The following is a 144179-nucleotide window of genomic DNA, read 5'->3' on the forward strand; positions in this document are numbered from 1 at the left end:
CATTCTTCAGAAAAAAAATCATGAACCTGTCTCCGATCTGATGCTTAATGGTTTAATAATGCAGAAATAATTAATAAATTGCCGCAGAAACACTTCAAAACATTGTTGCTTTAAAATGACGTTACGTGTCAGTTACCGCGCAAAATTAATAGCTTTTATTTTGAAAGTACGTTATTCTGTGCATTTTCTTTACCTAAACTATTTTTAAACAGCCACTATTTACTGAAATATTTTTTATGTATCTTTCACTCTGAATAATAATCAATATTTTGCTTCTTTTATATAATTATATTGAAATGTTATGCGGAATGTAAGAAAATGGATGATGGTTACCAATGTTATTGGGAATATAGCTGGGTGAAAGGTTACTTAATACGGCCATTTTCAAATAAATATTGGGCAGTTTGATTTGTAATACCTATTTTTCAGTTTCCGTTGATAATTTGTTTCTTATATATTAAAACTAAGCTCTAAAATTGTTCAAATTTCACTAGAAAATTGTGGTTTCTTGAATTAAATTGATGTTACCATGGAAACGAAGCCCATGACCTATAAATCTAAATGTAAAATTCAAAAGCGTTGACACTGGTCTATTTAAGGAACACAGTTTCGGCATTTTATTTTCATTTCAACAATATCCATAATAATAATAGCAGCATGCAGAACGATTTTTCCATAAAAAAATGTCGGACGAGGGGCTGCTGTAAGTATTTAAGCTGTGAAATTTGTTTAAGTAAATGCAAATAATACGAAAATATTACTTACATTAGAATTAAAATGCTTTAAAGCTACATTAACAAGAAAGATTATCTTATTTAATTTTTTTTTTATAAGAAATTATGATAAAAAGCAAGATATAAGCTGTTTTAAACATCTCTGTAGCCATGGTTACTTTAAACTTTAAGAAAAATAGGGTACCATGTAAAGTGCTTGGTATTTTGCTAATAATATTACCCAAATATTCCATGTTGGTCATTAACAGAATGGCACTGAAGCCGTCGAAAAACCCGTTTTCATACATAGTAGTTTAAAAATGAGGGAAAATGCGTTACCATGGAAACACGAGCCCCCGAGACATATTATATTTTAAGCTATATTAGAAAGCTAACGCGCATACTAGTAAAATTATTAATTATGCAGACCTACGGATAACAATGAAACCAAAATGCACTGAAAACTGTTAAATATATGTATTTTCCTTCTTCTTTCTATATAAAATACCTTTAGAGGGTCATGTTCTTCAGACCTGTATAAAAATTGTACTTGAAGGGCCAGAGATAAAAGAAATTGAGATTGTAGCAGTTAAAACATTAAATTACACGAAATACAAAAAATTGCTGCGGTTAAACTAATTTGAATTTACCCTGGTAACAAGGTAACCTACCTCCTTAAGTTGAAATCTGACAGAAATGAACAATTAGGAATAGTAATCTTAATGCTTCCTTAAAGTTTCAGCAATGAAATATGATTTCATGACAGTAGAGTAATGTCTGTTTATAGGATGCTGGCAGTGAAGAAAGCCTTGAGATGATTCCAGAGTTGCTTGAGGAGAGGTCACAGTTGAGGTAATAACCTCTATTTTAATCGTGGGAACGTGTAGATATGTTCCACTTTACCTTTAGTCATTACTATGTGAACAGGAATATTTATTTTGTTTTGCAGCATATTGTGTTATACCTGATTTACTAGTTTTGGATAGCTTCTAGCAAAAGCTCCACTTCCAGTGCTTTTCATGAACTGTCAAATAGATCTTCATTAAACTTGGTCTCTAGCATCATTGTAAGGTTTGCTGCCAAATTTGTTCAAATGGGGGCACCCAGCCCCTTTTCGGGGCCACTAGACCTAAAAATAGAAATACCTTTAAACAACTTCTTCTTCTCATTACTGGCTTGATGAATCTTTACCAAAACTTGGTCTAGCATCATTGTAAGGTCCTCTTTCAAACTTGATCAAATGGGCACATGTTGCCTCCTTTTTGGGGGCTACTAGAGTTAAATAAAGAAACATTTTAAAACAAATTCATTTCAGGAACAGCTGGCTCAGATAACTCTAATAAAGAGACTCTCCAAAACCCTCAGCTTGCTCTAGTTGTCTGTTCATATTTTTGCCACCCAGTTTTAAAGACCTAAGGAACATATAGTGTTTGAACTGTTATTCATCTGTCACACTATTTTATGTCATCAACTTTTACTGCCTCTGCAACTTCTGACACCTGGAGCATATTATGGTCCTCTTCCAAGGTTGCACTCTCTCTAGCCTGTTTAAGCTCTGAAACTCAGCAATCTCGAGCCGTCATGGCCCTCTTGTTTTATTTCGGCGGAGGAGTCTGGCATGGTTGTGATGGCAAATATTTTTGACTGAATCAGTTATTACTGATGTAAACATACTGTCACATATTACTGAAATGTTCACTGAAATATATTGGTAGGTTTCCTAACTGCTGATACAGATATAATCAAAATGATTTTAAGAAGCACTTTTTATTTAATTTAACCGTGGAGGTGGTGGTGAAAAGGGGACTTACAGTTATTTAGGAGATGACACATATACTTAAGATCGAGTTATGACTATATTTACAGTTCTATTTGCTGGATTAGTTTTGCTAATTTTACATGTTGTAATTTAATTTGTTTTCAGGTCTCACTTGAAATCATTGTGCAATGAAAGATTTGGTAGTATGTTCCGGACACATCACAACCCGACCTACTTTTCCCGACGAATGGCAAGATTTGCTGACATCTATACATCGTCCTTGACCAACCTGCTGCAATACTCTGTAGACAACACATTTTATCCTAGAAGAACAGCATTACCCCACGAACCTTATCCATTCAATGACCCTTCCCATGCACAGTGCATCAAACCAGTGTGAAATAATACAGATAAAAAAACTGATAAGATTAAATCTGAATTGACTGAAGTGGTTTAAATACACCAATCTGTATCATGCAAAAATAGTTGTGAAAATTGTAAATTTCTACCAGATTTCATCATCTATTAAAGAAGCATTGTGACATGATTTGAACAGCCATACCCATACCCTGAGAGGTTGTATGGAACTCAAATTAGCATAATGTTGTAAATGTAGTACACACACCATATACATGGATGCCATACAGTCAAGTAAACAGGGGCTTGACAGTAATCGCCACGTTCCCAGTCATTATAAAATTTGAGATTAAAAAGAGATTCATAATCAAAAGCTCAGGTTTAATAGAGTAACTTTTTGTGTTAATTTTGCATGCTGCAACATGTATGACAATAAGTTCATGTATGAACAGTTTGGGTGTATTTCTAAACATAGTTGTGTCAATCCCCACTATGAAGCTGGTGTTAGATTTATCTATGCAACAACAGTGACTGAGTGTCCAACAGTGTTCAGAAGTTGTACAAATTTGCAAATCACCAGTTTCTGTGTTTTAAAAATGATGACATGTTTTTTTTGCAGATTTTTTAATTCCATTGTTTTTCTTTATAAGATTTATGGTATTGTTTTATGAACTGTTTAATATACATTTTAGTTTTAGTAATTTTTTTTAATGAAATAGCATTTTATATGACAGCTGATTTTATCCAATGTTAGTTATGCATGCCAATTATATGCAAGTTTTTACATCTCTGTTGTTTTTCTGATAGCATTAGAAAATCTAGTCTCAGTAAAACTGATATCAGTTAACCTTAGTTACATTTCTATCAAAGGAGGTCAGGTACGTGTAAGCATAATTTTTATGTAGAAGATTTTATGAGTTTTGGTCATTGTGAGGTTACCATTTCCAGTGTTGTTGAATGTTTTTTCCAAACTCATATTCCACACTAGACTGTTGAATGAATTGTTGAGCCCAGTTGTGATGAGCTTGACGCTATTCATCAGAATTGCTGTTTGGTGTATGTAAGTCATATATCTGATTTTGTCTGGGCTATAACTTTGACCTGCATGGAGCAATCTTTTTCATACTTTGCATAAATGTTGCAATCAATGAGACAGATTCTCCTGTACAAACACCAATTCCATATCTCAAAGGTCACGGTCACAGTTAGGGATCAGAGTTCATGTCAGATTTTGTTCAGGCCATAACTTATATGCATGCAGCAGTCTTTCTGGGTTTTTTTATTTGGCAAAAATGTTTCCCTGAATTAGATGGAGTGCCACATGCAAACCACTATCTTAAATTCAAGTCCACATTTGGGCGTCAAAGGTCATTTTAGAGCTTGTCTGGGCTATAACTTTTACATGCATGAAGCAGTTTTATTTCTTTTATGCGTAAATGTTGGCTCAATGAGACTGAGTTACATGCAAAAACTCAAGGCCACTGCCTCAAAGTGGAAGGTCATTTGAGAACTTGTCTGGACTAAAACTTTGACATGCTTGGAGCAGTTATATAGTGTAAAATATTGCATTTAGTGTTTAAGTCAGTTTGAAATATTTCAGTGTTAGATTGACTCAAAGAAAACAGTACCGTACTTCGGTTTGTTTATTTCATAAAAGAAATATTTTAGTGTGTAATGACCAAGAACATAGTGTTGTTGTGGTGTGTATTGTTTAGTGTCACTTCTAGGTATTTGTGTAAAGTTTTCACGTCACATACTTTTACTGGTAGGTCTAGGATTTTATCAAATATTTTAGTAAATACATAGGACATTGCTTTAAAATTATAACCAAAGTTAGACTACCAAAAGCAGTTGCAGAATTTTTTTGCTGCTGAAAATTGTGTTTATATGCCTTTTGTGTCAGTTGTTTCATTTGTTAGTAATTCTTGGCTGATGTGTAAAATTTTTTATAGGGACTTCCAGTTGGTGTATGCATTGAAATCTCAATATAATTACAACTTGAATTATGACAAACTCACTCATGAAAGGTTTTAAACATTTTTACTAGATATAAATTACTTCAGATTTAATATAGTTTAAACATGATATTTAATTATTTTTTTCTGTGATAGATGTAACTTAATGAAGTAGTGGTGATATGCTGATTTATTATTATGCTTAACGATCATTGTAAAATGCTTCACATCATGATTTTTGCCAATTCTTTTGTATCATTAGCAATTTCTGATGTACTTGCAGTACCACAAAATAAGATAAATTTAGTGTTTAGCATTCATTTGTACTGCTATTCTTCCCTGTCAATGCATATGTATAATGATTTTTTATTGAAATAGAATTGTGAAAAACGAACCAGTCACGGACAGAATATTCAACTGGAGTGGTTTTACTTTTCTGAAGTTAAACATGTTTGCTGCTCTAGTTTTGGATACCAGTTTTGCCTCTGGTTTTAATCATGACTAATTGATGATCAGGCAAAGTATTGTACTGATTAATCAACTTGGAAATTTTGACTGATCAATTTCCCATTACATCTTTGCAAAATCATGTCCTCTTGGTAAAGTTTCGAGATTTTATCCCTTTTCAGATATGTACATCAGTTCTTTCTAGTACATGAAAGATACGTATAGCAGTATTTGTATTGATACCTAGGGCCGATATTTTTACCACTGACTGGAAAGAAATGCATGAGGAATAAATCTCTTAATTTTACTTTAACCTATCAGAGCAGTGTTTAACTATAAACCAGTCAATAGCACAAACTATTGACCAGTGATTTATATGTAAGGTCATGTAATATTGAATGTTGTGTTCACTATAATAGTATTGTTGTTAGGGCTTTAAAGTAGCATTTTTGAAGTGCCAGTAGATACCGATAGATGATTAGGATTTTAAAATGTGTTTTGTTTAAATTAATACATTGTTGTTTTTAATTTGTTACAGTTTTAACATTAAAATTTATGCAGTGTAGAGTCATTTATCATTTATACAAAACATGTATCAAGTCTTTTCAATATTAAACTGCAGGTCTGTTTCATGAAAACAAAGTCAGCAAGACTGTGAGATAGCAGTTTTCTAGCCTTTCTGTGGAAGAGCCCACCTCTGTGTTACATCAGCTAGCTTGATACATGTAGCTTTGTCACATTATTATAACCGAGTTTCTAAGAAAGTCTCAGAATGGTAACTTGCCATAAATAAGTTTTATTTGCACTGGAGAACAACCAATGAAATGTTACAGTAAGTTTTACATATACTCTGGAACAACCAATCAAATGCTTACCGGTATATTTTGATTCAGGTCTCAGAATTTGGTTTTATTCAAACTGACAAACTGGATTGCAAGCAACTGTGAAGAGGGGCAGTCCTGAAGTCTTTAATGATTGCTGACCGCTGCAGAGCAACAAAGTGACCTGAATGACTGCTGTAGAGCAACAAGTGACCTGAATGACCGCTGTTGAGCAGCGAGTGACCTGAATGACCGCTGCAGAGCAACAAGTGAACTGAATGACCCCTGTAGAGCAGCGAGTGAACTGAATGACCGCTGTAGAGCAGCGAGTGACCTGAATGACTGCTGTAGAGCAACAAGTGAACTGAATGACCGCTGTAGAGCAGCGAGTGACCTGAATGACTGCTGTAGAGCAACAAGTGACCTGAATGACTGCTGTAGAGCAACGAGTGACCTGAATGACTGCTGTAGAGCAAAAGTGACCTGAATGACCGCTGTAGAGCAGCGAGTGACCTGAATGACTGCTGTAGAGCAACAAGTGAACTGAATGACCGCTGTAGAGCAGCGAGAGACCTGAATGACTGCTGTAGAGCAACAAGTGAACTGAATGACCGCTGTAGAGCAGCGAGTGACCTGAATGACTGCTGTAGAGCAACAAGTGACCTGAATGACCGCTGTAGAGCAACAAGTGACCTGAATGACTGCTGTAGAGCAACAAGTGACCTGAATGACTGCTGTAGAGCAACAAGTGACCTGAATGACCGCTGTAGGGGAGCGAGTGACCTGAATGACCGCTGTAGAGCAGCGAGTGACCTGAATGGCCGCTGTAGAGCAACAAGTGACCTGAAGAGGGGCAGTCCTGAAGTTTTTAATGATTGATGACCGCTGTAGAGCAACAAGTGAACTCAATGACCGCTGCAGAGCAACAAGTGAACTGAATCCATTTTTATTAAAATCAGGGAAGGTAATCATGCATTAGATACAGAGTACAGGCCTTTACAACAATATATTAGAAAAGTAAGTAAAAGTAGAAATTTCTTACTAATGTTTCAAACCAATCTAATTAGAAGCTGCTGTATTCATTTACAGAAAAGATATAAGGAGGTAATCTGTCATCAATTCAGTCAATATGTATCTTCACTGATTGTCCAAGTCCACCTGATGGCATAAATGAAATTTCAGATCAGTATCTTCATCAGTTACAGAGATATACCCATTTTAATTTGAAATAAAGGGAGGTAATTCAACATAAATCAGTCCATAGTTATCTACCCTGATTGTCTGCTGTAGAGCAACAAATGACCTGAATGACTGCTGTAGAGGAGTGTGGCCTAAATGAATGCTGTGGAGCAACAAGTGACTAGAATAACTCCTGTAGAGCTCCGAGTGGTGCGAATGACTTGTAAAGCATTGAACGACTGCTGTAGAGCAGTGAGTGACCGAATGACAGCATTAGAGCAGTGATTGACCTGAATGAATGCTGTGAAGCAATGAGTGACCTGAATGACCCCTGTTGAGATATTACGACTGATGCAGAATACTCCCTGTATTTCCTAAAAGAAATGGACTCCTGTTCATCATTTAAAGGCGTACCCTAGAATTAGGGGCAAAATTTTTCCCAATCATAGAACTTCCTCAGACTTTGGATACTGAAGGACAATCATCTAAGAAACAACAAACAAATTCGATGAATTGGTATCCCCCGCCGAAAGGGTCTGTGGTGAGGAACGGCAAAAAAATACATCTGGCAAAAAGTTAAGAATGTTACAAAGAAGCAAATAATTTCATTAGTCAAAATCAAATTAACAGAAAATGAATGCTTTTTTTGGGGGGTGGGGAGGGGTGAGGGGGGGTACAAAACATTACATGTTGACTAAATATTGATGGAAAATTAAAAAAAACAAAAAAACAAGAGGGCCATTATGGCCCTATATCGCTCACCTGTTATCATTGCACTTGAGGACGAAGGTCCTAAAAATATCTAAGTCCAAAGGACAGGAACAACAAAGGGAAGAAATTTAACCAAAAAGAAAAAAAAAATCTTACAAGGTATAGATATGTTAAAATATACCTAAAAATTGGAGGTACCGTCCATGTTGTACCACAGAAAACTGGTCTCGTGTTTTCCCTACGGCCAATAATAAAAAAGTAACTAAAAATAAGCTATTTATAGTAACATAAAAAGGAAGTAATTAAAAAAAAAGAAATATTGTAAGTGGACAAAAGAAGGATCTGCCAAATAAATCTGTTGACATTAATGAAATTTCAGATCAGTATCTTCATTAGTTATGGAGATATAACAATTTTAATTTGAAATAAAGGGAGGTAATTTGACATAAAATCAGTCCATAGTTATCTACCCTGATTGTCTCAGTCCAACTAATAACAATAATGAAATTTCAAATAAGTCCTGTAAGTACTTACTGATATAAATCCATTTTGATTAAAATCAGGGGAGGTAATCAGATATAAAATAACTCTGGAACCTATGATTGGATCTGATTTGTTATGGAATCCAAGATTTATTGTTGCTGAAGAAATTTTAGAAGTTTGTTTCAAATAAAACCATAAATGAAGTCTCTATATAGCTGCAAAAGCCAAAATAGCCAATTTTGGACCTTTAAGGGGCCATAACTCTGGAACCCATGATGGAATCTGGCCAGTTTGAGAATGGGACCAAGATCTTGTGGTGATACAAGTTGTGTGCAAGTTTGGTTAAAATCAAATCATAAATGAAGCTACTATTGTGCAGACAAGGTCAAAGTAGCTAATTTTGGCCCTTTCAGGGGCCATAACTCTGGAACCCATTATGGGATCTGGCCGGTTCAAGAAAAGAACCGAGATCTTATGGTGACACAAGTTTTGTGCAAGTTTGATTAAATTCAAATCATAAACTAGAGATGCTTTTGAGAAAAGCACATGTCTCCCACAACTGCCCCTATGAAAAATGTCTAGTTTCTCTAGATGGTTTAGACAAGTGGATCCAATTAGATGGTCTGGACAAGTGGATCAAATCAGTAATTCAAGGGCCATAAATCAAAAATGCCTAGGCGGATTCGGCTAGTTATCGAAGTTGGCTAAGGTCTTACGGCCATACACATTTTGTTCAAGTCTGGTTAAGATCAGATGAGAAATGTTTGACTTAGAGTGCGGACAAGAGTAAAAAGGCCGATTTTTGGTAATTCAAGGGCCGTAACTCCAATACGCCTCGACCGATTTGGCTAGTTATTGAACTTGGCCGAGGTCTCGTGGTCAAACACATTTTGTTCAAGTTTGTTGAAGATCGGAAGAGAAATGTTTGACTTAGAGTGCGGACAAGCTTTGTGACAGACAGACAGACAGACACACACACACACACACACAGACTGGAGTAAATCAATATGTCTCCCACACCACTGTGTGGTGGGAGACATAATGAAGCTGCTATTGTGCAGACAAGGTCAAAATAGCTAATTCTGGCCCTTTCAGGGGCCATCACTCTGGAACCCATAGTGGAATCTCGCCAGTTCAAGAAAGGAACCGAGATCTTATGGTGATACAAGTTGTGTGCAAGTTTGGTTAAAATAAGATCATAAATGAAGCTGCTATTGTGCAGACAAGGTCAAAATAGCTAATTTTGACCCTTTCAGGGGCCATAACTCTGGAACCCATAATGGGATCTGGCCAGTTCAAGAAAGGAACCGTGATCTTATGGTGATACAAATTGTGTGCAAGTTTGGTTAAAATCAAATCATAAATAAAGCTGCTATTGTGCAGACAAGGTCAAAATAGCTAATTCTGATCCTTTCAGGGGCCACAACTCTGGAACCCATATGGAATCTGGCCAGTTCAAGAAAGGAATCAAGATCTTATGGTGATACAAGTTGTGTGCCAGTTTGGTAAAAATCAAATCATAAATGAAGCTGCTATTGTGCAGACAAGGTCAAAATAGCTAATTTTGACCCTTTCAGGGGCCATAACTCTGGAACCCATAATGGGATCTGGCCAGTTCAAGAAAGGAACCGTGATCTTATGGTGATACAAATTGTGTGCAAGTTTGGTTAAAATAAAATTATAAATGAAACCACTATCGTGCAGACATGAAATTGTTGACGCACGGACTGACGACGGACGAAGGGTGATCACAAAAGCTCACCTTGTCACTATGTGACAGGTGAGCTAAAAATGGGAGAGGTGGGGGGTGGGGGAATACATAACCAGGGTGGTGAGCATGACTGGGTGGAGGAGTGAGGTGAGAGAACGGTACAACTTTGCATGTTGATAAATCAGGTTTGAAAAACAAAAAGGACCATGATGGTCCCGAATCGCTCACCTCTTCCCACATGACCCAGTTTTGAGTATGACGTCGTTTTTTCTATTATTTGACATAGTGACCTAGTTTTTGAGCTCATGCGACCCAGTTTTGAACTTGACCTAGATATTATCAAGATAAAAATTCTGACCAATTTTCATGAAGATCCATTGAAAAATATGGTCGCTAGAGGGGTCACAAGGTTTTTCTATTATTTGACCTATTGACCTAGTTTTCGAAGGTACGTGACCCTGTTTTGAACTTTACCTAGATATCATCAAGATGAAGATCTCATGAAAAATATGGCCTCTAGAGATCTCCCAAGGTTTTTCTATTTCTATACCTACTGGCCTAGTTTTTGACCGCACATGACCCAGTTTCGAAACTGACCTAGATATCATCAAGGTGAAGATTCAGATCAATTTTCATGAAGATCTATTGAAAAATATGGCCTCTAGAGAGGTCAAAATATTTTAATAATTTTAGACCTACTGACCAAGTTTTTGACCGCAGTTGACCCAGTTTCAAACTTGACCTAGATATCATCCAGATGAACATTCAGACCAACTTTCATACAGATCTCTTGAAAATATGGCCTCTAGAGAGGTCACAAGGTTTTTTTTATTATTTGACCTACTGACCTAGTTTTTTAAGGCACGTGACCCAGTTTCAAACTTGACCTAAATATCTTCAAGGTGAACATTCTGACCAATTTTCATGAAGATCCACTCAAGGGTATGGCCTCTAGAGAGGTCACAAGGTTTTTCTATTTCAAGACCTACTGACCTAGTTTTTGATCGCAGTTGAACCAGTTTCAAACTTGACTTATATATCTTCAAGATAAACATTCAGACCAACTTTCATACAGATCCCATGAAAAATACGGCCTCTAGAGAGGTCACAACATTTTTTCATTATTTGACCTACTGTCCTACTTATTGAAGGCACATGACCCACTTTCGAACTTGACCTATATATCATCCAGATAAACATTCTGACCAATCTTTATGGAGATCCATTCACAAGTATGGCCTCTAGAGAGGTCACAAGGTTTTTTTTTTTTAGACCTACTGACCTAGTTTTTGACCGCACATGACCCTGTTTCGAACTTGACCTGGATATCATCAAGATGAACATTCAGACCAACTTTCATACAGATCCCATGAAAAATATGGCCTTTAGAGAGGTCACAAGGTTTTTCTATTATTTGACCTACTGACCTAGTTTTTGATGACACGTGACCCACTTTCGAACTTGACCTAGATATCATCAAGATGAACATTCAGACCAACTTTCATACAGATCCCATGAAAAATATGGCCTCTAGAGAGGTCACAAGGTTTTTCTATTATTTGTCCTACTGACCTAGTTTTTGATGGCATGTGACCCATTTTCGAACTTGACCTAGGTATCATCAAGGTGAACATTCTGAATAATATTTATGAAGATTTCATGAAATATTTGGCCTCTAGAGAGATCACAAGGTTTTTCTATTTTTGACCTACTGACCTAGTTTTTGATGGCATGTGACCCAGTTTCGAACTTGACCTAGATATCATCAAGGTGAATATTCTGACCAATTTTCAAGAAGATCTTGTGAAATATATGGCCTCTAGAGAGGTCACAAGGTTTTTCTATTTTTAGAACTACTGACCTAGTTTTTGATGGCACGTGACCCAGTTTCGAACTTGACCTAGATATCATCAAGGTGAACATTCTGACCAACTTTCATAAAGATCCCACAAAAAATGTGACCTCAAGAGTGGTCACAAGCAAAAGTTTACGGACGGAGGTGAGCTAAAAAGAAATGAAATTTATTTTTTTTTAAATTTAGGAGGGGAGGAGGGGGGGGGGGGGGGGGGGGGGGTGACCAAGGCAAGGTGGCGACCAGGTGTGGGTACACAACTTCACGTTTATAATAAATGTTCATGGAAAAGAATGAAAGAAGTTTAATGAAATTCTTCCAATTGGTTGGTTTGTTATGCACAAATCTGTGGATTTTTAAACAATTATAGGGCAATAACTCTATGGAAAATTGACCAATCAAAAAAGAAAATGATGGGCATCATCAAAATATGTTGGTTCATACTTATTTCAAGTTTCATGAAATTCTACAAACTTGTTACTGAGAAATGGCTGCAGACTTGTATTTTTCATTAAATCAAGAGCAATAACTCTAAGGGAAATTGACCAATCCAAAAATAAACGACGGGCGTCATTGCAGTATGTTGGCTCATGTTTATTTAAAGTTTGATGAAATTCTACCAGGTAGTTACTGAGAAATGGCTGCGGACGGACATTTTTGTGCATTTTTCATTAAATCAAGGGCAATAACTCTTAGGGATATTGACCAATCAAAAAAAAACTTGAAGGGCATCATCGCAATATCTTGGTTCATGTCTATTTCAAGTTTAATGAAATTCTACCTGCTAGTTACTGAGAAATGGCTGCAGACGGACATTTTTCATTAAATCAAGAGCAATAACTCTTAAGGGAAATTGATCAATCAAAAAAAAAAACTTGACGGGCATCATCGCAGTATGTTGGTTCATGTTTATTTAATAATTTCAAGTTTCACGAAATTCTACCAGGTAGTTACTGAGAAATGGCTGCGGACTGACGGACGGACTGACAACGCCATTTCAATACGATTTCATCGGCGGGGGATAAAAATATGCAACATGCATAGGTCACCGGCATTGAAAAAGAGTTATTTGCCCTTGAAAACGGCATTTTCACCAAAACAGCAGAGAACTATCATCCTCAATCTTGGGGTACATGTTTCAAGCTAACCAAGCAAGCTTTGGCACTCTGTACTAACATGGCTGACTTCTACAGCTCTGGATATGGAACATAGGATTTCTTTGGAAATGATGGTCTCTTTGAAAATAGATTAAATACAAATTGACAAAAACAAAGTCTCAATTGTTTATTAATTTATTATGAGCAGCATAACAATTTTATGCATACATCAAAGTTTGTTTCATAATGAAACCACCTCGAGTGTGGCAAATAAAAAACAAAAAATACAATATTCACATATATCAGCATTGTTAACCAATATCTGTTAGATATCTATAATAATCAATCTTTTAAAATTGAAATTCAAACTTCCCACTATTGTCTTATAACTGGATTCAAAGTTCTGCAAGCAAACAAGAACATAAATAGAATAGATAAGCAACTGTTGATATACCTCTTAACAATATGAAAATTCTAAATAACCATAAGCCTTTGCATTATCTTTTGCAATTACCCATAATACCACCAAGCAATGTAATCTAATCCAATCAAATTTCACTTAAAACAATAATAATGGTTGAGGCAATCTTGTGATTTCAAGCTTCTCTGCCCAGTCATGTCAGTATTTACACTTGTCCACATAAATATCCAAAGCGGTTTTTGATTAACGCAGTGAAGAATTTCCAATTGAAAGTAGTCCGTCACATCCTTAGGGTTAGGGTTCTATCAGCCAATTAATTTTTTTATTACGCCTACACAAGAAAACACTTTCCGTGAAAATACTCTGGATTTTCAATGCGATCATTTACACTATATAACAGAAAGGCTGAGTTCCTTATCTAGCTATTTAGGAACTTTGAACTGAGAAATCAATTACACTACAACATGCAAACATGAATATTCCTATATTTACACATGTTGTGTCAACATCAAATGAGCCGCGCCATGAGAGAACAAACATAGTGGGTTTGCGACCAGCATGGATCTTGACCAGACTGTGCATCCGCGCAGTCTGGTCAGGCTCCATGCTGTTCGCTTTTAAAGCCTATTGGAATTAGAGAAACTGTTAGCGAACAGCATGGATCCTGACCAGACTGCGCGGATGCGCAGGCTGGTCTGGATCCTTGCTGGTCGCATACCCACTATGTTGGTTTTCTCATGGCGCGGCTCAAATGTTTCATGGGAATCAAATTTCAAATCAAATCAGGCACATTAACTTGTGCAAGTCTGTAAAATAGTTTATCATGTTAAAAATCGTATACAGATTGCAACTCGGCAATGTTTTCAAAGTTAACTAATGACATTGAATTGTATGCCAACTGGCAATCAAGTAATTCAATATCTTGAAAACTGTATCAAAATCAAGAACTCCTTGCGTATTGCATTAGAATGTTAACTACAGTTTATAACTATTTGAAAAAAACTGAGAAAAGAATAGATTCTTTGCAATAATGTGCACAAGTAAAGGGACTTGCTAGGGATCAAGGACACTGTAGTGCAAGAAATGTGTATTCTTAAAGATATATAATATGTTATCAGCATCTCCTAAATATTCCAAAATATATTTTATGACTTTTATAAAAGGAAAATAATGAAGCATGAATCACAGCTTTCTGTGCATGAATAAATATTTTGTCACTGCCTAGTCGCTGCATCAATGCAAGAGTCACCTTGTTTACAAACTATGTCAACTCGGTAACAAACTATGTCTTCTTTGTAACAATTATGTTACATCTGTGGTAAACATAGTCTCCTTGGAGCTTATAGCATCATATTGATAACAATATCACCTCAGTTACATCAAAGTTGCCACTGTGATAACAATGTTGCCATGGTTACAGCATTATCTCCTTGGTGACAAAAATATCACTCTAGATGCATAAATGTTTCCATGGTGAAAACAATGCTGCCATGGTTATAACAATATCACCTTGATGGCAAATTTATCACCCTTGATAACATCAAAGCCACAATGATAATTATGTCACCTTGGAATAATAATGTCACCTTAGTAGCAGAAAAATCACCTTGGATATGACATTTGTCAAAATGTGATAAAACACTTTCAAGTTTACAACAATGTCACCTTAATGACAAAAATATCACCATAGCAATCTATGTCACAGTGATAAAATATTGCCTTAGTAACTGCAATGATGACCTGGCTACTATGTTGCCTTTAAGACAAAAATATCACCGTGGATACAACAATGTCATCTCTGAGACTAAAGTGTCACCACATAGGGGCACTTTGAAATGTTCCAATAACATCTGTTCATGTTGTCATGTCAAACACCCATAACAAACTTTCTTCAATCAACAAGTTATCTTTAAGAAACATAAATCCAATTTTCAGGAATCTTTCTTCTCAAACATCAAAGAAACAAGAGAATAAGTTTATGAACAGCAAAATCTCGGTGGCACATGTCTGCAACTCTATAGATGTGCTGTTTCACTACAAGCGTTTCCATAGTTACAGTGTGTGTGTTTTATATGCTTAGGCTACATAGGTGTACACTTTCCTGTAAACAAACAATTAATGAAATTAAAAATAGTAAAACATTTCAAATATAACTGTGGTCAAGTGAATTTCATTAAACTACTCCCCATGTCAGACAAGGGCATCCACAACCTAGAGCAGAGGATCTAGTTCAGACCATTTACTGCACAATTAAATAAAATATTTTGAAATCAGATAGGAACAATCTCTTTAAAAGTATAAAACGTTACTGTGAAATCATATAATTTCCTGGGCATGAACTTTCACGGTTTTGCCCAAAACAGAATATCAACTTTTTGAAAGTAAAACAACGGAATTCTACATGTTTGTTTGGAATTAATTTTGTGGATCGATGCAACCAACAATCCTCAAAAGGTAGTTTCCCAATGAACACTAATGATTTCAGTGTGTAAAACCAGTCAAAACTGAATTTAAAGAGATTAGGATCAAGATTAATGCCAGAATATCATGATTTTCAGTGTATGTAAGCACATGTATATATTAGTGTTAATTACTATAACGTTTTACAATTACAATATCAAGTACAGCTAAAAATCCCTGTACTAATATTACATCAATATGTACTCCATGAATAATGGCTGACAGCTTCTGTATATACTTTTACAGAAATCATTAATAAATACTGCGCAGAACTTGATAAATTGTAATGTTTTTATTTCTTATTTAAAAATACTTAAAAATGGTAGCACTTTTGAATTTTGAGAATGTTGACATGCACCTTTGACAATTTACTAAATTGTAATGTTTGATACAGAATATGCTGAATTTATTCCATACCTATCCTCAGGTGTTCTAGCTAAATACTCTCTTTCTATAAGACCTTCTATTCTCTTCTTTATAACCACTGGACTTGGTAAAAATCTGCTCTTCAGCTGTTCTGTGCACTGAAATAGTCAATGATGTAATTGTGAAACTAATGAACCAATGGTGCACATCCTAGTTAAAAAAAAAACTAATAAAATTGTAATTAAAATCTAACAAAACAACATAGCAGGAAAGTGTGCTATACTGCTTAAATGTATGGCAGCATTAACACACATGAAAGTGGAATCATTTTACCAAAAATAACTTCAGATAGACAAAACTTGTTCTAACAAGTGTCAGTCATCTCTTTTGTTTATATAACACTTACATACAATCAGCTAGAAGTATTTAAACAACAAGACAGCCAAGCTCGACTATTCGAAATATTGTCCCAGAAGCAGGAAAATATTACCCAAAAAGGTTAAATATCAAAAGAGTTTTAAGTTCAAAAGCGGGCATAATTTGACCAAAATGCATATCAGAATTATGGGACTTGCTGCTATCAACTAGTTTTATAACCCCGAAGGCACAAGTGAAGTTTCAATTCAATATCTGCGTTAGTTTTGGAGATTTTTTTTTTGTTGGGTTTAACGTCTTACCGACACAGTTTAAGGTCATATAGCACTTCCCAGCTTTGATGGTGGAGGAAGACCCCAGGTGCCCCTCTGTGCATTATTTCATCACGAGCGGGCACCTGGTTAGAACCACCGACCTTCCGTAAGACAGCTGGATGGCTTCCTCACATGAAGAATTCAACGCCCAGAGTGAGGCTCGAACCCACATCGATGAGGGGCAAGTGATTTGAAGTCAGCGACCTTAACCACTCGGCCACGGAGGCCCCAGTTTTGGAGATAGTAACTTGCATGTAAAACTTTAACCAGAATTTTCCAGGTCCAAAAGGGGGCATAATTTGCCCAAAATACATGTCAGAGTTATGGGACTTGACCCAGTGACGTTGGTTATTGATCTAAAAAATGAAAAAAATTAGTTTCAAATCTATATGCCTTTTAGTAATAGCTGTATGTACTTGCACGCAAAACTTTAACAAGGATTTTCTATGTCCAAAAGGGGGCATAATTTGGCCAAAATGAAGGTCAGAGTTATGGGACTTGGTGCTATCAACTAGTTTTATAACCCCGAAGACACGTGAAGTTTCAATTCATTATCTGCATTAGTTTTGGAGATAGAAAATTAAGTCCAAAAGGGGGCATAATTTGCTCAAAATACATGTCAGAGTTATGGAACTTCCAAGTGAAGTTGGTAATTGACCTAGAAAAAGAAAAAATAAGTTTCAAGGCTATATGCTTTTAAATGATAGCTGTATGTACTTGCATGCAAAAACGTAACCAAGGTGTGACGCCGACGCAAGGGTCAGTCGAATAGCTAGACTATTCTTCGATAAGTCGAGCTAAAAATGTTGTTCACTGGACAAAAAAACAACAACAAGGCAGTCCTAGGCTTAAACTTTGCTAAGGTCATAATTAAACACAGTAATAGTTTGCAAAAGTCTGAGCATAAGCAAACAAGCTTCAATGTCACTTGAAAATCAAAGCTGGAACAACTGATACGGGGATTGGAAACCGGCATTTATCTTATCTTATGCTGTCGTCCAACGAAGCGTATACCGTAGGTAATTCTGCTATTACTCAAACACTTACGCCTTACAGTTTAACTCGTCCTTTCAGTGAAAATTTGGGAAAGCATTTGTTGAATTTTTTGTTGAAAACAAAAGTTCTGCCATGAAATTATTGCCTGCATCTGTTTTTAAATGGAAAATATTTACATTGTTACTTTTCGCCCTGTGAAAATGGCTAAATCTAGACTTGTCTTACCCAGAGAGAAAGATGTCGTTTTTTACATGATATTTGCCTTGTTGATTCAGAGTATGTAGAACAAAAAAATTGGGACATATTTTAATGAAAATAGCAAGTCAAAACTGTAAACTGTTGCCAGAAAATATTTGTTTATGATATTGCTCTGTTCTTCACGTGTTAAACCTAGATAATTTTCTGCAGTTTTATCTAAAAGTTCGGAATACTAAATGTAACTTCCTTGTCGGCCTTTTTAAAAAAAAATATATTGTTATCTTAATTTAAATACATTGTATTTTTCACACATCAGTTTTAAGATTAAATTTATTAAACTAATTTTTGGAGTTTAAACAACAATTTCGTTTGAAACATTCCCTACGTTCAAGAAGAACGTTTGTTTCTGTATGTAGAAATCTGACATTATAAACAATAATTATAATTATGGCTCTACAAGATTAAGATAAGTGTCAGCTTTCTGTTATTTTCCATTTTTTTTATTCAAATCCAACAAAAATCGGCCCTTTGATAAAGGTTTGAAGTTACGTGGTAAAATATTTCTTCAGGGAAGTGAGCTCGAGTTAATTCATAATAATTAAGCATATCACCACATGCAGTCACATGCTGTTTTTGCTTCAGAATCCCTTTAGACCAATCTCTGATCATCTAATTATCGCCACTTAACATGTGACTGGTAAACCCTTTGAACAATAAGTGTTATAGCTCCATAATAAACATGAGGTAATATGCTAATTACACGCTAATCGATAGTGGCGAAAACAAAATATCGATTGCTAACGACTGGTCGATATTTACAGGTATGGACGACAGCATAATACAGATAAATGTATATTGATTTATACGGAGTTTCTACTCCCCATATTAGACCTTCCTGATCAAAGTAATATGATAAGATGAAATGGTATATTTTACATATATGTATAGAATGTTCCCCTAACATATGCTTACTAAAATGATGACTGTTTCGTGCATTTTTGACCAGTACTCATGCCCTGGTCAAGAAATGCGGACACCACAGTCACAGACCAGGATTTCAACATGCAGTCTCCTGATCTTGAGTCAAACTCTACTCCTATAGCAAGAACTTTACTTTAACTATGACTATTATAAATCTTTATAACGGTTTCTCACCAGAAAGAAAATACGAAAATTACATACCTCAGTTACCAGAACATTATGCTGCAGTTTTCGTCTAGCCTTCATGATTCTCACAATGGCTGCTTCAATCGTGACATAAGTTAAGGGCTTGAACTAAAACTTTATTGCAAGAATCAATCTGACTTCCAAGATTAAATTACTAAAAAAAATCTTGTGTAAATGAACAAACTGTAGGAGGTCTTTAATTCTTATAATTACTCTGTAGCTAGCTGCAAAGCTCTTTAAAATTACTGTTGTATGAAAATCTAATGAATTTAGAGTGCAACTAGAAATGTGTCCATGGGACACAGATGCCCCCACTACATGACAAAGGACACAGATCAACTTTAGAAAAACAATACATGTATGTTGCTACTTAAAAAAAAAAAGCAATTTATGCTGATGCTGTCAAAGAAACTCATTTCTCTTCGTAATGACTGTAGGTAAAATATTTTCGGAGCTACGCACGACAAAACATTAAAATGACAATTTTTTCCTACGTCAGGGGCCTAACTCCTACAATACTGAATGAATCCGGATGCGAAACCCCAGGTGCACAACTGCACATGCTGACCAACATTCCTGTAAAACTTTGGTGACTCTAGGTCAAATACTTTTGGAGCTACGCGCAACACAAAATTAAAATGACCAATTTTTTACTAAGTCAGAGGGCCATAACTCCTACACAACTGAATAAATCTGGACACGAAACCCCAGGTGCACAACTACACATGCTGACCAACATTCCTGTAAAGTTTTGTGACTCTACATCAAATACTTTTGGAGCTAAGCGCGCCAAAATATTCTCGGAAGGATGGACGGACGGACAAGGGCAAATCTATATGCCCCGCACCCCCAAAGCGGGGACATAAAAACCTTTAATTTGCTACATGGCAAGCAGCAGGTGTCCACAGTGGCAGGAAATCCAGCTGTGCTACCTTCCACAAAAGTAGCACTACAAGCATTAAGCAGTGTTTTGTTTTTTTTGCATTGCAACAATGATACACAGAATTTATCATGTTGAAGGATTTACACGTGCATATAAACAAAGGATATTCATGTTTTCTGTCTTCATCTACTTTAGTCCTTGTCTCCTTTCTCTCAGGTTCCGCCTCTCCTTTGCTTGCAGCAACTGTAACAAAATACAATTTCCTTGTCCTATTCTATACTAACAAAGGATCTTCTTTTACATTTTATTACATGGTAAATCAACTTTTCTTCTCACACTTGTAAACACTAAATAATTTTAATAAATATGTAAAGTAAGCACTTTTTCTGGTATTTCAGATAATATTCCACAATAAAAGTTTCAAGCTGCAAGAAACAAAAAAGTTGGCTAGACAAATGCTATGAATTTTCTGGCATATTTCATCCTCATTAAACCAAGACTCAGCATTACCTCCATTCAATAAGACAAATTAAAAACAATGCACTGCCATTATTTCCAAAGTATGTCTCTGCAATTTGTTTTGCAAATATCTGGCGAAGTTTTACTGTATAATCTACACATGATATATGAACATTTTACCTGTCTGTATTTTCACTCTGTATAATTTTGAGGTGAACTGGTCATTAACAGTAAACACATGGCTTGGTTCTAAAATTGTAAAGATATTTATTTTACGTGAAATGAATATCAAAAAGTTGAATCCATCATGATAATTTGTATCTGTAAAAGTTGCATATTTCAAATCTTTTACAGCTCTGAAATGAATGTTTCATTATTCCCCTTTAGTTTAAATGCCGGGAAACAGAAAATATTTACTTCAAATGTATATAGGAAGTATATTAAGCAAGAAATTGTGCAAGTAAATGAAAACCTAAAATACTTTATGAGGACAAGTGTTACCAATTTCTTTATTTTTTGGTTCCTTGTGTAGAATTCTCTGTGCTATTTTGCCGACAGCAAGTGACTGTATAGCCCTCATCAAGTCTTTCTCTGGTATATCTGTCTCACTTCTGATCTCCTGGTATACACAATATTTTATTGAGTTATTAAAAATTCCGTTAAACTGCCACTTTCGGCTATTACAATATGAACAAGAACCAGTTTAATAGATATATGGCTATTAATGCCAAACATTCTGCAGTCATTCTAAGCTAGTTTGTGTAAAACAAAACAATATTATGAACAAGAGCTGTCTGTAAGACAGCACGTTCGACTTTTCTCAGTGCTTGACTCTGAATTAGAGCTTTGCCAGTAAAAGGGGCATAAATCTGCCAAAACATCAGAGTGATGGGGATTGTTGCTTATGGTGTAGCTTTTGACAGTAAATAACTATTCTAAGTTTCAAGTCAATAGCTTTGATAGTAATAGAGATACTGGATGTTATATAAAACTTTAATAAAAAATTTCTAAGTTAAAAAGAGGCATAACTCTGTAAAAATTCAAATCAGAGTTATGGGGATTATTTCTCCTGGTGTAGACTTTGATAGTAAATAACTATTTTAAGTTTCAAGTCAAAAGCTTTCATAGTAACAGAGATATTTGACTTTATCAAAAACTTTAACCAAAAAATTTTATGTTGAAAAGGGGCATAAATCTGTCAAAATTCAAATCAGAGTTATGGGGATTGTTTCTTCTGGTGTAGACTGTGATAGTAAATAACTACTTCAAGTTTCAACTCAAAAGCTTTGATAGTAACAGAGATAACTGACTTTATCAAAAACTTGAACCAAAAACATCTAAGTTAAAATCGGGCATAAATCTGTCAAAATTCAATCAGAGTTACGGGGATTGTTTCTCCTTGTGTAGACTGTGATAGTAAATAACCATTTTAAGTTTCAAGTCAATAGCTCTGATAGTAACAGAGATATCTGACTTTATCAAAAATTTTAACCAACGGCGAGGCAAACACCAACACAAGTGCAATAGCTCTACATTTTCTTCGAAAAGTCAAGCTAAAAAGGACAGGCATGATTAAACTTTACACATCTTATTAAAACTGAGACATAAGAGGGTAGGAGTCAAAAGGTAAATTAAATCTAACCCAGCTAATATTTTTCATCTTTGAGGTAAACTGTAAATAATGAAGGCTGGGTATTGCTATAGCTAGTTATTCTATAAAGTTCATATGAAGAATTTCACAACATACATTTAATGATATACATCATAGGTTTTGACAACAAGGCAACAGTGTTGATGTAGCTGTCTTTATTAAAGGAAAAAATCAGCTAAATGTAAGTCAGTTACCTACTTCATTAGTTTCTTGAAAAAGAGTAACCATTCTTATTCATTTTTTTCCATTAAGCAAAAGACACTTGTGAAGAACAGATCTGGTGACATTTTTTAATGGATAAATCTAACAAACACAACTACACAAACCTCGTATGTCCATTTATCCCTATTGTTAAACAACATTAGTACACACATCTGGTATGTGGACACTTGTATAATGTGTTTTCTTGGACCTTTAGATGAACTTGCACCCACACTTTCACTAGAGTCCTCTTTTTTAACACCATAGAATACTGCATTAAGATCTGCTGAACCTAGCTGAGGTTGTAAGGTCAACTGTCTGCCACTATGTTTGGCTAGGTAAAACCTGAAGATGATGACAAAATGTGTTATAATTGAAAATTCAAGTACATAATGAGCCATGCCATGAGAAAACCAACATAGTGGCTTTGCGACCAGCATGGATCCAGACCAGCCTGCGCATCCGCGCAGTCTGGTCAGGATCCATGCTGTTCGCTTTTAAAGCCTATTGGAATTGGAGAAACTGTTAGCGAACAGCATGGATTCTGATCAGACTGCGCGGATGCGCAGGCTGGTCTGGATCCATGCTGGCCGCACACCCACTATGTTCGTTTTCCCATGGCACGGCTCATATGAACCTTTTCTCTCTCTGAAAAACAAGCGGGCTAAAGAGGGACCAAGACCCTCAAATGAAACAGACAATTTGAGCTTGAATACATGTATGACACTGAATCATAACAAATGTATTTAATATAAAAAAAAACATAAAATTGGTTAGGTGCGTCCAGTTGAGCAAATTTGAGAGATCTCTAAAATGATGCTATAGACTAAATTTGATGAATCAATCAAGCGGTTCATGAGAAGAATTATATGTTTCTTTTTTTGCTGTAGCAGCCCCTAAGAGGTGTCGAGTGGACCCACTGAAAAAATCTGGGAAAGGACCTTACAAACCAAGTTTGATGAAAATCCATCAAGCTGTTCATGAGTTGTTCAGAGTTTTTTTTCTATTTCTAGCACTACCATCCCCTAAAAGGGACCCAAGCACTTCCATTTGAACAAACTATGGAGAGGACATAACAATGATGCTTAGACCAAGTCTGATAAAGATCCATCAAGCAGTTCATGACAAAAAGTAAGTGTTGTTCTTCTGCTTTTAACTCTATAGAGACCCCTACATGGGGCCAAATATACCCATTTGAACAAACTATCCCAGTTCCAAACTTGGCCTACATTTTATAAGGCCAAACATTATGAGCAGTTCTCAGGTAAATCTGGCAAAAAATGTGGCCTCTAGAATGTTTACAATATTTTTCATTTTTTCTGTATGGTTCAACCTAGTAGACTTGATTTTTTAGCACGGATGACATAATACTAATCTCCTCCAAAATTTTCTTGAGGCAATCATTCTGACCCAGTTCCAAAAGACTGAATACAAAATTTGACCTACAGTGTGTTAACAGTATAACTGTTCACAACAGATGATGACTACAATGACAACAAGAGGACCATGATGGTCCTGAATCGCTCACCTATCCCCACATGACCCAGTGTTGAACTGAGTTGACGTCGTTATTTCTATTATTTGACATAGTGACCTAGTTTTTGAGCACAAGTGACCTAGATATCATCAAGATAAAAAATTCTGACCAATTTTCATGAAGATCCATTGAAAAATATGGCCTCTAGAGAGGTCACAAGGTTTTTCTATTATTTGACCTAATGACCTAGTTTTTGAAGGCACGTGACCCACTTTTAAACATGACCTAGATATCATCAAGGTGAACAATCTCACACATTTTCATGAAGATCTCATGAAAAATATGGCCTCTAGAGAGGTCACAAGGTTTTCTCTTTTTCGACCTACTGACCTAGTTTTTGACCACACATGACCCAGTTACGAACCTGACCTAGATATCATCAAGCTGAACATTCTCACCAATTTTCATGAAGAGCCATTGAGAAATATGGCCTCTAGATAGGTCACAAGGTTTTTCTATTTTTAGACCTACTGACCTAGTTTTTGACCCCACTTGACCCAGTTTCGAACCTGACCTAGATATCATCAAGGCAAACATCCTGACCAATATTCATGAAGATCTCATGAAAAATATGGCCTCTAGAGAGGTCACAAGGTTTTTCTGTTTTCAGACCTACTGACCTAGTTTTTGACCGCACATGACCCAGTTTCGAACTTGACCTAGATATCATCAAGGTGAACATTCTGACCAATTTTCATGAAGATCCATTGAGAAATATGGCCTCTAGAGAGGTCACAAGGTTTTTCTATTTTTCGACCTCCTGACCTAGTTTTTGACCCCACATGACCCAGTTTCAAACTTGACCTAGATATCATCAAGGTGAACATTCTGACCAATATTCATGAAGATCTCATGAAAAATATGGTCTCTAGAGAGGTCACAAGGTTTTTCTATTTTTAGAACTACTGACCTAGTTTTTAACCCCACGTGACCCAGTTTCAAACTTGACCTAGATATCATCAAGGTCAACATTCTGACCAACTTTCATGAAGATCCATTGAGAAATATGGCCTCTAGAGAGGTCACAAGGTTTTTCTATTTTTAAACCTACTGACCTAGTTTTTGACCCCACGTAACCCAGTTTCGAACTTGACCTAGATATCATCAAGGTGAACATTCTGACCAATATTCATGAAGATCTCATGAAAAATATGGCCTCTAGAGAGGTCACAAGGTTTTTCTATTTTTAGACCTACTGACCTAGTATTTGACCCCACGTGACCCAGTTTCGAACTTGACCTAGATATCATCAAAGTGAACACTCTGACCAATTTACATGAAGATCTCACGAAAAATATGACCTCTAGAGAGGTCACAAGGTTTTTCTATTTTTAGACCTACTGACCTAGTTTTTGACCCCATGTGACCCAGTTTCGAACTTGACCTAGAATTTACCAAGATGAACATTCTGACCCATTTTCATAAAGATCCCATGAAAACTGTGACCTCTAGAGATGTCACAAGCAAAAGTTTACGCGCGCACGCACGGACGGACGACAGACACTGGGCAATCACAAAAGCTCACCTTGTCACTATGTGACAGGTGAGCTAAAAACAACTGTTCACCTCCAGCACTTTTAAATACTTAAGTTATGTCATTTCGTATTTGTTTGTGGTGGATCTGTGCCAACAATACATCTATAAAGTATGTAAAATTTTAAACCTTACACACTACTATTTAGCTTAATTTTACAAACATGTTAATCATATGCTTACAGAAAAACTATGAAGTAATTGTTCATATTTTCAAATATGAACTTTGGGCTCATATATCTTTGAAGCCTAAACACTCCAATTAAAAGACAATGTATTTCAACTTACTAAACAACACTGCTACATTACTTTTTTCAACAACCTTTCTGTTTTATGGTAAAATCATTACAGATGGAGCGATGACATTGATTCCTAACTAACTTGTAACAATAAGTCTACATGAGGTGTATGATTATACGACAAACTTTAAATACCTTCTAAACTGCTCAAACGCTGATCTTGGAGCCTGGGGTATATTACATTTAGGTGTAGCTGACTGAGTTGGCCAGTACCCTGTAGTCAGCACTCTTACTGTCAAATCTACACCTTGTAAATTTACCTGAAATTATCACAATTCATTGTTTTAAAATGAAACGCGTAAATTCAAGGAAGCACACACAACTTTAACACTGCTTCAATTGTAAGTCACAATGCAATGCTTTTGTGATTTGGTCCAACTGTAACTAGGTGCAACTGACAAACAAGTTCTCCACTAATGGTGCCATTTTCTTACTCAATATCTGAGCTTTTCAATAATTAACAGAAATTCTACCATAAACTAGTCTGACTGGTAATTAATTCATTTTGTCAATCTGGTTTTGTAAATATCAAAGCATTTTTACTTTTGCAACCAATATTCCATCTTTTACTGGATCATGATCACTTTAATATTTCTGTAAATTTCATTATTAATTTCAATATGTGTTCTAAAGTGAAGATAACTTGTAGTTGAAATGTTTATACTTACATTAGCTTGGTTGATGAAGCCCCTGAATTCCTCCATGTAGCCATTGGACACAGTCATATCTTTGAACATACCTTCCAGTTTTGATGTAAACTGACAGCCACACTCGGTCTGAAATACAATTTTGACATACGTGTATTACTGTATCATATTATGCACTGTCTTAAATACTACAAAGCTATACTCACGTTTCTTTTTATCTTTTATAGAAGTAATGGTGTAACCTACCCCTAGTCTGAAACTGCCAACTGACAGATTTATTTAAAATACTTCTCAGAGGGGCACCTGTGGGTCACCTTCCACCTTGAAAGCTGGAAGTTGCCGTATGACTTATAACTAACATGCAGCTCTCCCCAACCCCTTGACATTTTCATTTTATTTTAACAATTTAATACATGCAAATATTTATACCCATTACAATGTACCTTTAACTTGGAGATCATATTTTTCTCTGAATCATCAGAGACACTTTTGTTGAGCAGTAATCTGCGTGCTAAATGTTGTTTGTAGTATCTCTCAAACACGTCTTTCTCTTGTAGGAACCGGAATAACACCATACTCTTGTCTAAAACAGTCTCGATCTCCTGTTCTGTCATCTACAAATACATATGTCTTCCATGAATTTCATGTCAATTTCAATATAAACTACAGGTTCTTGGCCAAACTATTTCATTTATAGGCTGTAAGTCTTCTCAGAGCAGAACTATTTCAACAGAAACTATAGGTTTAATCTAGTGAAGTGAAATACCAAACAGAATATCAGGTGCAGAACTTCACATGCTATATAACAATACGCTAATGTTTCAGGACTCCTAAGTCAAATACTTCTTGAGTTACATGCGACACAAACTTGTATCCCATTTATGCATATTTTTGACTAAGTCAGAGGCCATAACTCAGATGTGGCTGTGTAAGGTTGAAATTAAAAACCCCTGGTGAACAACTTCCCGTGCTGAATAACAATCCTGTGAGGCTTCATAACTCTGGGTCAAACACTTTTTGAGATATGAATGACAACTTCGGACGGATGGACATGATCCAAGTCCCCTGCCCCCACAAAAAATTGAGAGGGGCACAAAAATTGCCATTTCTATAATGCTATTTATACACACAAACCCATTAGTTTTGTGTTTACACTAATACTTTGTACAAATAATTGATCGTTTCATAACATAAAATTTCATTCAAGATCCTTTATTTTATGAATAAAAATTACCTACCCCTTTAACTCCTTTTTTCAGCTTATCATCTATAAACAGGGACAGGAACTCTGGAGACTTAGCATTTAAGTTTATGAAATATTCAAAATCACTCGATATCATCTTCTTAAAGAGATTATCATTGCTGAAGGACTCGTGAAGGAAATGGTCAAATCTGTCCTTCAAATCTAGTAGATTCTGAAATAGTAAAATCACCAACACACCATTTAAATATTTATATATGACAGACAACGCACTTACGCAATAAAAACATCTTAAACAATTTATAAATTCCTTGCTGTGTTCAGATCTCCTGTATTACAGCATTGTAGTGTTTTTACTACAGTATGGCATAAATATCTTCTACTAGTTTCAGGCATTTCTAATAGTCACGAGATTTCACATCTGACCTGACATATTCCTGACAGTAAAGGTCCCATACAGTTTTTGACTAAAACAAAATGTTCACTGCATGGCATAGTCAAATTGAGACAGAAAATTTATAGTTCAAACTACTAACTTAACAAGTACAGGAAAGTTAGCAATATAAGACTGTTAAATTGTTTGTTGACGACAAAATGAATTATTTCAGCACAAAATGATGTCTCCTAAATATATATCAAGCCAGAGCTTCCTTCCTGATATATCTAAAATACTGCACTATTTTGAACTGCATCACCTCCCATTTATCATATTTCATTTTTGTTTATACTATATTATCATCTAGGTAAGCAGAAAGGTTCTAGTATTACCTGTACATATGTGATAGCATTTTTGCCATCTTCTCCTTCCTCAGAGACGAGAGCTTTGCCCTGCTCTCTAAGGTAGCCACTGATACATGTACACATTGTCTTCAAGCCATTAGGCACTCGTACCAGCAGTTTATACATACAACATAAATCTGTAAAACATAAAAATATTACCACATTTTAACCAGTATAAGGTTTAAATCGATTTGGTAGTTTGATGTCAAATTCTCTTCAAACCTGCTTCAAATGCACTACTGGATGCTGAGGAAATTAATGCACTAAATGTGCTATTTCTAACATGTATTCATAAACTGCCTTGAACATAATTTAGACGAAAGTTTGCATCACACAGCAACTCTGTACGTCAATGAATGATACAGAAAAATACCAGTTTTCTATGTTATAAAGGGCAATAAATGTAACAAAATGCAAGAAACAGTTCCAATTCCTGATCTTCTTACCTATCAAAATATAATAAAGTGTATAAAACTTCAAAGCTGATTTAAATACAGCCATAACTGTGACAAAATGCACCAGAGAGTTATGGGTCTTGACCTCCTTAAACAACTTATGATATTAATAGTTTACAAAGTTTTGTGGCTGTAACTTTGACAAATATACACGCAAAGTTCTAGATTTGAGAAGAAAGTAAGAAAATATTTTTGGGTGTATGTATCTTTAAAACCAGACAAGCTGGTAAAGCCCTTTTTGTCACTTGTTCCAGTAATAAAATGTAAAAATTAAAACACCTACCATCTGTTTTGTTGTTTTTGAGCATATGTACAACCCCAGAGTTTTCCATCTGCAAAATAACAAGAGCTGTCCATAAGACAGCCAAGCTCGACTATTCGAAATATTGTCACAGAAGCTGGAAATTATTACCCAAAATGTTAAATATCAAAAGAGTTTTAAGTTCAAAAGGGGACATATCAGAGTTATGGGACTTGATGCTATCAACTAGTTTTATAACCCCGAAGAAACATGTTAAGTTTCAATTCAATATCTGCATTAGTTTTGGGGATAGTAACTTGCATGTAAAACTTTAACCAGAATTTTCTAAGTCCAAAAGGGGGCATAATTTGCTCAAAATACATGTTAAGAGTTATGGAACTTGACCCAGTGAGGTAGGTAATTGATCTAGAAAAAGAATAAATAAGTTCCAAATCTATATGCCTTTTAGTAATAGCTGTATGTACTTGCACGCAAAACTTTAACCAGAATTTTCTAAGTCCAAAAGGGGGCATAATTTGGCCAAAATACATGCCAGAGTTATGGGACTTGACCCAGTGAGGTAGGTAATTGATCTAGAAAAAGAAAAAATAAGTTTCAAATCTATATGCCTTTTAGTAATAGCTGTATGTACTTGCACGCAAAACTTTAACCAGAATTTTCTAAGTCCAAAAGGGGGCATAATTTGGCCAAAATACATGCCAGAGTTATGGGACTTGACCCAGTGAGGTAGGTAATTGATCTAGAAAAAGAAAAAAATAAGTTTCAAATCTATATGCCTTTTAGTAATAGCTGTATGTACTTGCACGCAAACTTTAACCAGAATTTTCTAAGTCCAAAAGGGGGCATAATTTGGCCAAAATGAAGGTCGAGTTATGGGACTTGGTGCTATCAACTAGTTTTATAACCCCGAAGACACATGTGAAGTTTCAATTCAATATCTGCATTAGTTTTGGAGATAGTAACTTGCATGTAAAACTTTAACCAGAATTTTCTAAGTCCAAAAGGGGGCATAATTTGCTCAAAATACATGTTAGAGTTATGGAACTTGACCCAGTGAGGTTGGTAATTGACCTAGAAAAAGAATAAATAAGTTTCAAAGCTATATGCCTTTAAATGATAGCTGTATGTACTTGCATGCAAAAACTTAACCAAGGTGTGACGCCGACGCCGACGCCGACGCCAGGGTGAGTAGAATAGCTAGACTATTCTTTGAATAGTCGAGCTAAAAATAGAATCACTTCAGACTTCTTATCAGATAATACACATAACACTTTTCAAACAACGATCTATACTAAGATGACGGTACTTCTTTGAAGCAGTCATTGGGACACTTTTCAAAGAACTTTATATTCAATGTAAAACAAATGGGTTAAAAACAAATATAGCAGTCAGTTATAAGCTCAAACTTACAGCGTGGCTTATGTGCTTATTTAGCCACTGCAAGACCTGAATTGCAAGACTAAGAACTTTGGAGAATGCATGAGAACGGCATGACCATAATTACAATTTCAAAAAGAAATCCTCTGTAAGACATACCTCTACAATTGTCTTCATATGCTTGCTAATTAGTTCTTCTTCAAGAACTTTAACTATAGGTTCCTCTGTTGTTTTGTCTAGATAATGTGTTGCCCTCTCGGCTTCCTCGTTGATACGAGCCTCAACTTTCTTAATATACATTGATGCACTGTTCTCGGCAAGAAACTTCTGGCTTTCAGCCTGTAAATATATGTCATTTTTATATTAAATAAGAAGCATACCAACTTTTTAATTAATTTATTGCATAATTTACTCATATATAATATTTATACCTGATATTTTTTCATATTATTTAAATATCTTGCCATGAAACAGGACATGGCAAAAAATGTACGTTTTGTATTTAAATTCTTCTGCACACTAAAAATGGGTCAAAAAATAACATAAAGAATTTTACTTGCTTACATTTATATGTGTATTTAAAATCTATGTAATAAAGTGGCAGAAAATGGAAAAGAACTGAAAGTAAAAGACTTCATTAGCACAGTTGTCATGTATATCAAAATCTATCATTTTCTTTTGATTTTTTCTCTATTCCTTTCAACCACAGACCTACTGTTGGTTATACAAGAGCTGTCCATAAGACAGCACGACACTTCTTAGTGCTTGACTATGAATTAGAGCTTTGCCAGTAAAAACTTTATAAAACTTTAACCAGAATATTCTAAGTTAAAAAGGGGCAAAACTCTGACAAAATTCCAATCAGAATTATGGGGATTTTTTCTCCTAGTGTAGACTTGGATAGTAAATAACTATTTTAAGTTTCAAGTCCAAAGCTTTGATAGTAACAAAGATATTTGACTTTATCAAAATCTATAACCAAAAAATCTAAGTTAAAAAGGGGCATAACTCTGTCAAAATTCAAATCAAAGTTATGGGGATTGTTCCTCCTGGTGTAGACTTTGATAGTTAATAAGTATTTTAAGTTTCAAGTCAATAGCTTTGATAGTACACAGAGATATTTGACTTTATTAAAAACTTTCACCAACAGCGACGGCAATGCCGGAGAGTGCAACTTTTTCCTCGAAAAGTCCAGCTAAAAATCATTTGAATAAAGCAACACAAGTTCCTGACATCCAAAGAAACAGAGTAGTTAAAAGACTTACAAAGATATTTGGTGAATGCTATATATACCTGGTAAAATTCCCTAGACTCCGACAGGAAAGGCTGTTCAAAGTCTTCTACATACACTTGTCTTGTTTCGATTCCTAGAATCATCAACATCTGACATGCATTCTTCACTGCACCCCTGCAATATATTAATATTCTTATGAAAAAAACTTTCAAGACAATTCATTTGAGGTCAAAAAGCACTATGTCAATCAAAATTTGTAATATCCTAATATAACTTGCACTAAGATTTTGACTGGATTGTACATTCTGGAAAAGGCATTTGGCACAACTACTGCAACAATGGCTAGAGAGCTTTAACCAAAGGTTAATTATGAAACTATGTGTGCCATTATGGTTATAAGACAGACCCCAGCAATCTACTGTCATTTTTTTTTATAAAATATACCTATACTTCATTTTCATTTTTCTTATTTTCCACAAATCGCAAGGCCCTCTGTCTACTTTATGGCACTACTGCCTGTTCATGCAGATAGGATAAATTAAGAGCTGAGGGGCTAATTTTATGTTGAGCGGCAATTTTAAGGAATATTCTTTACCATTAAAATATGACTTATTACTTCTTATCATGGTAACACCCATTCTGCGAAAAGTCAAAACAACTGATTGATCATTATACCTACCTATAATTCTAGCATCTTACGACTTAAAAATATGTTCCATAATCAAGATTTATAACATAACCAGTTCTATATGTAAGCATTAAAGCATAAAATAAATACCTGTCAACAACTTCTCCTCGTCTTTCTTTGGCCACCATATCAAGAAGTGTGTGTCGTAAATGTTCATTTATTGTCTGGTAGCGTACAACTTCATCCCGGAATATCTTCAGTCCCAGATTATATACATTATCAACATTATTCTGTTGCACATATACTCTATCCTGTAAAAAAATAATGAACTACTTTAAGCATAATAAGTTTCTTTTTTTTCATCGACATAGGTCCTTTCATAAGCAAGTCTGTCAGTCACGATGTAACAACTTTGTATGAAACATGCAGATAGAATGAAAAATAAATTTGTAAAGCAGCAAACTAAAATAATTAATTGGACATGAAACTCCATACAGCATGTACATGTCCGCTTCATGCTGACTATGGATACCAAGTTCCATTTAAAACTGATGGATACTGTAGGCAGATAGAGTTTAAAAGGTAATGTCAAGCAAATCCTTGCGAACAATTCCTTTAGAGATGTTGCACATGTCTCAGATTATGAGATCTACAAACTCTGTCCAAAGGTTTGATAATTTTAAATATTTCATTCCAAAGCTAGTGACGATGACTAAACTACAGGGATTTCACAAAGGTACCATATAAAAAGACTTACCATATACATAAGTATATCTCTAATCATAACCATTGAAGTCTGATGGTCACTCCAGGCACTGTTCAATGTCAATAGAAAATTGTTGTTTAATGCTGCCAGTACATCTTGTTGCACCTGAAATCAGTTCACCATTACAATATACACGTAAAATAATGCCACTTTGCTACATTTTAGCAGCTAGCTTTCAGCATTTTTGTCAGAATGTGCAGAGTTGTCCAAAATTCATGAAATCACAAAAACTGGCTGTACAACAAGATAAAATTCATTTCTGCCAAGTGTTCTCACTGGTAGTTTGCCAAACAACCATTTAAAACTGAATAACAACCTTTAATTTTCAAGGGCAAAAAATGTCTAAAACAAAATATTTTAGATTAGCTGTCAAATACACTTTTCCTGAAGGCTAGATAAGCTACTTTACAGTTTGTCAATAGCTATAATTGTAATGTTTTGCTTTCATCAATGAATTAATTATTAAAACTGGGCTTCAATTTAACTTTTTCACAGCCTTGCAAATTTTTCTCCAGCACAAGAAATTTCAAGTCCAAATAAACAGTTTTACTCACAATTTTGATCTTGCACAATGCTCAATTACTGATGTTTATATATATTTAAATAGATCTACCTGTTGTTTTTTTCTTTTTGCTGAAAACTTGCTGTGTCATGATAAACTGGATTGTGTATCAAAAATATTGCCATGTGATTAAAATCAACAAACTAGCCTACCAAGTATGTGCACTGTGTAAAAATGTCATCAACTGATACATACTGTGTAAAATTAATCACAAGATCGTGGTGTATTTACAGCAGATTTTCAATCTGAAAGCTGAAGAAATGTATTCTGCTATCATTTCCATTTCAGTTTCAGCACTCATAAATACTGAGTCTATAGAAAGACTTCTTGCATTTTTCATTTCCCACTGGCACTTTGCGAGTATAGAAGTGCTACAATTCGAGCCCTGTAAATGTGATTGCCAGTTTTAAGTCCGTCTGTGACCTTGTCCATGTCTTTATCATACATACCTTCTTCACTAGATGTTCTGTGACGACCTCCTGTAGACCAGAGTATAGTTTTTCCCCATGTTTGTGTAATACCATAGTATAAGCATTTCTATAGAGTTCCTCAAAACTAAGACCACTGTTATTCTTCTTCTGTATTTCTTGTATAGCATTTTTCAACAGTGCCCATATGTTATCCACATACTTCTCATCCATAGTCATCTGAAGACAAACATAGAAACATGATATTTGCAAAACAAAACCGATATGTTATATACTTAAGGTAATGGACCTGTAAAGATACTCGACAAATTCAATGCGATTACTAGTTCTTGTTTGGCCATTTCAGCATTCTTCAGATATAAATGTAGGTCAACTTGTATAAAATTTCCGGTAAAAAACAGAATGCCAAAATTACATTACATGTCTGGAACTAGAAAACACAATGCAAACATCGCAAAACATTCATGTCTGGATAAACTTGATCAACCTCTGATTTAGTAATATCATTAGCATATTCACTGCACTGCTGAAATAATAGAAGATTAACAGATCCATGCTCAACCAGTCATTCATGAAAGAAAGTGTTCATAAATCGGGATTGCTTTCATTGAAAATAACTTGCAAATTTAGCTGTAATAGTGACATAATAAATAACTGAAACAAGAGCTGTCTCCATAGGATGACACATACCCCCGATGGCACATTGAATGAATATATAGTTATGGCCGATGTTAAGTTTAGGACCTTTGACCTACGGAACTGGGTCTTGCGCGCGACACGTCGTCTTAATGTGTCACACATTCATGCATAGATATTTTAAAATCCATGCATGAATGACAAAGATATGGACCGGACACGCCTATCAATGCACTATCATGAAAAATGACCTTTAACGTCTAAGTGTGACCTTGACCTTTGAGCTACGGACCTGGGTCTTGCGCATGACACGTTGTCTTACTGTGGTACACATTCATGCCAAATTATTTGAAAATCCATCCATCGATGACAAAGATATGGACCGGACACGCTTATCAATGCACTATCCTTTAACGTCTTAGTGTGACCTTGACCTTTAAGCTACGGACCTGGGTCTTGCGCGCGACACGTTGTCTTACTGTGGTACACATTCATGCCAAGTTATTTGAAAATCCATCCATCGATGACAAAGATATGGACCGGACACGCCCATCAATGCACTATCCTTTAATGTCTAAGTGTGACCTTGACCTTTGAGCTACGGACCTGGGTCTTGCGCGCGACACGTCGTCTTACTGTGGTACACATTCATGCAAAGTTATTTGAAAATCCATCCATCGATGACAAAGATATGGACCGGACACGAAAATTGCGGACAGACTGACAGACCGACAGACAGACTGACAGACGGTTCAAAAACTATATGCCTCCCTTCGGGGGCATAAAAAGCAAATTAATCATTAATTAAATTGATTACGATTTCAAGTAATTGACCCCATGTCTGACATGTCCAGCTCTAGTCTAGACGACTTTGATTTGTAATGACGTGATATGGGTGCGCCACCAGTGATTTTTTTGGGGGCCGAAATTCGGCCCCATTCCCCTGGCCCTGTCCAACAAGAGCTCCGCCAAGTTGGGCAATATACGCCCGAAGGGTTGTATCAGTGGAGGAAGGGAGCAAAATTTAAGGAACATGACTGTTGAAGCCGAAAGGACAGGAACAACAAAGGGAAGAAATTCAAACAAGAGGACAATGATGGTCCTGAATTGCTCACCTGACGTCGTTTTTTCTATTATTTGACATAGTGACCTAGTTTTTGAGCTGATGTGACCCAGTTTTGAACCTGACCTAGATATCATCAAGATATGAATTCTGACCAATTTTCATGAAGATCCATTGAAAAATATGACCTCTAGAGCGGTCGCAAGGTTTTTTATCATTTGACCTACTGACCTAGTTATTGACGGCACATGACCCAGTTTCGAATCTGACCTAGATATCATCAAGATGAAGATTCTGACCAATTTTCATGAGATCCATTCGAAATTATGGCCTCTAGAGAGGTCACAAGGTTTCTCTATTTTTAGACCTACTGACCTATTTTTTGACCACAGTTGACCCAGTTTCGAACTTAACCTAGATATCATCAAGATGAACATTCAGACCAGCTTTCATACAGATTCCTTGAAAAATATGGCCTCTAGAGAGGTCGCAAGGTTTTTTTATTATTTGACCTACTGACCTAGTTATTGAAGGCACGTGACCCAGTTTCGAACTTGACCTAGATATCATCAAGGTGAACATTCTGACCAACTTTCATGAAGATCTTATGAAAAATATGGCCTCTAGAGAGGTCACAAGGTTTTTCTATTTTTAGACCTACTGACCTAGTTTTTGATCGCACGTGACCCAGTTTCGAACTTGAGCTAGATATCATCAAGGTGAACATGCTGACCAACTTTCATAAAGATTCCATGAAAAATGTGACCTCTAGAGTGGTCACAAGCAAAAGTTTACGGATGGACGGACTGACAGACGGACGATGGACGCTGCACGATCACAAAAGCTCACCTTGTCACTTTGTGACAGGTGAGCTAAAAAAAAAATATGAGAACACAAAAAAAATTCTAAAGTCCAAAATAAATCATTACCAGGTACAGATATGTCAAAATACACCTAAAAATGGTACCACAGGAAAGTGGTCTTGGGTTTTTCCCTATGGCCAATAATAAAAAAAGTTACAAAATAAGCTATTTATAGTAACATAAAAGTGAAATAAAATAAAATAAAAAAATAATTATTGAAATGAACAAATAAGGGATCTGCAAAAAAATAACACAGAGCAATATACACATGAAACAAAGTTGTATGACCTTTTACTTCTTTAAAATCCTTCAAGCAGTTCAAGAGTTACAGAGGGGACATGAAACAAATTGATATGACCTTTGACCCCTAAGTATGACCTTGACCTTGAAGCGAGCCATCCAAACCATGCTCTCTGCATGTCATCCCAATGTGGTGAACATTTGTGTCAAGTTTCTTTGAAATCCTTCAAGAGTTACACAGCAAAAACGAAATTGCTAATGGACGGACAGACGGACACTGGGGGTATAACATAATAAGTCCCTTCGTTATTAGCAAAATTTCATTCTGAATCAACTAAAACTTACTAGTTTTCCCAAATCTCAAAAGAGTTCTTGGAATTTCTTTGTTATAAAAGTTAATTTTTCAGGACAAAAGTTACGTCTGCTTCGTTTACATTTCATCAATGAAAGTCATGTGATGTGACAAACAAGTTGGTGTGACCCCATAAGGACATTCCAATATGGCCAACATCTTAACTGGAAATTGCTGTTTTTCTCTGAGTTTCTTTTTATAACTTGGAAGGAAGTGTTTATCGGCATGATGGTCATGCCGATTATTTTTCTTATTTGCAGGACGGTCATGCCGTTTAGTATACTTATCCGCATGCAGGTGTTTCGATGGCATTTCTATTTTTGACATGAAGTAATATGGATAATAATTGGTCGTGAAAATATCTGGCATTTGATTTTAATGGTATCTATCTATCAACAGGTTTTGGGTACTTTATTCATTAGATGTTAATGTATTTATACATTTTGAGAGGTTTTTACTAACAAATTATACATTTTTGGGCAAAATAAGGTATTTAATTTTTGTCAAGGTTGCAGACGGTCATGTTACTAAAAATAGAAACAAGTTGGTTTTTCCAACATTTTGTACGATTTCCTTCTAATGCAACAAAAATTACTATAAAAGAATTTTCTTTGAATAATCAAGAAACTGATGAGTTTTTTCTTTGGATTGGGAATTTTTTGCTTCAGACTGGGTAAAATGGAGCATATTTGGCTTTGGGAATGGGGCCGATATTCGGCCCCGTGAGACAGGTGGAAAAAGCCCTATTATCATAACATCTTTTACAATATGTTTTAACTCAATAAATCATATATAAGTTATTCAACATGATAACTGTAGGCATGGTAATCGCATGTTGTTGTGCACTAGGTGCATGCTAGAGATTGTCAAAAAATTGATACCATGGGGATCTAATAAGCAGGAAAAAACTTTAGAATAGCTTAACTAAATTTCACATATGTATAATGTACGGAACATTTAAAGACAATTTTAGTCGTATGATTAACAAAATAATTGGCACGACTTTCCAGGCCTGATTGTCATGCGAATAACGAATATAATCAGCATGACCGTGATCAAGCGAATGCAGGGGTCACGCTGTCGATCGCCACTTGAGCCATTTGCGACAAAAAATTAAATGTGGCTCCGAAATTTTCTAATTGGCGAAAATGGCCCGAAGCTATGTCTGTCTGCAAAACTACGAATATTGCCAGTTTTACGAACCAAAAGGTGTGAAAAATCGATAATCTGTGTAGACACAACATCCGTTTTTGAAAGGGAGGGAGCCAATTTGCAATTTTTTTATTTGATCAGGCAGTTAATTGGCGATAATTAGATTATTGAATAACAAACTGGATAATAATAATCTTCACTTTGTGCACTTGATACGATTTTATGAGCAGTCGGCAGTTAGACAAATTTTCTATGATTGCCGAGGGTTAGTTTGGGCAAAAACAAATAAAAATGCTTTAGACAAGCAGAAATTGTAAGTATTGAATAGCTATGATGATAGAAAAGCAATAAAACATTGGTATTTTATCAAATATTTACATTCTAACTTACGTTTTCCGAATTTGTCACCCGTTTTCGCGACTGTGATTTTCCGATATTTCTGTCATTTTTGACGAGATTTTTTAGTGCAATCTTAATAAAAAGCCAATAAAAAGTCTACATTTAAGAAAAATATGACAAATGTTGCAAAAGGAGCTCTTATTTTGAAGTAATTTTCGAGAATAAAACATGCGAAAGCATCGAACCCCACCCATTTATAGACAATGTGCAAAATAAGACAGTTTTTTTTTTTTTTTGACATCTTTATTTTAAATGTGATTTTCAGAATTTTTTTTTACTAAAGGGAAGATGTTTATAAAATTGATAATTTTAAAAATTAACACAAATTGATTTTCTAAATAGCTTTTTAAAGGGTTACTAAGAAATATGTAATAACTTATTAACTACATTAATTTCTTGAGTAGTATGAGTACTTTGGTACATATAATGTAGTCCTACAAGAATGTCAATGCTGTGCGCTTCGCCGTTGTTGGCCTTATAATTTTATCTTCGGAAAAAGCAGTGGCTCAGAGAAAAAAATTCCCAGTGTGACCCCTGGAATAACGAAAATAACTGACACGACGGTTGTACGAAGAACGAAAACAATCGGCACAGCAGTCGTGCTGATAATTTTTTTATTCCCACGACCATCATGCGGATAGCGATGGCCAACTTGGAAAACTGTTCTGAAAATAGTACATGGATTGAAAGGAATAGGAGCATTTAATAAGGTCAGATTATAAGGATCTTACATGCCTACCTGTGTAAGACGGTGTTTTCCCTACCCGAGGGGCAGTGTGGAATGGAAAACCGAGCCTTAGCGTGGTTTTTTATTCAAGCTGTCCAGAGGGTTGGAAAAACAGCTGTTTTATACAGGCCGACATGTTGGATCATTTTTCTTGCCTATCACGTTCAAAATTGATCGTGGAGACAACTAGATTTTGGTATTTCCTGACATTATTTATATAGTTTGTGATGTCACAATAGTGCCAGTACTATGTGGCGTCACCTTCGTGCACATTATTTTAGACAAGGTTTTTCCCTAGGGAAAGACAGGAATATCTATCCCCAGCGCGTGCACGAACAAATGTATGCTTTCCCTGCTAGGTAGGCAAGAATAAACTTTTCTTCAAGTGTCATAGATTATAAATGCATTTTTGCTGGATATCTTTACAACAAAATCAGCATTTAAAACCAAATTGGCAACGATGTCTGACAATTTCATATAAAATTTCCTCAACTATTTTGGTTTTTTGAGTGTTTGACACAAGTGGAGATATTGCTCACAAGGAAAATAACTCAATATTTCCTAGGATCGCGTCAAATTAATTCAATAATAGTTGGGACCAACGGCAGCCTCTGCTAGCCTATCGTCTACAAGGAACAACAATTTTATCATACAAAGTAAAAACACTAAAAAGAACATTCTTCTTCTTACAGGGAAAGCCCTAATCCTCATTTTCGTATCCTTTCTGGCTTGATTTCGACTCATCGTTCTGGCTGTAAACGTCGCAAATTGTAACCCAAATCAGCTGAAATATAAAAATCGGAAGCGACGGCTAACAAACACTTCAATGGCCAGAGAGTAAATTTAGGATCACTGTTCTTCAATTTTCTTTCAATTGAAAGTCAAGGCTTATTCCTCAACCTCATGTCTGTTTTGTAAATGTATTTATTTCTCAATAAAATAAATTTATGTCAGCAATTATTTTTTTCTAAAATTTCTGTTGTGTTTCAATTCCCAGAATACATTTGTATGACATCCGGTTTGCAGGGGATGATAAAACCTATTCTGCCCGTACAGTACCGAATGAAGAAAATTATTTTTTTAAGTCATTATAATCATTAGCGACGTATCTGTGTTGCCGATTTGAAATTAATGGAGTTCTAGTTATAAAGTAGCTTGGAAATGCAGTCTGACAATTATTTCTAAGTTTCTTTTTTTCCGTGGGAAAACTGACATTGATAATATCAAAAACCATTCAACGCCGGCCTAGACCATCAGTGTTTAAACGTATGGACTGCATTTAAAAAATAATAATTACTGTTAGCCGCCAATGAGTAAAGAAGAAGAATATTTGTTTCCTTGGTATTTCTCTTCTGTTCAACCGGACGTATTTCTTGGGAATGAGTCATTGCTAAAGCCACATATAGAAAAACTCAGAAATTTCTCCACCTGAAGTCCTATGATGTCTCAAAGAGCTATAAAAATAAATATTTTATACTTCTTTGGATGTCTATAGAAATGGTCACAAGAGAAGAATAGTCGGAGTGTTTCCGTACTTTATCCAAAAATAAATCCCTTAAAAGTCAGACATATGTTGAACTTAAGTCTGATTCTGAAATAACATGGGTAAATTTTCAGCAAAAATGTATAAGAAAATATTTACTTGTCTGCCGTGCATACAGTGGCTTCAGGTCAAAGCATAGTTGTGAAACACAACTTACAAGTTTAACACAAGAGGTATTTGACAATCTTGAGGCAAGTGTGAGATATTGAGGATTACTCGAAAGAAAAAAACCCTATCATCTACAGTTTTACAATCCATAATATAGCTCTAAAACTACAGAAGCTGCTAATACCTGGGCGTCACACTAAGTAAATATCTCAACTGGTCAAATCATAATGATAACATCACATCAAAAGCAAAAACCTCATTTAGATTAATAAAAAAAATATGCTAAAGCAAAAAAAAAAAATAATCCACATCTCGAATACAGTCAAACCTGTGAACAAAGACCACTCTTCGGAACAAGCAAAAGTGGTCTTTGTTCACAGGTGGTCTTTATTCAGGGGGAAGGGTCACTTCTCAGTTAGCCACTATCATGCTGATAAAAAGTATTTTTACAGCTTCTTTCTTTCTATATGTTCTATGTACTAATTCGGCCAGTGCAAACATGCAAATTTTCAATCAAGCAGTTATTATTATGTTTGCTATAATGCGAAAGTCGTGAAAGTTCGGCAGATTTCAAATATTTTCATGCCGGAACGGTCCAGCTTGGTCGTTATTGGGGAGAAAATATGACCCTTGGGAATGAATTAGGCCGGTCGCTGGTCGCGGTCGGCAGGTGGTCGCTATTCACGGCCTTTTCATGAGCATTTTTCTATGGGGGGACCAGCGACCCGTCGTTGTCAACAGGTGGTCGCTATTCACGGTTGTTCGCTAGCACAAGTTTGACTGTATTGCTCTTCTATATGGCATCCTTGGCAAAAATCCCTAAAGTACAATATTGAACGAGTACAACGATCTGCAGCGCGATACGTATGTTACAACTATGGTCAAACAAGCAGTGTCACCCAAATGCTTTAATATTTCAAGTGGCAATCAATTGAACAACATCAAAAATTTTATCATTACATTTTTAGAATGAAGTACAGTCTTGTTGGCCATAACCGTGAACCTGAATAACTTGATCCCACAATCACATACGCAGTACCATTCTAACTCCCTTTTTCCAAGAATAATTCGTTCTTGGAATGGTCACCCGCTACACATAAAGTACAGCCCCAGTTTGACTCTATTCTCTGAGAGGCTGACAACTGTAACCAACCAATCTATATCTATGTTTTTAATCTTAGTAATTGAAGTTCTTTTTAACTTGCACCTAATGAGCTTGTTCATTTTTTTTAATAGTCTATCCCAGACAAGAACCTCTCCTGTCATAATCAGAATTAAGTGTTGGGCAGTAAACCGTAGATGTAGATGTATTGTTGAATTGAACAAATAATCTCCCACATTGAATTGTCTAACATAGTCTCAGTTCGTGACTCTAGTCACATCCCCCAACGGTCCGTCCACAGACTGGAATCAAATGAAAGTTGTAATTACGCCACGAGTTGGACTTCTTCTAACAGAACCAACATTGTTAGCGGCGGCCTAAACTTAGTGGATATCGGTTGGAAAAGACATATAATAAGATCCGAGACTCCTCATATGAAAGAAAGAAACAAAATATTGGACTTGTAAATGAGTTTTATTCTTGCGAAATTAGTTGCTGATCAAACTAGGATAACCAAAAACAACAAGTAATTGTTTCAAATCCTTCATAAGTTGAAAACATAAAAGTAATTCCTGGTTTAGTGATCACTGGATACCATTTATTGATATTCCAATTTCTGCCAGTTTTAGCCTTAAGGAGAAATGTACCATACTTCTTTTAATTATTTCATAACAGAAACGACAATGACTGATAATTTAAATGATTTAATAGAGCACAGACACGTCTTAAACAATGGTCTAGGATAACGTAATACAAATTACTGACATAACACTCCACGATTACTATATGTAACTGACAGACTATATTCAAAAACTACTACACTGTCAATACAACACAATTCAATTAGTAACCATAAGATTGTTATTCTAAAATCACAAATAGCTGTTACCCTATGACCTTATGTATGACAATGAGGAAAGCAATCATACTATTTATATTGCCAAATTAACGCTTTAAACTATTACATTGGGGAAAAAAATTACAAATTAGTAAAACTATCATGTCAAATACTAAATTGTAACAATAATGGATGAAACAAAATAAGCACAAAATAATAAGCACAGGAAACAATGGTAAGCAAAATTAAAGCAACAAATAAAAAGGATAAGCAAAATAAGACACACAAAAATGGATAAAACAAAATAAGCGCAAAAATTAATAAGGGTAAGCAAAGTAAGGCATATAATTATATAATATGAACAAACAAAATGGAACTTAATTTATAAAGGTGGGTGGGAGTGGCAAATTTTTAATGTTGACTGTGATGTGTCATTCGAAACTGTGAAGAGGTTCAAGATTTAACCAAAAGAAGTTCGATAGTGTATGAACACAATGTTCACTAAACCATGACAGGATAAAAATAGAAAGTGAAAGTAAACATATAGGTGGCGCTGTAAATTCAATAATTAATAGATTTTATAGAACAAAATCTCCTAAATTGTTTCATAACAGAAACGACAATGACTGATAATTTAAATGATTTAATAGAGCACAGACACGTCTTAAACAATGGTCAAGGATAACGTAATATAAATTACTGACATAACACTCCACGATTACTATATGTAACTGACAGACTATATTCAAAAACTACTACACTGTCAATACAACACAATTCAATTAGTAACCATAAGAATGTTATTCTAAAATCACAAATGGCTGTTACCCTATGACCTTATCATGTATGACACTGAGGAAAGCAATCATACTATTTATACTGCCAAATTTACGCCAACTCCCGCCAAATAGAAAGTGAAAGTAAATACATAGGTGGCGCTGTAAATTCAATAATTAATAGATTTTTATAGAACAAAATCTCCTATGTTATAAAGCGATTTTTTCTGAGATAAAAAAGGAATAAGAACTTTAATATATGTATTACGTTACATTTTTAAAATGTGCAAGAACTATGGGAAAGTTTATTAAATGATCTGCAAAATGCACCAGGAAAGCAACATCTTCCCTGGTTAAATCCCGGAAGTAAGCATCTAACTCATAAAAGAGAACGCCTTTATAGTAAATTTAATCTGGATATGTGTCAATAGGAAACTAGTGCCTCTACTTCCTGTCACGATGCACGGCTCCATGACTCTAAGTGAAATATTTCTAAGATATATGCATCGCAAATTTACGTGTATTTTTCACTAAGTCAAGGGCCATAAATCTGATCTTGCAGAGTGAAATCTAAAACAAAACCCAGGTGCACATATTCATTTGCTGAATAATATTCTTACATTGTTTCCTGGCTCTAGGTCAAATGTTTTTCAAACGTATGCAGAAAATACTATTAAACACTTCATGTGTTTTTTTTCACTAAGTCAAAGATCTTAACTCTGGTCTGGCTGACTGAAATCCTAAACAGAACATAAGGTACACAGCTTCACGTGCTATATAGCAATCATCAAATGTTTTATGACTCTAAGTCAAATACCTTTTGAGATACATGCGATACAAACTTGTATGCCCTTTATGCATATTTGTGACTAAGTCAATGGCCATAACTATAGTTTGGCTGTGTGACATCCTAATTAAAACAACAGATGCACAACTTCACATGCTGAATGACAAGTTTGAGGTTTGATGACTATTTTTAGATATGCACGACACAAATTCGGACGGGTGGACGCACGGACGAACGGGCGGAAGGACGAACACGGACAACTATAAGTGCCCCTAACCCCATCCCCGAAAAATATGTAGGGGCACAAAAAGAAGAAGAATGCAACAACTGTTTCACTCTTTCCACATAATTATAATATACAAGGGTTGTTCAATAAATACTTAAACTGGTTGTACAACTATTTCCCATTATGTGCAATTTAGTATAAATGGTACCGTTGAAATTAGTGACTTGTCAGCTACCAACTGTAATTGTAAAAATAGAATAACACCACCCAGTACAAACGAAATAACTGCGGTTAAACTTACATAATGCATGGTAAAAATTGTCAGATTAGGTACATTAGTAGCAGAGACACTATACTTCAAAGTGATACAAACATAAGACAACTTGATGCACTAGTTTTGAAGTTATGGCATCAGTCTACGTGTTTTCTTAATGACCCTCGTATAAATGCGACAAATTAATGTCGTCTGCATCACAGCTCTTCTATTTTAATTAAACTTTGGTTTACGTCAAGTAAACATTATAAGCATTCTTTTTATCATTATACAGGAGAACGACAAACATAAATAAATAATATAAAGAACTTCTGATACATAAATCTGGTATATTATAATACACTCAAAATTATGATAATGTAGGCATGAAGGGGGCAATTAGCCGGATATGCCTCGAATGTAGTCCATATCAATATATAGTGCAATTTTCCCGCCTAGTAAAGGCCATTTTCATGCCAGATATGAGCTTTATTGATGCTTGATTGTAAAAAGGAATGTCCGTAGATGATTTTAAGCTACGTTATATGCTCCAAAAGTTGAATTGAAGCTGCCTTGTAAAATGAAAGTGAAAGTAGGTATTTCCAGATGTCTAACTACGCAATATTAGCGTTTTCATCACGTGTCTCAGTCACGTGACCATGGTATCACTGCATTATGGTCAACCCCTAGTCTGGTTCCCGTCGTACAGCTACGCAAAGTACGTCCCGGAACGCTAGTAACGTAGGGGCAGATAACCAGACTAGGTCAACCCCATATTTTTTTTGTATATTTTGATTGCCTAAAGACAGACCTTCCAGACAAGGGTAGTCTCGCAGGAAGTGAAAGGCTAGAAATCTTGATAAAAATATGTTATAAGTTGTTAATTTTATACAGAAAATAGTAGCGGAGGCATTTAATACCTTCATACCTGTAGGCCAGAGCGAAGCGGCAAGGGAGATCACTGCGTAGGAGTTTAAAGCATCTGACGTCAGGCTCCATGTAGAATGTTAATGTGAAAGTGTTACCTCCCTTATAAACATTGTCGCCATTTGCAGCAACGTAATGAATCAATAACACTTTATAGTAATTTTCAAAACACTGCGTAAGTAACAAGCTCTGTCAAAGATTTTCTTAACGATTCTTAATGAACAGTGCTTAATACCTTTGCTATACAAGCGCTTTTTTTTGTTTTGGAACTGTACTCTTGACATATCTACTGTAATTGACCTGTCGATCTTCAGAGGAGTTACTGCCAAAAAAAAAAAAAAAAAGAAGAGACAGCATACTGGCACGCGAATAGTCCCCGGACAGAAATCGCATATATTTCGTCCTCAAAAGCTTAAACAATATAAAGAATGAAAACGATTAACATATATACTAGGGGTGGGTATTGCCACGAAAATTGGTATTGCGATATATTGCAATATTGTATGTGGATATTGCAATATACTACAACATATTGTACCAGTTATTTAATGAACAAAAACATGACGAATCATACTGTTTTTTTCAAATTTATTCAATTAAAAATGAGTAAAATGACTAGTATCAACAACACGAGTGTTTGCTCGACCTTCTCAATAAAAAAAAATACCAGTAAACAAAAAAATTAACGCCGATTACCGGATATTCAAAAGCGAAAGTAGACTGCATCAAAATATTATTTAGTTTATTGTGCAGCACTACATTCGGTTTACGGATACAATCATATAACACAGGTTGCTCAATTCACCGATTATAAACGAGGAAAGTGGTATAGCTGTTGTATGAATAATAAATTCTAGTCGATAGAAAAATTACTAAAGAGTTGCTGACAAATACCAAATTATATTTATCTAAATTTTCTTATTGGTTTTATTATGTGGAATTGGGTCCGTAAAATAGCTGTAAACCAGTCTGCTACCTGCACCGGAAATGAAAGGAGAAAAATGAAAACAAAGTTGAATTGTGCTGGCAAGAAAAGGATTTTTTTTTTTGTGAATCTTCTTGGTTTACGTTAGTGTTACTTAATGTTATAAAATAACCGGTATTCAAAAATCATATCGCAATATCATATCGTCGGAAAAAACATCGCAATAACCGGTCTACCGCGGTATATCGCCCACCCCTAATATATACATACCTTAGCTCCGGTATAACCAGTTAAGGGTTTTTCCTGTGAAATGACGTCACGTTCGCGGGGAATTAACGAGGCCCGAAAGGGGGTCTGTAGAACGTCAAATTTTAACATGTTCGATAGTAATGCCCGGACACCATTTTTTCATGAATATATTTATCGGGAACTGCCCATTTGAGCTGGAATTGTGAAAAAGACAAGTGATACTTTATATAACTGTAAAAAGATCGAACGTTTGTGTCAAATTTATTTGTCCCAGCCACACGGAAAATTGCGACAACAGAAAATAGAATAATTATGCTTAAGTCACGGACAGTAACTGGCTAATCGAACAAATTATGAAATATTTTGGCATATTACAGGCTGTCAACTGATTCCTATATTCCTATATTTTCCTATATTTTGGATCCAAATCCTATATTCTGAAAAACCTCCTATATTTCCTATATTTTCCTATATTTTGAAAAATATTCCTATATTTTTAGCTCACCTGAGCAATGCTCAGGTGAGTTTTTCTGATCGCTCGATGTCCGGCGTCCGTCGTCTGTCGTCCGTCGTCTGTCAACATTTAGCTTGTGTATGCGATAGAGGCTGTATTTTTCAATTAATCTTCATGAATATTGGTCAGAATGATAACCTTGATGAAATCTAGGCCGAGTTCGAAAATGGGTCATCTCGGGTCAAAAACTAGGTCACTAGGTCAAATCAAAGAAAGACCTTGTGTATGCGATAGAGGCTGTATTTTTCATTTAATCTTCATGAATATTGGTCAGAATGATAACTTTGATGAATTCTAGGCAGAGTTCGAAAATGGGTCATCTGGGGTCAAAAACTAGGTCACTAGGTCAAATCAAAGAAAAACCTTGTGTATGCGATAGAGGCGGTATTTTTCAATTAATCTTCATGAATATTGGTCAGAATGATAACCTTGATGAAATCTAAGCCGAGTTCGAAAATGGGTCATCTCGGGTCAAAAACTAGGTAACTAGGTCAAATCAAAGAAAAACCTTGTGTATGCGATAGAGGCTGTATTTTTCAATTCTTCTTCATGAATATTGGTCAGAATGATAACCTTGATGAAATCTAGGCCGAGTTCGAAAATGGGTCATCTGGGTTCAAAAACTAGGTCACTAGGTCAAATCAAAGAAAAACCTTGTGTATGCAATAGAGGCGGTATTTTTCAACTGATCTTCATTAAATTTAGCCAGAATGATTACCTTGATAAAATCTAGTCCGAGTTCGAAAATGGGTCATCTGGGGTCAAAAACTAGGTCACTATGTCAAATCGAAGAAAAACATTGTGTATGCAATAGAGGATGTATTTTTCAATTGATCTTCATGAAATTTGGTCAGAGTGATTGCGTTGATGAAATCTAGGTCAGTTTTGAATATGGGTTATCTGAGGTCAAAAACTAGGTCACTAGGTCAAATTAAAGAAAAATCTTGTGTATGCGATAGAGACTGTTTTTTTTAATTGATTTTTATGAAATTCGGTCAGGTTGATTGCCTTAATGAAATCTAGGTCGAATTTGAATATGGGTCATCTGAGGTCAAAAACTAGGTCACTTGGTCAAATCAAAGAAAAAACTTATGTATGTGATAGAGGCTGTATTTTTCAGTTGATCTTCATGAATTTTGGTCAGAATGATTGCCTTGATAAAATCTAGGTCGAGTTTGAACATGGGTCATCTAGGGTCGAAAACTAGGTCATATCTAAGAAAATGCTTGTTTTATCGCAAGAGACCAATTTTTTGGTCCAATCTTAATGAAAATTGGTCAGAATATTTGTTTCCATGAAATCACTAGGTCAAACATGTTTTACACTGTTACGGAGTGTTTCTTAGGTGAGCGACCTAGGGCCATCTTGGCCCTCTTGTTTAGTAAAGTTCTTGCCTATGAATAAGAGAGTAAATCTTGGTTTGATGCTGCTTTTGGATTCTTTATTTTATAGGTAAGAAAATTCCCATGTCTGCCACAGCATCACCATCCTTAAGATAATGTTGTTTTGCTCTTCTTCATCATCTGTATGGTCACTTTGCAAGGCATTGAAACAGGACATGGGTCTTTCAGGTAAATCAAAGTCTCATTCAGATGTTTTCTTTCAGATACTCCCCAATGATGAAATACAAGGCAAATCTCTGAGATCTCTGACATCAAAAAAGTATAGTAAAGATGACAAACTGGTGCAGAAGTACCATGTCTGTTTTAAATATACAGTTCATGCAGTTTTACCAAAATTCAAAGTCTTCATTTACTGAATTGTCTACAGGAAGATTTTCTCAGAGACTTACCTACATACTGAGAGGACCATGCCTGCTCTTCCAAACTGGAATCGAAGCACATAGGCAGACTGTTTGTGCTATTAAAACAATTTTTATTTTTAACAGCACATGTAGTCTGTTGACATGGTAAGATAAATATTTTCAACATTTAAGTTTTGCAGGTGTGCCATAAGACAACCATGTTGAAAAAACCATTCAGCCTGTGAGTGTGACTACCTTGTAATAGTAAGACAATGCCTGGAGGAAAGACACATGGAATGACAGGTGGCTTGATTTATGAGGACGACAATGGTGTTAAATTGTTTAAATGATGTAAACCTGTAAAAGGAAATACTGAAGTTGCTTACTGCATTTTATGCTGTAAGCAATTTTCTGTAAGCAACAGTGGTTTCACTCAGGTTAAACAGCACTGTAAATCAACAAAACACAAACAGATCTCAGATACTCGTTTTGGTAAAAACACTGCCCAAAAAGTGTTGACCAAGGGTGACGGTAAAACAGTGACTGCTACAGCCTCAGGAGCATCTAATAAACCAGCTACTATAGGTTCAAGTGATATTGAGCAGAGGCAAATACAACATGTATTCACAAGTCACCCTTTGAAACATCAAGTCACAGAATCTGAGCTGTTGTGGTGTTTTTGCGATGTGCTTTGTAGCAGTCTTCTGTCTTGTCTGGATTGTGATGCTGTTGAAGAGAATGGTAGACATTCTAGACATTGATTAATGTAGAAACAGAAAGACAGTAAGTGTACAGGTAAGAGTTGATAGTATATGTACTAGTAAATGAAAATATATGTTGTTGAAATTAACACTCCTATATTTTGCCTCAAAACTATCCAAAAACTCCTATATTTGTTGTGAAAATATTCCTATATTCTTTCTATATTTTGGAGAAGACCTAGTTGACAGCCTGAATTGTCACTAAAAGTAGAAAGTGGTTTCCACTCGGTATCATTTAAGTTTCGATAGACCTGTTGTCACCAAACTCATTGTGTAGCTTGTTAGGATTGTGTTTTTGTCACTTGGGTCAAGGTCACTGTTATTAAAATAGAAAAATGGTTAAAAGCTGGTTTCATGGCATCATGGCGATTCTTGTTTTAGTTTGTAATTTTTACAGCAGTTATTAGTTATTTAGAAAATATAATATTTTATTATATACCTATATAAAATCTGTCAAAAATACTGCTTGTATTTCACAAGTAAATATGAACAGGCTGAAAAAAAATTCTGTATTGTACCTTTTATATTGTATGTTGCCAGACTACTTTCATTTAATACACATAACCTGACACAGTTCTATATATTCCGCACATAAAAACTGCATTCATTTCTATTTAAAATTGACAAACATTTAAGATTTTGTTCGATAACATAACAACATACGTAAAGGTGGAGGTATATAATAAAGGGTCATTACAACAATTGTTAGATCTAGGATTTTGTATTCAGCTCTTGTGTATTTTGCAAGGATGGATCACACTCTGGGCTTTACTTTCTTATCATATGATAAACATATTATGCAACATTAAATATTTACTTTGTAAGTTATGCAATAATTATTGCTTCATGTACAGCTCGTTTAAATGGGTCAGTCGTGTTGATGTACTTATAAAATAGATTTGCCCGGTTTATAGGTTGGTCAGGGCTACGGATATGTATTGTATTTTGCCATCGGAATATTTCTATCAAATGCTTCTTCCCCAGGAAAAGTTCCGTTTGGATCCGTCCATGTTTACAAACACGTTTGTTTATTTTATGGACTGTACATAAACGGACATGTATTGATAATTGATGTACAAATATTGCTTGTGTTCATTTTATGTTTAAGCTAATTATGATTTACCTAACATCATGCAATTTTTAAAATGTCCTTAGATTATAACCTGAGGCAAATTAGCTCACTTTATATTATAGTGTATTTGAACTCTGAATATTTCTCTTTAATACAAAGAACAGTTCAGTTGATGCAAATGATTTTTTATGTGGTCATCATAAGCACTTAAAATCATTTGTTGAAAGAATATCAGATTAGGAATAAAAGGTGCAATTTATATAATGGATTATTAATGGATTTTGAATGTTGTTTTATTAACATTAGATAAAGTCAGGTTGGTGGACTTTGAAATTTTGTTTGTATTTGCTAAATAATAATATTGTCTCTATATACAGAACTTTAAAAGTTTCAAAACCTTAAAGATGGCTTTATAGATGACACAAAAACATTCTCAATTCAAAATGTGGAATTGTATACAGATGTGAGTGTAAGTAATATAAAATAGATTTTTTTTTTTTTTTTTTTTTTTTTTTAATTTCGGCTACCGAGGTAACCCATTTATTGTCCCCGTCATAGATGTGCGAGGGTCAGGGATCCATCCCCCATCACATCTTACAAAAAGTAGCATGATTGCTATTACAACTAAAATATAATCATATTAGCTAATGAACTGTTGTAATAAAATTCTCGGGGATTTTTTTTTTTTGACAAATAGGGACTAATACCTTCTTAATATACAATTTAAGTGAATCTTTATTTAACAGCTAAACTATACAAAAATGTATTTACTTAATCTGTTTAATTATGCACTTTATAAAAAGGGTATATGCATAATATTAGTTAATTAGACAAATCATTTTTTAAATAAAAACAAAAATTAAATGGCATTTATAATGGTTAAATTTTATAAACTGTCTTCCATTGTCTAGCGATTTAATTTAGACATTTTTTGCGTAGGAAAGTATTTCACTTAAAATATAAAGAGACTAAATCTGCATTTCGAAGATAAAAAGGCCTTAGCTCGAAACAAAAACGTTTACTTTCTATGTGATTGTAAATATTTTATGTAAAACAAAAAACAACAAATTTCGGGCGAAAGAGAGTGAAAAATGAAAAGCCTGGGTTGGTCTGGACACGTTGAGGGGCATCTTATATGTGATACAAAAGAAACATAATGTCAACAGTAAAAGCTTACAAGTATATTCTTTCATATATATTCTATATCGTTTTATAGTGTTTTGGAAGTTATTTAACCTTAAGTTTAACTGAAAAAATCTTCAATGTATTACTCTTGAAAAAGATTTTTATATTTTCCCCATAGAGTTTCAAATTTAGTCATTTCAAAATTTTTGAAAGCAATATATCTTTCCGTTTTGTAGTAAGAGATCATTTTTCTTTTAAATACATCGATTGATGGCATCTGACCTTGTAATTTGTTATAATATAAGAAGTGTTTGGCCTGCAACAGAATAATATTAATAGGTACATCGAACTTTCTATTACCGAACATAATATCTGAAGGATTCCATTCTGCTAAATTAATGTTACATTTATTTCTTATATAATTTAATAGTTGGGTCCAAAAAAGCTTAGTTATCTCACAGTTCCAAAATAAATGTATTATGGTTTCTTGGAAATTGTTACAAAAAGTACAGCTATCATTACCAGTTATATTCATTTTCTTTAATAAATAGTTTGTGGCTAAAATTCTATGGTTTATCCTATACTGAAACCAAATTAATTTTGGGTCTTTAGTAATTCTAAAAACGATGTCATATATTGAATAATTAGGTATATTATTAACTTGTAAATCGATTAACTCATTTTGCCATTTTAGAAATGATTTTGGGTACTCTCCCTTTTTATTTATCTGCTTATAGATTGATCTGCAACCTTTATTATCTTTCTTTAACAAAGTAAGACTTATTGGTATAAGCGGATTGTAGCTTTTTACAGGTAAGTATCCCATACCCTTAACTTCAAGGAAACGCCTGACGGATGCCAAAAGGCCATTGTACTCTAGAAAATTAGTCCTAATGTTATAACTGGAAATAAAGTCGTAATATGTGAAGAAACTTCCTTCGGCATTAATGAGATCGCCTAAAAAAACATACACCCTTTGCAAGCCATCTTCTATAACATACACTTGAACCTCCGACCTTAATACTTGGGTTATACCACAGATTAACCGCGCTAAATTGGCTACTGCACGTGGGATTTATATTTAACATTAGAGAAAGATAACTAGATAACACATCTTTCCAAAAAGGATTTTGCTCTTGAAGCATCTTTCTTTTTGTATAGTCTGAGCCATATTTATAAATGTCTTGTAAAGCCGGACAAATATATTCAACCAAGTGACTGAATTTATTATACATGTCTAACAAACGTCTTAACCAAGTGGCTTTTAAACTATGAACAAAAGTCTTAATATCAATCATTTTAAGGCCACCGTATTTGTATTCCTGTGTAATTGTGCTTCGTTTTACTTTATCTTTAGAATTATCTTTTAGAATTATCACTAAATAAAAAATTTAGTGAACAGTTTGCAATACAAGTGTTGAAATAGATATCTTACACGTGTCCATCATAATGTTATGTTATGTTGAATGTACACACATGTTAAGTGATTGTTTAGATCTCTATATAGTGCCTATTTCATCCACAAATTGCTAGACATACAGAACTCACAGAACAGCAGTCAGATACCACAAAACAGTGTCCACAATCTGTTCTAATCGCTGAAAAGGTGAGGTCATGTCATCATCTTGGTGGCTTTGAGTCCATAAAAGTGTTTGCAAAAATCCCAACCTCCTTTGAAGGATGTAGCATAAATGCTAGAGAGGCCATTATAAAGTTCAGTCATTTCATTTTAATGTTCTGTAAGATATTCTTGCTGCTAAAAAACAGCTTGAATTTTGTTCTTTAGCCCTTAGTCTGCTAAATATCTAATTTTTTTATTTGAAGGGGTGTTCACTGAATATTTACTGACAGGCAGAATCACTTGCTGACAGCAGGCTAAAGGTTAGCATTAAATCAAAATTGAATTAAAATTAATTACATTAAAGATGTCCCACAGTGTGACAGGAACTATAGGGGTCTTGTTTAAGCTGTATCTAACAAGTATGTAACAAAGCTGACAAATGTCTAAGGCAGTACTGAGGATGTGTAATCATACATTTATTTTGGAATCACTTATCTTTTTATTGTTTTTTAGTATTAAAACTTAATTTAAAAGACTGTATTTTATTAATAGCCTACGGTATTAATTATGCCCAAAGGCAAAACAATAATTGAATTGTTATCAGTTAATCTACAATGTTTCTTCCCTTTTAAGGTTAAATTCTTTATTCATTTAGTGCAGGTAATGATACTTTTTAACAGGCCCGAAGGCACACTGAGGTACACCAAAGCAGAAAAAAAGCAAAAAACATTCCTTAACAGATACTGTAGATCTTAGTTCTGTACAGTGTTGACTTCTGGTACGTCAGTACATAATTATACTTTAAAATTCAATATCAGATACCTCTTATACCCTACTAAAAGAAACCACAATGAGCGTGAACATAATTTATAGATTCTAAATAAATATATGCCAACTGCATGTGCAGTGTCAGACCTTTTTGTAGATGTACCTAAGGGTGAAAGGAAATATGAAAGTGTCATATCTAAAAGTGCTTCAAAAAGGCACACACTCCCTACACTCTACAATACCAGATGCTTGTCAAGAGTAGATTCAGTTAGCACACTTGTATTTCAGTATGAATGCTAAGTGAAATAAAGGAGGAGGAGTCAGGTCAGGTAGCTGCTGATGCTTCCAGTTATCTGTGGGTGAAGGAGAATTTCAAGCTCGTGGTGGCATGTTTAAAACATGATGTGTGTGCATTTTTAGCCCACCATCATCAGATGGTGGGCTATTCAAATCACTCTGCGTCCGTGGTCCGGCGTCCTTCCGTCCGTCCGTCCATCCGTCCGTCCGTCCTTCCGTTAACAATTTCTCGTTATCGCATCTCCTCAGAAACTACCAGGGGGATTTTGACCAAACTTTGTCAGAATGATGTATTGGTACCCTAGTTGTGTCCCCCTGAAAATCAGACTGGTTCAACAAATTTTTATTAAGTTATGGCCCTTTGTTTATTTCTATAATTTACATAGATTTATATAGGGAAAAACTTTGAAAATCTTCTTGCCCAAAACCACAGAGCCTAGGGCTTTGATATTTGGTATGAAGCATCATCTAGTGGTCCTCTACCAAGATGATTGAAATTATTTCCCTGGGGTCTAATATGGCCCCACCCCAGGGGTCACATGGTTTATATAGACTTATATAGGGAAAAACTTTGAAAAACCTCTTGTCCAAAACCAAAGGGCCTAGGGCTTTGATATTTTGTATGTGACATCATCTAGTGGTCTTCTACTAAGATTGTTCAAATTATCCCCCTAGGGTCAAATATGGCCCTGCCCCGGGGGTCACATGGTTTACATAGACTTATATAGGGAAAAACTTTGAAAATCTTCTTGTCCAAACCACAAAGCCTAGGGCTTTGTTATTGTAATGTAGCATCGCCTGGTGGTTCTCTACCAAGTTTGTTAAAATTATCCCCCTAGGGTCAAATATGGCCCCTCCCTGGGGTCACATGGTTCATATAGACTTATATAGGGAAAAGCTTTTAAAAACTTCTTGTCAATAACCTACAACATTCAAATTTGGACCACATGTATAGTTTTGAGTGGCAAGATGAACCTTGACATGAGTTGACCTTGATCTTGACCTAGTGACCTACTTTCACATTTCTGTAGCTACAACTTTCAAATTTGGACCACATGCATAGTTCTGTGCACTGAAATAAACTTTGACCTTGACATTGACCTAGTGACCTACTTTCACATTTTTGAAGGTACATGCTTCAAATTTAGACCACATGCATAATTTTGTGTTCCGAAATGAAATTTGACCTTGATTTTGACCTAGTGACCTACTTTCACATTTCTCAAGCTACAGCCTTCAAATTTGGACCACTTGCGTAGTTTTGTGTACCGAAATGAACTTTGACCTTAAGATTGACCTAGTGACCTACTTTCACATTTCTGTAGCTACAGGCTTCAAATTTAGACCACATGCATGGTTTTGTGTACCAAAACAAACTTTGACCTTTACATTGACCTAGTGACCTACTTTCACATTTCTCAAGCTACAGCCTTCAAATTTGGACCACTTGCGTAGTTTTGTGTACCGAAATGAACTTTGACCTAAAGATTGACCTAGTGACCTACTTTCACATTTCTGTAGCTACAGACTTCAAATTTAGACCACATGAATAGGATTGTGTATCGAAACAAACTTTTACCTTGACATTGACCTAGTGACCTACTTTCACATTTTTGAAGGTACAGGCTTCAATTTTGGACTACATGCATAGATTTGTTTCTGAAGTGAAATTTGACCTTGATTTTGACTTAGTGACCTACTTTCACATTTCTCAAGCTACAGCCTTCAAATTTGGACCACTTGCATAGTTTTGTGTACCGAATTGAACTTTGACCTTAAGATTGATCTAGTGACCTACTTTCACATTTCTCAAGCTACAGCTTTCGAATTTGGACCACATGCACAGTGTTGTGTACGGAAATGAAATTTGACCTTGAGCTAGTCAGTAAGTCTTGAAATTTGGAACACTCAAAAATGGCACATTGGTGGGCGCCAAGATCACTCTGTGATCTCTTGTTAAAACCTTTTTCAGTTAATTTGCAAGAGAAAAACACAACAACCGTGTTAGCATTTTGAAAGTCTTCTATTCTGAATTGTTTGAAAAGATATTTGATAGATCTAACAAAGTAGCTTCATAAATAGATATATTGCCACAAAAGCATTGAACCATCTGTAGACAACAGTTGAGGGCAAATGCCAACGAAAATGCAGCAAATTATTGTCTAATCACTTTAAGATGAATATTTTTCCCCCATTTCAGACCATGTGATACAGCATCTTAAGCTTTGATTTCTTAAACAATTGGAAGACGTATTACGTGGTAGCTATCTCCTTAACTGTCAAATGGAGAATGTTTAAAACAAACTTAAAAGCATTTCATATGCCTGTTTGAATGTGCACTATTAATAAAACCTAGTAGATTAAACCTAACCCTAACTTCAGTCAGTATAATCCTATACATAAACTCAGTACATGCGCCTATACTATATTACTATAAAATGTAGGCAATTGTTGATAAGCAGCCAGTTCAGACCAGTATTTCCATGGTTATGGCCCTTGAATTGGTCAAAATTGCCTAAATTGACAGTGTTTGCTCTCTAACATGAGCAGAAAAATCTTATCCAATGTTCACTGAACTGAATGGTCACAATATTGATGGACCTAATACCTCTGGAAGTTCAATGACCAACTGGATAGTCCCAGTCACATTCTTGAGTTATGACTCCTGAATTTCTAAAACTAGCGAAAATTGACAATGTCCATTAAGGATTTCTTATCCAAATGATCCTCAAACTTAGTCAAAATGTTTGTTTGCGTATCATCTTGACCAAGTTGGATGACCCGCAGGGTAGTCTTAGTTGCTTTGCAGTTATGGCCCTTGAATAGGTCAAAATTCAGAAAATTGACAACTGGTCTGCACAATGAGTAGAGTGTTTTAAAAGTTAAAAAGTAATTTTCTGTAAAAGGGCATATTTTGTGACAGTTTGGCACTCTTGTTTCTCATAAGTTACCAATGGAAAGTTAATTAGAGACAGAACTTGTAAGGTGGAAACACATAATTATATGATAACATTAAAAGTTTCATGTCTGAGACTTGGACCAAAAAGCGTTTGAGTTATGCGATGTGAATTATATTCCAAATTATAGTAATGCCATATTCTAGCTGATTGTGTTTACTAGTTGGATCTGGCTCTTGTGACAAAGCTTCATTGCTCTTAGACGAATTAAAACTTGGACAAGATTGACGGTGAAGGAAAGTAGGGTTACTGGTTTGGCCTTTTAAATGTTCGTTCACAAAAATATGCCAGATGATAATTTGGAAATTCTTCAGTTGGGGGATTCTCCCAGACTTTTGATTCTTAAATATTGATATGAAACAAGGTTATACTTCATAAATCATATTGCTGTCCTTTAAACAACATTTAAATTGAACCAGAAAATGCAGGAATGAGTTTTCTGGAGAGCTGCCCCCAGAGAAAGGCTTGACAGATTTAAATAAATTTTGGTACATAGGTGTAACAACATAAAATACAGGTCAAGTTTGACTTTGCCTACAAACCACCATTTTTAGCTCATCTGATTTTTTGAAAAAAAATGATGAGTTATTGTCATCACTTGAGCGGTTGTCGGCGTCAGCGTCTGTGTCGGCGTTGCCTGGTTAAGTTTTATGTTTAGGTCAGCTTTTCTCCTAAACTATCAAAGCTATTGCTTTGAAACTTAAAATACTTGTTCACCATCATAGGTTGACCCTGTATAGCAAGAAACATAACTCCATCTTGCTTTTTGCAAGATTTATGGCCCCTTTTGTACTTAGAAAATATCAGATTTCTTGGTTAAGTTTTATGTTTAGGTCAACTTTTATCCTAAACTATCAAAGCTATTGCTTTGATCTTGGAATACTTGTTCACCATCATAAGCAGACCCTGTACATCAAGAAACATAACTCCATCTTGCTTTTTGCAAGAATTATTGCCCCTTTTGGACTTAGAAAATCAGTTTTCTTGGTTAAGTTTTATGTTTAGGTCAGCTTTTATCCTAAACTATCAAAGCTATTGCTTTAAAACTTGCAACACCTGTTCACCATCATGAGTTGACCCTGTACAGCAAGAAACATAACTCCATCCTGCTTTTTGCAAGATTTATGGCCCCTTTTGGACTTAGAAAATATCAGATTTCTTGGTTAAGTTTTATGTTTAGGTCAACTTTTTCTCTTAAACTATCAAAGCTATTGCTTTGAAACTTGCAACACTTGTTCACCATCATAAGCTGACCCTGTACAGCAACTCCATCCTGCTTTTTGCAATAATTATTGCCCCTTTTGGACTTAGAAAATCATTTTCTTGGTTGAGTATTATGTTTAAGTCAATTTTCTCATAAACTATCAAAGCTATTGCTTTAAAACTTACAACAGTTTTTCACCATCATAAGTGGATACTGTACATCAAGAAACATAACTCTATCCTGCTTTTTGCAAGAATGATGGCCCTTTTTAGACTTAGAAAATCATGGGTTGGACAATATTTCTGTTACACAAAAAAAATCAGATGAGCGTCAGCACCCGCAAGGCGGTGCTCTTGTTTGACACAGTTATGGCCCCTTTCCAACTTAAAATTTACCAAAGCCCGCCCGCTTAGCTCAGTAGGGAGAGCGTCGGTCTACGGATCGCGGGGTCGCGAGTTCGATCCTCTGGCGGGGCGTATGTTCTCCGTGACGATTGGATAAAAGACATTGTGTCTGAAATCATTCGTCCTCCACCTCTGATAATTTATGTGGGGAAGTTGGCAGTTACTTGCAGAGAACAGGTTTGTACTGGTACAGAATCCAGGAACACTGGTTAGGTTAACTGCCCGCCGTTACATGACTGAAATACTGTTGAAAAATGGCGTTAAACCCAAAACAAACAAACAAACAAATAAAATTTACCAAACTCGTGGTTTCCAGACTCATGACAGGGTTGACAGATTTAAATAATTTCTTGTGGCCATTTCTTTCTTATGGTTACCATACTTCTGTGACAAGGCAGTATTGTGGGGGTATTATTCATCATTCCTGTGACAGTTCTAGTTTCATTTCCCCCTCCCCCTTCCCCCCTCCCCCGCACTTAAGCACATAGTGCCAAATGTGACATTCTAGCATAATTGTTAGGAAGTAACACCTTTCTATATACCAGTATGAGTTCGCCATTTAAATATGTAAACCAGTTACACCAAATATAATGCATAATTTAAATTTTTTTTAGAGGAAGTGAACTCTTACAGACATAATATTCATTAAATTGATTAGTCTTTTTACACATTTTGCTAGAATAGTGTGAATGCATGTTTGTTTATTGTAATAGAATCTGCAGAATCCCTCGGAATGAATGTATGACAAAACTCCCCTTGGACAAAATTGATTTTATTGATTAAAAGTTTTAAAAGTAAACAAAGATGAACAGAAACAAAAAAACAACAACATTTAAGATGAGAATTATCTGTTCAAAATGGAATAAATTGAAAATTTGGATAAAATCAGAAAAAAAATGATAGTAGGGATTTTGTCCACCTTGGTCAAATGGAGCAGTGGATATTTTGTTAGGGAGGAAGGCTGGGGGAGGGGGAGGATTGTGTCAGTATTGCCTTCAGAATATGTTACTACTTGTCTAGTGCTTGTATTTGTATTTTACATAGATTGATATGGGGAAAGTATTGGTTGGGACTGTTTATTAAGGAAGGGGATTTATATGGGTAGTGTATAGTTCAGTTTTCATATTTAGGTAATGTTTACAAAAAAAATTAATAAGTATTGTTCAATATGATCTATGTGGGAATTAAGTTTAGCAACACAAAATTATACAAAATCACATTGAAATCATGAAATTTCAATTTTTTTCAGTCAACAAAATTAGTGTTAGCACAGTGTCCTATGTGTAGGGCTGTCATCGATAGAAATGATATCGATGTATCAACGATATTTTTTTGTCGATCGATTATCGATTCCCATTTTCAAAAATCGATATTTTACAGAGAGAAAAAAACTACCCAAATAAACACTCAGACCCTAAAAAACAACTAAAGTTCAAAAAGTTGTAAATTTGGATAAATGCAAAAAAGGAGTGAAGGCAAAATAAAAATGAAAGATGTTATTAATTTTTATGTATTTCTTTTATTTCATAAATACAAATACAACACAATCAAACAGAAATATGGAAAGTAGGCAATAAAACTTAAAATAGCATTTACAGGAAGGTATATTGTATGCATATGAACAAATAGGTCGTTAATCTAACTTAATAATCAATATATCGATGTATCGTCGATATTTGTCTTCTGATATATCGGTATCGTCGATACGCCTAAGACCCAATCAATGACAGCCCTACCTATGTGACAGGCCACTGCACAGCCACTATTCTATTTAGTACTTATAAATAGGCAGTAGTTTAATCTAAACAAGGTAAAATAAACAATTTTCCTGTAACAAACAAGTCTGTAAATTGAACTGAAAGTGTCATAATCAAACTTTGCTGTTATTATTATTGTATATGTCATTATAGATTGTTTGATTATGCAGGTATTATGTTACATAATGAAATGACAAATCTCCTAGTTTGAGATGATTTCCAAGGTTTGTTCACACAGTAGCTTGTAACTCAAACATTTTGGAATGATTAGAACTGGCTGAACAAGAAATGCCTATTAAATTTCAGGGACTGCTATGAAGTGAAGGTTAGGGTGTCCATGGAAACGGCATTACAGGAAATATGGTAAGAATTTTTTACATCTTTAACAGCAGAAAAATAATTTGATTCTTACAATATTTTCACATCAGATATTAATGTTTTAATGTTACTGCTGTCTGCACCAAAAAGTTTGTAAAGAACTTCTTGGATTCAAACCATAATCAGCCTGTGGTAAATTTTGTAGCTAAAAAAATGCTTACATGTTTCACTCATTTTCTCAGTTAATTTTGATGCATTTTCACTATATCTGTATTTTTAAAGAAGGGATATGAATGAAACATAAAACAGTTGTTCCACATCATCCCACATCAAATGAAACATGGGCACTAACTCTTGAACCAATCATGAATTTTAGAATTCCGGGTTAAAGATGTGATGCACTTTTGCTCTTTCTTAGTTGTTACTAATTTAGGGATTTGATTCAAACTTGGAATGCTGTCTTATTTCACATTATTAGCCACATGATATGACACACAGTGTGTTACTCTTGCAGAAATGCTTCATGAATTATGACCCTTTGATACTTAATTAATTGATAACTTTCACTATGATCTCTGATATTACTTAATACATTTGACCCAGATTCAAACTATTGTCCAATATCATAATCTACATAAGAGTCATTTTAAAAGCAGTCCAGCAATAGCTCCAGCTTTTTTCAGATCAACCTTGTGTCACTGTCCAGCATAGAAATAGTCTAGCTTGCTGTCTCCTGTGACAGCTCTTGTTGGTAATATGTTTAATCAAACTTGATCAAAAGCAAAATGAAAAGTTCAAGGTCCTCAGGTGAGCAGTCTAGGTCCATTTGGGCCTCTTGTTCCGCTAACCTGTTATCCAATTCAGTGGTTTTGCAACACTGAAATACAGTGATAAACAAGGGGTTTGCCAATATACTTGAATTAATAGACATTGGGGTTGTAACACGATTTTTGGCTTGCTTACAAAGACATGTTCAGATTAGGTTTTTGTTACCAATACTTTCTGTCTTAAGGGGACATGCTACCAGATTTACAAGTTTTCAAAAATATCAGTCCAAGAGGAATAAAATATCGGAGACACTTCTGAACAAAATGAAGATTCAATGAGATTTTATAAGACCGTAAAACCATTGTCCACCGCTATAGTTACTTCTTTATATCAGATAAATTTTATATAAAGTTGTTTTCATTTTTTTTCTTGTACAAGTAACTTTAACATCAGAGCAAAGGAAATAATTATATTGATTGCTATTGTACATGTATTTGTTTTACAGAATGCTTTGGAAGTAAGTCAAGAAATCCAAAGTCTTCATGCAGCTGTAAGGAGCCAAAATATTGGTGCCGTCCAAAACTGCATTCAGTCAGGTAATGGCTGAATAAGTTACCAGTTACTCAGATGTATTTATAGGTTTGAATAACTACAGGACAATTTTATCATGAATATTACACTTGCCTGAGCACAATTGCTTATGATATCTCTTGCTTTTTGTCTTTTGGTTTATGTCTTACTTGGGTCATCAAGGAAATCATCCAGCTTGCAGAATTTCTGTGGTTTTACCTGAGTGCCGGCTTGTGCCAGAAATAATGTTCACTTTATCTGCAAAAATCTGTGAATACCAATATGTGCCTTGACTTTATCTACAAAAATCTTTGAATATGTGACATTGACTCTATCTACACATGTTAAATTTTCTTTTACTGCTAGTGACAAAAGATTAACACAGAGGTTTTATACAGCTGTATACTGATTTGTTCTTTAAGGTTTCTGTTAAATGTTTTGTGTTGCATGTTTATAGGTGTGTCAGTAGACAGTACAGACGGAGCTGGTGTGACACCATTGCTGTTGGCAGTGTTAACCCACCAGCCAGAATGTGTTAAACTTCTGTTAGCTGCTGGCTCAGATGTCAACTACACAACAAGGTTTGTCTTAATATACCAATTTGAAAATATACCAAATAGAACTAGAAATTGCATTAGTAAAGATTTTGACAAAACGTTCCTGATCCATTAAACATACACATATAAATGTTCAGTAAAATTTAAAAAAAAATGCGAAATGAATAGAATGTTACCATAAACATTTTGTGACCGCTCAATGTCGGTCGTCCGTCGTGCGTCTGTCAACAATTTCTAAAAAAATCTTCTTCTTGAAAACCACTGGGCAGAATTACATCAAACTTCACAGGAATGATCCTTGGGTGGCCCCCTTTCAAAATTGTTCAAAGAATCGAATTCTATGCAGAACTCTGGTTGCCATGGCAACCTAAAGGAAAAACTTTAAAAATCTTCTTGTCCAAAACCACAGGACCTAGGGCTTTGATATTTGGTGTGTAGCATCATCTAGTGGTCCTCTACCAAAATTGTTCAAATTATCCCCTTATGGTCAAATATGGCCCCGCCCCAGGGGTCACATGGTTTATATAGACTTATTTAGGGAAAACTTTGTACAAAACCTAGACCGCCTCGGTAGCCTAGTGGTAGAGCATCCGCTTCGAGTGCGGGAGGTTGTGGGTTCGATCCCGGCCGCGTCATACCAAAGACGTAAAAAATGGTACTAGCAGCTTCTTCGCTTGGCGCTCAGCATTAAGGGGATAGTGCTAGGACTGGTCAGCCCGGCGTCAGTTTAATGTGACTGGGTGGGGTATCATGCCACGTGTCTACGGCATGATATTCCAGTGAGGCAGCACTATAAAGTTGGGCATTGTGCTCACTGCTACAAGTAGACACCGTCGTTTATATGACTGAAAAATTGTTGAAAAAGACGTTAAACCCGAACACACACACACTGTACAAAACCGCATGGCCTAGGGCTTTGATATTTGGTATGTAGCATCATCTAGTGGTCCTCTACCAAGATTGTTCAAATTACCCCCCTAGGGTCAAATGTGGCCTCGCCCCGGGGGTCCCAAGTTTTACATAGACTTATATAGGAAAAAAAGTTTAAAAATCTTCTTGCCTGAAACCACAACACTTAGACCTTTGATATTTGGTTTTGTAGCATTGTCTTATGGTCCTCAACCAAAATTGTTCAAATTGTACCCCTTGGGTGAAAAGAGGCCCTGCCCTGGTGGTCCCAAGTTTTATATAGACTTATATAGGAAAAAGCTTTTGAAATGTTCTTTTCTGAAACCATACAACCTAGGCTTTTGATATTTGGTTTGATGCATTGTCCAGTAGTCCTCTACCGAAATTTTTCAAATTATGCCCCTGGGGTTAAAAGAGGCCCCGCCCTGGGGTCACCCAGTTATTATGTGAGTTATATAGGAAAAATACTTAAAAAAATCATCTGATCCTATTTCCAAGACTGTTTAATTATAATTACCTGATGACCCCAAGTAATATGATGTCACTTGACTGTGACCTTGACCTACTGACCTACTTTCTTGTTTTTTAAGATACAGCCTTGAAATTTTGATGACATACACAGTTTTGCGTACAAATCGAAAATGACCATGAATGTGACCTACTTACTTTCTTAATATTTTATCATCAGTTTGACATTTGAAACATGTAGCTCAAATTACTCAGGTTAGTGATCCAGGGTCATCATGACCATCTTGTTTCTCCAACTAATAAAGTTTGAATGTTGCAAAAACTGAAGATGGTGGTTGAAAATTTCATTCACTTTTGTGAAAACTAGAGGCCTGTGGGTGAAATTGAGAGAGGGGTAGGTGAAAATTAGTGGGATATGTGTATGAAAACTTGAGGGGAGTGGGCAAAAATGAGAGGAGAGCAGGTTTATCCAAGTGCTCTGCATAATTTTCTATCTTCTTGCAGCTGTCTTGCTACTATTGGTTTGTAGCTTAGGATGACAAATGAATCACAAAATTTATGCTCCGTCAGTCTTTTGAGAAGTAACACAAATGGTTTAACTAGGTTTAAGATTGACTAAACCAAGCTTACTAACATTTATGAATTCTTAACTTCAGGGAACATGGAACTGGACTCCATATAGCATGTAACCATGGATACCTTCAGATCATTAATTCACTTCTGCTTGCTGGCACAGACTGTTCACTACTTGGACCAGACTGTCAGACATGTCTGCACCTTGCGGCTAAAGGAGGCCATCTTGATGTGGTGAAAACGCTCTTATACTATAAAGTGCCAATAAACGTCTCTGATCGTCAAGGTATACTTGTATATGTAATACATGTAGATTTGTGTAGAGGAATGAATAAATTGTACACATTTATGTCATAGGACAAATTGAATGTGCAGATAGACTTGGTCTCAAACCTGTCATGTCAGAATGCCATTACTGTGTAAAATTGAACAGATGGATGACATAGTTATTATTATATATATTGTTTTTTTCTAACATTGTGGAAGTTGGCAGTTACTTGCGGAGAACAGGTTTGTACTGGTACAGAACCCAGGAACACTGGTTAGGTTAACTGCCCGCCGTTACATGACTGAAATACTGTTGAAAAACGGCGTTAAACCCAAAACAAACAAACAAACTAACATTGTGATGGAGACCTTCCAGTTTCATTATGCTTTTAGGTTTAAGACTTCTGTATGATTTGAGATTTTAGGTTTAATGCCGCAACAAGATCCAGTTGTGATTATGACTAAGAGTATTTCTTCTACAAATTTCCAAGGTGGTTTTAGGTTTAAGACAACTACTTGGTTTTCATTACGTGTCTAGGTTTACTATAACTAAAATAATGTGCTTTAAGATTTAATGTTTAATATCACTACTTTGATTTTAGGTTTTTTACCACAATGTGTTTCCGATTGTACCTTCAGATTAAACATCCAGTGTGAGTTTAAGTTTTGACTTTACTACATGTGTGCATTGTAATTTTAGGTTTAACACCACTACATTTGTCAGTGATGAAAGACCATGAGGAGGTTGCAATATATCTGATAGAAAATGGTGCTCTTGTCAACAAACAAGATTTAAAAGGAAATTCACCTCTTCATTATGCTGTTAAACAGACAAATATTGAGCTCATTAAAGCAATAATTGCTCAAGGTGAGGTATCACATAACTTCAAATATTCAGGTGGCTTTAGTTCTGATGCATTTTATTTCATATAAAACATAATTGCTCAAGGTGAGATATCACACAAACCATACCGAGATAAATTGTCTGCACACACTGCTTCACATACATCAGACATAGGAATTTATTTCTGATGCATTTTTGTGTAACTATAAGCTGCAGTAGATGTGATGGGATAAATAGTTATGGAAAATTTCTCTAAACTTTACTCTGCTAAATTTCTAAAATGGTCTGGTCAATCATTCAATTTGGGCAGTACCATTTATTATTCGAAGGGGTTTTCATGGAAAATTTACTGACTGAATAGCGAACAGTGCAGACCAAGAATGTGCAGGCTGATCTTGGTCTGCACTGGTTGCAAAGGCAGAATCGCTTGCCACCAGCAGGCTAAAGGTTAAGAAGTCTCAGTTTTCATGTACTGTAGACTAGATTATATATCTTGTCTTTTGCCAAATGTAAACAGAATGATCCCAGGTAAAGTAACCTTCTAAGAAACTAGAATTAGTAGTATCAGGGATATTTCTGTTGTCTATGTGATCTTGATATAAAGGTCAAATGAAATTATATAAAATCTACAGCATGTTGAAATTATTTGTAGTTGCAATAGTTTAACTTTTAGCTATGTTAGAATCAAATTAAGTTTTTGCCTCTCTTGTGTGCAAGAGTTCTTCTATGACCTTCAGCAATTACTTTTCTGAGAATAATATTGCATTTACTATAATGGAATTTTTGCAGGCTGTGATAAAGATCTCATGAACAACAGTCAGGAAAGTCCCATGTATATTGCTGTGAGGATGGGACATATACAGACACTCTTATTACTTGTAAAATTAGGTAAAGTATGTTGCATTGATGTTAGAGGGAATGTTTTCGTGTCTCTTTAAAATTTGCGAAATTTTATTTTTTTTGTGTAAGTAACTGTTGAAAAAAAATTGTGTTTTAGACATTTTTAGCTCACCTGAGCACGAAGTGCTCAAGGTGAGCTTTTGTGATAGCCCTGTGTCCGTCATCGTCCGTCGTCAGTCGTCCGTCTGTCGTCAGCAGTTTTACTGTTAACACCCTAGAGGCCTAATCTTAATGAAACTTGGTTAGAATGTTACCCTCAATAAAATCTTGGACGAGTTCGATATTTGGTCATCTGGGGTCAAAAACTAGGTCACCAGGTCAAATCAAAGGAAGAGCTTGTTAACACTCTAGAGGTCACAATTTTGGCCCAATCTTAATGAAACTTGGTCAGAATGTTACCCTCAATAAAATCTTGGACGAGTTTGATATTGGGTCATCTGGGGTCAAAAACTAGGACACCAGGTCAAATCAAAGGAAAGGCTTGATAATACTGTAGAGGTCACATTTATGACTGTATCTTCATGAAACTTGGTCAGAATGTTAATCATGATGATCTCAAAGTTCTTTTTTAATCTGGGTCATGTAGGGTCAAAAACTAGGTCACCAGGTCAAATCAAAGGAAAAGATAGTTAACACTCTAGAGGCCACATTTATGACCATATCTTAATGAAACTTGGTCAGAATGTTAATCTTGATGATCTATAGGTCAAGTTCAAATCTGGGTCAGGTAGGGTCAAAAACTAGGTCACCAGGTCAAATCAAAGGAAAAGCTTGTAAATACTCTAGAGGCCACATTTATGACTGTATCTTCATGAAACTTAGTCAGAAGGTTAACCTTGATGATCTTTAGGTCAAGTTCGAATCTGGGTCATGCGGGGTCAAAAACTAGGTCACTGGGTCAAATAAAAGGAAAAGTTAGTTAACACTTTAGAGGCCACATTTATGACCATATCTTAATGAAACTAGTATGTGAAATTGTTAATCTGTGGACTCGTTTTAGATGAACTATTTGAAAAGTAGGTAGAGCTATTGCACTTGCCCATTCCATGATGTCCCCATTTTGTAAAATTTTTGTTTGTAAGCTGGTATCTCTGTACACACTAATGGAATGGAATGAAACTTCACTGGCCCCATTGTTAACTTGTATTCATTCATTATACCCCCACCAAACATGTTTGAGGGGGGTATATAGGAGTCAGCTTTGTCACGTCGCGTCCTGTCCCGTCCCATCACGTCCCGAAATCTATTATCTCAGTTATTACCAAATGGATTTGATTCAGACTTAAAATACATGTTCCACCTTATCACCCATATCATTTGACACAAGGTGCATAACTCTTGACACCAAGTTTTCATGAATTATGTCCCCTTTTACTTAGAATTTAAGGTTAATTTTGTTGTATTTTCACTATATCTCAGTTATTACTAATTGGATTTGATTCAAACTTAAAATAGATGTTCCACCTCATCACCCACATCATGTGACACAAGGTGCATAACTCTGACACCAATTTTTTATGAATTATGCCCCTTTTTACTTAGAATTTAAGGTTGATTTTGATGTATTTTCACTATATCTCAGTTACTACTGAATGGATTTGATTCAAACTTAAAATAGATGTTCCACTTCATCACCCAAATCATGTGCCCACATCATGTGACACAAGGTGCATAACTCTGACACCAAGTTTTCATGAATTATGTCCCTTTTTACTTAGAATTTAAGGTTAATTTTGTTGTATTTTCACTATATCTCAGTTATTACTAAATGGATTTGATTCAAACTTAAAATAGTTGTTCCACCTCATCACCCAGATCATGTGACATAAGGTGCTTAACTCTGACATAATTTTTCATGAATTATGTCCCCTTTTACTTTAAATTTAAGGTTGATTTTGATGTATTTTCACTATATCTAAGTTATTACAAAATGAATTTGATGCAAACTTAAAATAGATTTTCCACCTCATCACCCACATCATGTGACACAAGGTGCATAACTCTGACACCAATTTTTCATGAATTATGCCCCTTTTTACTTAGAATTTAAGGTTAATTTTGATGTATTTTCACTATATCTCAGTTACTACTGAATGGATTTGATTCAGACTTAAAATAGATGTTCCACCTCATCACCCACATCATGTGACACAAGGTGGATAACTCTGACACTAATTTTTCTTGAACTGTGTCCCCTTTTACCTAGAATTTAAGGTTAATTTTGATGTATTTTCACTATATATCATTCTGATTGGCTTAGAGCCAAAGGGAAGTAACCTTTTTTTAACTTTTGTACTGAGTTTCTTCCCCTTAAATTCCAGGAATTAGTCTAGTTTTAGAAATCCTATTTTTAGATTTTCAATATTTTAGGTATTTTTGTAACTTTTTTATTATAAGTCCTATGTAAAAAGTAAATACATTTTCTGTGGTAACATGGGTCGGTAAGACACTTTTTTGTATTCACTTTTAGTGTATCTCTAATATTAGAGATTTAATATATTTACTAGTATTACTATACTAGTATTATACTAGTATTACTTATATGTGGAAGCCCAGGATGAAGTACTCCAAAGACTAAGTATTTTTAAGATTTCTTATGGTTGCCATTCTTCTGTGACAAGACCGTATGGTGGGGATATGAGTCACTCCTGTGACAGTTCTAGTTTAACTTTCTTCAGTGAGAACAATAGTGAGTGTTAAATAGTCCAGCACTGCTGTCCTCGGACAGTTCGTTTTGGAGAATACAATATGAAGGTTTGGCCCTGATTGATTGTGATAAGTGGGAATTTGATGTGGGCAAGAACTTCGTTTACTAAATATTTTTGTGTTTTTATTTCAGGATGTAGGACGGATATAAAACAAGCAGAGGGTAACTGTACAATACACACGTTGGTGGCTAAATATAATTCACAATATCCAACAGACTTTCGAATTGTGCTTGAAATGTTGTTGTACGGTGGATGTGATATTAACACAAGGGCATACAACACGCTTGAAACGCCTCTGTATAGGGCCATAAGTCTGGCCAAGTCTGATTGTGCTGAGGTGTTATTAGCGTATGGAGCAGATCCAAATATTTCTAGTCCATTTGATATAACTGCTTTACGTTTAGCATATATGAAAAAATTGTCACAGGCGTTTGTTCTGATGTTGCATTGTGGAATTAGTTGGAGACGCGAAAATTGGGTTAAAAACTTGCCTTTAGTTCACTCCTCAGGACCAAACTCTGTGTTAGAAAAATGTACAAAATGGCGGAAACAGCCGACTTCTTTACTGAATATATGTAGAATAGCTTTTAGGAAACACTGCGGAAAGGATTTACATCGAATTTTAGTGAAGAGGGTTGATATACCATGTGCCCTGAAGAATTTTGTCCTTCTGAATGATTTAAAAAGCCAGAAATACAACAGTTTCCTCGAAACATTTGGTGGAGGATCATGGGTTAATAGTCTGTTAGATGAGGAAATAGAGTACGGGCCGTTCAAACGTAGGAAGAATGATATTCCAGATATATGTTAGCCAGTTTTGCTGTACAGGGTATTTGGTGTTAAGCGGGTGACAGACATTTGTATTTTGCAGAAAAGGTTGTGGTTTTTTATTTTAAAGGGATTTTTATTGTAAAGACTTTTTATTTTGTTTGCTTTACAGGGTTTTTATATGTTAAGTATATAGTCGTGCTTTTGAATCAGAATTTATTTAATGTTTAGCAAAGTGTCTCTACTGAATTTAAGTCATTTTATTCCTTGCAATGTTGTCTTCTTATTCAAGTATTAACTTTATCAAGTAAAAAAAGAAAATAAGTAGGACACATTTTGATTTATTAAATGTATACAGAAACATAGTGATGAGCATTTGTTGATACTGATAATCATGCAGATACTTGCCGGTCATTTAGTTTTCTTGTTTTGTTGATATAGAGAAACAGACTGAAGTTCTTGCATCGTCCATTACAGAATAAATTGTATCCAGTCTCGTTATACAAATTTCCAGTCACTGACTGGAAGAGAAATACATGAATAGAATAAATCAGTGTATTGGTGTCTGTGTTGCCATGAATCATAATGACAACTGGTGCATTTATTTATAGATTGTACGTGTTATTAATGCAACCCTTTCACATCCGGATTAGTCAGATGTTTGTTCTTCTTCATGTGTATGAAAACAGTTTTATTAGATTGTATTTATGTTAAGTTTTATAATGGTACCTCACCTGTGATTATAATAAGCTTTCTCGATGAGGCATGGAGGTAGTATTGTGTATGTGCAATATTTTTATTAGTCCCCTAATGGAGGAACACTTGAGGGAACTATAGGAATGCTCTCCGTCCGTCTTGTCTGTCTGTCTGCAAATCTGTTCCTGCAATTACTCAAGAAGTATTCAAGCTAGGTTCATAAAACTTGGTTTGTGAATAGAGGGCAATATGTAGATTATGCAAGCTTGTAGGTCATAGGTCAAGGTCACTATTAAAGGTCTGGGAAAAACTGTTTCCATTCCATAACTTTATATGCATAAATTATCTTAATGCTACACACAAATGTTAGACAATATGTAATCACATAATCTATGCTTGTTGGGTAAAGGTCAAGGTCACTGTTTAAGGTCAAGTAAAACTTTGTTTCCACTCCATAACTTTTATATGCATTGAAGGGTTTTCTTACTGAGACAAGTAAATGTTCCTCATGACCAGACAATATGTTGCATACATGACCCATGCTTGATGGTCAAAGGTCAGTCACTATTTAAATTAAAGATTTTTTTTGTTCCTTAGCTTCTAAATGCCTGAAAGCATTTTTTATTCACTCATACACATGTTCCCTATAACCAGATGATGATGTTGCTTGCATGACCCATGGCTATCAGTCAGAGGTCAAAGTTACTGTTGGAGGTCAAGTATAAAGCTTTCTGCTCCATAAAGTTTAATTTCATGAAAGGATTTTTTTATTACTACACAGAAATTTTCCCCATGATTAGACTATGTGTCACTCACATGACCCATTGTTGTCGGTCAAAGGTAAAGGTCCCTATTGAAAGTCAAGTAAAATTGTTTCCACTCCATAACTTTTATGTGCATTGATGGATTATCTTAGAACTGCACACAAATGTTCCCCAAGATGAGACAATATGTTGTGTACCTGATCTCCGCTTGTAGGTCAAGGTCACTATTGAAATTCAAGTAAAAATAAGTTTTGTTTCTTAGCTCCTAAATGTCTTGAAGCATTTTTAGTCCTAACACTGTTGCCAACAACCTCAAGGGACAAACAGGAACAAAGTTTTCTACCAGTAGAGATCTTCTGTTTTGCCAGTGCAATACTTGGTAACTGGTTTTGTCAAGGTATGTTGGATAGAAAAAGTTAAACTCTGTATTCCATAAGACTTGAAAAGTTGTACCAGTAGCTGCATTGCGTGGTGTTCAGCATTAAAAGGAAAACTAGCCTCTTGTGTAATACCCTTGTGGCGGTGGATTTCATCAGGAATGAGGTGTCAAGAGTGATTAATTTAAGTTGTAGAACTTCTTTCACAATCGACCTAAAATAAATAAGTATAAACTAAAGAGGCTGTCTATTTTTGTGCTGCTGTATTCATATGAATTCTCAGAAATTTGTTTGAGGTGAAATTTGACTTGTTGAAAGTTGGCTTCCCTTGATTTAGTTGCTACTTTTGACAGTCAGGTTATGTAGTTACTAAAAGTTACTTCTCCTACTGCCGTAGCTAATTTCCAAAATCAGGTTATCTTTAATATGCATTGCTGGGATTGTTAGTTATGAAGATATGCATCTGGAAATCACCGTCAAATTAAATGTTCAGCTACTGGTGTACTACACAGGGAAAATTACCACTTTTTTGACCACATTTGAACATCTAGGAAACCCATATTTTATGTCTCTACTGGGTACTGCTTACATTTTCTGATGCAGTAGAAGCTGAAATTTATGTGGTGTGAGTTTTATGTATGTTTGATATTTTGGGGGAAAACGATAACATAAATATTTGAAAATCTGTTTGGCTACTGGTTCCCAGCCAGTAAATAAATTTATATCCGACAAGTTAGTTTACTAATAGTGACTGATTTTGCTGATTTAATTTGTGCTTTAAAGGCTTGTGATGCCTTTGTTTAAAATATGGCTTTCACATTTTTTTGTTTTGAACTTGAAATATGTCATTTTCTTGTTAAATCCTATTTTCAATAAACTCCTATTTTCAATAAATGTATTATCATGATACATGTATATGTTTCATAAGTTTGAATGTTATATTAACTTTGCGGGGCCTCCTTGGCCGAGTGGTTAAGGTCGCTGACTTCAAATCACTTGCCCCTCATCGATGTGGGTTTGAGCCTCACTCGGGGCGTTGAATTCTTCATGTGAGGAAGCCATCCAGCTGGCTTATGGAAGGTCGGTGGTTCTGCCCAGGTGCCCGCTCGTGATGAAATAATGCACAGAGGGGCACCTGGGGTCTTCCTCCACCATTAAAGCTGGAAAGTCGCCATATGACCTACCATGTGTCGGTGTGACGTAAAATCCAACAACAAAAAATATATTAACTTTGCAGAAAGTATTACTAAATCAATTATTTTTTACCTCTCTTCATGATTCTAAATAATTTCATGTGCAAAGTTGAAAGTAGTGCTTTTCTACCCATTTAATCATGCATATTGTCTATTTGGACAGCTCCTCTGTCTGTTTTTGACACAAAATTTAAAGCCAGATGGAGCTTTAAAAGATTTATTGCACCATGTTTAAAGTTAAAACCATGTTTTACATATGTCTGTATGTTATACTGTTAGAAAACTAAATGCATGACTTAAGCACCACAGGATAAAACATCACATATAAGTGAAAAATACATTATCTTTGCAAAATTTCTAAAATGGATTGGTCCATCATTCAGTTTGGGCAGTACCACTTGTTTATCAAAAGGGGTGTTCAGTGTTCACTGAAAATTTATTGACCGAATAGTGTAGACCATGGCCTGCAATGATCTTGGTCTCACTGGTCTCAAATGTAGAAACACTTGCGGCTGATGGATAAACAGAAAAAAACAACAGGAATTGTTCTAATAAGCAAAATATTTAACAGTTTACATTTGTATCAATAATAAGAATATTAGGTTATTTAACATTGTTCTGTACAATACGGAGATATATTTGGACGAGTACCCAGCTGAGAAAACCATATTGGACGAGCAGCTAGGCGAGTTCAATATGGTTTTCTCAGCTGGGTACGAGTCCAAATATATCTCCTATTGTACAGTACAATGTTAAATAACCTTTTTATTCTATATCTATTTTATCTTACTATAATAATAGTTTAAATTAAAAATGTTTCACTGAATATTGTATTCCTGCCTTTTCTAGTTTTTCCCAGCTTGGTGTGAGTGCAAATATATAATCTACAGAACAATGTTAGGACTTAAATAACCTTTTTATTCTATATCTATTTCACTTCATAGGTAATATACGTAATTCATTGAATGTTGTTTTTTCTGCATATCATTATTGAAAAATGTATATGGTGCGATTTGGCGGTTTGGCGATTATTTGGGTGGTAATAATAGTATAACTCATTGTCAGCAAGTTTGGTGAATATCGGATGAAAACTGTTCGACTTAAGAGAGCGGACAAGGCTAAATTCCCCGTTTTTTGAGTAATTCAATGACTGTAATCAAAGAGTGCCTTGTTATCGAAATTGGCCGAGATGTTATGTCCACAAACATTGTCAGCAAGTTTGGTGAAGATCTGATGAAAACTGAATTAGAGAGCAAACATGTTTTTGATGCTGACCACCCGTCCGCTGCCATTCATAATCTTCTCCATTTTGTTTCTTAACCGTTAAATAAAAACTGCTGAGGTAGCTATTCAGACAATCAGGACTGGTATCTTCCAATTTCTAGGTTTCGTCCGGAACGGCTTCTTTTAGCGACTTTTCAAATATTCCAACATCTGATGATCTTTTTTACTGTATTTTTAAGTTTTTGATTATTAACGAATGTGTTAATATCTAAATCAGATAGCATTGTTATCACTTGAATTGTTTTTGTGTGTACTCAAATTAAATCCAGATTTCAAGACGCATAATCAAGCTCTATACATAGAGCGCCTACTTAATCCGATTTACATTCGGAACATTTTCACGCGTTTCGGGCTTTATCGTATGTTTAACATGGGACTGTTGAACCGTCCAAATACAGAAAATACAGGATTTTTTGTACGCACATGTGTCCAAATACAGAAAATACAGGATTTTTGTACGCACATGCTTTCCAAATACCGTAATATATTGTACGGTCACGTGTTGCAAATGAACATTCGCTATTGGATAGATAAAATAGATATAGAATAATCTTGAATATTTATGATTAGTGATATTCTCAATGTCTGTTTAGTGTTATCCCAGGGAAAGTATATTTATTTTTATTAATCTCACCTAGTTGAAATTATGCTTTTTAGCTTACCAGATCACAAATTACTCATGGTGAGGTATTGTGATCATTCGCTGTCCATTATCCATTTTCTGTCTGTAGTCTGTCCATCCATCTGTCAACATTTTCTACAAACAACGTCTCCTATGAAATGGTAAGTTTGAAATTGATGAAACTTGACCCTGATGATTCCTGGGTGGTCCTTTTCTGAAGTTGTTCAAACTGTTCTGTTTGCTTTTGGGCCCACATTGAAAGCTTTGAAAATCTCTGCAACAATAGGCCAGTTAAAAAAAATGTTTCATGATAAACTGCTTTGTGCTGTGAAACACAGGTGAGCAATATATGGTCATTGTTGTTGTTTTGTGTAGAATATATTCCTGAGTTACACTTCATTAAACCACTGAAAATTGTGAAATAAAGTTTTGTGAAGTTGCAACTTTAAGTGCCTACAGTTTAACTGACAATCTCCACATTTTTGCTGGTATTTATTCTGTTCTACATAAATTGTTATTGACTTACAGAGGATTATCAATAAACTAATAAAATGTAAACTGTGTTTCTTTTTTTTAACTTTTAAAAGGAGCATTGATAAAGCTTAATGCAGTCTAGTGATTTGAAAATTCTCTTCCATATTACCTTTATTTTACGTGAGAATACTATTATTGTACAATACACATTTGATGGCACTAAATTTTGAATTTTCTGCAAAAAACAGTTTCTTCATATGGATTTCAAATTTTTGTGACAAATATCAGTGAGAATTTCTTTATGTTAGTTATGATTTCATAATTTTTGATTGACTTAACTATGAAAAATACTGCTAAAGTTAATTAGGATTTCACAGTATTGATCAGGCGTTATTTGTTTTTGTGTTTGCTAAACTCTTTTCTTTTTGAAAGACACACCCATCACAAATTAAAACTAGGGCTGCTTTGGCCGATTTGGCTAGTTATTGAAATTGGCCGAGGACTTATTGGCAAACACATTTTGTTCAAGTTTGGTGAAGATTGGGTGAGAAATGTTCAACTTGAGAGTGCGGACAAGCTTTGTGGCAGATGGACACACACACACAGACAGGTGTAAATCAATATGTCTCCCACCACAGGGATGTGGGAGATCCAATTCTTTGAGGGCTTTTCAAACAAAAATTGAAAATTGTTGTTGTCTTACCACAAATCGCAAGTTCTTGGATTCTGAAATTGTAACTTTAGGCATAAGTACACTAAATAACTGATCTTTTCTATATTAAATTGACTCGCGTTCTTGTAATGGCTGCACCACACACCAGGATGCTTACACTTTATTAAAGAACATTGTCAGTGGTAAATGAAACGAAAAGTTTGGTCATGTCTAATATATGAAATGTCTCTTCAGTGAAACAAATTCTCGGCAAAATCAGCTAAAAAATGAGACCTAAAATTGTAGTGGTAGTTTCCAATAATTCTTAATTGCAATTATTTCATTATGGACATGTTACCAAAATGTCAAGCATAGGCGAAATTTAGACAGACTGATGCACAACAGAACAAACAAGAATCTGTGAACTATTTGAATCCACCATTATATAAATACCATTTCTCTGCACTACCAGGTAACCATATATTAGCTTGATCCTAAAAGTTTGTAAGGTTTTACAGTGTTTTCAGTAACACATATCAATGTGTCAAATTTTGTCCACTCATAATTGTTTTGCTCACCAGAGCATGAATTGGTCAAAGTGAGCCGTGCTTTGTGATCACCCTGTGCCTGTCATCTGTTATGTGTTGTCCTCTATTTGACTGTTAACTCTCTAGAGCGCACAATTTGGCCCAATCTGAATGAAACTTTCATCAGAATATTACCCTAAATAAAATCTCAGAGGAGTTTATTACTGAGTCATCTGGGATCAAAAACTTGGCCACTAAGTAATAGGAAAACCTTGTTAACACTCTGAGGCCTCATTTTCTATCTAAATTTACTTAAAATTTTGTCAAAATCTTTGTCTCTATGAAATCTAGGTCAAGTTTTAAACAGTGTTACCCGAGGTCTGAAACTAAGTCAAATCATAGAAAAAACCTTGTTGACACTCTAGAGCTATAATTTCTTCTTATGAAATATAGGGAAACTGTAAAAACAATATAGGAAATATAGTTCAATATTGGATTAACAGAGACAAAAATGTCACTAGGTGTCTGGGTCAAAAAATAGAAAAATCTTTGAGGCTGTTTTTTCAACTTGATCTCTTTGACATGACTTTGCAGAATGTTTATCTCTATAAAATCTAGGTCAAGGTCAAAACTATGTCACTAGGTTGAATCATAGAAAAACCTTGTTTACACTCTAGAGGCTATATTTTCTACTGGATCTTTGTGATACTTGGTCAGAATGTTTGCCTGTTTAAAATCTATGATAAACTTGTAACTTGTTCACTTGGGTGAAAAGCTATATAATTATCTGTAGGCAATCGCTGAAAAACATCTTTGTTGCCTGAATTATATAAAAGAGGTCATAATGTTCAAAAGCTTTGATAGTAACAGAGATATTTGACTTTATCAAAAACTTTAACCAAAAAATTCTAAGTTAAAAAGGGGCATAACTCTGTCAAAATTCAAATCAGAGTTATGTGGATTGGTTCTCCTGGTGTAGACTTTGATAGTAAATAACTATTTTAAGTTTTAAGTCAATATCGGTAGCTTTGATAGTAACAGAGATATTTATCTTTATCAAAAACTTGAACCAATGGCGACGCCGATGCTGGGGCAAGTGCAATAGCTAAAAACTTAAGTTTGACCTTTTAAAATGCTTAATTTTCATATTGCTTTTTTGTGTAGTTTTGCACAGATTTTAATGAAACAGATATAGTTTCTTCAAATGCAGGAATTATTGCAGCTTCTCAACAGTATAGATGTATCACTGTCATAGTACCTGGTAACAGTAAATAAAATATGTCAGTGTTTTCAAGTCTTAAAGTAAATAATAGGGAACAAGTTACAGACTATCTATGATTATTCATTTGAATTTTATCCATCATGTTGGTAACATGGCAACTCCATTTCACTTAGCAATTAAAAACTGAAGAAGGAAAAACATATGATAAAAGCTATAATGTAACACAATATTTTTATTTAATTAACAATAATAGCGTATCACAGATGAAATTTTAACACATCAAAATACTCTAGTGTGTTTTCACACACAAGCAGAATTATAAAACATTTCAAATAAAAAAAGATACAGCACAATTTCAAGGTCAATGCCTAAAATGGGGCTTCTGCTCTGCTCATTTATATGGACATAGCATTACCATGACAAACAAACTTTAACCCTTACCATGCTGGACACAATTGTTTTTGCCTTTGCGACCAGTGCAGATCATAATCAGCCTGCACATCCATGCAGTCTGATCATGATCTGCACTGTTCGCCATTTAGTCAGTATCTTTTTGGTATGCACCCCTTTTAACTGTTAATGGTACTGAAAGATGGACAAGTGCATTATAGAAATTTAGCAGGGTAAGGGTTAAATAACATAAAAATATAAGCCACTAGAATGGCTATATATGTTGGCTATGTTCCAAAACACATCTGTTTGGGAAAAACCTTAATGGTCAATGGCATAGCATCTATGAACCAAAACTTCAAAGTGGCTTTCTTAAATAATAGATAAATTATTTGGCTACAAAAGACCTTTCTTACACATAAGGACACTTGAATTACTAAATTTAATGCTTAAGATAGAAAACACAGTGAAATCAAACCAGTCAATAGAGTTGTTTTCTCTCATAACTTAATTCATTGTGTTCATAATGCTAAGTCCTGTTTTTTTCTTTGGTGTGATTACAGATGGCTTATAAATGTAATTGTTTCATCTATGAGCAATTAAAAAATTACAGAACAAATATAGAGAAGGCTACAGCTGCATCACTGGCAAATATTTACTGAACATTTTATAGTCTCCTAACAGTGGGGACTTAAGTTTTGCATCCACTCTGTCAGTCTGTCTATCAGTCTCTTAAAGTAAGATCCTGTGATACTTTTAAAAGTACACAGTGTTTTTTTTATGGGTTCCATTCATGGACAGATGGCGATATTGAAAAATATGCACATCTTTTTGTTTTACTGCTCTGGCAACAAATGCAGTTGATATGGTAACAAATAGTAACAAAATTAGGACAAAAAAGTAGCATAATAGTATCTTAAAATAACTTTAAAATAACAATATATTATTAGACTTGGTAAATGTATATAGGTAGAATGCAATATAGAGAATGCACACATTTTTTTTCATTTTGGTACTAAGACAACAACTGTGGTCCCTATATCAAAACATAGAGCAAAGGTATGAGAAAAAGTGGAAACTTACAAACTATTTTTTTCATGAAACTTGGTACATAGACAAGGGACATAATGGAAAACATGCATTCTTCATTTGTCTATCTGTTCTTTCATTTTTAACTCTGTCAATCAGTCACAAATGGTGGATTATTCATAACTTACTACTTTTATGGAAAAAAAAATACTGCTAACATGAAGATTAAACTTGTTATCAGACTGTTCTTACATTTCATGAGATTTTGGTCTTACAAAAATAGCTCAATGACATAATACAGTACATGATTTCAGTAATTATCTAGAGGTATGTACACAATTTCTAATATTTTCAATGATAGCTTTGGATGGAAATCCAGCCAATATTAATTTTTTTCCCAATTTTCCCTGAGAGTACTTGTTGTTTATCTAAACACTAGAGTTTTCTATATTCAGTGACAGGCAATCAAACAGACAAATTATTTTCCAAATTTTCAGGAACTGTGTATATGGTATCAGCTGTTTATCCTGAAGCTTGACTGCTGTTCCTTGTATGGAAAATACACAATATAGTCTCCATTTTCATGAAGAAATATGCACTGAATTGGCAGTTTATACTCAAATATTTCATGTTAAGTCCATTAAATCCAAATTCAATGTGTGGTATTTTGAGGTTACCCTGCAGTCTGTTTTCCATACAAAATATCTGACAATGTGTCTTTACTGCATCTGAAGTCTTTAAGGCACTTTGGTGAACAAGCTCTGAACATAAATGGTAGATTCTTGATGCCAAACAGTTCAGTTACAGGTCGTATTATCCTCAGTCCAGGGCCAAACAATGGTCCACCACAGCAGTCACAAACAGAACGCCTGAAGCATAACAAAAACATTCCATGACAAAAAGTAGTGAGATTAGGTTTGGAAATAAGGTGTTTATCTTTGTCAGGTATAAATATACTACCGACGGTAATATGAAATAAGGTGCTGCATTACTTTCCACATAAAAGCTCCTTTCATTTTTTTCCATGGAAAAGGGCCCTTTTGGTAATTTCCACTGTGTAAAGGAACCAAGTTAATACTTTATAATTGTAATAATTAATTTGTTTGCAGTGAAGGATAATTGAATAATTATCAATAAATGTTACACTGATTTAGAATGTTTTATTAGTAAATTATTTCTTATGTTTTAAAAAAAAAAAATTTACATTTTTGATTTACTAATGGACAAAATTAATCTTAAAGCAATCACTGTTCTGAGTGTGATAAGTATATAACTATGTCAATAAAACTGTTTAACAGTGGTGTTTGAAGTTAACTGCATGTTTGCAAATAATTTTCCTTCATAAAAATCCCAAACATTTCTGCCTCACTAAATATACCACTGGTGCAGTATAGTTGGAAAGAAATATTTTCAATACCACTGCAAATGCTTACATAAGCATTGTGATAACATATAATTTCACTGGCACCATACTTTATGATTTCAACTAAAATGGCTATTTCCTAGGGTCAGAGCATAAACAAGTTAAAAGGAAATTTCAGGTGTCAAGGTGATTTAATTAATGGATTGACGCAAGTGCAAAATCCACAAAAAGTTTCCACCATGAATATCAATTACTTTATAGCATTTAAATTGACTTACGATACAATCATCCTCTGGATGGTTTCTGACAATTTGCCATGAGATTTTCCAGCCTCAGATTTCATTATGCAAAGTAAAACTAGATCAACCAGTCTCTGTTGAATACAAAAACATGTTTTCATCAAACATTTTAGCAACATGTTACAGTTCATTTAGTATTTAGGAAAGACCCTTGATTACATACTTAATGCATGTTTTAAGCGGAATGGTGGTCAAGTGCTTAACACGATGGCTGCTCAACCCAGAGTTCGTGAGTAAGAGTCCCGCTGGGGTTAAGAGCACACCTTCTCATTATCTTCAAAACATACTTGTAAGTAATTTAAATAAGCTTCAAGTTTTCATCACAATCATGTTAATTAAGTATGTAAAAAGTAAATGTAATACTAGTACACTATCGTATTAAAGACTCAAGCTTTTAAACAACAATAACATCAATAACTACAACAGCTTCTATAAAACTTTTTTCTTGAAGAATGCACTAAAAATGTTACCTGTGGTTCATTATGTGTATTTTCATGCCAGAACAGGGGATGCATAAAGTTATTTTTTACATTCAATCTATCAAGATCTAAACGCAGGGCACCAGATGGCATTGCAGGTAGCTGGTTCCCTTCAACATTTAACTCTCTCAGTGACCTGAAAAAATGAGTGAGATATTGTCAGAATTACTGCTGTAAATATGTTAAAAGGAATTTCAAAACTCTATTACACTTTACTCTCTACATCAATTCCCTCATCAGAAGTAAAAGATAATTCCATTCAAACTGTGCAGAGACCCCTTAAAGGATGTACATTTCCAAAAATATTTAAGCAAGTCATTTACATGTATAAAACACTAACTGAAAAGCCTGAATGTTGGATTTAACAAATTAGATCAGTTCTAATTGTTTAACTTACTCCAGTTGGCAGATTTCATTCTGTATAAAGCTGATTCTGTTGTATGAAATGTCCAGGTAGTCCAGATTTACCAGTGAAAACAACCTAAAATATTAAATATCCAGGTTCCTTTGGCAGTGAAAATAACCTAGAAAATTAAATATCCAGAACTGGCAATGAAAACCACCTAGAAAAATTAATGTTCAAATTTGGCAGCAAAAATAACTGAGAAGATTAAATGTCCAGATTAGGCGATGAAAGCATCTAAAAAAATTAACATTCCTACAAAGTCAAATGTAACAGAAAATGGCATGATGATTATATCAGGCAGTGATTAAAATATCTCATCACCACCATTATTAAGCTTTTATTGAATAAGTTTTGACTAGTTTGAACTGAACTGAATGAAAAACAAAGTCCAATGGTTTCTTTACCCAAAATGTACCCTATGCTGGCCTATTGGAAACAACCAGTCTTGTATTCTAGTATGCTGTGACCGTGACAAGTGACCTAATTACCCCTAAAACTTTAGAAATCATCTACTGATTGTAGATAATCATGTTATGAGGTTTGATGGTCATTTGATTCCACTGATCAAAACTATTTTTAGTTTCATGTCACTGTGACCTTGACTTAAACTCACTGATCCAAAGTATAATAAGGGTCATCTTCTGAACACAGGCGATTAAATTTGAGTCATAGGCCATAGCATTCTCTAGATCCCTAAGTGATCAAAAACTATTATCAGTCTTGATGTCACTGTGACCTTAACCTTTAATTCACTGTCCCCAAAACATATAGCGCCATCTTGTCACCACATGCAACCATCCTATAAAGTTTGATGTCCATACATGGAAGCTTTCTTCAGTAATTAATCTGACAACTTTTCAAGTCTCAAGGTCACAGGCCTTCACCTTTGACCTACCAGTACTTACTTCCAAAATAATCAGGGTCGACTACTCGCCACAGGCAATCACCCTATGAAGTTTAATTACTGTAGGACAAAAGTTTCTCTAGTTTTAGATTGGAAACCTAATTTTCTATCAAAGATTGATTGAGAGAGGGGCTGGACATGAGCAAAACTATATGTAACTTTCCTTCAAAGGGGTGTGGGTGGTCTGGTTTGGCATATATAGGTCAGTTGTTAATACAAGTAGCCAAACTACAGCATTTCAGCAAATATTTCATATATATACATGTATATATTACCTTATCGGCAGTGACTGAATCATACAGAATGAGACTACAAGAGTTCTTAGTTTCTTCAATCTGTGTATATCAGCTGGTAGATCATGGAGAGGGTTGTTCCTCAACTTCAGAATCTCTAATTGGCTTATCTCTAATACTGCTGTAGGGAATGTCTACAAATAAATCATGAATAAACAATAAAACAAGAGCTGTCTCCATAGGATGACATATGCCCCCGATGGCACTTTGAATGAGTAGTTATGGCCGATGTTAGAGTTTAGGACCTTTGACCTATGGAGCTGGGTCTTGCACGCGACACGTCGTCTTACTGTGTCACACATTCATGCGTAGTTATTTTAAAATCCATGCACGAATGACAAAGATATGGACCGGACACGCCCATCAATGCACTATCATGAAAAATGACCTTTAACGTCTAAGTGTGACCTTGACCTTTGAGCTACGGTCCTGGGTCTTGCGCGCGACACGTCATCTTACTGTGGTACACATTCATGCCAAGTTATTTGAAAATCAATCCATGGTTGACAAAGATATGGACCGGACACGCCCATCAATGCACTATCCTTTAAAGTCTAAGTGTGACCTTGACCTTTGAGCTACGGACCTGGGTCTTGCGCGCGACACGTCATCTTACTGTGGTACACATTCATGCCAAGTTATTTGAAAATCTATCCATCGATGACAAAGATATGGACCGGACACGCCCATCAATGCACTATCCTTTAATGTCTAAGTGTGACCTTGACCTTTGAGCTACGGACCTGGGTCTTGCGCGCGACACGTCGTCTTACTGTGGTACACATTCGTGCCAAGTTATTTGAAAATCCATCCATCGATTACAAAGATATGGACCGGACACGCCCATCAATGCACTATCCTTTAATGTCCAAGTGTGACCTTGACCTTTGAGCTACGGACCTGGGTCTTGCGCGCGACACGTTGTCTTACTGTGGTACACATTCATGCCAAGTTATTTGAAAATCCATCCATCGATGACAAAGATATTGACCGGACACGAAAATTGCGGACAGACTGACAGACTGACAGACTGACAGACGGTTCAAAAACTATATGCCTCCCTTCGGGGGCATAAAAAACTTGTTAATGATGTGAATAATACGTGTTATCATTTAATTTTGTGAGTATGTCATTTTGTGGTTTTAACAAAACTGCTATTTCATGGGATCATGAATGTGCAGATTTTCAATTTTTAGAGACAAAATAAATGGGGATTCTGTGTTCATTGGGACTTAATTTCATGGACTGATGTAGTTACGAGATCCATTTGCATTGTACAGATAAAACACAAAAATGTTAAAAATAATACTCACAACAAAATCATTGAAGGACAGGTTAAGGTACACTAGTTTTCTTGTCAACGGTGAAATATCTGGCATCTCCGATATAAAGTGAGCCTGAAAATGATAAAGGAAAAGCTCATTATGAGTGTTGTTAACATATAAAAAATGTTCTCACAGGAAAACTTTCTTTCTTGCACTGAATTTTTCTTTTTTTTTCTTCAAAAAATACTGTGAATCATTTAATTTTGAGGGCATAAAATTTCGTGGTTTTGGTAGAAACGGCTATAACATGGTGATATGAATTCGCTGATGCCAGGGTTTTAACATAAAATGTAACTTTGTAAGTTTTATTCTTTCACTGGGATTAATTTTCATGGATTGAGTCAACCATGACATCTACAAAAAATTAGTCCCTCAAGAATATCAATGATTTCACAGCATATCAAAACTCATATCTATAATAGCAAACTTCATTTGTTTTACTACGTATATCTATTCAAAACATTGTTTTTCATAGTCAAGTACATGAAATTACCTTATGCTTAATATAAATGGTAATTCATATTTTTACTGTTTCTAAATCTCAGTTATTGGGCATTTTTCAGTCCTTCAGTACCAGGGCTGACATTCAGAATTGTTTGTTGAAGCTGATAAAGTCATCCCCGCCACTTGACTTGAGGTAAATCAGGTGCCCCTCAGTATATCACTGTAGGCATAGGTATGCACCTAGGTAGAACCAAGACATTCTGCAAGCCAGTTGGATGGCTTCCTTACACTATGGTTCGAACTCAGAGATAAGTGATTTCACCATAACATTTTGGCCACAATGGCCCTTATGAATTAGAATGCTGAAGTTACTTGAATTTCAATGAAAAAATCTAACAGGAGTTTTACCTTTAGACTTAGAGCTTTTCCACCTTGTATGAGGGAATCTAAGATGGCTATTTCGGATGGAGTTATCATCCCTTCTTCAGTGCTTGCTGTAAACAGGTTAAATAAATAGGAGTTTAAAAAAGTTTTAAACAAATATACATTATATCACATTGTCTTAAATTTTACTATACAGTACATTAATGAATCATGAATAAGTGGGCCTTGACATGATCAACTGTGGAATTTTGACGTCCAACTAATACCAAAAATAAGCTAAATTTAGTTAAATTGCCACTTCTTATTATTAATGTGCACGTCAAAATGATTTCTAATTAGACAGAATTAAGATCTAATTATAATTGACAATTCCTGGGCAATGTGTTAAAAAATTACAAAAATTAACAGAATTATGACATTGCCCCTAATCAAAAAATGTAGCTTTTGTTCCTATTTCTTGCCAAAACTGATACATCTGATTTTCTCTTGATTAATCAATGACCTAACATTTTTTGTACTGACTGATCGAAGAAGAAATTTTGACTGATTCCTAAGATCACTTTTATCATATTATTTATTAAGATTAATTTTCATATCATATGCTTTAAATAACTTCACAGTTTGCAACATTATTATATATATATAAATCTAAAAATATATATCAGTACTATTTTCCTAAATTGTACAATTTAGTCTGGAGACTAGTCTTAAAACTGAAGTACCTGATTAGTTGTTAAGAAGCACAATTTTGATTTTGGCCAATGGCAAAGCAACATACTGAGAATGGCCTCCACACCTACCTAAGTTAACAACTTTTGGACCACTTTCAATTTACAAAGACTGAGTGGATTTAAGAAAGGTAAGAAAGTTAATATAAGTTTTAAAAAACTAATCTCTTCATATTTTGTGAAATGGTTTACATGGGAGTGAAAGAATATATATTACTATCTACTATCTTACCTGTTTTAGGTAGTTAAAATGTTGTTTTTGTAATTTTTTTATTTTGAGAACTTTTGTTTTTACATAATATGAGCCGTGCCATGAGAAAACCAACATAGTGGGTATGCGACCAGCAAGGATCCAGACCAGCCTGCGCATCCGCGCAGTCTGGTCAGGATCCATGCTGTTCGCTAACGGTTTCTCTAATTGTAATAGGCTTTGAAAGCGAACAGCATGGATCCTGACCAGACTGCGCGGATGCGCAGGCTGGTCTGGATCCTTGCTGGTCGCATACCCACTATGTTGGTTTTCCCATGGCGCGGCTCATATGATTATACTTACTAAAAGGTGATCTACTTCTTCCAGATCCCTGGAAGAACTTTGATCTAGCAGAGTGAAACATTGCATCTGTAGCAGGCAGCTCCGTCTCCCTAGAATAAAAAAATTGTCCAACAATTAAAGTTTACACAATATTATCAGAAAGTATGCACTTCTTTAACCTAGTTATTTAAAACTTTTGTCTGTTTTGAATTATGGGACTCGTTTTGCAACAACAGAAAATTATAGAGATGGGTAGGAATATAAAAGTATTATTACAGGACTCCTTTAATCAATAGCCGGTCCATTGTTTGTGCTTTATGACTGGTCTAGATTCAACACATACTTCCTTGGATAAAAAAAGTAAAAAAAATAAAAATATAAATGAAAATTAATTTCTAATGTCAAGTAATAAGACACTTATTGAATGGCTTGCATTTCAATATCCAACCGATAAGCCAATAGTAAGTGCACATGTATAATACAACTGCTTTGACTGATCTGTTTTACCTGTTTCAGAAAGCTCTCTCTCACTGAGGAAGACTGTTTTAAGACTTAGAGTTGATAAATTTTCAGTAAAACTCATTCAGCATTCAAACAAAAATTATGTCAGAATCTAAGTAATTTGATATTTTATCTGACATTTAAATTTGACAGTGTACATGTACTGATAACTATCTTTATCACAAGTGATGTATTATTGTACAATTTAAAAGCCTTGTAATATGGAAGATTATCAAACATTTTTGACATTCACAGTGTTTTCGACTGTACCACCCTCGTACTCTTTTAAGGTATACAGCATAGAGCTATATAACTTTGTATAATATCATACTAAAGGTATGATAAAACAAACTTTTATATTGGTTTATCTTGCACACAATTATGATAGGTTATAACAAAGTTATGAGGCTTGTATCACTACTTCTATACTGAAATTTGAAAACTGCAGAAGAAGGGTCTTCAAAATTATTTTTTAAAAAGTTGATGGTACATAAAATATAATAATGACATGCACACATAAATGCAAGCAAACACATTATAACACAAATTGTTAGTAGGTAATAGGTAAGCACTTGCATTCTGATCAGTTTTAAGATCTTTTGTGGAATTACAAAAAACTGGTGTATACAAAAGTGGAAGTGAAAGTAAAACAGCTGTTTCCAATTTTTCATTATTTAAAAAAAGTGTTTTTAATAAATAAAGAGATGACAACAAAAGAGGCAATGAGGTTGTGCAATTATTAAAACTAATAACAAATTAATTGGAAACAACCCTTTATCATAAACCAAGTTTGTATCACTGTTGTTTTGGGGAGGAGGTTGTGGAGGGGAGAAAACTGCTTACTGGATATGTTCCTTGATTTTCTGCTTTTTACTTGGTTGTTTTACACTAGGTCTTCAAAACATAACAATATTCAATGTGAATACTTCTTTAATATTGCAACAGACACGTGATAAATGTTCCAAGTCACTAAATTTTGTAAAATGAAAATTATCATAAAAGTCTTTAAATATATTGCAAGTGAACTCATTGGTGTGCAATTTTTGTCTTAAGTATCTATCTTTCAATTATAAAATTTTGAAAGTGTAAACAAATGAGTAGTTGCATATCTTCATCTAAACACAAAAAAGGTTACCTGTGCCATAATGCCATTGCATTTAACCACTGTATGACCTGAGGTGATGATGTTTATCATCAAGTTTAATTTTGTCTTACTTAGTTCTCTACTTATACCAAACTGTGATTTGAACAATTCAAAGCCAAAAAAATTCCTTTAATATTCAGGATCATTGCTACTGTCACCTTCAGATGTCAAATTTTTGTAAGAATTCAAATAAGATTTTTTACACAAATTTGTAGTTTACTCACCGTCGTACTTGCTGCTGTTGACTGGAGACTTCCACAGTATCATCTTCTACAAGGATGATTTCTGTATGTGGAGCTGCCCCAACCTGCCATTTCAAAATAGCAACAAATTTTACAGAAATATTAACCACAGTCTATATGTGCAGCAAACTGAGGTAAAATGCTTCAGAAGTTGATTAAGACTGCTGTAATATCATTAAAATACAGTACCCTGTGTACGAAATGCAGCTGCTATGTCTAATCAAGGTTTCCTGTTCACTTTGGGACAACCATGTAAATGCTACATCCATTCAAATTAACTTAAAAGCTTATATACCTTTTATTTTCAACTCTCAAAAGTACATTTTTCATATATATTATCTTGTTCTTGTATGAAAACTACTTTGAGCAGCTATGCAAATAAATAAATACAAATTTGCATACTACCAAGTGTGAAATTCTGTAAATTGGCAAGAATTTTTACACACATTTGATAGTGATAAAAAACAAGAGCTGTCCGTAAGACAGCCAAGCTCGACTATTCGAAATATTGTCACAGAAGCAGGAAATTATTACCCAAAATGTTAAATATCAAAAGAGTTTTAAGTTCGAAAGGGGACATAATTTGACCAAAATACATATCAGAGTTATGGACTTGATGTTATCAACTAGTTTTAAACCCCGAAGAAACATGTTAAGTTTCAATCAATATCTGCATTAGTTTTGGGGATAGTAACTTGCATGTTAAACTTTAACCAGATTTTTAAGTCCAAAAGGGCAAATTTGCTCAAAATAACATGTTAACGAGTTATGGAACTATGACCAGTGGTTGGTAATAGACTTAAAAGAATAAATAAGTTCAAAGCTTATGCCTTTTGTAAATAAGCTGTAATGTACTTGCAAGCAACACCTTTAACCAGGATTTTCTAAGTCCAAGGGGCTTAATTTGGCCCAAAAATACATGTCAGAGTTATGGACTTTGGTGCTTATCAACTAGTTTATAACCCAACAACAATGTGAATATTCTAATTTAAACATGTAGTAGTTTGGAGCATAGTTACTGCATGTAAAACTTTAACCAAACTTTCTAAGTCCAAAAGGGAGTAAATTTGCCAAATACGTGTCAAGTTATGGACTTACCAGTGAGGAGTAATTGACCTAGAAAAAAAAAAATAATGTTCAAATCATATGCCTTACAGTAATAGCTGTATGTACTTGTACGCAAACTTTAACCAGATTTTCTAACGTCCAAAAGGGGGCATTAATTTGGCCAAAATACATGTCAGTTATGGGCTTGACCAGTGAGGTAGTAATGATCTAGAAAAAGAAAAAATAATTTCAAATTATATGCCCTTTATCATAGCTGTATGATACTTGCACGCAAAACTTTAACAGATTTTCAAAGTCCAAAAGGGGCATAATTTGGCCAAAATGAAGTCCAGAGTTATGGACTGGTGCTAACAAACGATTTTATAACCCGAAGACAATGTGAAGTCAATTCAAATCTGCATTAGTTTGGATAGTAACTTGCTGTAAATCTTAAACAAATTTTAAGTCCAAAGGGGCTAATTTGCTCAAATTACATGTCAAGTTATGGGACTTGACCCAGAGGTAGGTAATTGAACCTAAAAAAGAATAATATAGTTTATCAAAGCTATATAGCCTTTAAATGATAGCTGTATGTACTTGCATGCAAAAATAATACCAAGGTGATGCCGACCCGACGCCAGGTGAATCTAGAATAAATGCAGACTATTCTTCGAATAGTCGAGCTAAAAAAAATGCAAGAAAAACCAAAGGAATATATACTTTTAAGAGAAAATCTGGTTGTAAATCTGTGAACCCTATACAGAATACATATTCTATAAGAAGTCAAAACGAACCTCATGGCTCGGGGAATATTTGGGTAAAGGTCTGATGACTGATTTAACTTCTGTATTCATCAGACTTCTGACATGCTGTTTTATCATAGCTGCCATTTCAATAAGTAACTGTTTCTGTGGTATCCTTGGTTCTGCTGCAGGAATTTCTTGACCTAGGTAACAAATAAATAATATATAAAGTAAAATATAGGATAAATACTAACATTTTTTACTTTCTGGAGTTAAATGCTGAAGACAAAAAGCAGTATTTCTTTCTTTCTTGAGAAAGGTGTTGATGAGAAAATAGGGTTATTATAACAGTAGCTCGATCTGGGATGCTGTATTTGGCATGAGTGGATTTTTGCCAGATCTAGCTACTGTTATAATGACCCTTTTATTATATACCTCTTTGTTTGTTGTTTTGTTATTGAACGAAATCTTCAATGTTTATTGATATTAAAATGGCAATAAGTAAATTTTTTATGTGCGCTACTTATAGAACAGTGTCAGGTCATGCATATTATTGAAAGTAGTCTGGCAGCATACAATACAGAGGGTACAATATGGAATTTCTTTCTGCCTGTTCATATTTAATTGTGAAATAAAAGCAGATTTTTTTCACAAAATTTATATAAGTATATAATAAATAGGAATATTTCTTTCTCTCTGGATAAGATGCTAAGGAGAAGCAATATATCTTACTTTCTGGTGTGAGACGCTGAGGAGAAATAGCAATATATCTTACTTTCTGGTGTAAGATGCTAAGGAGAAATAGCAATATATCTTACTTTCTGGTGTAAGATGCTAAGGAGAAATAGCAATGTATCTTACTTTCTGGTGTAAGATGCTAAGGAGAAATAGCAATGTATCTTCCTTTCTGGTGCAAGATGCTAAGGAGAAATAGCAATGTATCTTCCTTTCTGGTGTAAGATGCTAAGGAGAAATAGCAATACATCTTACTTTCTGGTGTAAGATGCTAAGGAGAAATAGCAATGTATCTTCCTTTCTGGTGTAAGATGCTCAGGAGAAATAGCAATATATCTTACTTTCTAGTGTAAGATGCTCAGGAGAAATAGCAATAGATTTTCTATATCTTACCTTCTGGTGTAAGAGCCTAAGGAGAAATAGCAATAAATCTACAATCGTTAAAGATGCTAGAGTAAATAGCAATATATCTTACTTTCTGGTGTAAGTTGCTCAGAGAACATTCAATAATTTTTAATCTAATTCTGTGTAAGTGCTAATGGATAAAAGCAATATATCTTACTTTCTGGTGTCAGATGCTAAGGCGAAATAGCAATGTATTTACTTTCTGGTTCAGATGCTAAGGAAAAATAGCAATGTATCTTACTTTCTGGTGTAAGATGCTAAGAAGAAATAGCAATATATCTTACTTTCTGGTATAAGATGCTCAGGAGAAATAGCAATATATCTTACTTTCTGGTGTAAGATGCTAAGGAGAAATAGCAATATATCTTACTTTCTGGTGTAAGATGCTCAGGAGAAATAGCAATATATCTTACATGTACTTTCCGGTGTAAGATGCTGAGGAGTAATAGCAATTATATCTTACTTTCTGGTGTAAGATGCTGAGAGATATCGCAATATATCTTACATTCTGGTGTAAGATGCTAAGGAGAAGTAGCAATATATCTTACTTTCTGGTGTAAGATGCTCAGGACAAATGGCAACATTTTTCACTTTCAAAGGTAAGATGCCGAGGATGAATAGCAACATTTCTCACTTCCTGGGGTAAGATGCTGAGGACATAGTAATATTTCTCACTTTCTGTGATAAATTGCTGAGGACAAATAGCAATATTTCTTACTTTCTGGGGTAAGATCCTGAGGACAGATAGCATTATATCTTACTCTCTAGTGTTCAATGCTAAAAACAAATAGCATTATTTCTTACTTTCTGGGGTAAGATGCTGAGGAAAGATAGCATTATATCTTACTCCCTAGTGTAAAATGCTAAAAACAAATACCATTATTTCTTACTTTCTGGGGTTAGATGCTGAAGATGAATTTCATGTGAAGCTGGATGTAAAACTTCCTCCGCGATCATTTTGGTCAATTTTTTATAATTTTCCTTTGAGTACATAATGGATCTCACTTTCCTGAGTGGCATGTTACGAATATCAGCTACATTCACCATAAAGTTTTCTAAAGTAAATGCTGGTGGATTATAAAACCTGATATCATCAACAATGTCTATAGCATGTGTAATCTCTGGGTTTCTTCTTGGTGGGCGTGCAGGTAGACAATCGGGACCTCTTGGTTTGTAAGGTTTCACCAATGATTTGCCATCAACATATGTACCAAGACTTGTCTGGTCCCGAAATAAAGGATCCAAAACAAATTTCTTTTCATCTCTGCTTATATATGAAATGTGACTAAGAGGAGATGGATATGTGAATGTTCGAAATACAGATTTGCGTTGATATGATTCTGATGGTGGTGGAGATACCTGAAATAGAAAAACAGAACAAGCAGGTTGTTAGCCACGCATATTTACCCAGTATACACAGTAAATCTTAACTAATTTTGCAATTTTAATCGAACTGACAAATTTCTATACAGTTAAAAAAAATTTTTTCTGAAACATGTCAATGTTCAAGTCATCCAAAAATGTTAACACTTATTTCCAGTAACAATTCAGAAGAAATTCAGTATTTCAGTATTTATATTTATGATGTTTCTTTCAAATTACTTTAACCATTATCATTTTTCAATATTTTGTTGTTGTTAGGTTTAACTTCAAACCGACCGATTATAGGTCATATGGCCATTTTCCAGTTTTTGATACTGAAGGGAGACCTAAGGTGCCCATTTGTAATTAGTTCAGGCATGGGTGGGCACATAGTAGAACCACCAACCACCAACTTCCTGTAAACAAGCTGGATGGATTTCTCATAGGAAAAAATTCAACACCCCAAGCAATGTCTCGAACCCACAGTGGTGAAGGAAAAGTGATTCAAAGTCAGCAAACTTAACCACTTGACCACGGAGGCCCTTTTGTATATTTGAAATGGAACACAAAGCTTTCAATGTAACTGACAGTCATCTATTATGAATACATGTTTTCAGTGAAGTCAGTAACCATAGTTACCAAGCTAGGAACTACACTAGGTGTTGGTGAATGTCGGATGGTTGGATCTCTAGATCTGTAAACAGCATCATCTTCCAAGAAGTCTACAGACTCGTAATATTCAGTCAGTTTTGAAGCAGCACCAGGAGCACTGGGTGTAGGTGTAGTAGGTAGAGGTGGTAAAGGCTTTGGCGCCCGAGGTTTCCTCAGAAGCTGTTTACCCATGATTTCTTCAAGTGTCACCTCTAATCTTTTAAATAATCAACCTGAAAATAAAAGTTTAAAGTATTTCATAAAGAATGTAAAGTCAGGTGCTAAAACACTTAAAGTATGTGATATTAGGTGATTTATTGTATTAAAGTATGCAAGACAATTTCTTAACATTGAAGCAGTAAATGTCAAGAACAACTGTACAAGAGACCAGTCTAAAAGTTTGAATCAATTCATTGCATTCGTAAATTCTATTTTTCAGCAAGCTGCTTTTCATAAGCTCAGGTCATCAACAATATACACAAAAACAAGAGCTGTCACAGGATACAGCGTGCTCGACTATTTTGATGCTGGATAGTGAAACTGGGCACATCTGAGAAAACTGGAGCTGTCACTGGAGTGTTTATTAACTCCAATGGTGGGTGAAGATATTGCACAATAGACTAAGGGGGCATAATTAATTAAATATTGGTGCAAGAGCTATGCATCTTGTATCATATGATGTGGGTGATGATGTGGAACAACTACTTCAAGTCTGAATCAAATGCGTTGTATAATAACTGAGATATAGTGAAAATGCATCAAAATTAACTTTTAATTTTAAGTAAAAGGGGGCATAATTCATGAAAAATTGGTGCCAGAGTTATGCACCTTGTGATAAATGGTGTGGGTAATGATGTTGAACAACTATTTTAAGTTTGAATCAAATCCTTTCAGTAATAACAGAGATAAAGTGAAAGTGCATCAAAACTTTAACCTGAAATTCTTAGTAAAAAGGGGGAATAATTCATGAAAAATTGGTGCCAGAGTTATGCACCTTGTGCCAAATGGTGTGGGTGATGATGCTGAACAACTATTTTAAGTTTGAATCAAATCCATTCAGTAATAACAGTGATAGAGTGAAAGTGCATCAAAACTTTTACCTGAAATTCTAAGTAAAAAGGGGGAATAATTCATGAAAAATTGGTGCCAGAGTTATGCACCTTGTGTCATATGGCGTGGGTGATGATGTTGAACAACGATTTCAAGTTTGAATCAAATCCATTCAGTAATAACTGAGATAGAGTGAAAGTGCATCAAAACTTTAACCTGAAATTCTAAGTAAAAAGGGGGAATAATTCATAAAAAATCTGTGCCAGAGTTATGCATCTCGTGTCATATGATGTGGGTGATGATGTTAAACAAGTATTTTAAGTTTGAATCAAATCCATTCAGTAATAACAGAGATAGAATGAAAGTGCATCAAAACTAAGCGAAAAGGGGAGATAAATCATGAAATATTGGTGCCAGAGTTATGGCCCTTATGTTAGATGATGTGGGTGATGATAAGGAATAACCATTTCAAGTTTGAATCAAATCCATCTAGTAATTACAGAGATAAGTTGAAAAAAGAGAAAGTGTAAAAAAACTTTAACCAATGTGGGGACGCGGAAAGATGCCGACGCCGGGTCGAGTAGGATAGCTCTACTTATACTTCGTATAGTCCAGCTAACAAGGAATCAGTAAAACGATCCCTGATGCACGTGCTAGTTATTTAGTGAAGTTTCAATGTAATGCCATTAATACTTCTCAAATAATGCTCCGGACAAGCCTTATTTTGTGTAATAAAGGGAGATAATTCAAAAACTAGGTAAGGTAGAGTTATGAATCTTTGACACTGCACTTTGTCTCAATGGCCTCTATGATTATGTGAAGTTCCATTAATACTTTTCAAGTTTAATACTCTGGACAAAAGTGTGATGGACCGACGGACAGCCAAAGCGGCAACTATATGTTCGCCCTTCGGGGAGCATAAAAATACACATTTGGGAGAAATAGATGTACAGGAAGAATAGAATATAAGGATCTTACATGCCTGCCTGTGTAAGACAGAGTTTTCCCTACCCAAGAGACAATGTGGCATGAAAAATCAAGCATTGGCATGGTTTTTTATCCAATATGTTCTGAGGGTTAGGAAAACAGCAGTCGTTCACAGGCTGACATGTAAGATAATTTTTCTTGCCAGTATCAAAATTGTTCAAAATAGATTGCCATAACAAATAGATTTAGCATTTACTGGTATCATTTATGACGCTATAATAGCTAGTGCTAGTACTAGATGAAGTCACATAAGTGCACGCTATTTTAGACAAGGCTTTTCTCTAGGGAAAACGGATATTGATAGAACAATGCAATGCTTATATTATACACCTTCATCTCCTATTGAACACATCTTCCCCATATTTACAAAACAATTAGATTTTTTTAAAAAAAATATGTCATTACATGAGGGTAGATATAAAAGTAATGTCACTGTGTCCATTGCACGCTTATTCATCGTTACACATGTATCACTACAGCAATTATATCAAGATTATAACACACTGACTCAATTCTGATAACATGTAAATATCATTGCAAAAGTTGCAGTTCATTCATAAACAGAAAAAATGTGTGTGTGTTCGGTTTTAACCATAAACAGAAAAAACAAAACAAACAAAGACATGTGGTGACACAGAACACCAGGTAATCTTTAACTTGTACTGTATAAAGCAACAATACACTTGAAGCCCTCTTCCCCGAGTGGATTCAGTACTGACCCCATAGTTGGGTGGAAGACACTTTAAAATAGGCTTAAGAGAATCTCAGAAATTTCTAGCGCTTGAACTAAGATTTGAACCCAGGACAGCCTGATGGTCTGGATTGCTAGTCAAGAGTGTTTACCACTAGACCACTGGATCACCATTTGATTGGGGAATCTGGGTTTGAATAACACTACCAACCATGTTGACATGACTGCAGCAATTAAAGTATTTCTGAGCTAACCTAAGAGCAACATGCAATGACTAAAGTGGTCATAAGCAGGGCTTTGGAATAAATTGATAGACAGATCTTTTAGTGACTTGTTCACACTTTTTATGAGAAATGAATTTTTTGTCTAAAAAATCAAGAAAATATGGGTGCTATGAAATTGACTAGTGGTACAAATTTATCATCATATGAATTTTGCAAGATATCCTAAAAAGATGCCATAATAAGTGTGCGGTAGGGAGTAAACCTTTGAAATCACGGAAAAAATCAACAATTCTTCTTGCTTTTTTACCAATATCTAACACTTATTTTCTCTCACCTTAATATGCATCCTATGCCAAATTTGGTGGAAATGAACATGTTGAAAAGTTCAACCCAACTGTGAGCGAGTAGCTTTAACTAGTACAGTGTACATCATGGGTAATCCAAATCAATTTTCTGAAAATATCGAGAGCTGTTGGAGGACAGTGATGCTTGAACATTCAATAGCCTTGTCACTAAAGACACATGAAAGAATACATAAGTCAAATGGGGCATATGACCCACACTGGGCTTAAAAAAGTTTGAGCCACTTCTGCATGGCGCGTGTTGGGGTGCGGGAGCCTGAGGGGTTCCGTATTTGTTTGAACATTTTTGTTTTTCCTATTTTGTAGAATTACAGGTAGTAAATGGTGATATTGTAGCTATATCTAGTCTTTTTTAATAAAAGTATGTTTACCTTCAATGTGTGATTAAATTGTAATTCGAGGTATTTTTTTCACTCTAGCCCAATCAGTGCCCAAGCAAAGAAAACCCCTGTTATTTATGAATACTAACTACATTTCATATTCTAAAACTGACTCACAGGTGGTAGACACATTAATCAAAATAATATTTTACTTAACATGCTGTAGTGATACCAGTAGTAGGTTTATAGACCACTTCCAACAGCCAAGCTGTTGGGTTAACCTTTTAGCGACATGGTTAGAGTGTCCGCCTATGGATCACGAGGTGCAGGATTCAAGCCCCAGATAGGGATCTTGGTATTTTCTCTCCCAGGGTTTAATTTAATGGTGTCGGATGTGTTTGATGGACTCATGCAGTGGGAATGGAGTGTCATTCCGGAGAGCTCGTGAGCTTTAAAAACTAGAAATGTGTCCATGGGACACAGATGCCCCCACTACATGACAAAGGACACAGATCAATTTTGGGAAAACAAGATGTTGCTATTTAAAAAAAAATGCAAAAAATAACCATTTTTTCCTAGGTCAGGGGCCATAACTCCTACAATACTAAATGAATCCGGACGCGAAATCCCAGGTGCACAACTGCACATGCTGACCAACATTCCTGTAAACTTTGGTGACTCTAGGTCAAATACTTTTGGAGCTACGCGCGACACAACATTAAAATGACCAATTTTTAACTAAGTCAGGGGCCATAACTCCTACACGACTGAATGAATCCAGACGCGAAACCCCAGGTGCACAACTGCACATGCTGACCAACATTCCTGTAAACTTTGGTGACTCTAGGTCAAATACTTTTGGAGCTATGCGCGACACAACATCAAAATGACCAATTTTTAACTAAGTCAGGGGCCATAACTCCTACACGACTGAAAGAATCTGGACGCGAAACCCAGGTGCAAATCTGCACATGCCGACCAACATTCCTGTAAACTTTGGTGACTCTAGGTCAAATACTTTTGGAGCTACGCGCGACACAACATTAAAATGACCAATTTTTAACTAAGTCAAGAGGCCATAACTCCTACAAGACTGAATGAATCTGGACGCCAAACCCCAGGTGCACAATTACACATGATGACCAACATTCCTGTAAAGTTTTGTGACTCTATGTCAAATACTTTTTGAGCTAGGCGCGACACAACACTAAAACATACTTTTTTGCATTGGGATTACCTCCTTTTACTGGAGGTAGATTTATAGGGAAAAAAAGCGCTGTACCACATGAATAAACATCACAAAAAGTAAACATGGAGGGAGACAATTCAAAACCAGAATTTGTCTTCGGTATCACCTTTAAAGATTTAAGTAAAAAGAAAAAACCTGGTAGGTAGGTCTAATACCGTCTATTTTGTCACAATTTGTGTTGAAAAAACTAAATTTTCCATATGAGGGTGTCTCGGCTTCTGGGGGGCAACCCTATGATAGTCGAACTAATCTGACACATAGTTTGTTTTATAATGTGACAGGTCAAACTGTAACGATGGCTGCAAATGTCAGAAATTAAAAAGCATGCAGCCACTCAGCGACAGTAAGCTTGTCTATCCCTATGAAGGCCAACTGCCCCTTCGGCCCCGATCACACTCATGGCCTTTGTAGAGCCTTGACAGTTATGCCATCCTCGCCGCCGTTAAAATAAACCCTGGGATAGAAAATACCAAGGTCCCTTTTTGAGCTTGAACCCCGAACCTCGTGATCCGTAGGCGTTAACCCAACAGCAAGGCTGTTCGGGCATGCCGCTGTTGGAAGTGGTCTATAACCCTACTATCACTTCAAAAGATAAGAGCAAGAATAACGAGAAATGTGCATACGTGATATTTTATCATTCCGTTTTGATCAATGTCGGCCATTTGTAAACTGTCACCATAACAAATCAATCTGAATCGACAGACGAATGTTTCGCTATGGAAAATAGAGGGCATATCTTGATCAATCGTTCAGACGATCTGAGTCTTGTCGGACTGGTTTTCAACATTTTCTTCAGCAACATGTTTTCTACGATAATGCGAAGGATCTCTTGTTTTAAAAATATACCTTTTGTGGATTTTTCAACTTCTGCACGTTTCAGTCGGACGTACAATGAACCATTATCGGGCCATGAAATGCCACGAGCTGGTGGCATTGCTTCGATGATGAGACTACCAATTCAAAATGACAGCGAAGGTAACTGATAACAGCAGGTGCCCGTACACAAAAACCCAGTCTATTCATTAAGGTGTAATTGCGCTAAATGTAAATTTTTGAGTACTAGGTTAGGAACCACTAAAATTGTCGTTTTCATTTGCTTATATTTAAAATTACTTAGACAGTTAATGGCAAAAATGTGAGCGATTGCGTATCGCTTAATTGTTAGTGTTTTTCAAAATTCATTGTTGATTTATGCTAATGTTTTCAAAACTCGTTGCTTTATGCTGTGCATCTGAACACAACTGTTGAGTACCCATACAAAAACTTTTACTGTTTTTTAAAGTACCAGGTTTCCACAATGCTTTGAAAATAAACAAACAAACATAACCTATTGCTTTCAGAAACGTTTAACGTCAATCTAATATGGATATTTTATAACATCTTGTGAAAGACATGATAAAAATGTTTTGTTAAAAAAACTTAAAGAAAACGTTTCTACGTACAGCAGTTCCTTTTTACACAGATATTTTTTGCCCAGGCCTAATATGCAGATATGTTTTGATTCAACAGAAGAAAGTATTTTTCCATAGTACAGTGCTTTAGGGAATATAGCAGATTTTAGGGTATAGAGGATATATAAGTGAATAAGGAAGAACTTACCATTTTTATCTCCACTACTCGGAGAATAGGGGGTCTATTCTACTCTATTTTAACCAAACTTGTACACAACTTGTATCACCACAAGATCTTGGTTCCTTTCTTGAACTGGCCAATTTTAATCATGGGTTCCAGAGTTATGGCCCCTTAAAGGTTCAAAATTTGCTATTTTGGCTTTTGCAGTCATATAAAGACTTCATTTATGGTTTGATTTGATACAAACTTCCAAAATATCTTCAACAACAATAAATCTTGGATTCCATGACAAATCTGTCAGATCCAGGCGTAGGTTCCAGAGTTATTTTATATCTGATAACCTCCCCTGATTGTAATTAAAATGGATTTATATCAGTAAGTGCTTATAGGACTTATTTGAAATTTCATTATTGTCATTAGTTAGACTGAGACAATCAGGGTTGACAACTATGGACTGATTTATTTCAAATTACCTCCCTTTATTTCAAATCAAAATGGGTATATCTCCGTAACTAATGAAGATACTGACCTGAAATTTCATTTATGTCAACAGATGGACTTGGACAATCAGTGAAGATACATATTGACTGAATTTATGACAAATTACCTCCCTTTATTTTTTATCTAAATGAATACACCTTAGCAGCTTCTAATGAGATTGGTTTGAAACGTTATTTATGTCTTCCATGATAAGAAATAGTCATATTAGATAACTCTTGATTGAACATTTATCGTTATGAATACTTTACTAATATATTGTTGTATCTTTTGCATGCATATACCAATCCATGATTACCTCCCCTGATTTTAATAAAAATGGATTTATCTCAGTAAATATTTATAGAACTCATTTGAAATTTCATTATTGTCTTTAGTTGGACTGAGGCAATCAGGGTAGATAGCTATGGACTGATTTTATGTCAAATTACCTCCCTTTGTTTCAAATTAAAATGGGTGTATCTCAGTAACCAATGAAGATACTGATTTGAAATGTCATTTGTGCCATCAGATGGACTTGGACATTCGGGGTAGATAATTTTTTACTGAATTTATGACAGCTTACCTCCCTTTATTTTATGTAAACGAATATATCTCAGCAGCATCTAATGAGATTGGTTTTAAATGTTATTTAAGTCTTCCAGGGTAAGGAATAGTCACGTTAGTACAAAAATGCAGCATTTGAGTCTAGGACCCTCAAACTTGGTATGGAAATTGGCCCTGACTAGGTCAAAAGGGACTGTTACAAGAAAATGCTTATCCTGATGATATTTAATGTGTATATCTATGTGCTCTATGTCAAAACTTGATCATATCATTTTGAGCAATGGTACTCAGGTGAGCGATACAGGGCCATCATGGCCCTCCTGTTCTGTAATATCTTTGTTACTATTTCTTATATCTTACTGTAACTTCATATAAACATTGTCCAGCATACAAAGTATGTGCAGGGGCAGGGCCCATTATACCCAAGGTCAAGGTCACCAAGGTGTTATACTTAGGTTATTTTTAAGGTTAAAGTTTTTTCGGCAACCTTAGTTTTTCTGTAATTTCTTTGTTACTATTGCTTATATCTTACTGTAAATTCACATAAAAATTGTCCAGCATACTAACAAAGTATGTGCAGGGGCTGGGCACATTATACCCAAGGTCAAGGTCACCAAGGTGTTATACTTAGAATTATTTTCATGTTAATTATTTAAAAGCTTTGTTTATAGATATATCTTTGGTATTAACTTTAAAAGATAATGACCTGAAATTAAAACTTTTTCTTTATAATCATCATCTGCATGTGTGGTTACAGTCCCCATAACTCTAATTGTATTTTTGAAAGAATTATGCCCCTTTCATACTTAAAGTGTTTTGGCAATCTTTGCTTTCTGGATATAACTTTAGTACAATATAAGATAATGACTTGACACTTAAAATGTATCTTTATCATCATCATTTGCATGTGTGGTAACAATCCCTATAACTATAATTTGTATTTTTGACCAAATTTTGCCCCTTTCATACTTAATTATGCCCCCGAAGGGAGGCATATTAGTTTTCAGCTGTGCGTCTGTTCGTTAGTTTGTTCGTTATTTTGTTCGTCACAATGTTTACTTTTTGCATGAAGGCACTTAACTCGCGAACCACTGCGCCCAGGACCTTCAAACTTCACATGCTGATAGTACTTATTGAGTACACGACCCCTACTGACTTGGGGTCACCAGGTCAAAGGTCAAGGTCACCAGGTCAAAGGTCAAGGCGCTGCAGGAGCATTTGTCACCATTTGTGACAGCTCTTGTTTTTTTTACAAACTTAGTTTTCTGGACATAACTTTAGTACTATACAAGATAATGACTTGAAACACAAAATATCTCTTTACCATCATCATCATTACCCCTTCCATACTTGACCTTCAACCCCTCTAGTAGGGTCTTTTTATATCTTGGTGTATCTTCCTTTTAAAGTAGAGGTCTCTTATTGAGATATAAATTCATTTCACTGTCAAATCGCTAAAGAGTGGAGCACGCTGTCTTATGGACAGCTCTTGTTTAGGTTGACCCTAACCGAGGAGAAGTGTGTTTGTCGGAGAAACTTTCAGGTCACCTGATTATCTGCATTAGAATGGATATAGATACTATGTTTGATCATGTTTGATTGTCATTCAAACAGCATATTTTTCAGTCAATTCACAGACTTTTTGCTTCGAGAGTTCTGATCAATAAATGGAGCCTGCTTGGCCTTACAGCTGTCCTTTTGATGAACTGTTGACCCCTAGTGTTTTTTGGGTCAGTATGTCTTGTGTCAAGGTCAAAATGACCTCAAGATTGAAAGCAAGTTTCTGATAACCTGTCACCAGTTGAAGAACACTTTGATCTACTGACCTTGAACTTAATATTAATGTTCAGCAAGACCATATAGTTGAAAAGTGAAGGCACTGGTACTGAAATGGTTCAACAGCATTAAAACTGCAAACTTTAAAAGATGGTTACCTGTGGCCATGAGATGACCTCTGTTGGTATAAAGTTCTACTGGTAACAATTACATTGAGACTGAAAACAGTTTCCAGTCAATACTTTCATATTGAACACTGTCTTAACAGATTGCAGACCTAGCTTTAGTAGATGACTGGTTGTACTTCAAATTTCAAGGTCAAAACGACCTTTGGAAAGAAAAAACTTATCTTTTTGGCATACAATTTTCAAACCTTAATGGATAATTGCAGTGATATGTATATGACACATATTGTTTAAGGGCAAAGGTCGAATTTATAGTGGCATTGGCTTTGAAACAGTTTAAATGTGAGAACGCTTTGACCTATAGATAGGAGTAAAACTGAATAAATGGATAGCCTGTGGTCAGTAGAAGGCTTCTATTGTTTTTGGATCGTATAGGTCAAAGGAAAGGTCACTGCATACTTAAAACTGAAAATTACAAACCAAGTTACCTCGTACACACTTTCATTTGGAGCAGAGGAGGTGGATATGATTTTTACAAAAATGGGTGATCTCCTCAGTGTAGGGATATGCAGTGATTATGTTGCACCAGCTGTGAGGATCTATATATCAAACTAAAGTTACTAAGTCAGAAATTTAGGGTTATAGGACTATGTCTTTTAAATTTTTTTTAATCATCAATCACTGGACAACTGTTTATCTATAATATTTGATTTCAGTTGAATTAGAAGTAATCCTTTTCTTTTAGGTACACACATACAGCTGAGATGCATAAAGTAAGAACAATTCTTATGGCTGAAATTCTTTTCTTTACATGCTACCAAACTCTGGAACTTCTTATTTAAATTTACAACATTTTTAACAGAGAAGAAGTGTAGTAAACTTCGGAGTTCGGCCATTGCATGAGTCTGGAAGAATAGCCTTTGACTTTTCTTGTACTGGGATATTAGATCTAATATTGCAGGCTTTATTTTGCATTTTTACTTACCTGCTACACACACTGCTTGTTTTTGTGTGTTTTCTTTTGTGTTTTATATGTTTTATGTGATCAGGCCTTGTGTGAGACACTACTTTTAAAGTTGTACACCTCCAGATATATTTCAGATTTTAAAGTGATTCCATGCACTTTATCTAAAATAACATTCTTAAATGTTATACAGTATAGTACTATTTCCAGAGTGATGGCCCCTGAAATATCAAAAATGCAGATTTTCACCTTGTCACATGTCTAGCTCAAAAGTATTTGATATAAATTGATGAAAACTTGCATGAGTCTTTATCATAATATAAACTTGTGCAGCTCTTATTTTTTCCATCTGTTTCCACCCCCTATTTTTAAAGTTATGGCCCCTAAAATAGTAAAAAATGCACATTTTCACCTAATGACTAGCCTAGTTCAAAATGTATTTGATGTAAATTCACGAAACCTTGCATGAGTCTTTATCATGATGTGACCTTGCTCACTTGGCATTTGATTTGAGAATCTTAGCGCTTATTGCAGAGTCATGGCCCTTGAAATAGCCAAAATAGTGGATTTTTGTTTGTAATGCTCATAGCTGAAAATGTATACAGTAGTATGGCCTAGAATAATGAATCTTTTATATAAAATGTTTGTTGAGGTTATAGCCCCTTAAGTTAGATTAGTTAGATTTATTTCAACATAAAATGTACAATTTACATGGCGACTTATAATTAAAACATACAATCAAACAATAAACAAACATGTATGAATTAATATAGCCATGTCAATCAACATTATATGTTAAGGATTACACAAAAAAGAGTTAAAATAAACTCTTATTTCCATTGTGGTCCTTAAGATATAGTATTGTATGACATAGGAAGAATAATTTATCACAGTAAAAAAATAATCACAGAAGACTGCAAACATTTGAATTATTGCCCCTTATTTGTGACAGATGTACCAGTGAGGGCACACCCTGTGTCCTACAGACACATTCTAGTTAGTATCTGACATCAATCTTTATTTGATATTTAAAAAAAAAAATGTTGGCGTTTATCTTGAGGCATATCACTTTGAAAACCTTTTAAAACTTACAATACTATGCTTGTTTAACAAATGTTTCTTTTGTTTTAACAGTTTAATGCACTGGTTGTGTAGATATGTATTGAGAGCTTGCTGGTGACAGAATTTTATTTGTTGCTGTGTTAATATGTAGTCTGTCCAATTATCTACTCACAACTAATGCTTTCTGTTACCTATATTGACTTTTATAACATTTGTACCTAGTATCCAGTATCTGACCGAGGAGAACAGTATAAAATTTTAACAAAAATGCTTGTTACAAACTGAATGGTTATCTTATCTGTGACTATATTCCAAAGGAAAATGAAATATTCTGTAATATGTAAATTAAATAACAACTAATATTTTGTGAACAGTACTGTTACCCTTTACTGAAATTAGCTTACAAGAAATTGTGACGAAAAGTTATTGTAAAACACTTACTATAACAAAATTAATATGAATGTGGTATAACTTAAGACTAAATTAATAAATTTATATGATAAATGTATTTATTTCCAGTGTCTCTATGCTTAAGCATATTAATCTCTTGACCAACCCTTCATCTTACTCTTCAGCTCTGAAAAAACTTTGCACAAAAGTATTATTTTGTTGCAAATTTTGTATGTCTTATTGCAAAAGTAAAGGTATTTTCAGACAACTTTCTTTGAAAATTTTTATAACTTCTTAAACATGATAAAAATTTTATTATTGCCATTACAGAGTTTCATGACTTGTGTAGTATGACAGACATAGTGCCTCATGATCAGTTTTCTTTTGGTTATTGTTGAGAAAATGGTCATTTAAGATGAGAACCCAGCTTGTTGGTTAGTAAGTGAATTTAAGCCATAACTTAATGGATGAAACATGGTCAGAACTGCCTAAGCGCAGCAGTTTGTTTTGTTTACAAAATGAAAAATAAATTATGTAGAAGAATTTCCTTTTTAGCTCATCTGATTTTTTGAATAAAAATGATGAGTTATTGTCATCACTTGATCGGTGTTAAAACTTGCCTGGTTAAGTTTTATGTTTAGGTCAGCTTTTCTCCTAAACTATCAAAGGTATTGCTTTGAAACTTGGAACACTTGTTCACCATCATAAGCTGACCCTGAACAGCAAGATACACAACTCCATCCTGCTTTTTGCAAGACTTATGGCCTTTTTTGAACTTAGAAAATATCAGATTTCTTGGTTAAGTTTTATGTTTAGGTCAACTTTTTCTTTTAAACTATCAAAGCTATTGCTTTGAAACTTGCAACACTTGTTCACCATCATAAGTTTACCCTGTACATCAAGAAACATAACTCCATCCTGCTTTTTGCAAGATTTATTGCCCCTTTTGGACTTAGAAAATCAGTTTTCTTGGTTAAGTTTTATGTTTAGGTCAGCTTTTCTCCTAAAACTATCAAAGCTATTGCTTTGAAACTTGCAACACTTGTTCACCATCATAAGCTTACCCTGTACAGCAAGAAACAAAACTCCATTCTGCTTTTTGCAAGATTTATGGCCCCTTTTGGACTTAGAAAATATCAGACTTCTTGGTTAAGTTTTATGTTTAGGTCAACTTTTTCTTTTAAACTATAAAGGTATTGCTTTGAAACTTGCAACACTTGTTCACCATCATAAGCTGACCCTGTACATCAAGATACATAACTCCATCATGCTTTTTGCAAGAATTATTGCCCCTTTTGGACTTAGAAAATCAGTTTTCTTGGATAAGTTTTATGTTTAGGTCAGCTTTTCTCATAAACTATCAAAGCTATTGCTTTAAAACTTGCAACAGTTTTTCACCATCATAAGCAGACGCTGCACTTCAAGAAACATAACTCTTTCCTGCTTTTTGCAAGAATGATGGCCCTTTTTAGACTTAGAAAATCATGGGTAGGACAATATCTCTATTATACAAAGAAATCAGATGAGCATCAGCACCCGCAAGGCGGTGCTCTTGTTTGTTTTGGTCTGAAGTGTATATTTATAAAACATTTCAGGTCTTGATGCCTGTTTTGTTGGAGTACCTCTAGATGTCGGCACATCAAATAGGTCTGGTACAAGGTATGGACCACGACAGATACGCTGCGAGTCTTCTCTTATTAGAAAGGTCAATATTGCCACAGGTCAGTCTTCTCTAAGTCGCCTTATGACAGAACTTTACTGTAAATTTTATTAATCTTTATACTTTGAATAAAAGTATGTCACTGCCAGTATTTTCTACTAAACAGGTAGTGAAATAAGTAATACAAAGTCACAGTGTTGAAAGTTCTGTAAAGAAAGGATGGCTAATGCATTATAAATTATGTTTTATACAGTAGTGAAAACGAGGGAATTTCCTGAAAAAAAAAGTACAGAAAATGATGCATTCTTTAATGGCAACTATCAAATATTCTTTGTTAACTTTTAATGAATGAAATATTTTTCTTTCATTGTCAAAATTATAAAAGTTATGTACCATTGCAACTTGTGTGTCTGTGATTTGCAGGTGCTTGTCCATTTGATTCAATGCAGGTAGCAGATGTAGGCGATGTGAACTTGAATCTTTACAACCTTCCAAAAGCATGTGACGATATTCGTAAACACTTTGTAAAAATTATTGGCAATGGCTGTATCACTCTGGCAATGGGTGGCGATCATACAATGACCTATCCCATTCTACAGGCAATCAAAGTAAGTTAAAACTCACTCTCCTGGAAAGACTGCCTTAAATATAGTGAAATGGGTTTCCTGATTTTAATTGAAAAGTTGATTTTATATCAAAAAATATTTTTTAGATGAAAGAAAATTAATGCAGTATTACTGTAAAGCATTGGTAAAGTTTATAATGATGTAAATTTACACATTGCTGATAATACAGCAAATTTGATGAGTATTATAGTTCAGGACACTAGACAACTTTTGGGGACAGGTACCCATACCCTAAGGAAGGTGAATTTTTCGTCGTTTTAAGACAAAAAGGGGAAGTTTAAGCCATGTATATGTAATCACTTTCCACACTTATTAATATTGTTTTCAATCATTTCTAACTAATGAAACTATATTGCAGCAGTAACCTTCCTTAGAGGCACTATAATATAACTTGAGAGACAGTTCATATCTAGTTGTGTAAAACAACCTATTATCAGGGAAATTTTCTTCTGAGAAAGGGAAAAAAACCATATTATTTTAGTTTAAACATATTTATTTCGAAAATATATCAATTTAAATTTTTACAGGTATACATATTTAACACAGATAAGAAAGGGATAAGAACTAAAGAGGACTTATATAGTTCCTCTCTCTATTATTTTATGAGGGGGATGGGGCCCATTTTCGGCCCCAAAAATGGCCAAACGAGTGCCCTGTAGTTAGATGGATTGTGTAATCATTCATTCATGTTGTACATGTTTAGGTGTATGTATATGTTTATAGAGTAAGATGTGTCTGCTGAAATACTTTAGTTAATCATGTGTCTTGCTACATGGTTTGATAAAAGAAAAGTTTTAGTTTGAAATATACACATGTCATGATTTTGCATAAATAATAGTGAAATAAGCTTTATGCTAAAATTTGACCTTTCATTGACCTGTTAAAATCCAACATTATTTCTTGCACAAGTGTATGAAATTGCAATGCTTTATCTTGTGCAGTTGTCTCATTATTGAGGACAGAATTGTCATTAAAGAGGATTCGGGGATTTCTAGGATTGGTAAGTAGGTTGAGGAAAAAAATATGGATCTTGGGGTAATAAGATAGATCCCCAGCATTCGCAGGCAAGGATTGATCTTTTATCACTTCACCTCTTTTATAAAAAAACAACATGATTTTTCTGCAGGAGAAGTATGGACCAGTTGGTTTGGTACATGTTGACGCTCATTCTGATACCAATGATTCAATGCTTGGAGAGAAGATAGCTCATGGTACGCCATTCAGGAGAGCGTTTGAAGAGGGATGTCTCGTCGGTAATAAAGTTATACAGATAGGCTTGAGAGGCACCAACTATCACCTAGAAGACTATGATTGGGCAAAACAACAAGTGAGTGAATTTCTTGGGTGGGTGGGTGGCATATGGTAATTGCAGCGCAAACTCCGTGACCCCCCCCCTCTTCTTTGTCAACCATCAAGGGATTTTGATTTTACTCTGGAGAACCATTTGACCTAGAACCTTCAAACTTCATAGGATGATAGGACTTACAGAGTAGATGACCCCTATGGGTCTTGGGGTCACTCAAACAAAGGTCAAGGTCACAGGCGCCTGAACATGGAAAATTCTTTCTGATCAATAACTTGAGAACCACTTGACCCAGATTGTTGAAACTTCATAAGATGATTGGACATGCAGAGTGGATGACCCCTATTGATTTTGGGGGTCATTGGATCAAAGGTCAAGGTCACAGGGGCCAGAACATGGATAACAGTTTCCAGTCCATGACTTGAAAACCATTAGACCCAGAATGTTAAAACTTCATGGGATGATTGGACATGCTGATTAGATGATCCCTGTTGCAGCCAACCATCAGTGTTTCTTTGACTTTTGCTCCTGTCCGCTATTGACTTTTGCCTAATATTACTATGTTTTGGGGAAGATGTGCGCTTTTCTACAAAAGCATCTTCTAGTTTCAGCTGTAGCATAACTTTCACAGTGTTTAATTGTCATGTAAGCCATTACGTAGCCTTTCACAGTGTTTGATTTCAATTGGCATTTCATAGCCATTCACAGTGTTGATCTGGTTACAAATAAGACAGTGTAATACAAGTCTACAATATTAATAATTGTGTTTTGACTTTCAAGTTATACTAAAAGGTCATTCGGTTACAAAAATATGGCTTTACTTTTAGGGTTTCAGAGTTGTAGAAGGTCATGAATGTTGGCATAAATCATTGTCTGGCCTAATGGAAGAAGTGAGAGAGATGATGGGGAACCATCCAGTGTATCTTTCCTTTGATATTGATGCCCTGGATCCCAGCTTTGCACCAGGAACAGGTAATAAGGATGGGGAACCATCAACTAAACCTTTCTTTGATACTGATGCACTGAATCCCAGCTTTGCATCGGGAACATATAATACCAAGTAGGGATGTGTGGTACCGTATAGCGGGTTATTTCTGCGGTCAAAATATTCTGCGTTTTGGTCCAAGAAATTGTGAAAGAAATTTATGCGTGTTTAAGTTCTGCGTTTTCACATAAAAGGAAGAGAAATTTCTGTGTTTTCCATACCAAGGAGGAGGTAACTCCCCGCATGATCGGACGTCGTGAGAATGATAGCGTATGAAAACAATAAACTAAATTACCGGTAACTGCTGTGAAGTAGCAATGCTTTTAATGAATACACTGTAGGATATAATAACATGTGAATTGAACAAAAATAAGTCCAACAACAATTGTACACACTACAACTGCAAACTACGGTATATCAGCATAACGGTTACACAAGTATAAAGGTAACTAAGGCATAGTTCGGAAGATATTTACAAGGGATTAATAAGAACACCTCATTAATGACAAGAGAAATTCACTCAGTTTATTACATTCACAAAACAAACAAAAAACAACAACAAGAAACGTTTTCTGAGGTATTAACAGTTAGGACTTTGATAGACCATCACACCTAATTATACCATTATCGTTAATTGTGAGATGGCGACGGTAATTTCAAATAATGAGACAATGCCATTGTGAACTTCGGATTACATTTCGCGTAACAACGTTGATGAAAAAATGCAGATGTTTTTTCTGCGTTTTAAATTTTTGCTTGATGAATATTCCGCTGGAAATATTTTTGCGATTCTACCGAGAGACCGCAGAAACGCAGAAATATTTCCCCCGTAGAAATAACCCACTATACGGTATTACAGATTTATTGGTATATTATGGTAAGGTAAGTATTGCGGTATAAAATTTCCAAACTGATACCCATTCATGCAGGCAAATGGTGTAAAATGTATGCACTAAAAAGGGAAACTACAAGCTTTAATATATAAGATAGCCTGCTCTAAGGATGGCTATTCTAAACAATTGGCATAATTTGAGTAAATGTTTCTCCAGTTCTGTAACTGTGTCATTTTTCTCGACATAAAACACGGTACTTTCAAAACTAAAAAATAGACCTCCCGGTATTTATTGGTTGTGTGTATGTCATATTCATTGTGTTAACTTCAGTATGGGTGTTGGAAGGAAACCGTGTATCATAATACATGTATACTACACAAAATTCCTGATGATATCAGTCCCAAATGCCAACAACTGGGAGCCATCCTGTTTTAAATTAATTATCTTTTTTGACATTATCTTCCTGGATCATTGCTTTACTTGAAATTAGAAGATAAAATGGGGAACCAGCTGCTTTTGTCAGGTGTAACGTTGCACAGACAAAAGTATAGGTTATATCGTGACTTTCCAGCTTTTGATGGTGGTGTCCCTCCATGCACCTTCCTCACATGAAGAATTCAAAGCCCTGAGTGAGGCTCGAACCCACATCAGTGAGGGGCAAGTGATTTGAAATCAGCGGCCTTAACCACTCAGCCTGGGAGGCCCTAGGAACCATTTGCAAATATTAATGAAAATAAAACCATTACAAACATTCACCAGTGTACAGTAGTTAGACTGTAAAAGCATTGGCCAAAATAATTATATGTTAAATTCTGCACAAATGAATTTTATAGTAGAATGAATTTTTTTTTCATACACACAGGTACTCCAGAGATTGGGGGTTTGACATCCATTCAGGGATTGGAGATAGTAAGGGGTTGTAGGGGACTCAACATAATTGGAGGTGATTTAGTTGAGGTGAGTAAACTAGACACCATTTTTTCAATGTTAGGGGTTTTTAGTACAAAGAAAAAACACAGAAAATGCTAATATTTTTGCAAAAGTTTTTAATCTGTTCAACATATTGCAGAAACTGTTGAGGTGTAATATCAGAGTTGTACATAGAGTATAATTGAATTCATTACATGCTCATTTTTATAATGTTTGAACATTGGCATGTAAAATTCAGATTGGGTAACTGTCGTCATTTTTAGCTTATCTTTGCAAAGAATAAGGAGAGCTATTGCACTTATCCTGATGTTAGTGTCTGCGTTGGTTAAAGTATTTTTAATGAAATCCATTTTCTTCTTCATTACTTCAGATATTTAATTGAAACTTGCTACATTTGCTCATAGTGAAAATATTCATTAGTTTGACAAGAAGTTTAGCATACAAATAGCTCTCTCCAAAGACAATGCAAATTTTGAATTGAAACATTATGCAACATGTTAAGGTGGATAAAACATGGTGAAAAAATGCATGTCCCATAAATCTGAATTGTGCCTTGGCAAAGTTATGCCCCTTTTTGGACTTGGAAAATGCAGGTTAAAATTACTCAAAAACTAATGCAAGTACTTGGTTGAAACTTCACACAGATGTTGGATGCAAGTGAACAAGATCACAACATCAAGTCCCATAACTCTTACATGAATTTGGACAATATAACTAATCTTGGGAAGAAAATCCATTTTACTGACAAGCTTTTGAATAGTCATTGTCAAACATGCTGCCATAAGACAGCTTTTGTTATATATGTTGTCCCATTTTTTGTAGGCATAAGTAGATCAATATAGTTACACCTTTACTTATCCTATATGTCATGTATTATAGCACCTTGTGATAAATGTGACAGTTTGATAGAAGCTGTCTTTGCTGTAAAATACAGAGGCAAGAGTTGTCATTCTTTGCAAACAGAAATATTAAGCATACATTCATGAATTTCACAGCTGTGAAATAATTCTTGGTTATTTCAGAACATAGAATTATTTCAGAGACTTGGAAATCAATCTCTAGACTTTATTTAATATGCCTCTATTTTTAAAAATTTTTTTTGGTTCTGTCTATCATTTGATATTTTTAAATTTTACACTGGCTAAAGAAAACTTAAGTTACCATTTAAAAGTTTAAATAATTTTGTCATAATAAGATTAATAAGCCTTGCATCAAGCACTATGCCCTTGTTCTTGCGTTGAGAAATATTGTCCTTAAGTGGCATACTATCTCTGCTGCAAAACACTTGCTTATTTCTCCACATAAATGTATACCTTTAAATACACAACTGAAAGCAACAGATCTTACTAAATCCATCACACCATAAGTATGTTTAAATGGAAAGGTATTATCTACATATAGTTTTTGTCTTGTCTTGACCAGTAAAAACTTCTTAATTTTGAAAGGCAGAGTGAAATACAGTTTAACTTCAATTAATGACACCAGAACAAACAACGCCTCGGTAGCCTAGTGGTAGAGCGTCCGCTTCGAGTGCGGGAGGTCGTGGGTTCAATCCCCGGCCGCGTTATACCAAAGACGTAAAAAATGGTACTAGCAGCTTCCTCGCTTGACGCTCAGCTTTAAGGGGATAGTGCTAGGACTGGTCAGCCCGGTGTCAGTATAATGTGACTGGGTGGGGTATCATGCCACGTGTCTACGGCGTGATATTCCAGTGAGGCAGCATTATAAAGTTGGGCATTGTGCTCACTGCTACAAGTAGACACCGTCGTTTATATGATTGAAAAATTGTTGAAAAAGACGTTAAACCCGAACACACACACACCAGAACAAACGATTTTCTATAAAGGCAGATATTTGTTTCCAGTAAGACAAGATTCTGAAGTAGGTCTCTAAAGACCAATAACTTGGGTACATCAAACACATTTTTAGCTTAACTTTTTGAAGAATAAGTAGAGCTATTGCACTCACTCTTTTGTTGGCATCTACATTTGTGTTTGTATCTCCATTTGGTTGTATGTGACCTGGTATCTCAGTAACAGTTAGTTGGAATAGATTGAAACTTCACACACTTGTTTGCTGTGATGATCTGGCATGTAGTGCACATGTTCCTTAAATTTACTTTGCAGTTTTGAAAAGTTGTGCTCCTTTTTGACAGTCAGTTTTAGGTCAAGTTTTTGTATTTTGACAATCGGTTTTAGGTCAAGTTTTTGTATTTTGACAGTCAGTTATAGGTCAAATTTATGCATTTTGACAGTTTTAGGTTAAGTCTATGCATTTTAAAAGTCAGTTTTAGGTCAAGGTTTTGTATTTCAACAGTCCGTTTCAGTTCAAGTTTTTGCATTTTGACAGTCTGTTTTAGGTCAAGTTTTTGCATTTTGACAGTCAGTTTTAGGTCAAGTTTATGCATTTTTAAAGTCAGTTTTAGGTCAAGTTTTTGTATTTTGACAGTCGGTTTTAGGTCAAGTTTTTGTATTTTGACAGTCAGTTATAGGTCAAATTTATGCATTTTGACAGTTTTACGTTAAGTCTATGCATTTTAAAAGTCAGTTTTAGGTCAAGGTTTTGTATTTAAACAGTCCGTTTTAGTTCAAGTTTTTGCATTTTGACAGTCAGTTTTAGGTCAAGTTTTTGTATTTTGACAGTCAGTTTTAGGTCAAGTTTTTGCATTTTTAAAGTCAGTTTTAGGTCAAGTTTTTGTATTTTGACAGTTTTAGGTCAAATTTATGCATTTTGACAGTTTTGGGTCCAAGTTTATGTATGTAAATTTGTATCTCAGTATCCACTGGTGGGAATGGATTAAAACTTCACACACTTGTTCACTGTGATGTTCTGTAAAGTTATGCCTATTTTTCGATATCGTATTCAGTTATTGTTAATGTGACATTTCCTCGAATTCTTGTGTCTTCCAAATGGTTGTTGGTTCAGAGATTATGCTGTATAACATGTAGAGATTTTGCCAGGACTAGAAGGACAGTCTTGTCATAGGGGGTATTTGGAAGATCAGAATTTAAAATTATGTCATAATCAGGACAGCAAATGATATTTATTCATTAAAATGGTAATCATAGCTTACATGTTATACGTTAATGTTTAGGTGAAGTAGATATCATTCTGTTAAATCTGTTTTTATCTCCTGTAGGTTTCTCCGCCCTACGATTTCCAGGGAACGACGGCACTTACTGGAGCTAATCTACTCTTTGAGATGCTTTGTATTCTACCTAAGGTCAGGTACGGCCTAAAGTAATGTGATCCAAATTGTGCAGGCTGGTCACCGAAGCTGATTCATTATTATTATACATATTCAGGATATAGAAGATGGAAAGAAGTTTGGGAAAAGTGGATGCAGATAAATTCAATATTGAAGTATTATCTTTTGTACTAAATGTCTTTTTTGCTATATCTCTATCTCTGTGTCAATTAAAAAAATTACATTTCTTATGCTTAAAGTGTAATAAGCACAGTTTAACTGTATTAAGCATCCAATTAAAGGATTGGTCAAATTTGACGCTTATATCAGATGGTTGTTTGTTGCAGGTCATATTTATTTTACATATGATATGTTCGTATAGTAAAAGGGCTGCTTAAAGGAGGCACTTGTTCAGTATACAGATACACAGTCAAACCTGTTTATAAAGATCACCCTTGGTAGAGTCAAACACCCCAACCCTTTTATCTACCCCTTACCCATTTTTGTAGTTTGCATATAACTAAAATGTACTTGTTGTTGGATTTTTAGCTCACATGAGCCAAAGGCTCAAGGTGAGCTTTTGTGACTGCTCGGTGTTGTCCATCGTGTGTCAACAATTTCTAAAAAAATCTTCTTCAAAACCACTGGGCAGTTACACCATACTTTACAGAAATGGTCCTTGGGTGGCCTCCTTTCAAAATTGCCCAAAGAATTGAAATCCATGCAGAACTTTTGTTGACATGGCAAAGGAAAATATTTAATAATCTTATTGTCAGAAACTGTTTGCCAGATTTCAAAAATATTTTGTAGAAATGATCTCTAGGTGACCCGCTACCAAAATTGTCTAAGCTGTTCTATTTCGGTAAAAACCATGGCCGCCAGGGGGCGGGGCTTATTTTCCATATATGGTTATATTGTAAATTTCAAAAATCTTCTTCTCTAAAACCTGAAGACCTAGAGCTTAGATATTTGGTATGTGGCATTGTCTGGTGCAGTTTTACCAAGATTGTTCAAGTTATGATCCCAGGGCCAGTATTGGCCCCGCCCCATGGTCCCTCGTATTTACTTAGAGTCCTATAGGAAAAACATAAAAAAAATGTTCTTCTCTTAAAATGAGAGGCACACAGCTTAGATATTTTACATGTAGCATTATGTAGTGGTCCTTTACTAAGAATGTTCAAATCATGACCCAGGGTCCATTTAAAGCCCCGCCCTTTGGTCACATAGTTTTTATATGAGTTACATAGGAAAAAATACTTAAAAAATTATCTGATCATATTTCCTAGACGGTTTAATTATAGTTACCTGATGACTCCAAGTAATTAGGGTCACTTGACCTACTTTCTTGTTTTTTAAGATACAGCCTTGAAATTTTGATGACATATACAGTTTTGCACACAAATCTTAAAACTGATTTTCAATGACCATGAATGTGACCTACTGACCTACTTTCTTAATATTTTAGCATCAGTTTGACATTTGAAAGATGTTCACACAACTGGGAAAAGATTTCAGTGCTAACTTATATTTGACTTTCTTACCTGATCTCTTACACTTGTCCATGTAGCTCAAATTACTCAGGTGAGCGATCCAGGGTCATCATGACCCTCTTGTTTAAGCAACCCATCTGCTATAGTTTTCTGTTATTGTATTGTTTGTTGTGAGCCTGCTTTGCGACGCATGGCCCTATGGCTGTGTTTTTGGTGCTCTGTGCTTCCAGGAAATCTACCCTTTCCTTTTATTTTTTACTGGTTAAAATACACTGTAAGTGTTAACCCTTATGCTGGACACGATTGATTCTGCCTTTTCGTCCAGTGTAGATCATGATCAGCCTGCACATCCATGCAGTCTGATCAAGATCTTGACTGTTCCCCATTCAGTCAGAATCTTTTAACAGTTAATGGTACTGACCAAATTGAAAGATGGAGAAGTTCATTATAGAAATTTAGCAGGGTAAGCGCTAAGATAGGAAACAAAACAAGGTGTCTTAAGAGCAAGGTGTTTTCTGTTTAGAGGTGATCTTTAACATAGGTTTGGCTGTATATGCTTGCAGTAGGTGACTGCTAATACAAGTTAAACTGTATCTGAAGAAGTGACACAAATCAGTATTATCACAAAGTTCCTCAGGAATAGTTTTGCTATTATTATGTGATTTACAAATGTTCATGTAGTTCTAGTCAGATTTTTTAACCTAAAAGTCTATTTTAATCAGATTTTCATTTTGATTTCTAGTCAAAATCATATTTTCATTTTGATTTCTTAGCATTTCTAGCCCATATCAGATTTTAGAACCATTTGATAAACAGGATTTTGTTACATTTTGGGGTATGATCATCGTTTATTCATAGGTAATATGCCATCATTTCTCTTGTCAGCCTATATGTAAGCCATTTAATCCTCCATTTTAAATATACTTTTCATTTAAAAAGTGTTCTTGTAAATATTGGTAGTTTTAAAGAATTTTTTGTTTCATTTTTCATGGGGTTGTGATCATTGTATTTTTAGCTCACCTGTCACATAGTGACAAGGTGAGCTTTTGTGATCACCTTCGTCCGTCGTCAGTCCGTCTGTGCGTGCGTCCGTCAACAATTTCTTGTCTGCACGATTGTGGTTTCATTTATGATTTTATTTTAATCAAACGTGCACACAACTTGTATCACCATAAGATCTCGGTTCTTTCCTTGAACTGGCCAGATCCCATTATGGGTTCCAGAGATATGGCCCCTGAAAGGGCCAAAATCAGCTATTTTGACCTTGTCTTCACAATAGCAGCTTTATTTATGATTTGATTTTTACCAAACTTGCACACAACTTGTATCACCATAAGGGCTTGGTTCCTTTCTTGAACTGGCCAGATCCCATTATGGGTTCCAGAGTTATGGCCCCTGAAAGGGCCAGAATTAGCTATTTTGACCTTGTCTGCACAATAGCAGCTTTATTTATGATTTGATTTTTACCAAACTTGCACACAACTTGTATCACCACAAGATCGCAGTTCCTTTCTGTACTGCATCATTAGGTTCGAGTTGTGACCTGAAAGTGCCAGAATTAGCTATTTGACCTGTCTGCACATATAGCTTCATATGATTGTTTAACCAATGCCCAACTTGTATCACATAAGATCTGTCTCTGACTGCAATCCTTATGGTCCAGATTAGGCCTGAAGGCCAGAATCAGCTATTTTGACCTTGTCTGCACAATAGCAGCTTTATTTATGATTTGATTTTACCAAACTTGCACACAACTTGTACCCAAGATCGCAGTCTCTATGCAATCCATTGGTTCCAGAGTTGACCTAATGCAATACTATTACCTTGTCGTATATTCATTTGTTGATTACCAAACTTGCACACAATTGTACACTTAAGATCTTGGTTCCCTTTTGAAATCGCAGATCCTTATGGGTTCCAGAGTTATGGCCCCTGAAAAGGCCAGAATCAGCTATTTTGACCTTGTCTGCACAATAGCAGCTTTATTTATGATTTGATTTTTACCAAACTTGCACACAACTTGTATCACCATAAGGGCTCGGTTCCTTTATTGAACCGGCCAGATCCCATAATGGGTTCCAGAGTTATGGCCCCTGAAAGGGCCAAAATTAGCTATTTTGACCTTGTCTGCACAATAGCAACTTCATTTATGATTTGATTTTAACCAGACCTTGTCTGCACAATAGCAGCTTTATTTATGATTTGATTTTTACCAAACTTGCACACAACTTGTATCACCACAAGATCTTAATTCCTTTCTTGAACTCGCCAGATTCCTTAATGGGTTCCAGAGTTATGGCCCCTTAAAGGTCCAAAATTGGCTATTTTGGCTTTTGCAGCCATATAGAGACTTCATTTATGGTTTTATTTGATACAAACTTCCAAAATATCTTCAACAACAATAAATCTTGGATTCCATGACAAATCAGATCCAATCGTAGGTTCCAGAGTTATTTTATATCTGATTACCTCCCCTAATTGTAGTCAAAATGGATTTTTATCAGTAAGTACTTATAGGACTTATTTGAAATTTCATTATTGTCATTAGTTGGACTGAGCCAATCAGGGTAGATAACTATGGACTGATTTTATGTCAAATTACCTCCCTTTATTTCAGATTAAAATGGACATATCTCCGTAACTCATGAAAATACCGATCTGAAATTTCATTTATGTCAACAGATTTATTTGGCAGATCCTTCTTTTGATCACATACAATAATTTTCTTTTTAATTACTTTCCTTTTACGTTAATATAAATAGCATATTTTTAGTTACTTTTTTATTATTGGTCGTAGGGAAAAACCGAGACCACTTTTCTGTGGTACAACATGGATGGTACCTCCGATTTTTAGGTGTATTTTGACATATCTGTACCTTTTAGAATTTTTTTTTCTTTTTGGTTAAATTTCTTTCCTTTGTTGTTCCTGTCCTTTGGACTTAGATATTTTTTCTGAGGACCTTCTTGTCCTCAAGTGCAATGACAGGTGAGCGATTTAGGGCCATCATGGCCCTCTTGTTATATAATTATTTTACACTAGTAACACAATGATTATATATTCAATAATAAAAAGGTTTCTTTCTTATGAATTCCATCAAGGTATAAATTATTTACATGAGAGGGGATTTCCATAATTTATTGATTGTGGAGATAAACAATTTGCACTATAATTTGTTGATTTTTATTTATAAGTGATTTATTTAGTTTTGATGATATGTTGATTTACATTTATATATTTAATAATCAGATTTGTTATTATAATTTACATTTATATAGATAATTTATTGATTAATGTTCATATATTTAATTTATATAGATTTAATTACTTTGATAGTTTACTGATTAGTGTTGATATATTTTATTTTTATAGATTAAATGACTTTGATAATTTATTGCTTAATGTTCATAGATTTAATTTAGCAATTTTGTGTCCCCAAAATGTTAAGGGGGGCACTTGGATTTGCCTTTGTCCTTACATCTGTCTGTCCATCCATCCGAGTGTGTGTCAGGCATATCTCAAAAAGAGTTTCACCTAGAGTCATCAAATCTCACAGCATTGTTATTCAGCATGTAAAGTTGTGCACCTGGTGTTAATTAGGATTTCACGTAGCAAGACATGAATTATGGCTCTTGATTTAATAAAAAAAATATGCATACAGCGACAGGAGTGGGTGCACCAGTGCCCTATGGACACACATCTAGTTGATAATATATTGATTAACATGTATATGTATAAATTACATGATTTTGATATGCTGATTTTACATTATAATTTGCCCGCCCGCTTAGCTCAGTAGGTAAGAGCGTTGGTCTACGGATCGCGGGATCGTGAGTTCGATCCTCGGGCGGGCCGCATGTTCTCCGTGACTATTTGATAAACGACATTGTGTCTGAAATCATTAGTCCTCCACCTCTGATTCAAGTGGGGAAGTTGGCAGTTACTTGCGGAGAACAGGTTTGTACTGGTACAGAGTCCAGGAACACTGGCTAGGTTAACTGCCCGCCGTTACATGACTGAAATACTGTTGAAAAATGGCGTTAAACCCAAAACAAACAAACAAACAAAAACATTATAATTTACATGATTCCAATGATAAGTGATTATGTGTTAAACATCTTTTAAAATTTTGTTTGATTGCTACATTATATATGTTAGCAGTTGATTGTTGCATTGTATTGCAGATCATTAAAGATTGGTAAATAGTTACAGTAATTTTATTTATTGATTTTTTCCCCAGTCAGGAAAGCAGAATAAATGAAATGGTAAAAATTCTGCAAAAAAAAATGTTGTGAAACATTTTTAGCTCACCTGTCACAAAGTGACAAGGTGAGCTTTTGTGATCGCGCGGTGTCCGTCGTCCGTCCGTCCGTCCGTAAACTTTTGCTTGTGACCACTCTAGAGGTCACATTTTTCATGGGATCTTTATGAAAATTGGTCAGAATGTTCATCTTGATGATATCTAGGTCAAGTTCGAAACTGGGTCACGTGCCATCAAAAACTAGGTCAGTAGGTCTAAAAATAGAAAAACCTTGTGACCTCTCTAGAGGCCATATATTTCACAAGATCTTCATGAAAATTGCTCAGAATGTTCACCTTGATGATATCTAGGTCAAGTTTGAAACTGGGTCACGTGCCTTAAAAAACTAGGTCAGTAGGTCTAAAAATAGAAAAACCTTGTGACCTCTCTAGAGGCCATATATTTCACAAGATCTTCATGAAAATTGGTCAGAACATTCACCTTGATGATATCTAGGTCAAGTTCGAAACTGGATCACGTGCCATCAAAAACTAGGTCAGTAGGTCTAAAAATAGAAAAACCTTGTGATCTCTCTAGAGGCCATATTTTTCATGGGATCTTCATGAAAATTGATCAGAACATTCACCATGATGATATCTAGATCAAGTTCGAAACTGGGTCACGTGCCGTCAAAAACTAGGTCAGTAGGTCAAATAATAGAAAAACCTTGTGACCTCTCTAAAGGCCATATTTTTTATGGGATCTGTATGAAAGTTGGTCTGAATGTTCATCTTGATGATATCTAGGTCAAGTTTGAAACTGGGTCACGTCCGGTCAAAAACTAGGTCAGTAGGTCTAAAAATAGAAAAAGTTTGTGACCTCTCTAGAGGCCATATATTTCATGAGATCTTCATGAAAATTGGTCAGAATGTTCACCTTGATGATATCTAGGTCAAGTTCCAAAGTGGGTCACGTGCCTTCAATAACTAGGTCAGTAGGTCAAATAATAGAAAAACCTTGTGACCTCTCTAGAGGCCATATTTTTCATGAGATCTGTATGAAAGTTGGTCTGAATGTTCGTCTTGATGATATCTAGGTCATGTTCGAAAGTGGGTCACGTGCCGTCAAAAACTAGGTCAGTAGGTCAGATAATGGAAAAACTTTGTGACCTCTCTAAAGGCCATATTTTTCATGGGATCTGTATGAAAATTGGTCTGAATGTTCATCTTGATGATATCTAGGTCAAGTTCGAAACAGGGTCATGTGCGGTCAAAAACTAGGTCAGTAGGTCTAAAAATAGAAAAACCTTGTGACCCCTCTAGAGGCCATACTTGTGAATGGATCTCCATAAAAATTAGTCAGAATGTTCACCTTGATGATATCTAGATCAAGTTTGAAACTGGGTCACGTGCCTTAAAAAACTAGGTCAGTAGGTCAAATAATAAAAAAACCTTGTGACCTCTCTAGAGGCCATACTTTTCATGGGATCTGTATGAAAGTTGGTCTGAATGTTCATCTTGATGATATCTAGGTCAAGTTTGAAACTGGGTCAACTGTGGTCAAAAACTAGGTCAGTAGGTCTAAAATTATTAAAATCTTTTGACCTCTCTAGAGGCCATATTTTTCAATGGATCTTCATGAAATATTGAATGTCATGATGATATCTAGGTCAGTTTCGAAACTGGGTCATGTGCGGTCAAAAACTAGGCCAGTAGGTATAAAGATAGAAAAACATTGTGACCTCTCTAAAGGCCATGTTTTTCATGAGATCTTCATGAAAATAGTGAGAATGTTCATCTTGATGATATCTAGATAAAGGTCAAAACAGGGTCACGTACCTTCGAAAACTAGGTCAATAGGTCAAATAATAGAAAAACCTTGTGACCTCTCTAGAGACCATATTTTTCAATGGATCTTCATGAAAATTGGTCAGAATTTTTATCTTGATAATATCTAGGTCAAGTTCAAAACTGGGTCACATGAGCTGAAAAACTAGGTCACTATGTCAAATAATAGAAAAAACGACGTCATACTCAAAACTGGGTCATGTGGGAAGAGGTGAGCGATTCAGGACCATCATGGTCCTCTTGTATATATCAGGAGATGTACATTATTATTATTTTATTATTTATACCACATTTATATAGCACTCTTTTTCATACAAAATACATGCATTCAAAAGTGCTTTACAAAGACATTAAAAAACACATACATACATATATATACATGTAAATACATTAGTAAAAGATTAAAAGGAACAGTAATTAAAACAAGATCATCCTTAAAATTTGCTCAACGTTAAATCACATTTCTTACACTATTGAAGGAGAGCAATCCCTTCCTCAGCACAAAACAAACCTGTCCTGATTTTGTTATTTTTGTTTGTTTTGGGTTTAATGCCATTTTCAACAGTATTTGGGCACAAGTCAAAACACTGACTGGACCACTCAAATTAACAGACTACTGACCAGTCATTCAACAGACTAGAGGGTACAGTTTGCAGACCACTGGTTTACAGACCAGATTAAATTAAAGGAATGATTATGAAAACTGATTAATAGCATACATCTGTTAATATGTTATTTATTGCTTGCCATAAATGTTATATAGCTGTTCAATTATTTAAGGGTAAATAATATAAATAATGCTGATTACTAGTAGCTTACTCTTCATAAATGGGTTATTAAAAAGAATTCAGTTGTTGATCAGTATTAGACAACATGTTTCGATAAAAGGAGGATAACTTTATGTTTTTGCATAGGTAAATCGAAATGGTAAGTTCTTCTTGCTTTTTTAATAAATTATATATGTACAAAATACCGCGAGCATAGGTTCCACCACTCTAGATTAAATTCAATGTCTATAACGAAATAAGTGTAATATAGTTTCTCAATAAGTAATAAGTATTTCCTTTTTTTAAAAACAAAAACATTAATTTACCTGTATATTGATGAGCAATCATGTGAAATAAAAAGGAAGGAACAAATAAAGAAATTGAAACTTTTCTTAGACATGATTTTATGTACAATTACACCAAAAATATATTGTTTGAATTCATTTTTAAGAAAAGTCCAATAATTATATATTCCTCTTCCTTTTATATTTAGTTGTAAATTGTCTCTTCAGACAGGCAAACAATTTGGATTCATTTTTTTACTTGCAGGTAAAACAAATTTCTGAAATTATTATTTCAAGAATAAATAAATAGAGGAACTCTTGTTAATGTTCCAAAGAAATCTTACACATAACTAAGATGGGAGAAATCAGGGTCTTGCAAAAAAATAATTTAATTTTTCATTCCTGAAAGGCCCTATTGGAATCAAATGTACAAAGACTGATCAACTTATTCAATTCTCCTTACAGATTATGCAAAACTGGGCAAGGAATCTGTTTAAAAATAAATTATTTGTCATTCAAGCATAAGCAGGTTAAGATGATTATAGATATCAATGTAGCATAATGTACAGTCAAAAACAGCCAGCCATAAGGGAGCAGCAAAATCTGACCGCTTAAAACAATTTGAAGTTAGAAAAAAATGTCAGCTTTGAAAGTTAGGTGACTTGCTGCATAAGCTAAGTGGCCGTTTTATGCAGGTGGTCATAGTCAGGTGTAACAGAGTCTTTCAAAAGACCTTGACTGTAAAAGTTGTACCAAAATATTGATGATTAGGCATTCTAACAAGAACTGTAGGAATGAAAGCAAACTGAATTATTTTAAAATATTTGCCAACAGAGAAATGTCAACATTGTATGGTACATGCTCCATGAAAATGAATTATTGAATAAACTTCAAAGTCAAAAAAGGGATAACTTCAAAACTAAAAGTCCCAACAATATGCACATGTCTACTCCATGTTGATAATTTATACCTAGTTTCATTTAAGACAGGATTGAAACTGTAGAAGTTGAGTACACAAGGTACAGATATAGTTGTAATACTTGTATATCCAAACAAGAGTGCCAGACTGTCACAAAATATGCCCGTCATCGAACTTGGCCTTAATCCAAGAGTGTCTGGGGCAATTTGGCTGGTTATCGAACTTAGCCGAGTTATTATGCCCACAAACTTTGTCAGCAAGTTTGGTGAAGATCGGATGAAAACTGTTCGACTTAGAGGGCGGACAAGGCTAAATTCGCAGTTTTTCGAGTAATTCAAGGGCCATAATCCAAGAGTGCCTGGGGCGATTTGGCTGCTTATCGAACTTGACCGAGATATGCCCACAAACATTGTCAGCAATTTTGGTGAAGCTCGGATGAAAACTGGTCGACTTATAGAGCGGACAAGGCTAAATTTGCAGTTTTTCGAGATATTCAAGGGCCATAATCCAAGAGTGCCTACGGAGATTTGGCTGGTTATCGAACTTGGCCGAAATATTATGCCCACAAACCTTGTCAGCAAGTTTGGTGAAAATCGCAAGAAAACTGTTCGACTTATAGAGGGGACAAGGCTAAATTCGCAGTTTTTCGAGTAATTCAAGGGCTATAATCCAAGAGTGCCTGGGGCGATTTGGACTTGACTACTGCAGCGTCGTTAAAAGACATGAAATCGTTATGTAACGTTGCATGTGTTTATTTTAAATGGCTTGTCATAATTCTACCTGGAAACCTATAAGCAAGCAGTTATGAGACATGAATTAAATATTTCAATTTAATCGTAAAAAAATTACACATTTCATAACATGCAGTATTCCAAAATATTTTCATTGAAAAGTGCGTATCTTTTAAATTACTAGAAGTTCTTGATGTTCATTTCAATAGCCACTTCATGCACCTTTTTCAAACTCAGCTGCTCTCTAAAATAAGTCGCGATAAATACGGACAGTTCAGAAGGCTAAAAAAGTTAAGTTTTTGAAGAAAGGGAGTGTCGGGAGTGATAATAAAACGGAGAAAAGCAAAATAGAAGAATCGTCGATTATGCATATTTTGGTAATGTATTTGACAATGGTTGCAAAATATGCGGAAAAAGACTTTACTGAAGCCCGCCCGCTTAGCTCAATAGGTAAGAGCGTTGGTCTACGGATCTCGGGGTGGCTAGTTCGATCCTCGGACGGGGCGTATGTTCTCCGTGACTATTTGATGAACGACACTGTGTCTGATATCATTAGTCCTCCACCTCTGATTCATGTGGGGAAGTTGGCAGTTACTTGCGGAGAACAGGTTTGTACTGGTACAGAATCCAGGAAAACTGGTTAGGTTAACAGCCCGCCGTTATATGACTGAAAAACTGTTGAGAAAATGGCGTTAAACTCAAAACAAAAACTTTACTGGAACAAACCTATTTTCCGAAACTAAGTATGGTCTATATAGTGTACTACATTTTAAAATGTAAAATCTAAAATGCTACGGCATTTTACGGAACCCCTATTCAATAAACGTTGCAGCTGCATTAGGTAAGCATGGGATAATTAAAATACAAACATTTCCACACAGTTCTATCCAAATGTGAATTTCGTTTAAATTGTATTAATGATACAATTAAAGGCAGATTTATAGAAACGGTAATAAGACTGTTAAAAAAGTTGATTAATTTTCTGAATCAAGTTTTTACGCTCGTTTCAACAGTATGGCGGGTAGTTTCCTTTAACATTGTTCCTGGGAACGACCAGTACTAAAACCCCTAACCTCCGACACAAACTACCAAGTGTTCTCACATAAAGAGCCATGTTCGGTAGCGGGGCTCGAACTTACAGTCCTCCATCAGTGAGATATCTCAGTGAATCAGACCACGTAGGCAGTCCTAAAAGTTGACAGTTTATATATATACGTTATTTTTCTTTTGCAAGCAGTACAGCGGAATTTTAAAATTCGAATGTTACGTATGAATTTTAAGATTCCGCCGTGTACTGTTTGCAAAGATTACACGTCAAAACATTTACATAAATGGATACCGTTCTACCTGTTTTAACATATGTTATTTGAGCCGCGCCATGAAAAAACCAACATAGTGGCTTTGCGACTAGCTTTGATCCAGACCAGCTTGCGCAGTCTTGTCAGGATCTATGTTGTTCGCTTTTAAAGCCTATTGCAATTTAGGAAACCGTTAGCGAACAGCATGGATCCTGACCAGACTGCAAAACCACCGTATGTTGGTTTTCACAAGGCGCGGCTTGATATATAATCTAATGCATTGACGCCAACAATACGTTTGTAGTATCGAGTTTTATACCATTTTAGTGCTACCATTAACGGACGTAAAAAGCGCGAAAACGGGTCATGTTTGCGACGTCATGGTAACATCATACGCATGTTTATCGCTCTAAAAGATGATGATACAATTTTGAAATATCTTCAAGTTTATTTTGGTATATACGACTATTAGCAAATCTTAAATTTTGACAAAGTACCATTCCCCCTTTTTCATAAGATCTAAGACCTATTCAGTTAAACATTTGAGTTATATGTATTTATTATTCAGATCTTCATATATAACAAAAAGAGATAAATTTTTAAACAAAAATATGTTAGCTTTCTTTGTCCCCGTCGCAATTTTCTAAAGTGTATGTGTGTTGGGGGTGGGGGTTGAGGCCACTTAGAGTTGCCCTTGTCCATCTGTCTGTTCGAATTTATGTTATACATAATATCTTAAAAAGTATTTGACACCGAGTCTTCAAATCTCACAAGTTATCATTCAATGTGTGAAGTTGTGCACCTGATGTTTCAGTTGGGATTTCACACAACCAAACCAGAGTTGTGACCCTTTACTTGGTTAAAATATGCATTGAAGGGGACTTTAAGTTTGTGTTGCATGAAAATGTAACTTAAAAAAATGAAATATGGTCCTTTACTTAGTAGAAAATAGTCAGCCGTATATCTGTTCGAATTTGTGCCGTGAATAACATATTTGACCCAGAGTTATCAAACCTCACAGAACTGTCATTCAGCATGTAAAATTGTGCAATTGGTGTTTTAATTGGGATTTCACACAGCCAGACCAGAGTTATGGCTCTTTACTTGGTCAAAAATATGCAAAGAAAGGGCCTAAGCATTTGTGCCGCATGTATCCTAGAAAGTATTGGACCACGGATTATGTAACATTATAGGAATGTTATCTAGTGTATAACGTTGTACATCTAGAGTTTTGTTTGAGATTTCACTCAGCCAGAACAGAGTTATGGCCCTTAGCTTAGAAAAAAGTAAGCATAAAAGTTGGAGTCACATGAATCTTAAAACGTATTTGAATGAAGGTCACGAAACATAAGGGCAATATTATTCAGCACGTGAAGTTGTTTACCTTAGGGTTTGTTTGGGATTTTCGATGGTCAGACCAGTGTTATGGACCTTGATTTAGTCAAAAATATATAGAAAGATCAGACAAGTTTGTACTGAATGTATCTCAATTAGTATTTGACTTAGAGGATTGTTATATAGGATCTGAAGTTGTGCACCTTGTGAACTGTTTTGGATTTCACTTGGTCAGTCCAGGGTTATGGTCCTTGATTTAGTCAAAATATACATAAAGATCATACTAGTTTGTATTAAATGTATCTCAATAAGTAATTTTGACTTAGATGATTGTTATATAGGATCTGAAGTTGTGCACCTTGTGAACTGTTTGCGATTTCACTAGGCCAGACCAGAGTTATGATCCTTGACTTAGTGAAAAATTCACATAAAGTGCTTATACGTTTGTATTGCGTATATCTGAAAAAGGCATGAAATCATACAAGAATATTATTCAGCATGTGAATTTATGCATCTGGATTTAGTTTTTGATTTCACTCTGCAAGACCAGAGTTATGGCCCTTGGGTTAATCAAAATAATGCAATAAGTGCATTAAAGTTAATGTCATGTGTATCTTAAAATGTTTAACCTAGAGACTTGAAATGTTAGAGGATTGTTATACATCATGTGAAATTGCACTCCTGTTTGCAATTTCACTCAGCAAGATCTGAGTTATGGTCCTTGACTTGGTGAAACAATACATAAAGTGCTTTAACGTCTTTGTTGCATATATCTGAAAAAAAAAAAACAAATCGTCTAGAATCTCGAAACCATGTGCAGTGGAAGAAAGTGAAATCACCAGTGTCCTGTGGACACACAGCTAGTTTATAAATATTCAAAAACCATATGTATTTTGGCAACATCTCTTACAACAAGAATACATGTGGGGTGAAAGCATGTAATTACTGAAACAAACATAGCTTGGGTTCAGTGTTCATTTTTTAACTTTAAGGTAATCTTATAGATTTACATTTGATGAGATATATGTCAAGCACTCTTTTCTGTAAATAAATGATTTTCTGATTCTGTTTGAAAGAAAACATTTTTGATATTACACTTCGACAATTAATAACAGTTGTTAAGTTTTAATTGTTTAAAATAGATGGACAATGCATATATTGCCTATTGGTTACGTATTGTAAAAGAAGGTACGCTTTTGGATTTGTTATTATGGATATTTACATTAACTTATAAATGTTCTTTTTCTACACAAATCGAAAATTGGAAAAGGAAAGAAAATATTTTTGTTACTATTAAGTAGGGTACGTATTAATCATATGCGAAATGTTTATTTCTAATAACAAATAAATGCCATGTAAATCATAATAATGAAGGGTAATAAAAGCAGTTCTTTTACAATACAATTCCATTAATGCCAAAAGATTAGACGTATTTATGTTAAGTAAGCAGTTCATATACATCTTTGAATTTTGAACGAAAACAGTTCTGGGCAATGTATAATTTTGTGCAATAGTAACGTAAAATACCAAAAATGTAACACATTCAGCTCAGTTACCATAATTCACTTCATGTTAACGCATTGCTTCTATTAATTGCTGTGTACAAATCAATACAAAACAGGTTTGATCTATAAATGTTAATTTTGAATCTTTAAATGCTTGTTACATATAAATTTCTACTTGATAAGGTTAATGTGAAACAAATTTTCAATAAAAAAATTACTGATTATTATATTGTGTTTATTGTTCATATCATTTTGTAACAATATATGAAGATGATGTTTCATTGTGATAATTAAATTCTTAGAAGGATAAAAACTACTTCAAAAGTTCTAAAATTTCATTTTAATAGAATTGGCAAGATTACATAGAAATGTGACATTTGATATTTTGGTAACGTATTTTATGTAAGTTACACTGAAGAATCCATTACTCTAGGGTATAATATATATTGAAAATATGTTTTTATATACAAAGTATAAAATACTTCAGGGAACTATAAAATCACACCACTTACTGTTATGAAGAAATATTGTTAAAATGAATATGCAGTAATATCTTTATTTCTTTAATAAATAATTGTCACGTAAATTATATTAATAAAAAGGTATTAAGTATTTGTTTACTCATGCAATTTTGTTGATGGGGTGTGATGAAGTGAATTATTATAAAATAAACAATTTAAGTACACCTGAAAATGAAAACATTGCTTTGAACATAAACTTCAAAGGCAATTTCCATTCTATAAGTAACATTATATGTTTAGTCACGTAAATTATAAAAAATGTGTAACATCTTGGCTCAACTTGACATTTTTTCTTTGCAAGAGCTTTTTGAATCTAAGTAAGTGATATATGATAATATATATACCTAATCTTTACAAAATTATATAGAATTTTTGTGTCCAAAATATGATAGATATTTTTCTCAGTATTTTAACAAAATTTTGGTTGTCATAGAAACACATAAAACTCGGTCTCTAAGCTGTGCCATAGAGAGGCCCCCCAACTTTTTCAAAGACTACAGACATATATCTATCCAAAAAACACTAAATCTTTTTGCCAGTCTGATTGGTACCAATTTCTTAAATTTGGGGTCTTGGCTCACGGCCTACCGCTTTTTCAGAGACGGGCGTATAAAAAAGGAGCATAACAAAAGTAAGTAAATGTTTGAGCTGGCGTGCAGAAGTTTGGTAGTTCTACCCTGGTGCCTGCCAGTGTCTGAAATAATGTCTATAGGGGCTGCTAGCGTGTCCTACCTCCGTAAAACCTGGAAAGTTACCATACGACCACAGTTACAGGTTGGTGCAACTTAAACCTAACTAAATAAACAAACGCCCCAAAGACACACCATTAGCAAAAATAAATATTACAGAAAGCCAGTCTTTAGTATTTCATTTTGGACCTCCAGAGAGAGTTCTATTCATGCAGTCCAGTTGACACGTGTTCTATCCCTGTAGTCCAACTGATAGGCTTTCTATACCTGCCTTCCACCTGACACACGTTTGCTATCCCCGTCTTCAAGTAAACATGTGTTCCAAACCCGACGTCCAACTAACACACGTATTGTATTTCCACCTTTCAGCTGACAAGTGGTGTATTCCTGTCGAACGTCTGACACATGTTCTATTCCCACCATACAGCTTACACGTGTTCTGTCTCACCATCCAGCTGAAAGACGTTCTAACCCCGCCATCTAGCTGATACCATCAAGCTGACACATGTTATATTACCGCAATCTAGCTGACACATGTTCTATCTTACCATCCAGCTGACACACGTTCTATTCCCGCCTTGTAGCTGACACACGTTACATTACCGCCGTCTAGCTGACACATGTTCTGTCTCACCATCCAGCTGACACGTTATATTCCCACCGTTCAGCTGACACACGTTTTATCCTTAACGTCCAGCTGACACACGTTATATTCCCACAGTTCAGCTGACGCACGTTATATTCCCGCCGTTCAGCTGACGCGCGTTATATTCCCACCGTTCAGCTGACACACGTTTTATCCTCAACGTCCAGCTGACACACGTTTTATCCTCACAGTTCAGCTGACACGCGTTTTATCCTCAACGTCCAGCTGACACATGTTATATTCCCGCCGTTCAGCTGACACACGTTATATTCCCGCCGTTCAGCTGACACACGTTATATTCCCGCCGTTCAGCTGACACACGTTATATTCCCACCGTCAAAATGACACACATTTTATCCCGGCCCATGGTCTAGCTGACACGCTATATCCCCGACGTCCAGCTGACACTTTGTTGCCCCCCCCCCCCACCCCCGTCCAGCTGATATACTTTATATTTCGTCATCCAGGTGACACAAGTTCCATCCTTCCATCTCCGCCTGTGTAACATTAAATATTGACCCCATTGAAAATTGACCCCACGGGTCCTTTTTCAACAGATGACTGATCAATTTTCAACGTTAAAAATTGACCCCGCCCGTTATTTAATGATCCTTCTACGCGTAAAACTTTTACCCTCGTTGAAAACAGATCAACTATAGACAGGCCATATTTCAAAGTTGAAAACTTTTCCCAATAATCTTATGCAATTTGCCTATTACGGTTAACATTTCTTGCATACCAGACTGGGATTTCCGGTATTTTCAGCGGTGCTGGAAACCTCCATCTAACTCTCGTGCTGTAAATGGCGTATTACAAACTACACATAGTAGCAGATTTATGTTATTTCATAAAACGGAATAAAAATCCTTGATAGTTCCTCTTTGTTCTTTATAGTATAACCCTGGTTCAGACATATTCAAATTAGTCTTAAGACAATTCCGAATTAGTATGACTCTCAATTACAACAACCATCTTTAGCTAGACCCTAAACAGAAAATGTCTAACCCTGGGTCGTACTAAATGAAATCGCTAAAAGCTAATTCCCAACCAGGGTCGTACTTAATAAAGAATATGTCTAACCCTGGGTCGTACTCAAACAGACTGTCTGAAAGCTATATATGATTGACGTTTTCGGCACTAACGATATGTCATACATAACAGTAGTGGAATTGACCGTATTTTGTAAGGACCTTCAAACGAAATTAAACGCCATTCGCATGCAGTAAGAAAACATTTTTAAAACACCGAAAGTTTCAACTGACAAACGTATAGATTAAAAGTTTCAACTGACAAACATATAGATTAAACTATCTAAATCGGAAGCAAAGATAAGAGCAATCCTGCGTGGTCGTATAATGATTTCTTAAACTTCCGTAAGTAGTACACACGCTAACAGAAAAAAACCTAGCAAAAGTGCTTTTATCCAAATTTAAGGCCAAAACTGCGCACTATCTAAAACTTACAAAACAACAGTGCTATCTATCACGTATAGAATGTACCTTTACGTATACGTAATATGTTAGGACAACAACCTTACAAACCCTTCGCAACAACAAGACGCATTGGTCTCACCTTGCACCAAAGAAGGCCTCTTACTACAAGGAAAGAATTGACGCAATGCACCAAATACGCCGGATATTTTCTAATGATATAAATAGTTTTTTTTTGTATTTGTTAAACTATATCGTTTGACTAAAACACTTCTTTTAATCATGAATTCATAAAAATAGTGTTCAAGCAGTCAAAATATTCGTGTTTCCAGCAATCTGATGTTTTATACTATCTGGACAAATGTTGGATATACGTACGCTATTCAAAATACTAGTAGCGAAAATGATACTGATCAGGCGAATCATAGTGCAGACTGTAACTGATTTCATATGTTAACATGATATTACGTACAAAAAGTACTTTCACTACAAATGTATAATCAATATTTACAGGAAATATCTTCAAAATATTTATACTGCCAAATTGATGAAAAGAGACAATACAGCAAAGTCATTGTACATTGTATAAGAAAATAGAGAAAATGCCCTGTTCCTGATATCTAAAGTTTAGCGAAGATAGCACAGATGTCCGTAACGTTGTACCAGTATTAGGTCTTATTCGGGATCCGGACATTTGCCCCCCCCAATAAAAAAGTTGACTGCTGGACATTTGCCCCCCGGTTGAAATGGTAGATATGACATTTGCCCCCCAGTGCTTATTTCTGAAACGGACATTTGCCCCCCAATATTTTTGTCCCCTAGTGATTTTTTAGGATCTTAGTAGAAGATATTTATCACATTTCAGATAACAATGTCTTTGTTTCTTACATCTTTCTAGTAGATAATTGCCAAATTAACAAGTTTGAGTGTTAAAAACATTGCACAAATTAAAAAATTACAACACTGTTATGAGCACTTTTATAACTCAATAATAGGCTATTATTTACCTTAACACCTGAATGTAATTCACATATTCATCAAATTTTTATCAATAAAATATTTTTTTTTGTCTGAAAATTGCCTTTTAGAGTAATTTTGGTAATAAAACAACATAAAACACAGTATACATACTGGCACATAGGACAAAAATATTGGGGGCAAATGTCCATTCTAAAAATAAGAAGTGGGGGTGGTGGGGGAGGGGCAAATGTCCTATCTGCCAATTTAACTGGGGGACAAATGTCCGGTAGTACATTTTTTCACTGGGAGGTGGGGGGGGGGGGGGGGGGGGGCAAATGTTCTGGGGGCAAATGTCCTACAACCGGTCTGTTCATGACTATATCATAGATATCAGACTCATCCTATGGAATACAGCTTAGGCTAGCGGTATACTTTATATATAGAAATGTAATTTAATTCCATCTAAAGTATAAAAGCAAGTTTTCCTCTAGCACCTACTGAGCTTTTCTATTATATTTTAGAGTACATATACATTTAAGAAAACTGAATTCTTCCATTCGTAAAAAGGTATATTTGTATACAGTGATTTATGGCATTTTTCACGTATTCATATAATGTATAACATATTTAATTTTTTGACGTTTCTTCCACATCAAACTACAACACAGTATGTGAGACATTTTAAACGTATTCCAATTTGCTTGGAAAGTTTTTCTTATAGATTTTGATTTCGCCATCTGGAGAATGTTCAACGGAGATGTTATTACACATTAGGACTAATTTGTTTGAGAAATGATATTTTTTTCCTTATTTTAATTGGCTATATTAAAGAAAAACTAACTTCTTTTATACAATGTTCTGTAACAACACTATTTTTGCATATGTTTCTGATATTTCAGAACTTTTTCCAAACTACTGTGTCACACCAGGGCGGTGTCTAATATACTTTTAGTATTTTTGTGCGTGTGTGTGAGTGGGGCGGTGGTGGTGGTGATACTAAAAGGGATTCGAAATAACTTCTCAACACACTGATAGACAAACGCGTTCCTATTTCTTTTGGCTATTGCTGGCGGATATTGTCGAGGTCATGGTGGTTATGTTGGTCCGTTGTAGGATGCATTATGTCGGTAATGTTGGTCCGTTGTAGGACGTATTATGCCGGTAATGTTGGTCCGTTGTAGGACGCATCATGCCGGTACTGGCAGTTGCGTTGTAAGACGCATCATGCCGGTAATATTAGCCTGTTGTAAGACGCATCATGCCGGTAATGTTGGTCAGCTGTAGATCGCATCATGCCGGTAATGTCAGTTCGTTGTAGGACGGACCATTAATATAATGTTAGTCAGTTGTAGGACGCATCATGCAGGTAATGTCCGTTGTAGGTAGCATTATGCAGGTAATGTTGGTCCGTTGTAGGTCGCATTATGCAGGTAATGTTGGTCCGTTGTGGAACGTATCATTCTGGTAATGTTAGTCCGTTGTATGGCGGATCATTTCGGTAATGTTGGTCCGTTGTAGGACGTATCATGGCGGTATTGCTGGTCTGTTGAAGGACAGACCTCTAATTTAACACACGTATCACTTAATCTTTGAAACAGACAACAGGAACAATGAGCAAAATTAGATAAAGCTGACATGCCGCCTTACCTTTGTTATCTATTATGCATGGCAAAATAAACAAGGAACTTCAAAAACAATCACGTACACAGTTACCCACAGAGCACTATAAAAAGCGCCGCAGAAATCATCCTGCATTCAAACAATTTGGAACTTCACGAATTCACCAGCTTATCGACGACAATGAAATCTACGACAGCAGTTTGTGCCATAGTGTTACTTCTCGTTTTCGTTGCCGTGGACACAAAGTCTTTGAGGAACGAAGAAGGTAAGTGTGCTGATTATTATTCAGTCAAGGACAGTTGTTTTTTTTTACATTTCGTATTCTGAAGAATATGGTAAACTATGAGGCGACAAGCGGGTAATGATAAAAAAATGTAACATGATTTTAGTACCAGAACCAAAGTCTTTATGAAAATATAAGACTTTTCTCCCAGTCCGTCAACTAAAAAGTGTCTGAAATTTTGCAAATATTTGCAACAATGAGAAGTGAGTACTTCGTATTTAATAAATACAGTTAATCAAAAGAAAGTGGCAACGGCAATAATTCAAATGGCAATATTCCTAGCAAATTGTGTGTATGTCTCTCTTCAACATAAACGCATGTGTAGATGTTAGATATCATGCTGGAGCTAGTTTTACACAACAATTGAAATCTAAAGTCATAATGTAACAAACCATGGGGATGATCTGGTGAATACTTCTTCAATGAAATAATTTTATCGCTTGCCAAGTCTTTCAAAATTAATTTTTTAGGAGTATGCACATAAAATATAGTAGTCTTAGTTTTAGGCGCATTCAAATCGGTATTTATTGCAGACAATGCTGAACTTATTCGCATATTTTTGAATATACTTGGAATTATTAGAAGCAATATCATATATACATGTATATATGATATTTCTTCTAACAATTTCAAGTTTATTCGAAAATATATATACTATTATGTGACCTATTTTTTTGATAAACATTTCACTAGGAAATCAACGCGTGTATGCATTTTAATGAATTTTGCTATCCGCAGTTTTACGCCACAAAAAGTCAAATACAAGTAAATTTGTTTCGTCTTTGTCGAACATCTCCGACTTGGATATTACTTTTTAAACAGTTATTCTCTCTCATTTGAGCCATAGCTATATTTTTAAGGTATATATTTTTTGATATGCAATTAATGATCTAATATGTAGACCTGCATGTCCGTGCAGGCTGACTATGGTCTACACAGTTCGCTATCATTCAGCCAGTAAATTTTCAGTGAACACTCCTTTGAATAATATGTTGCATTGCCAAAATTGAATGATGGATCACTTCTAATGTTAAAATGCATACTCGTTCGCAGAAATGTCGGATGTGAAACGTAGTTACAACTGCAATGCTCATTGCAGCCACGGAGGATGCTGGGGATATTATGGAGCATGCAATGGAGTCTGCTACTGTTATGGGGTAAATAGTATGCCTTTGTTATAACTATAAAAATATATATGTATACGTACGTATTTTCTTAATTATGGTTCAAGTTTACAAATACATTTTTTTTTTTGTGTACGTGGAATATAAAGTTGATATCTTTATTCGCTACTGCTGTTACGACAAGAGCTACTATGGATATGTAATTTACGGCGAAGGCGCTGTGGTTTTTGTAATTTACAATGGAGTTGAGGAAAAGGTTTTATTCAAGCGGTATCAACACCAAAATCGTCCTCTGTAATAATACCAATTTATGTGGAAGAGAGTCAAATTTTTAACGCTGTACAATTTTATAAGTTTTTTTTTCTTTTTCTTTTCAAACTACGATATGAAAGTTTCCCAGCTTATTCTCGGCTCACTGCGTATCAAGCTGACATGCTTTGGGTTGTTAATTATGGTGACAGTCTGAGTCTGTGGAAACGTCTTTTACACTGCTGCTCAATATGCGACAAAAATGCAGAGTTGCGCTTGCAGAGTTATTTAAGAAATGAAATATCTCTTTTTTTCGGAGTTCATGCAAAATGAACGACAAAATAGGATCGGCAAATCCATGAAATCTATTCTGCCGTTCACTTCGCATGAACTCCGAAAAACAATAATTAATTTCTTCTGTTTACATGATATTTCATTTCCATTTGTAAACAAAGTTATATTATAAATTGTACACATTTTGTTGTATTTCACATTAAAATCAGCTTCTCACCAAACATCATCATCAACATTCTCCCTGACCATACGCAGACATCGTCAAAACAGCGGCCCGTTTACTTTGGCTCTTCAAAAAATATAGGGCGAATGTAAATAATTATAGCTTCATGAACAATAATTCTGTCTACATGTTAACTTTGTCTACTTTTTAATTTTGAGCTCAATCATGAAATTGAAAGAAGACAAGTTCGCATTCTGAGGCTGTTCTTCACTAAATTATAATAGATGATACTTTTAGCAACGCTGTCTTAGAAGTTAAATGACATTCTTGTTATAACATGCAAGATTAGAACATAAATTTTGTTCAATGAAGCATTTTGGATACTGTCTATTTTATTCTTTAATATTTTATCTATGATTTTCTCTCTCTTTTTTTCAGTCCGGATACGAGTACAGGTGTAATTACTGCGATATCTAAACAACAGCCATGATGATCTAAACAGTTGTCATGAACTGTAGTTATATTTAATACATGTATCAATCACAAAATGTTTGTCATTATTCAGTTTGCGTTACAAGCCCTTCTTTCGAAAGTAGTTTAGTTTAGTTTAGTTTATTAGTTTATTTAAGTCTCATTCATGTATAAAACAAACATTGACATTTACAATATAAAAAACATTAAGACAACATATACATGACCAATCTATAAAGATTTACAGGAGACTAGAACATACACATTTTATGAATTTGCATGTGGTTTCGAAACAATATACCAATTAAAACAGGCAACATAGAACTTTGCTGTCTCATTCATTTATAAAACCAACATTGACCATTACAATAAACAGCTCGTTCGACTTTTCAGTGCTTGACCATGAATTAGAGCTACGCCAGTATAAAAAGCAAACAAAAATACACAAAAGGGGCCTAACTCTGTCAAATTTCAGATAAGAGCTATGGGGATTATTTCTCCTTGTGTATACTTGGATAGTTATTAATTATTCTAAACTAAAAGAATTTGACTATATCAAAAACATTAACCAAAATTCCTAAGTTATAAAGGGGAATAATTCTCTTATATTCAAATCAGAGTTATGAGGCGTAAACTTCGATAGTTGACAGTAAGTAAATATATTATTATTTTAACACCGAAGCTGGGACGAGTGAAATAGCGCTACCGTTTCTTTGAAAAGTCGAGCTAAAACATTAAGACTATATTTATATATGACCAACCTATAAAGATTTTATAGAAGACTAAAAACATGTACATTTAAGACCAGGCATGTGATTTTGCAAAGATTCTACATGTATAAACTGTATAAATGAAATCGATCCTTTAACATTTAATATTGTACTATTAATATCACAGAATTTCAGAAATATGGTATTTACCAACACATTTCAATCACCTAGCCTGTTGAAAACGTTAAGGGTCAGCTAAATGTTCTGTTAACATGTTTCAGACATATTCAAAGCAAATAGTCAGTAAATGGAGATGTCTTAGAATACAATGCCATATTATCTTTGCATGTTCTAACACATGATATTTGTAAAATCACATATTTGCCTAATCACTGACAAAGTACCCGGTCATGCGGTAAGTGGTATGACGGAGCCTATCACATAATAATACTATGTCGTCAAATAGTCAACATTAATGTCATCTATGTCGTTTAAAAAAGAGTAAAATTTATATAGTACAATTTACAATAAAATTCTAGTTACAAGGCCTTAAACATCTTACACTGTAGATAAACCTGGCATTTGACCTTCATACCTCAAACATCTGCTGACTGCAGCCAAAACTTACAAATAAGGAACTAGAGAGGCAAAAGGAGAAACAGTTTTCTCAACTTTATCCCCCTAGAATCAATTTCAAGAAGCAACACACTTTCTCAAGGTCAAGAACCAAACTATTTACAAGCAAATAATTGTCGACGTTGTAGTATGAGATGGCAGCTTTTGGCACAGCAACGAATAATATCTGTGAACAAAAAGATGAATTTATCTGTATCGTTCATTTTATAGAAGTCTGGGTCTATTGATACATCTTTTTCAAACAAACTCGCTCTAATTTCAGTATATAAAGGGCAGTGCAAAAGAACGTGAAACTCACCTTCAACACAATCCTTACACAATAAGCATGTTCTATTCTGAATAGGCAATCCCTCGTATCGACCCGTTTCTACACGGATAGGTGCAACTCCAACTCTGAACTTAGCAAAAGAAGATCGATGCATTCTGGGTATTACCAGTTTTCAATAATTCTCACAAGAGATGTCCTGTTTTAACAACTTATAATTTCGGAGTTTATTTCCACCAGTTCCTCTTATACTATTAGTTTTATTAACAACAGAGAGCCATGATATCTGAAACATTGATCTCATCTTTTCTAATACAGATTTTTTCATAGCAGCCTTGGGAATAGGATAGCTTATTTCATAAAACTGAGAACAGTCAATTTTACTTAGGTGACTTTTGACTCTGTACAAAAAGTTCCTACAATTACCCCTAGCATTGTTCATACCATATATAAACACTGTCTTGTTTAAACTATCATCATCCATCTTACTAAACCTTGACCACAGATTGCATATGGATTGCCATTGTCTGTCAAAAGGAGCTACCCAACCCAAATCTCCATTTACAACTGCATTTGGTGTATACCTTCCCACTCCTAAATAGAACCTCATAGCCCGGTGTTGAACAGCATCAATACAGGAGAATGATCTTGTACCCCAAATGGCAGCGCCATATGCAATCACCGGCCAAACAACTGAATCATATAACTTAGTGTAAACATCTAATGGAAGCCCTCCAGCATTATTAAACTTTGCAATAATCACACCAAGAGCTCTTCCGGCAGCTTGTGAGACAATCTTTGCTGTAATGTTATAATCAAGAAATTCAGTCAACACCAAACCAAGATAAACATATCTATCAACTATGGCTATCTCATCAGTCCCACACCTAAATTTGAAGTTTGTTCTATCTATACAGTTTGGTCTATAGTGAACGACCTGACTCTTTGTCGGACTTATAGACATACAGTTGATAGTACACCAGTCATGCAAGATATCCAACATACTTTGAAGATCAGATTCACAACCTGCCAGAAGAACTATATCGTCCGCATATAGCAGAATACAGCATTTATCATTAGTACCAATGTCAACACCGTAACCACATGATTTAACTATAGATACAAAATCGTTAATATAAACGTTGAAAAGTACTGGTGATAAACTACATCCTTGTCGTAAACCCATGTGTACATCAAACCAGTCTGTGGTAAAAGAATTTAGACGAACACATGACTTCATAGAAGAGTATAGGGATTTCAGTGCTGCATACATCTTACAATTAGCATGTATTCCTAATTCAGAAAGTTTCTTCCATAGAATATTCCTATTAATGCAGTCATATGCTTTTTTAAAATCGATGTATGCACAGTATGTAGATAATTTTTTCTTTATTCTAGTTTCTATAATAGTTGTGAGGGTATTCAGGTAATCAACAGTACTTAGATTTCTCCTGAACCCATTCTGTTCCTCAGAAATTATACCATTATCTTCAGACCATTTAGTTAATCTACTATTTAAAATAGAACAATATAACTTGTACATACTGGATGCAAGGGTCAAACCTCTATATGACAAAGGATCCTGGGGATCTGTCGTACTAGACTTCGGTATAGGACTTATAATACTATATCCCCATGCAGTCGGTATTATACCAGTGTTAAAACAGACGTTAAAGAGCATATGAAGTATAGAGACAGATGTGTCATTCTTAAGTACATCTACTGGAATGGCATCGAAACCACAGACTTTGTTACACTTAGCATCTAAGACTGCTTTTCTAACACAGAAATTGCATTATCAAAAACAGGTTCATGTATAATATTACTGTCAGACATATAATTGTCGTTATCACATATAGTACTAGTATTTTCTACAGTGCTATTTTTATACAGATTTTTGAAACTATTTTTCCATTTATCCAACATTGTTGGTACGTCATTTGACACCATACCATTATCTAAAACAACCTCCATAGGGATGCTTTTATTACAAGCAATACCAATTTTTCCAATTCTCTTCCAAAAGTCACTTTGACTGTAATTAAAATCATTTAAAATATCAGCTTGAACTTTATACCAATAGCCACGTTAAGCCTTCAGGACCATTTTATCAAAATGTTTTCTATGCTGAGAAAAAGTATGCTTTAAAAATCTCTTTTGTACACCATTATTACTTTTAACCCAATTACGCTCATGTAGACAAAGTTCACTCCAAAGCACAGACAACTCTTCGGTCCACCATGGTTTGCCCATTTTTCGCTTTTTATTATTAACAGATGATGCCAATACTTTGACATGCTTATGTTTAAGTTTTGAGAACATTTCTTCTTTAATTGATGAACACAGACTTTCATATGCATTGTCAATATCTACTTGACGTTGTAAACCTTGCTCAAGCCTAAACATTGTATCATGTAGTTGTTGTATCTTAACATCATCGGACAAAAAGAATTAGGCATAGACTTAACATCAAATTTTAAATAAGAAACTTGAACCTTATCAGCATAATTCATACTCCATGTGACGCGATCACGATCCTTCGTTTTTTTTTGGAATTTCATATTTCATACACTTTTGGACTTTAATAGACTTTGTCCCTTTATTTTTAATACCAAATTGTTCAAGGGGCCTACATGGCCGGATGGTTAAGGTCGCTGACTTCAAATCACTTGCCCCTCAACGATGTAATTCGGACCTTACTCAGAGCGTTGAATTCTTCATGTGCCCGTGTTGAAATAAAGCACGGAGGGGCACCTGAGTTCTTCATCCACCATCAAAGCAAGGGAGTTGTCATATAACCTAAATTGTGTCGGCACAACAAAAACAAAACAAAATTGATCATAATAAGTAGGAGTCTAATCTGACTTTCTGAAGCATTTGCGTTTGACAATAAATATTTTCCCTGTATAACATACACTTTATACTGTCTTTCACATAGAGAACACATTTAAAAAGATTTGTAATAACTGATAATATAATATTTTTCCTGACAGTACCAGTGATGAAACTGTTATTCCTGGGTATATTTACGTTTTAAATAAATGTTTTTTTTTTGTTTTTTTTTCAAACTGAAAGTAAGCTGTCAAAATTTCAAAACAATGAAGTTTCCAGGTTATCGAATTTCATCACCCGCAATACTTTAATGTTGCCCAATAATCATTGAACATACGGCCTGAATATGTATAATTCTAAAAAGCAGTTCAATATCTGCTTTGAAACAGACAGTCAAATTATTTGTTGATAAAATTAATATTTGTTTTTTCCAAACACTACAGTCTCACTAAAAGACTCTCCCCCACTTCTCTTCTGAGCGCTCAAAACTGCCAGTCTGCATTATTTTACAAGAATTCTGATCAATCCAGGCAGGAATTATTGAAATTCAAGTACTTTTCAAGGATATTCAGTGATTCTCAAGTACATTTCAAGATGAAACCCATTTTCAAGTACTTTTCAAGACACCCCTTCATTTTCAAAGACTGTTCAAGCCTGTTTGACCCTGTTATATTTACATATATTTAAATGGTAAAGCAGTCAGTTATACTTAATCTAAATAAAATCTCTTTTTTCCAACTGAAAGAAACTATCATGGCTATAAACAAGAATGGGACACATGTACCTGATGGAACGCTTTATGAAATATTCATATTTGGATCAAATCTTTTGTCAGTAAAACAAAGAAGGAAGTCAAGCGTTGTATAAACCAGTGGAAGTCAAACGTCATATAGCCGCATGATGGCTGGTTCATTAATACTTGGAAGAATGAAGTTAAGCATAACTTTCATCAGCATGTTTAAATAAAAATAAACAATGCCTTCTTGTGGTTTATCGTCTGACTAACCACCACTCATTACACTCATTACTCAGATGTTCGAATATGTAACC

At 35.0% G+C, this 144179-nt stretch overlaps 5 protein-coding genes across 8 annotated transcripts in view; 3 read left to right on the forward strand and 2 right to left on the reverse strand.

Moving 5' to 3' along the window:
- Positions 1 to 5796, forward strand: part of LOC128558583 (5'-nucleotidase domain-containing protein 3-like) — a 41638-nt gene extending 35842 nt beyond the window's left edge. For both annotated transcript variants that reach the window (XM_053548331.1, XM_053548332.1), the window contains 2 exons: positions 1501 to 1565; positions 2638 to 5796. In XM_053548331.1, the coding sequence (XP_053404306.1) occupies positions 1501 to 1565; positions 2638 to 2872 (300 nt within the window). In that variant the 3' untranslated portion in view covers positions 2873 to 5796. The remainder of the gene's footprint in view (positions 1 to 1500; positions 1566 to 2637) is intronic.
- Positions 5797 to 13264: 7468 nt separating this feature from the next.
- On the reverse strand, positions 13265 to 40726 carry LOC128558584 (cullin-3-like). The gene is made up of 19 exons (XM_053548333.1): positions 40408 to 40726; positions 34307 to 34504; positions 33287 to 33400; positions 32680 to 32840; positions 31961 to 32075; positions 30827 to 31006; positions 29312 to 29360; positions 28562 to 28710; positions 27831 to 28007; positions 27036 to 27206; positions 26614 to 26721; positions 26081 to 26205; positions 22702 to 22921; positions 21226 to 21343; positions 20905 to 20973; positions 20433 to 20508; positions 19398 to 19467; positions 16384 to 16490; positions 13265 to 15607 (listed from the first exon to the last, which is right to left on the reverse strand). The coding sequence occupies exons 1-19, from the start codon at positions 40459 to 40461 to the stop codon at positions 15583 to 15585; spliced, it is 2286 nt and encodes a 761-aa protein (XP_053404308.1). The 5' UTR covers positions 40462 to 40726; the 3' UTR covers positions 13265 to 15582.
- A 5627-nt stretch (positions 40727 to 46353) lies between these two features.
- Positions 46354 to 76753, forward strand: LOC128558585 (ankyrin-1-like). The gene is made up of 8 exons (XM_053548334.1): positions 46354 to 46452; positions 61922 to 61978; positions 63207 to 63297; positions 63729 to 63852; positions 65862 to 66064; positions 66746 to 66913; positions 67679 to 67777; positions 70629 to 76753. The coding sequence occupies exons 2-8, from the start codon at positions 61976 to 61978 to the stop codon at positions 71306 to 71308; spliced, it is 1368 nt and encodes a 455-aa protein (XP_053404309.1). The 5' UTR covers positions 46354 to 46452; positions 61922 to 61975; the 3' UTR covers positions 71309 to 76753.
- A 2540-nt stretch (positions 76754 to 79293) lies between these two features.
- Positions 79294 to 100345, reverse strand: LOC128558586 (leucine-rich repeat-containing protein 63-like). 3 transcript variants are annotated; one of them, XM_053548335.1, is made up of 14 exons: positions 99989 to 100014; positions 97769 to 97887; positions 94471 to 94715; positions 93360 to 93828; positions 91381 to 91532; positions 89522 to 89604; positions 87674 to 87762; positions 86417 to 86502; positions 85553 to 85636; positions 84222 to 84373; positions 83034 to 83117; positions 82628 to 82772; positions 82137 to 82231; positions 79294 to 81364 (listed from the first exon to the last, which is right to left on the reverse strand). In XM_053548335.1, exons 3-14 carry the CDS (start codon positions 94672 to 94674, stop codon positions 81169 to 81171), a joined length of 1839 nt encoding a protein of 612 aa, XP_053404310.1. In that variant the 5' UTR covers positions 94675 to 94715; positions 97769 to 97887; positions 99989 to 100014; the 3' UTR covers positions 79294 to 81168. The 3 variants fall into 3 exon arrangements, with proteins under 3 accessions (XP_053404310.1, XP_053404312.1, XP_053404311.1); XM_053548337.1 differs by lacking the exons at positions 97769 to 97887; positions 99989 to 100014 and adding an exon at positions 100212 to 100345; XM_053548336.1 differs by lacking the exon at positions 97769 to 97887 and having other exon boundaries at positions 99989 to 100089.
- Positions 100067 to 118637, forward strand: LOC128558587 (guanidinobutyrase-like). Its single transcript, XM_053548339.1, has 7 exons — positions 100067 to 100340; positions 107894 to 108019; positions 108382 to 108566; positions 109711 to 109911; positions 110715 to 110859; positions 112568 to 112662; positions 115775 to 118637. Exons 1-7 carry the CDS (start codon positions 100082 to 100084, stop codon positions 115877 to 115879), a joined length of 1116 nt encoding a protein of 371 aa, XP_053404314.1. The 5' UTR covers positions 100067 to 100081; the 3' UTR covers positions 115880 to 118637.
- Positions 118638 to 144179: the final 25542 nt, after the last annotated feature.

This window comes from Mercenaria mercenaria, chromosome 7 (assembly GCF_021730395.1).
Source record: "Mercenaria mercenaria strain notata chromosome 7, MADL_Memer_1, whole genome shotgun sequence".
Lineage (NCBI taxonomy): Eukaryota > Metazoa > Mollusca > Bivalvia > Venerida > Veneridae > Mercenaria > Mercenaria mercenaria.

What these genes read in the sequence shown, in the direction of transcription:
- LOC128558586 (XM_053548337.1), bottom strand. Translation starts at nt 94,674, where the DNA reads ATGGGTAAACAGCTTCTGAGGAAACCTCGGGCGCCAAAGCCTTTACCA. An exon ending in CTAGTGTAGTTCCTAGCTTG is followed by an intron (nt 93,829 to 94,470) that starts GTAACTATGGTT and finishes TTTCTATTTCAG; the next exon opens with GTATCTCCACCACCATCAGA. An exon ending in TGTCCTTCAATGATTTTGTT is followed by an intron (nt 84,374 to 85,552) that starts GTGAGTATTATT and finishes ATTTATTTGTAG; the next exon opens with ACATTCCCTACAGCAGTATT.
- LOC128558587 (XM_053548339.1), top strand. Translation starts at nt 100,082, where the DNA reads ATGGAAAATAGAGGGCATATCTTGATCAATCGTTCAGACGATCTGAGT. An exon ending in AATTCAAAATGACAGCGAAG is followed by an intron (nt 100,341 to 107,893) that starts GTAACTGATAAC and finishes AAAACATTTCAG; the next exon opens with GTCTTGATGCCTGTTTTGTT. An exon ending in CCATTCTACAGGCAATCAAA is followed by an intron (nt 108,567 to 109,710) that starts GTAAGTTAAAAC and finishes ATTTTTCTGCAG; the next exon opens with GAGAAGTATGGACCAGTTGG.
- LOC128558585 (XM_053548334.1), top strand. An exon ending in GATGTCAACTACACAACAAG is followed by an intron (nt 63,853 to 65,861) that starts GTTTGTCTTAAT and finishes TCTTAACTTCAG; the next exon opens with GGAACATGGAACTGGACTCC. An exon ending in TAAAGCAATAATTGCTCAAG is followed by an intron (nt 66,914 to 67,678) that starts GTGAGGTATCAC and finishes GAATTTTTGCAG; the next exon opens with GCTGTGATAAAGATCTCATG.
- LOC128558584 (XM_053548333.1), bottom strand. Translation starts at nt 40,461, where the DNA reads ATGAGTCGAAATCAAGCCAGAAAGGATACGAAAATGAGGATTAGGGCT. An exon ending in GAGATATACTTATGTATATG is followed by an intron (nt 32,841 to 33,286) that starts GTAAGTCTTTTT and finishes ATTTTTTTACAG; the next exon opens with GATAGAGTATATGTGCAACA. An exon ending in TGAAAAAAGGAGTTAAAGGG is followed by an intron (nt 27,207 to 27,830) that starts GTAGGTAATTTT and finishes ATGTATTTGTAG; the next exon opens with ATGACAGAACAGGAGATCGA.